Below are 121,629 nucleotides of genomic sequence, written 5' to 3' on the forward strand. Positions count from 1 at the left end.
AGTGTAGGTGGCTGCACAGTTGATGGAAGTAACTTGTTAGTCAAAACCGAATCTAAAAGTGAGATTGGAGACTTACCAGAGTGGAAGGGCAATGACTCGAGGGCAGCGACCATTTCAAGTACTTCATCACAAGGGGGCACGGCAATATGGTCAGATTGCATACCGTGGGTTGCCAAGACTCCCTCACACTTATTTCTTGTTCCTATGCCGTGGACTAAGGCTACCTCAAGTGCATCTTCGTTCATTTGATCCAAATGCACCTGTGCCAAAGAATCAACAATATCAATAGCAAAACAAGAATGATCCTCAATTGGATGTTTAATGGTTTCAGAAAGATTAAAATGAATAATGTCCCCATCAAACTCCATGGTCAATGTTCCCGTATACACATCAATCTTTGTTCTTGCTGTTTTCATGAAAGGACGGCCTAGCAAGATTGGCAATGATGGAGCATGGTTTGAATCCTCCATGTCTAAAACATAGAAATCTGCGGGGAAAATAAGGTGATTGACCTGCACTAAAACATCCTCAAGGACTCCCTTGGGATAAGCGTTAGAACGATCGGCCAATTGAATTATAACGCCATCTTGTTTTAACTCACCAAGGTTCATTGATGCATAAATGGAATAAGGCATGACATTTATGGATGCACCTAAATCAAGCATGGCATGTTCAAAACGATTATGTCCAATCAAACAAGGAATCGTGAAACTACCGGGGTCTTTGCACTTGGTAGGTAGTTTACGTTGCAAAACAGCGGACACATTCTCGCTTACCTTCACTACCTCTTTGTTTGCCCTTCTTCTCTTTGTATTGCATAGGTCCTTGAGGAATTTAGCATACTTTAGAACCTGTTTGATTGCATCGAGAAGCGGTATGTTCACTTGCACCTTCCGGAACGTTTCAAGAATGTCCTTCTCGCTTTCTTCCTTTTTTTTCTTGCATGAACCTGCGAGGAAAAGGTACATTGGGCAGATTAGGACGTGAAGTACATGAATTTGAACTTAAATTACCTGATTTGGCCGAGTTAGGGTGATTGGGGGCCTGCGGCATTGGGTTTTTCACTCTTTCCGTGGGTGAGCTAGACACTTCCTTAGGTTGTGTCGTCTCTTCATCTACTTCCTGGGCAGATTTGGGATTGTTTGGCTCGGTCCCAACTTCTTTTCCACCCCTTAGGGTGATGGCCTTGGCGGATTCGAATCCTCCCTTTGGATTGACTGTGGTTGAGCTAGGAAGCTTTCCTTTATCTCTAATCTGTCCAAGGAACTCAGAAATCTGCCCTATTTGTTTCTTCATATCCATCATCTCCTTCTCGTTATTTTCTATCCGGTTGTTTTGATTTTGCAACCCCTGCGAAATAGAGGTTAGTAATTGCATCGCTTGATTACTTTCCAAGGACGTACCTGAATGAGATGATGTCGAAGGTTGTTGGGATTGTTGGGGTGCATACGGCTTGGAATAAAAACCAGGGGGGTTTGGCCTAAATCCGCTTTGTTGTTGACCTTGTTGGGGATCTCGCCATTTGAAATTCGGATGATCACGCCAACCGGGATTGTAAGTATTAGAAAACGGATCACCACGTGATTGGTATTGGTTGCCATATCCCACGGCATTGAGTGTCTCCCACCCTCCATTCTCGATCAATTGTGGGCACGTGTCCGTAGGGTGTCCTTGCATGGAGCATACTCCACAAGAAGCTACGGTTTTGACTTTTGGACCTTCCACCACCTGAGAAAGCAACGTAGTAAGGTTAGCCATTTGATTTTGAAGTTCGGTTATGGCACTTACCTCATTGACTTCGTGTTGCCGTGGGGGGTCTCTTTGTCCAAGTCCTTCATATTGTTGTGCATTTAGAGCACGGTTTGCAATTAGGGTCTTGGCTGCCATAGGAGTTTTATCCACCAATGCACCTCCCGTCGAAGCATCGAGCATTTGCCTTTCAATGGGAAGAAGGCCCTCATAGAAGTATTGAAGAAGAAGCTCCTCCTTCATTTGATGTTGAGGACATGATGCAACAAGGGCTTTAAAATGCTCATAGTATGCCGGAAAAGATTCTCCTTGACTTTGTTGGATTCCGCTAATTTTCTTCCTCAAGAGAATGACTCTTGAAGTAGGGAAAAACTTCTCCAAGAACGCTCTCTTCATGCTTTCCCAAGAAGTCACTGTCCCGGGTGCCAATTCATAAAGCCAATCCTTAGCCTTTTCCACAAGAGAGAATGGAAAAGCTTTCATCTTCAAAATATTCCCATCAACATTAATGGGTGTCATGCTTGAGCATACAACTTCAAACTCCTTCAAATGCTTGTTTGGATCTTCCATGGACAGCCCATGGTACTTAGGAATATGATGCAGCAAGCTTGACTTCAATTCAAACTCATCGGTCTTGCCTAGAGCCGCCCTAGGATATTGAATACATAGGGGTGCGGCATTGTCCAATCCCGAAGCGGAAAGTTCTTTGATTGTTCGGTTGTCTGCTGCCATGTCTACTTCACCCTCTGTTCTCCTGGGTTTCTCTTCTTCAGATTCAGCAACGGACTCGGAGCTTTCACTTGATTCGCTAGGTTCTGGGTTCTTTCTCTTTCGTCTCAATTCTCGCTCGAAATCGGCGTCAAAGACCGAGATAGGTTCACGAATTGGATGAGAACTCCGAGTCATAAACTAGTACCTAAAACAAGAAACAAAACAAGATTAAGAATCTAGAATAAAATAAAAACAAAAGAAAATACAACAATCCAAGAGATTAGCAAAGTTGCTAATCCCCGGCAACGGCGCCAAAATTTGATGCGAGATTTATACGCACACAAATTAAACCCTCTTTTTGTCAATTGTAGTATAAGTATAAGTAGGGATCGTTCTAAACCGGGGATTAGGAGGGATTACTAAATCACTTGGAAACTGACTCAAAAATGTAAAACAAACATTAAAACACTAAAACAAATCAAAAGACTCAAAGAATACAAAACACTTATAAACACAAACTAAGACACTTTCTAACTAAATTGGACACTAAAGTAAAGGGGGATTGAGATTTTGACGAAAATAAATTAAATGCACAAATTGTAATTTAAAGGTAGAATTTAAATATGAATGTGATGAAATATGGAATGAATGCTAGCTAAGGGGTTCTTCTCCACACATGTTATACTTGCATACAAGATTGATTCTCAGTTGGTCTTTCGATAAATTATGAAACTCAACACTCCGGATTAATTAGGTCCGCTTAAATTAACCGTCAAGTTTTCCTTAAGTTAATGAATTGGATGGGTTTGCGCAACGCAATTCACAACATTCTCCAAAAGTCCTTTACGTGAACAGCACAATAAAGATACAATCAAAGATCATTAAGTATTATGAAAACTATAAGTGTTGACGAGGCATTCGTTACTATGATGAGCATGAAACTCGTGCCAAGAATTCATTTAACGCGATTGTTTATAAGCAACCTCCACTACTTGTGAATATAAGTTCATAACGATTAGGTGAAAATCACTTATATTCTAGCGTCATATTTATGCATGAAAATTAAGCGCGCATTCTTAATAAACATTCATAAATAAGTTATCAATCAAACGGTTAAACAAATTGAATCCACAACTTATGAAATTCCAACGAAAGTTAATCAATTCATATTGCAAATATAAACATAGTTTCGAATCACCCCCTAGCTAAAGGGGGATTAGTTCCTCATACCTTTGAAATCAAAGAAACACCTAAACATTCCAACAACTCAAAACTTGAATTGTATGAACGTTTAAGCACTCTTCTCTTCCATAAAACAAAGAGAATTAAAATGAAACTTTGAAATCAAAGAAACACCTAAACATTCCAACAACTCAAACTTGAATTATATGAACGTTTAGGCACTCTTCTCTTCCTCGTTGTTGTAGCACAAGGTTTAAGGATAGGTTGGTTGGGGGGATGGAAGTGTGGAATGGAGTGGAAATGGAGAAGATGGAGAAGATGGAGAAGGGGAAGTGTTTGTGTATTACAATGGAAAATGAGATGATTTGGTGAATGGAATGAATGGGTATTTATAGGAAGAGAATGGGTGTTAATGGATGTTTGTTTAAGGTATTTGGTGGATGGGAAAAGGTGTGGATGGTGGGAATTATGGTGGATGGATGGTTTAGTGGATGTAATTTAGGGTTTATTTAGGTGAATGTGGATGCATGGTTTAGTGGATGTAAAGGATAATGGGATGGTGTGGAATTAAAAGCTAAAAAAAATGGGATAATGGGCATTTAAGTGTGAATGGAATGGTGGGATGCACTAATGGAAATTATGGAATGGAATGGTGGGATGCACTAATGGAAATTATGGAATGGAATGGTGGGATGCACTAATTAGGAGGAAGAATTAGGGTGAAGGGCTTAATGCATGGATTTGGGCCAATTAGGGTGAAGGGTTTAATGCATGGATTTGGGCCTAAAATGCTTCCCCTTGCATGGCAAGGGAAAGGACTTGGGCTAAAGCCCATGGCAATGGCTCTAAAATGGGCTAAGGTTAGGGTTTAGGTCATCTAAAAGCCCAAAGCCAAGAATAGAAACTCACGACAATGGAAACCTCCAAGAATAGAAACTTCCAACTTTAGAAACTTTGGTTACCAATTCCGACTTCCTTGCTCTTCACTTTCATTTCTTCATTTCTTAAGCTCCTTTGACCTTCAACCTCGTTCATTCCTCGTGCTCCATTTGCATACACCACATTCCAGCTCAGTTTTGCTCCAAAAGCTCCCAATTGCATCATTTCATGTAATATGTCCTTTAAACCTGAAAACACATGAAAGTAGCTTAAAAGACTACTTTAACGAATAAAACATAACAAAAATGCATAAGAACTAGCTAACTAAGGCGCATAAATATGCTCCTATCAATAAGGCATAGAGGATCCTGTCCCCTGGGCAATGTGGGACACTATAATAAAGTAGCATAATGTAATTTGTACGACAGGAATGGGTGTAATTGCCTAATTCAATCTAGACGATAGGATTGGCACCTAACTTGGATCTAAGGCGAGGAATGGTGCGGATGTGAACATACACGTGAAGGACTGGCCCTGGCCTTAGCCGGAGTACTAACACCAAGGTGCAGTAGATGAGCATGTACAAATATGTATGAATGTCATGACTGTAATATCTAAACCATATAGCAGCATTTATGACAATTCATATCAAAATAATGATAATAGGCAATATAAGTGAAAAATGAAGTAAATACGCATTTATGGAAACTATAACTATGTATAGGTATAAAAACAAACTGCCCACTCACAAGTACGTAATCAGATCGTAACCCCCCGAGCTTTCCCTAACTCCTCAAGTCCTCGGGATATGTTTCCCCTATATATGAAATAACTATATATAAATTAATTAAACACATATATGGAAACCTAAATAAAACCCCCATAGTTTGATGAGCCATTGATTATACTTCTTTATCAATGATTATATTATTGTGGCATTTGATATATCATGACTTGGCATATTTCTGGTTATAATGTTGTTGTATTATTGTTTACATACTTATCTAATATGTTTTAAGGAAACTATACTTCTTTTACGGCAGGGGTTAGTATATTCGAAAATAAAGGTTTTCTTACAAGCATTGTTTTGCTGACCCACTTAACTTTGTTTTTCGCCCCTCCAGGATTAGATAGTTACACTTTTTGTGGCGCTTGAGGAACTTTTGGTAGTTTTGACATTATCCTCTTTTTAGACGTATGAACTTATCCACTATTGTGTAATAAGTGTACTTTAGTTACTTTGACTACTCTACTGTAGTCTTACTGTCTATTATGCTCTAAATAGTTGTAGTGGGTTCTTCCCACGACTGCGCACTCTTTCACTGTTGAATTTTAATTAGTTCTAATTTAGTTTTAATTTATTCACTTCTCATCACTTACCCTTATGGTTACATCACCTCACGGTGATGACCAGTATGCTTTAACCTTCCTAGGTCGGGGTGTGCCAGCTTGGTATCAGAGTCACTCTGCCGTTCGGTACGGATGTGCCAGCGAGGATGCCGTGTTCCCCTTAAGTGGGGTGGATTGTAAGATCCCACATTAACCAACAAAGAGGGAGTGATGTGCCTTATATGTACATGTTCCCCTCCCTATAGAACAAGGCCTTTGGGGAACTCATGAGCTTCGGATCCCATAAGAACTCTGAAGTTAAGTGAGTTTGGGTGAGAGCAATCCTCGAATGGGTGGCCCTTCTGGGAAGTTCTCATGCCGAAACCCAAAAACAAAACCGTGAGGGAATGGTAAGCCCAGAGCGGACAATATCGTGCTACGGCAGAGTCGAGCTGGGATGTTACAATTAACACATTAAATAGCAAGCTAGGTGGTGCAAATTAACTAGGTACAATAGTTAAAAAAAAAGGGTAAATTACCTTTTAACACCTCAACTTTGGATCGCATAACAATCTCATATCTCATGTTTTAAGGATTTCAATGTCATACATCAACTTACGAATTCCTTGCAATGTTAGACCTCCATCAAATTTTTCTATTACATTTGATGTTAAATGTTGACATGGAACATGTGGGGTCCATGCCTCGCCTAACTGAACTCCACGCTAGCTTAATTCCTTCACGTGGAATAAAAAGAAATTTTAAACAAAATCAAAAAAATTTAAAAAATTAAAATTTAAAAAAAAAAAATTAAAATTTAAAAAAAAAAATAAAATGTAGCAATGGTCTCTCAACTTTAACTCAATTGAAGCAATGATCCCTCAACTAAAAATCCATTAGCATTGGTCCCTCAACTCATCAAAATGTTCGACTATAGTCCCTCAACTAAAAATCCATTACCAATGGTCCTTCAACTTTAATCCAACTGGAGAAATTGTCCCTCAATTTTAACCTAATTAGAGAAATGGTCTCTCAACTTTAACCCAATTGTAGTAATGACCCTCCAACATAACTCATTTTGACAAAATTTTGACAAGTTGACGAAGTGACCTTAGCTACACATTTTGATGAGTTGAGGGACCAATGGTAATGGATTTTCAGTTGAGGGACCATTGTTCCAATTTGATTAAAGTTTAGGATCATTGCTACGATTTACTCAAAAATAAAATCGTGAACTATGTGCATCCCCAGCAAAAAATCCACCACCCTCTCGAGAGCTAATCCCTAATTTCCAGCAAAAAGTTTCCCCTGCCGCTCCAAATCTCGATCCTCACTTCCCATAAACACCATCTCGAGCTCCACCTCCTGCCTCCCCCGAATCTCACTGATCTCGGTCCATCTCTCTGGATCTCTTTGCTTCCTCCTCTCCATCTCAGACCTCTCGCTCATTCATTTATCTCTATTTGATGTTGGTTCCCTCATTTCTCTTTATTTGACAACGGCGACCATACCATCCCCTTCAAACACATCACGCCCACCACCCTCTTCTCCTAGAAACTCAACCCTCAAGTCCTAGCCCAACCCATTACTCTGCAACCATATGAACTGCGCTGATTGGCCTGGGAATTGAAACCTTTTTGCCACAACTCTGAGCACAGAATCATGCAACACTGGAAAAAATCCAGAACGCCCAGAGACTGCTCTAAGCCTCAAATGGCTTCAAACGTTTGAACTTCTTGAAAGCTTTGAAGAATGGCATGGTTTTCGGGTTGGTCTAGGATGGATCCTTAGACATTGGAGCTCGAAATCAGATTTTGTGATGTGGGTTTTGCTCTGATCAAGTTTTTTAGAGAGAGAAAGCAAAGAAAGAGAGAGCAGATAGGTGTTCATTCTAAGAAATTTTGGGAGATTAACGAAAATAAATTCCCCTTTTTTTCCTGTTTGTGCTGATCAAGATGAAGAACAAAGATGGGAGGAGAGAGACGAATGAGGTGCAGATTGTGCACAGTAGGAAGGTGGGGAGGAGAGAGAGAGTGTGACCCTTTTAATAGTTTTTTATTTGTTTTTGGTCTACGTGGCTTAAACTTGACATATATATCAGCAAAAATGTGGGCCCGCATTTGCCATGTCAGTATTTAACAAAAATTAACAGAAAAGTTAATAGGTATTTAACATTGTAACAAATTCGTAAGATAAGGTATGACATTATAATTTTTTAAACATGAGGTATGAGATTATGGTTCAACCCATAATTGTGGTAGTTTTGTGTAATATACCCTAAAAAAAAACTAAACAAACTGGGTGGTTTTGAAGTGGCACGTGGGGTGGGATGGGTGAGAGAGAAAGTCTCTATTCTTCCTCTCTCTTCTTTGTTAGAAACTTAGAACCTGAACATAACTTCATTTGCAGACGTTGCAAAATGCAAATCTTCATTCCTCATTTCTTTGGCTTGGGTATTTTGAAGAAAAAAAAAAAAAAGAGCATGCGCTCAGGGAACCCAGAAAACTAGATAGAACTTCATCACTCCTGATGGGACAAGAGGGGCGAAGCCACCGGTCCTGGGCTTGATTTTCGGCAAAGGGAGGGCGACCGCCACTCCTTACTCCTATGTAGCTTTGCCCATGTATGTGTGTGTGTGTGTATATATATATGTATGTATAATAACTTGTTAGAGTAGTATGTTTCCTTGTGTCACTCAAGTTTAATTCTCTACAGATACTATCAAGGGTAATTTTATTTAGACCCAACAATACTCTTTCTACACCCAGCTTGTGATAACCCATCCCTAATTTTACGTTTTTATTAATTTTAAAAGCGTGAATTTACGAAAATGCCCTAGAGGTAAGGACTTTGACTTCGGTTGACAATCATCTAGAGGAACGTAGGACTTATTCTTTTAGCATATTCTCGTAGTACTCATCACTACGAACGCATAGGTGAAAGCTATTTGCGAGTCCGGATTATAACGGTATAGTTACGGACGTTTGAATTTGGTTATTCAAAGCTTAGTTTTAATTAAATTAAATTCTCACCTTGTGGGATGAGGCCCAATCAGCCTTCAGATAAAGGATGATGGAGCAATTAAATTAAAGGGACAAGGAACCAATTAGAAGAGAGGGAGAGGGCAGCAGCAAATTCGGAAAAAGAGGGATTTCTCCCCTCTATTCCACACAACCTTTCTACCCGTGCAACCCAATTCTACCTCCCATTTTCCAAGGCCGATTCTGGCCAACTCTAGTGGAGTTTTTCGACGCCACGACCACCATCTTGAAGCTCTCATTCCCCTCTACAAAACCCACCCAAGAACCACCTTGATTAACCACTGTATGTGGTGGTTTGAGGCCACTAAAGTTGACAAAAATCAACAGTGCTCTGGCCACTCTTTTCAATTTTCTGGCAAATCAGCAAAGTGATGGCTGATGGCACTACCTGGGCTTTGTAGCCCATCATCCCAGGAGAAAATCCCAACCAACCTTGACCCTGTTGGACCACCGTAGGCGACGAATCGACGTCGGGAAGCTTTAGGAACCAGCCAGCTTTGTGGGCAAAAGTGATCATCTTCCGTCCACTTTTGAACTTTGTGGCAGGTATGAAAGTTGTTCCTCTCTTTGAGATATTCATTTTTGTGAAATTTGAGAATTTTTAGAAATAGTGAAATTTTCCGGCGAACCGTGGCAGCCAGCCACCGTGTGCGGCTGCGCGTGGCCTGGGACCCCACCTGACCATCTTGGGCTAATTTGGAAGCCCCAATTCCATATTTGACATCTGTTTAGTGAAATAATGATGTTTTAATGTGGCCGTCACGGGGTCCTTGCATGAATTGATGTTTCGACCGTTGGATTGTTCTAAAACTTTAGGATGTTGTTCTAGAAGAATAATGTGGATCTTTGGAAGTTATGGATCAGAAATCCGAGGTACGGATCTTCCGGATCGAGTTATGTAGGGGTTGTGGACCCTACTATCAATCTTTGACTGACAGTTAACTTTTAGTCAATTGGTTTCAAATCATTCTAAAACGTCCTTAGGGATGTGTTTTCCATGAGTTGCATGTTCTATCGATAAGAATTCTGAGACATGATTTGATAATTGTTCTAGGTGATGATCGTTCATGACGCCTTAATATTCGTTCTAGGGAGTTGTAGCGTGGACTCCAGGTCAGTGGGCAGTTTGTTTTTATGTTATAGTTTCCATAAATGCATATTTACTTCATTTTTACGCTTATATTGGTCAACTATTCGTTATTGTGATATTAAATGTGGTAAATGCTACTATATGGTTAGGATATAATTGTCATGACATTCATACATATTTGTACATGCTCATTTGCCGGTGTTAGTACTCCGCCCAGGGCCAAAGGCAGTCCTTCATTTGTATGTTCACATCCACACCACTTGCTCGCCTTGGATCCATGGTAGGTGCTAGTCATGATGTACATATTGCATTAGGCAATTCCAACTCGTCTGTGACCGCGCCTTGGCACCAGTCTTCACGTGATCATTGTATTAAAGTGTATTGATTACACCCAATCTTGTTGTATAAATTGTATTATGCAACTCCGACTCCTGTGCTAGCATAGATTGATGAGCAATTGATTATACTTGATTATCACATGATTATATTGTTATGGCATTTGATATATCATGACTTGGCATATTTTTGGTTATAATGCTATTGTATTGTTGTTTACATACTTATGTAGTATGTTTTAAGGAAACTATACTTGTTTTACAGCGAGGGGTTAGTATATTCGAAAATAAAGGTCTTTACAAAACGTTGTTTTGCTGACCCACTCAACTTTGTTTTTTGCCCCTCCAGGTTTAGTAGTTATGCTTACTTGTAAACGAGGATTATGGCAATTCTCAGTAGATGGTTATCTTTAGTGGTATAACTTTCACCCTAATTACTATACTGTTCTTATGCTTTATCATCATGTGTGAAATGGGTGCAATTCTGCTCACCTGCGCACTCTTTTGTTGCTTATCGGCAGAAAAGAATCAATTTAGAGACCTAATACATTTGTATTTCTCCGAGAATTAAAACTTTCATCAATTGCATGTAAAATAAAAACCCAGAAAGGCAAATGTTTAAATCCTAACAAATTGCACACAAAAATTTATTCTTTTACCTCTTTGATGGAAACATAACCCTCTGATTCTTTCATAAAAACGTCATATTTTAAGTCCATTATTTTTGCTTTCTCTGAATGAAAAGAGATGCGAAGGATGAGTTAGGGTTTAAGGAGGACAAATAGTCTAAAGAGTTATCAAACTCAAACTTTTCTTTTTTATTTTTTATAAAAAAAATAATAAGGCAAAAGAGGGTAACTAAGGTCCTTATTAGTCATTTTACAAATGGACAAATTTGTAATTAAAAAAGTCATTAAAAGGTGGATGTGAAGAGAAGACATTGGTGTGGGAATAACAACTCTCTTTATTATTTTAATATTTTCTTGTGAGATTTTTTCTATGTTCTGTGGGACCAACCCACATGGATCTCCTCTCCTTTTTGTCCCCGTGCCCTCTTCTTTCCCACTTTCTCGATTTCCCTCATCTCTCTCTTTCCTTCTCATATCTCTTTAAACTCTCTTTGTCACTCTCCTTCTTTGCAAGTGTGGAGATCCGAACCACCACCTTACCACTCGCCGGAGTACCACGACACCCATCAGCATCACAACGGACCACTACCCATCTGTAAAGCCAGAATCAAGGGGCAGGGGCTCAAGCTCGCTCATCTTTTTCTCTCGTCTTTCTACTCTAAAATATGTCAAAACCAGTCACCACCTTACCTACTCTAGCGAGCCTCACAACTAAACCACCTACACATCACTGCCATCACTACCTATTTGTACGGCCAAAAGTAAAGGGCAAAGCTTTGAGCTCGTTGTTTCTCCTTTGTTGCTCTACTTTGCAAGTTTAACCGAACCCTCGTCGGTGCCATGTTCCCGGCGAGTTTCTTAACTTTCCAACCAAGGTAGCCTCGGGACTTCCTCGATCATACCTTTCTCATTGCCTTAAGTCTATTTCTGATGCTAAGTGCATGTTTTGATGGTGTTTAAGTGCAGAAAACCTCGGGGAAGATTTCCCAGTTTTCTGGAAAAGTAGAATCCGTGACCATTTGACAACTCCGACCTTGACTCGGCCTAAATTTTGTATAGATCAATTCTCTATATTCCTAACTTTATATTGATTCTTGAATAATTGAATTTGGTTGAGAAGTGAGCTCGAAATGAGCTCTGGAAATTGCGAAGAAGGCACGTAATACCCGGCGCGTGGCAGGGTGTGGAGAAACCCGAGATCCCTCTTTGGGTTTCTCGATGTGCTGAATCCGAATCAACCCTCTGTTTTCTGAAATTTGTTCATTTTAAAATAATTCCTTTATTAGCCGTATTTTGTATGAATACGTGAATTTATATTAGTTCGTTATATATTTACGTAAATGGTTTCTAGGTGAAACTCATCGTAAGGATCTTTAATGCCTACGAGCGGGTTTGACCCGACGACATGAATTGTGAGCGGGTCTTTGCTTTGAAATATTTTATATTTATTTAGTTTCCATTTATATATTTAATAAAGAATTATCTACGTTATGCCTAGATTAGACTAATGTTTTTAAGAATTAGTGTATTGACGGAATTTATGAAATTTTCATAAATTCTACGGGATGCATGTTTATGCATATTTTGACGTGATGCCATGAATATATTTACGGTCACAAATATTATTATTTTATTGTTGTGAATTACGAAATTTCTGTAGCATGATTATATATATATTACTGCTCATCGTGCATGCTACACTAGTGTTAGTGAGTCGGGCCAAGGCCAGTCTTTCACGTGTATATTCATATCGCACCGTACGCTCACTTTGGATCCATTGTAGGTGCCAGTCCTATCCTAGATTGCTATAGGCAATTAGAACTCGCATGTGACGCGCATAGTGCCAGTCTTCACATGATTATAATAGTAGAGCATAAATCATTATTACATCCAGTCCTGTTCATGTCAGAATACATATGCATGAACTTGTGTGTCAGCATATGTCGATGAGCACCCGATATTATATGTTCATTTATGCGAGATATTGTGATTTCCGGTTGTTATATGTTTTATAGGTGAAATATTGTGATTTATTGTAGTTTTGAAATATTGCTGTCTACAGTAAGTGTTTTCATACTATATGTAGTATATTTATATATTTGGAAACTATACTTGTTTCATGGCGAGGGGTTATACGTTTTTGGAAAGGTTTTATAAAACTTTATTTTCAGGTCTACTCACCCTTGTTTTTTGCCTTTTCAGGTTTAGTGACAGTGCTCGTGTTGACAAGGATTTCTAGCAAACGCTATTGTAGGAGATTACTTCTGATGATATAATTCTTATTCTAATTTTACTGTACTTTACTTATGCTCAAACATCACGTGTGAAATGAGTTCAATCATGCTCACATGCGCACTCTTGCATTTAGTCACTTTTAAGTTAAATTTATTCACATTTTCTACATCACTACACTTTATGGCTTCGTCACCTTTGGTGTCGGCCAGCATAGCTCGATCGGAGTCCAAGTGGATCTTTCGGATTGGGGTGTGTCAAGTATTGTCCCTTGAGAAATGCTAAGGATTCTCTCAAAATTGACTCTTTGCCACCTCATATTTTGACACAATATTTTATAAGGGTCATTTTGGTTTTCATCCCTAATCAACCTAATTGTTAGATTGAAACATTGTTTGTTTAAATATTTTAATCGACGTCCTTATGATCATTTAAGAGATTTAACTCATGCATTTACGCATTTAATGTCCCACAAATTATGAAATTTAAAAAAATTCAAATAATATTTTTAAAATATAATAAAGAGTTAAAAATCAAATTTAGAGTAATATTGTTCTTCACAAAAAGTATTGCAAAAAAATAATGTACCCACATAATTATTAACATATTTTTAAAAATAACTATTGATATATTCTAAAACATAAAATAAATACATATAATTAGCATGGGTACATTTAGCAAAATTAAAAATGGGTACAAATAAATTAAAAAATATGAGTACAAATACAAATAAAAGTTTAAAAGATATGGGCACAAAAAGGAATTAACATATGGGTACAAATTAAAAAAGAAAATGGGTACAAATTAAAAAAATGGGTTGCAAAAATAAAAATGGGTACAAATTAAAAATAAAAATATATGATAAAAAATTTAGCCATAAATATAAATATACTAAATGTAACGTTTCTAATACTAAATGAATATATTTACTTATTTAGAAATAAAAATATTTTATTGTTGAAATGATTAATGACGTTTATTACAATCTAAAGACCTTGATCAAAAATTGAAAAGGAATAAGGTTTTAATCAATGGAGTAGGAATAATAGAGATGAGAATGTAATTTTTCCATTTTATAATGTTGACAAGAGAATTAACATCAAACTATCACAACCCGTCCCGAAGGTGTATATTATTTAATCCTCGAGAGTAAGGAAATAACTTAATTGCCCTTAGACGTTGAGGTTGTGTGTGATATGTTTTTGGTTGTGGTCCAATTCCTAACTTTCTTATACTTTTGGAACTACTTAGGATTTAGGTTTTATTTTCTTTTGTTTTTGGTTGGTGACCCATTAGGACCACACCCCCCCCCCCCAACAAAAAAAAAATCTCTCCGTTGACCCTCTCTCTCTCCTTCTCTCAGATTTCATCCGTTGTCCATACAAGTTGTATGATCACTCTTCAAACTAGCTTCATTTTACATGGATCGACGTCGAGGAGGTTGCTTTTGTGTTCTTTGTGAGCTCAAGAGCTCATCCATACCCTTAGTTCGACGTGAGAGCTCGTAAAACCCGAAAATCAGAAATCCCAATTTGGGTTACTATTCATGCATCGTGGACTTTTCTTCCATTTATAATGTTCTAAGGAGTTTTATGACGTCTACAAAGCTTAGGGAAGAAAGTTGGAGTGTTTTGGACGTCGGGAAGCTTAGTTTTGGAGAGTTGCAGTGGTGGCAGGATTTTTGTGGGTTTTTCTGGTCAGATCCCATTGGATTTAAGTCCTAAAAGTGGTAAGATTTTGTTCTACTCGTTGTAAGCTTCATTTTGGTACAAATTTCATGGATTTTGGTTAAGAAATGAGAAAGCTATGAAATTTTAAAGTTTTTCTAGAAACCGGCGAAAATTCTAGTTTTAGACGGCAGCGGACGGCAGCGACCGGCGAGGCTCGTCGGAGAAGGAGATGAATATTCCATCAGAGTTGACGGAATATTCTAACGACATTAGGTAACGTCGTTAACTTCTATTAAGGTTTTAACAGAATATTCCTAATTGCTGTTAACTGTTCCGTTAGGGTTGGCCACACGTGGGGGCGTGTCTGGCTGTGCCTTGGCCGGCACGTGGGTGGTCAGAAAATTTTTCTAAAAATATGGGGATGTTCATGGTGTTGAGTAGATCACGTTGGTATATTCAAACACCCCATTTAAGCAATGTATGAGAAGTTATTAGCTAGTTTCGTTTATGTGCTTTAAATTAATGTTTATATAGTTGTTTCGTGTATAGGTGAGACCTATCCTTAGGACGAGCGTAGTCAATCGAGGCTTGGGGGCTAGACCCTTCCATATGCTAGTGAGTGGGCTTTTTCTTTTCCATATATACCTATATACTTGAGATTTTTCCCAGAAAATCAATTTAAATGAAATTGTGTTTAGAAATGCCATGCATATTGATTTATACGTAGATCATTGAATTAATATAGTATGCATAAATGTGATTTGACACTATAGATGCTCAGGTAAGTACCAGGTGAGTTGTAGATTGTTTATGTATTGATGATTATGTGAGGTGTATTGAGAGCTTATAAACCTACACCCTGGTGTTAGTGTTCCCGCTCGAGGTTAAGGCATAGTCCTTCACGTGATGTTCACTTCCCGCACCATACGCTCACCTTGTATCCAAGTTAGGTGCACAATCCTATCGTACATACCATTTTAGGTGGTTCCGACTCGTAGGTGACCCGCGATTATTCACACAGTCTTCACGTGATCGTAGTACTTGAGCGTATTTATTTACACCTAGTCCTGTCGTACATACCACTTTAGGTGGTTCCGACTCATGTGTAGGTATATTTGTTGAGATGTGGATTTGAGCAGTACAGGTCACGTTAGGTGACTCCGGCTAAATGAATGAGCTCTAGATTCAGCTGTACAGGTCAGATTAGGTGACTCTGGCTGACATATCATTTTGCATTGATTTATATCACCTGGCTTACATATTTTTATGCTGAGATATTCGACATGGCATATATATATATGAGGGTTTTGCTATTATGAGCATGGTTGTGGTATAGTTATGTATTCTATTTTCTGGGACTACACTTAGGCTACTTATGCTCTGGTTGTGAATTCACACTTAGTTTTGTTTTGCACTTATTCTTATCTAGTGCTCTAGTTAGTTTGGTTTTTTATTTATTCGCATTTCTTATACTAATATTGCTTCCGCACTGTGCATATGGCTACGTCACCCTTCCGTGACGGCCAACACGTCTTGATTTCGGTCGGGGTGTGTCAAAACTGTGAGGTAACAGGTAAAGAGGATAATGATCAGCCATTAAAAACAATCTATAGTTAACATTTTGTTTGTTAAAGTTTGTTAGTCTTGAATTGTAATTAGTTAGAATGGCTAGGGGGATCAACTGTCTTTTTCTTGTAACAACTCATAAGCTCTATATACTGAAATACTCTTGTAATTATCCTGTCAAGAAAGTTAATGAAGAAAGCCTTACTATATATACTAAAATACTCTTGTAATTATCTTATCAAGATTAATGAAGAAAGCCTTTATAAACAAGTATGCTCTGGGTTTCTATATGGTTTCATTGACATTTGCCTAACAACATGTTCAGCGATCATTCTTGTTTTCGCTCTCATATCTGATACTGTGTTCTTCAATCTTGTTTTCTGATCGACTTCTTCCTCTCATCAATCTAGTTGTTCTGAATCTTGAATTCACTCGGTGCGATGGCTTCTCCCTCTGATTCCTCTTCTTCGATCGAGTCGGTACAATGTCCAAACCCTAATTCCTCTTCCTCAAACCCTAATTCATACACCTCTTTGACAATACAGAACATTAGAAGTATGGTATTGATCAAATTGAAGTGCTCGAACTACCTTTCATAGTGTGCTCTCTTTACTCCGATCTTTTGTCGCTACAAGCTTCTTGAAATCAACGATGACATTGAAGCTTGTCTTTCGCCAATTCTTCTAGATTGCACTATCAATCTAGCTTTTGAGATTTGGTATGAAAAGGATCAAAACCTTTTAATTTGGTTAAATTTACTCTCTTGGAGAGGTAAGTCCCTTTATTGTTGGTGTTTCATCTTCTCGTGATCTGGGGATCAAACTTCAACAAAGATTTTGGGGAATTTCTGATGCACATGTTCATTAATTGAGATTTTGGCTTCAGTCAATTCAAAAAGGAAATTAGTCAATGTCTGACTATCTTCAACAAATCAAGGAAATTTCTAATTCTTTGATCGCAGTTGGAGCCATTGTGTTTGATTGTGATTTAATGGTTGCTACTTTTGTGGACTCCATCATGCTTCTTTTTTTGTCCACCACTCTTGATGAATTGCATGGTCTATTGCTTACTAAGGAATTGTCCATGTCTCGTCCTAAGAAGACCAATTCTTTAAGTAATGAGTTATTTCATGCTTTCTTAGCACAAACTCCACCACTTTTGCCAGCACCACCACAACACCAGTCTATGCAGCTCAGAATTAACGTCTACATAACTCTTATTGGCACAACTCTAATTGAGGGGGGAATTGTGGTCACTATCGTGGGTCCAATAATCTTGGTCATCATAATAATTACCGTGGCAACAATTCTCATTCTCGTGGAAATTATCAAGGTTCTTGAGGTTCTAATTCCTCTGGTCTTTGAATTCAATGTCAAATTTGTGGATCTACAAGTCATGAAGTAATTGATTGCTTTGATAGAATGAACCTTGATGTTTTTGGTAAGGTTCCTCTTGCCAAATTAGTTGTTATGTGTGCTCACTACAAATCTAAGCTTACTTCTTCCTGGCTCATTGACTCAAGTATAACATCACACATTACAATGATATCTCAAACATCACATCACTAGTTCCTTATCATGGCGAAGACAAGGTCTATGTTGGTGATGGTAAAGGTTTGTCCATTAATCATGTTGGATCTTCGATTTTGAATACTCCTTCAGTCTCTTTTAAATTGCATAATTTTCTTCATGTACCTAAAATGCAACACAATTTACTCTCTGCATATCAATTCTTCAAGGATAATCATTGTTCTTTAACACTTAATTCTGGTGGATCCTCTGTAAAGGATCATTCTACAGGGATGACACTTTTACGGGGACTAGTTACAAGAGGTTCCTATCCCTTGCAAAGTTCTCATTCTTCTCAAATATGCAAGTCTTCTGCAATTTCTCATTCTGCATTAATAAGTGTCAAAACTCTAGTTCAAGTATGGCATAGTAGGCTTGGTCATCATTCATCTTCAATATTTCAGAGAGTTATGTTTGGGAACAAACTTCTGCATCAAGGTAAATCTTCAATGGACCTTTTCTATTCTGATTGTCTTATGGCAAAGAATCACAAGCAGCCATTCAGTCCAACAATCTCAAAGTCATCAACTAGTCTCTAACTTATACACTATGATCTACGGAGACCATTTCTTGTTTTATCAATGAGTGGCTATAGATATAATCTTCTTCTTGTTAATGATTACAATAAATATAGTTTGTTTTTCCCCTTAAAGTCCATGTCTGAAGTGTACTCTACCTTTGTTGCATTCAAGCGTTATGTAGAAAACAGTATTGGAAATAAAATAAAATCCCTTCATTCTGATTCAGGGGTGAGTTTACTAGCAATTTATTTCAATCATTTCTTAAAACTCATGGTATTCTCCATCAGTTTAGTTGTCCACACACCCTTAAACAACAAGTATGTGTGGAAAGAAAGCATAGCCACTTAGTTGAGATAGCAAGGACTTTATTAGTTGCATCCAAAGTTCCACATGATTACTGGGTTGAGGCATTTTCTACTGCAATATATTTGTTTAATAGATTGCCTATTTTTGGATTGTTAAAGTCTCCTTAGGAACTACTTTTTCCCCAGATTATACTAGACTAAAAGTTTTTGGGTGTAGCTGTTTTCCTTGGTTGAAACCTTATGTAACCTCTAAGTTGGATATCAAAAGTCTTCATTTTGTTTTCTTGGGGTACAGTTTGCAGCATAAAGGGTATCGATATTTAGATTCTGCTACTCAGAGAGTCTATATATCCAGACATGTAGTATTTGATGAAGCTCAGTTTCCCTTTCACTCTTCCCAGTGTTCACTGTCTAAAATAGTCTTACCATTAACTAATTCATTCCCTTCTACTCCCTCAATTGATCTTTAGTTCACCATACCACATTACTGATAGGAGCATATTTATGCGCCTTAGTTAGCTAGTTCTTATGCATTTTTGTTATGTTTTATTCGTTAAAGTAGTCTTTTAAGCTACTTTCATGTGTTTTCAGGTTTAAAGGACATATTACATGAAATGATGCAATTGGAAGCTTTTGGAGCAAAACTGAGCTGGAATGTGGTGTATGCAAATGGAGCACGAGGAATGAACGAGGTTGAAGGTCAAAGGAGCTTAAGAAATGAAGAAATGAAAGTGAAGAGCAAGGAAGTCGGAATTGGTAACCAAAGTTTCTAAAGTTGGAAATTTCTATTCTTGGAGGTTTCCATTGTCGTGAGTTTCTATTCTTGGCTTTGGGCTTTTAGATGACCTAAACCCTAACCTTAGCCCATTTTAGAGCCATTGCCATGGGCTTTAGCCCAAGTCCTTTCCCTTGCCATGCAAGGGGAAGCATTTTAGGCCCAAATCCATGCATTAAGCCCTTCACCCTAATTCTTCCTCCTAATTAGTGCATCCCACCATTCCATTCCATAATTTCCATTAGTGCATCCCACCATTCCATTCCATAATTTCCATTAGTGCATCCCACCATTCCATTCACACTTAAATGCCCATTATCCCATTTTTTTTAGCTTTTAATTCCACACCATCCCATTATCCTTTACATCCACTAAACCATGCATCCACATTCACCTAAATAAACCCTAAATTACATCCACTAAACCATCCATCCACCATAATTCCCACCATCCACACCTTTTCCCATCCACCAAATACCTTAAACAAACATCCATTAACACCCATTCTCTTCCTATAAATACCCATTCATTCCATTCACCAAATCATCTCATTTTTCCATTGTAATACACAAACACTTCCCCTTCTCCATTTTCTCCATTTCCACTCCATTCCACACTTCCATCCCATCAACCAACCTATCCTTAAACCTTGTGCTACAACAACGAGGAAGAGAAGAGTGCCTAAACGTTCATACAATTCAAGTTTGAGTTGTTGGAATGTTTAGGTGTTTCTTTGATTTCAAAGTTTCATTTTAATTCTCTTTGTTTTATGGAAGAGAAGAGTGCTTAAACGTTCATACAATTCAAGTTTTGAGTTGTTGGAATGTTTAGGTGTTTCTTTGATTTCAAAGGTATGAGGAACTAATCCCCCTTTAGCTAGGGGGTGATTCGAAACTATGTTTATATTTGCAATATGAATTGATTAACTTTCGTTGGAATTTCATAAGTTGTGGATTCAATTTGTTTAACCGTTTGATTGATAACTTATTTATGAATGTTTATTAAGAATGCGCGCTTAATTTTCATGCATAAATATGACGCTAGAATATAAGTGATTTTCACCTAATCGTTATGAACTTATATTCACAAGTAGTGGAGGTTGCTTATAAACAATCGCGTTAAATGAATTCTTGGCACGAGTTTCATGCTCATCATAGTAACGAATGCCTCGTCAACACTTATAGTTTTCATAATACTTAATGATCTTTGATTGTATTTTTATTGTGCTGTTCACGTAAAGGACTTTTGGAGAATGTTGTGAATTGCGTTGCGCAAACCCATCCAATTCATTAACTTAAGGAAAACTTGACGGTTAATTTAAGCGGACCTAATTAATCCGGAGTGTTGAGTTTCATAATTTATCGAAAGACCAACTGAGAATCAATCTTGTATGCAAGTATAACATGTGTGGAGAAGAACCCCTTAGCTAGCATTCATTCCATATTTCATCACATTCATATTTAAATTCTACCTTTAAATTACAATTTGTGCATTTAATTTATTTTCGTCAAAATCTCAATCCCCCTTTACTTTAGTGTCCAATTTAGTTAGAAAGTGTCTTAGTTTGTGTTTATAAGTGTTTTGTATTCTTTGAGTCTTTTGATTTGTTTTAGTGTTTTAATGTTTGTTTTACATTTTTGAGTCAGTTTCCAAGTGATTTAGTAATCCCTCCTAATCCCCGGTTTAGAACGATCCCTACTTATACTTATACTACAATTGACAAAAAGAGGGTTTAATTTGTGTGCTTACTTAGTTCGCATCAAATTTTGGCGCCGTTGCCGGGGATTAGCAACTTTGCTAATCTCTTGGATTGTTGTATTTTCTTTTGTTTTTATTTTATTCTAGATTCTTAATCTTGTTTTGTTTCTTGTTTTAGGTACTAGTTTATGACTCGGAGTTCTCATCCGATTCGTGAACCTATCTCGGTCTTTGATGCCGATTTCGAGCGAGAATTGAGACGAAAGAGAAAGAACCCAGAACCTAGCGAATCAAGTGAAAGCTCCGAGTCCGTTGCTGAATCTGAAGAAGAGAAACCCAGGAGAACAGAGGGTGAAGTAGACATGGCAGCAGACAACCGAACAATCAAAGAACTTTCCGCTTCGGGATTGGACAATGCCGCACCCCTATGTATTCAATATCCTAGGGCGGCTCTAGGCAAGACCGATGAGTTCGAATTGAAGTCAAGCTTGCTGCATCATATTCCTAAGTACCATGGGCTGTCCATGGAAGATCCAAACAAGCATTTGAAGGAGTTTGAAGTTGTATGCTCAAGCATGACACCCATTAATGTTGATGGGAATATTTTGAAGATGAAAGCTTTTCCATTCTCTCTTGTGGAAAAGGCTAAGGATTGGCTTTATGAATTGGCACCCGGGACAGTGACTTCTTGGGAAAGCATGAAGAGAGCGTTCTTGGAGAAGTTTTTCCCTACTTCAAGAGTCATTCTCTTGAGGAAGAAAATTAGCGGAATCCAACAAAGTCAAGGAGAATCTTTTCCGGCATACTATGAGCGTTTTAAAGCCCTTGTTGCATCATGTCCTCAACATCAAATGAAGGAGGAGCTTCTTCTTCAATACTTCTATGAGGGCCTTCTTCCCATTGAAAGGCAAATGCTCGATGCTTCGGCGGGAGGTGCATTGGTGGATAAAACTCCTATGGCAGCCAAGACCCTAATTGCAAACCGTGCTCTAAATGCACAACAATATGAAGGACTTGGACAAAGAGACCCCCCACGGCAACACCAAGTCAATGAGGTAAGTGCCATAACCGAACTTCAAAATCAAATGGCTAACCTTACTACGTTGCTTTCTCAGGTGGTGGAAGGTCCAAAAGTCAAAACCGTAGCTTCTTGTGGAGTATGCTCCATGCAAGGACACCCTACGGACACGTGCCCACAATTGATCGAGAATGGAGGGTGGGAGACACTCAATGCCGTGGGATATGGCAACCAATACCAATCACGTGGTGATCCGTTTTCTAATACTTACAATCCCGGTTGGCGTGATCATCCGAATTTCAAATGGCGAGATCCCCAACAAGGTCAACAACAAAGCGGATTTAGGCCAAACCCCCTTGGTTTTTATTCCAAGCCGTATGCACCCCAACAATCCCAACAACCTTTGACATCATCTCATTCAGGTACGTCCTTGGAAAGTAATCAAGCGATGCAATTACTAACCTCTATTTCGCAGGGGTTGCAAAATCAAAACAACCGGATAGAAAATAACGAGAAGGAGATGATGGATATGAAGAAACAAATAGGGCAGATTTCTGAGTTCCTTGGACAGATTAGAGATAAAGGAAAGCTTCCTAGCTCAACCACAGTCAATCCAAAGGGAGGATTCGAATCCGCCAAGGCCATCACCCTAAGGGGTGGAAAAGAAGTTGGGACCGAGCCAAACAATCCCAAATCTGCCCAGGAAGTAGATGAAGAGACGACACAACCTAAGGAAGTGTCTAGCTCACCCACGGAAAGAGTGAAAAACCCAATGCCGCAGGCCCCCAATCACCCTAACTCGGCCAAATCAGGTAATTTAAGTTCAAATTCATGTACTTCACGTCCTAATCTGCCCAATGTACCTTTTCCTCGCAGGTTCATGCAAGAAAAAAAGGAAGAAAGCGAGAAGGACATTCTTGAAACGTTCCGGAAGGTGCAAGTGAACATACCACTTCTCGATGCAATCAAACAGGTTCCAAAGTATGCTAAATTCCTCAAGGACCTATGCAATACAAAGAGAAGAAGGGCAAACAAAGAGGTAGTGAAGGTAAGCGAGAATGTGTCCGCTGTTTTGCAACGTAAACTACCTACCAAGTGCAAAGACCCCGGTAGTTTCACGATTCCTTGTTTGATTGGACATAATCGTTTTGAACATGCCATGCTTGATTTAGGTGCATCCATAAATGTCATGCCTTATTCCATTTATGCATCAATGAACCTTGGTGAGTTAAAACAAGATGGCGTTATAATTCAATTGGCCGATCGTTCTAACGCTTATCCCAAGGGAGTCCTTGAGGATGTTTTAGTGCAGGTCAATCACCTTATTATCCCCGCAGATTTCTATGTTTTAGACATGGAGGATTCAAGCCATGCTCCATCATTGCCAATCTTGCTAGGCCGTCCCTTCATGAAAACAGCAAGAACAAAGATTGATGTGTATACGGGAACATTGACCATGGAGTTTGATGGGGACATTATTCATTTTAATCTTTCTGAAACCATTAAACATCCAATTGAGGACCATTCTTGTTTTGCTATTGATATTGTTGATTCTTTGGCACAGGTGCATTTGGATCAAATGAACGAAGATGCACTTGAGGTAGCCTTAGTCCACGGCATAGGAACAAGAAATAAGTGTGAGGGAGTCTTGGCAACCCACGGCATGCAATCTGACCATATTGCCGTGCCCCCTTGTGATGAAGTACTTGAAATGGTCGCTGCCCTCGAGTCATTGCCCTTCCACTCTGGTAAGTCTCCAATCTCACTTTTAGATTCGGTTTTGACTAACAAGTTACTTCCATCAACTGAGCAGCCACCTACACTTGAGTTAAAGCCATTACCTAGTCACTTGAAGTATGTGTTCTTGGGCCAAGATCAAACGCTACCCGTCATCATTTCAAACTTACTCACGGCTCAAGAAGAAGACAAGTTGATAAGGGTGTTAAAAGAGCACAAATCTGCCATTGGATGGACTTTGGAGGATATCAAAGGCATTAGTCCCACCACGTGCATGCATCGCATCCTTTTGGAGGAGGAAGCCAAGCCATCTCGTGAAGCTCAACGTCGCCTTAATCCACCTATGATGGAAGTAGTGAAAAAGGAGGTTATAAAATTACTTGATTGTGGTGTTATATATCCTATTTCTGATAGTCGTTGGGTGTCACCTGTGCAGGTTGTTCCAAAGAAGTCTGGCATCACAGTGGTGAAGAATGAAGAACAAGAGCTTGTCCCCACTCGTGTTGTGACTGGTTGGCGTGTTTGCATTGATTACAGGAAGTTAAATGCCATGACAAGGAAGGATCACTTTCCATTACCATTCCTCGACCAAATGTTGAAAAGGTTAGCCGGTTATGAATTTTATTGCTTTCTTGATGGATATTCCGGATATAACCAGATTGTGATCGCTCCGGAGGACCAAGAGAAGACAACATTTACGTGCCCCTTTGGCACTTTTGCATATAGACGCATGCCATTTGGTTTGTGCAATGCTCCGGCGACGTTTCAACGATGCATGGTGAGTATATTCTCTGATTATGTGGAGAAGATTATTGAGATATTCATGGATGATTTTAGCGTGTTTGGCAATTCATTTGATCATTGCTTGAATAATCTGACTTTAATCTTGAAACGTTGTGTTGAAACGAATCTTGTACTTAATTGGGAAAAATGCCACTTCATGGTTAAGCAAGGTATTGTTCTAGGCCATATCATTTCTGAAAAAGGCATTGAAGTAGATAAATCTAAGGTAGACCTTGTTCGCCACTTACCCTCTCCAACTTCGGTTAGAGAGGTTCGTTCGTTTCTTGGCCACGCAGGTTTTTATAGGCGTTTCATTAAGGATTTCTCCAAGATTGCACAGCCACTATGCCGGTTGCTTCAAAAAGAGGTGGTTTTCAAGTTTGATGAAGCATGCTCCACGGCATTCAAGCACTTGAAGGAAGCTCTCACTTCGGCTCCTATTATCACACCTCCAGATTGGAGCCTTCCATTCGAGTTAATGTGTGATGCGTCGGACTATGCCATTGGTGCTGTTTTGGGACAGCGAAAGAACAAGCAACCCCACGTTATCTATTATGCTTCTAGGACACTAAATGATGCTCAATTAAATTATTCAACCACTGAGAAAGAATTACTTGCTGTGGTTTTTGCATTAGATAAGTTCCGATCTTACTTACTTGGTACTAAAGTTGTTATTTTTACTGATCATACAGCTCTCAAATATTTGCTCACGAAAAAGGAGGCCAAGCCTAGATTGATTCGATGGATGTTGCTTCTACAAGAGTTTGACATTGAGATTCGGGATAAGAAGGGCGTGGAGAATGTGGTGGCTGACCACCTAAGCTGAATGGTGCATGAGGAAGCAATGCCAATTTCTGAAACCTTTCCCGATGAACAATTAATGTCTATCCAGGTAAGTGAGCCTTGGTACGCAGATTTGGTGAACTTTTTGGTGTCTAAACATACCCCTAGCACACTTAATAGGAATCAATGTGATAAGCTTAGAAAGGATGCTAGGTTTTATGTTTGGGATGACCCATACCTTTGGAAATTTTGTCCCGATCAGATTGTCCGACGTTGTGTGAATGAATCTGAGTTTCAATCTATTTTAACATTTTGTCATTCATATGCATGTGGGGGACATTTTGGCACCCAACGCACTGCCCTTAAAGTCTTAGAATGTGGGTTTTATTGGCCAACCATCTTTAGGGATGCTAGGACGTTTTGCCTTACATGTGATCGGTGTCAAAGAATGGGTAATATAAATGCTAAGGATCAAATGCCACAAACCCCTATACTTTCTGTTGAAATATTTGATGTGTGGGGCATTGATTTTATGGGTCCTTTTCCTTCATCACATGGTTTTCTCTATATCTTGTTGGCGGTGGATTATGTTTCCAAATGGGTGGAAGCAAAAGCCACCCGTACTAACGATTCCAAGGTAGTTGCAGATTTTGTGAAGTCTAACATTTTTGCTAGGTTCGGAATGCCTCGAGCTCTTATAAGTGATGGAGGCTCACATTTCTGTAATCGTACAATTGAGGCCTTGCTCAAGAAGTACAACGTTACACATAGGGTGTCCACACCCTATCATCCTCAAACAAGCGGGCAAGCCGAGGTGTCGAATCAGGAGATAAAACAGATTCTTGAGAAGACAGTGGGTCCAACAAGAAAAGATTGGAGCTTAAGGCTAGAAGATGCATTGTGGGCTTATAGGACCGCCTACAAAACACCCATAGGAATGTCCCCCTTTCGGCTTGTTTATGGCAAGCCATGTCACTTACCTGTGGAGTTGGAGCACAAGGCTCATTGGGCCGTGAGGAAGTTCAACATGGATGTGGATGCAGCGGGAATTCATCGTAAGCTTCAATTGAATGAACTTGAGGAGATACGGAATGAAGCTTATGAGAATGCTCGCCTTTACAAGGAAAAGACGAAGGCCTTTCATGATAAGATGATTCGCACCAAGTCCTTCTCTGTTGGACAGAAAGTGTTGTTGTTTAATTCTCGTCTTCGTCTATTTCCGGGTAAGTTACGTTCACGTTGGATTGGACCCTTTGTTATTACTAACGTTTTTCCTCATGGTGCAGTCCAAGTTCGTAGCTTCAAAACAGGTCAAGAGTTTAAGGTGAACGGGCATCGTTTGAAGGCCTATTATGAGAACTTTGTGGAGCACACCGTGGATGACACCCCCTTGGGTACCGTAGGCTCCAATTTGGAGTAAATGGATTCTTCGTCCGGCTGCAAGACGTAAAAGAAAGCGCTACTTGGGAGGCAACCCAATACAGTGAATAAAGCTTGTTTATTAATTTCCGAGTGTTTAAAAAAAAAAAAAAAAAAAAAATGGCAGAAAGATGAAGCCTCACTGCAATCACCAAGGAGAAGATGGAATTTACACTCCATAACCAGATTTGCATCTCTAAAACTCTTCTCTTTGATAGATACATTCTGCCATGTTTAGTATGTTTAGTTGCTGTTTTATATGTTTTCTTTTGTTTGGTGTGTTTTAAGCTTAAAACATTGAGGACAATGTTTGATTTAAGTGTGGGGGGGTAACTAAGTATGTTGATGCAAAATTTGTTGGATTTTATCACCCATAATTTCAAGTGTTGTTCCTTGCTGTTTTAAAATGTTTTTAAACTGTTTTAGTGTGTTTTGACTTAAAAATTCGAAAATCCCATAAAAATTTGAAAAATTGTTTTGAAAAACCCAAAAAGAGTTGTTTTAAAGTTGTTTTTGTGTGTTTGTGTCGTAGGTCACCTTCCAACGCAATGATGAGGATTTGGTTTTTAATTGCATGATGGTTAAAGAAAGTTACAAACATGGATGGACGTTTGATATACTCTTTGGTTTATGCTTGGTTGTAGTTATAGTTCACGAATTCACATGCAATCACAAAGAAAAAAATTAGTTTTTATAACATGCTTGAAGGAATGAGCTCAAACTAACACTACATCCCTGTGAGACTTGAGCTTAAACGTTTATTTGGAGAGTTAAAATCTGTGCATTCTTTGTTTTCTAAAGTCGTTGCATGATCTCATTATTCTTTGATTGGTTGCTACTTAGAAGGCGTTTCATCACTTAGTTCCAAATGCTAGAACTCATGCCCATTTCATTCAAAGCATGTCATTGATTTGCATAACACGTATTCAAGATGAAGTTGTGTAGTGAACACCATAGCCAAATTGCCATATTTCCCTTTTCATTTGTTTTATAGGATTTAACCCCGTTGAGCCTTGTGTAGCCTACTTTCTTTGTTAACCCACATTATCTTCACCTAACCTAGATTAGGACCATCCGTACCCTTGTTCTTGAAGCATAGTAAGCATGAATGAATTCCCTTTGATTAATGTGTGCAGAAAATAAGTGTGGGGGAAAGTGTATTCATGTGAGTTTTTGTGCCATAGGCACGGTAAAAAAAAAAAAAAAAAAAAAAAAAGAAAAGAAAAAAATGGAAAAAGAGTTGAAAATAGTTGAAAAGTATTGGTTGTTGAAGTAAGGGCCCAAAACAATGAATTAGGCCCTAAGAGTTGTTTGAATCTCCCCTATTTGTTTAAAAGTTGATTTCTGCATTCTAAGGGAATTCTAGGTCTTAATTTCATTACTTTACTTATTATTGCTTAAAGAACGTTTGTTATTCCTTACCTTCCCTTGTTAGCCAAAACCCCAAGCCCCGTTACAACCCTTGACTTCTATCTTGAGTATTGTGCATTTCAAATGTGGAGTTTGAATTTGGTATGAGCATATGGTGTCACTGGTTCTCGCATCTAAGTAGTAGCATCCCATTCATGAGATCATATCCATACACGTCTAATTACTCCCGAAATTGCTTTCCTTGTATAACGTATGTGAGTACTAGTCTTTCATGTTTACATCAATCTTCTCACATATAACTAGTGTAGAGTGTGTAGTCAGAAAATTTGAGTGAAAATTGAGTGCATAACGAGTGAGGAATTGAGGGAATTCTCTAAGGCATGTTACTACATTCAAAATATGTTTTAATTGATTAAATGCGAACTAGTGAATGGTGACTATGATTAAGTATGTGCTTGAGGGAAAGGAAGACTAAAAGTCATGTGAGTAATGAATTTTGACATGTCATGTTTCATTGGAAATCCCTGAGGCGAACGTTGGAAGGTTTAGTTTTTGGTTTTGGTTAGTTTGTTTCGTTTTGTTTTCTTTCTTTTGTTTGTTTTGCTCGAGGACTAGCAAAAGCTAAGTGTGGGGGAATTTGATAGGAGCATATTTATGCGCCTTAGTTAGCTAGTTCTTATGCATTTTTGTTATGTTTTATTCGTTAAAGTAGTCTTTTAAGCTACTTTCATGTGTTTTCAGGTTTAAAGGACATATTACATGAAATTGGGAGCTTTTGGAGCAAAACTGAGCTGGAATGTGGTGTATGCAAATGGAGCACGAGGAATGAACGAGGTTGAAGGTCAAAGGAGCTTAAGAAATGAAGAAATGAAAGTGAAGAGCAAGGAAGTCGGAATTGGTAACCAAAGTTTCTAAAGTTGGAAGTTTCTATTCTTGGAGGTTTCCATTGTCGTGAGTTTCTATTCTTGGCTTTGGGCTTTTAGATGACCTAAACCCTAACCTTAGCCCATTTTAGAGCCATTGCCATGGGCTTTAGCCCAAGTCCTTTCCCTTGCCATGCAAGGGGAGGCATTTTAGGCCCAAATCCATGCATTAAACCCTTCACCCTAATTGGCCCAAATCCATGCATTAAACCCTTCACCCTAATTCTTCCTCCTAATTAGTGCATCCCACCATTCCATTCCATAATTTCCATTAGTGCATCCCACCATTCCATTCCATAATTTCCATTAGTGCATCCCACCATTCCATTCACACTTAAATGCCCATTATCCCATTTTTTTTAGCTTTTAATTCCACACCATCCCATTATCCTTTACATCCACTAAACCATGCATCCACATTCACCTAAATAAACCCTAAATTACATCCACTAAACCATCCATCCACCATAATTCCCACCATCCACACCTTTTTCCATCCACCAAATACCTTAAACAAACATCCATTAACACCCATTCTCTTCCTATAAATACCCATTCATTCCATTCACCAAATCATCTCATTTTTCCATTGTAATACACAAACACTTCCCCTTCTCCATTTTCTCCATTTCCACTCCATTCCACACTTCCATCCCATCAACCAACCTATCCTTAAACCTTGTGCTACAACAACGAGGAAGAGAAGAGTGCCTAAACGTTCATACAATTCAAGTTTGAGTTGTTGGAATGTTTAGGTGTTTCTTTGATTTCAAAGTTTCATTTTAATTCTCTTTGTTTTATGGAAGAGAAGAGTGCTTAAACGTTCATACAATTCAAGTTTTGAGTTGTTGGAATGTTTAGGTGTTTCTTTGATTTCAAAGGTATGAGGAACTAATCCCCCTTTAGCTAGGGGGTGATTCGAAACTATGTTTATATTTGCAATATGAATTGATTAACTTTCGTTGGAATTTCATAAGTTGTGGATTCAATTTGTTTAACCGTTTGATTGATAACTTATTTATGAATGTTTATTAAGAATGCGCGCTTAATTTTCATGCATAAATATGACGCTAGAATATAAGTGATTTTCACCTAATCGTTATGAACTTATATTCACAAGTAGTGGAGGTTGCTTATAAACAATCGCGTTAAATGAATTCTTGGCACGAGTTTCATGCTCATCATAGTAACGAATGCCTCGTCAACACTTATAGTTTTCATAATACTTAATGATCTTTGATTGTATCTTTATTGTGCTGTTCACGTAAAGGACTTTTGGAGAATGTTGTGAATTGCGTTGCGCAAACCCATCCAATTCATTAACTTAAGGAAAACTTGACGGTTAATTTAAGCGGACCTAATTAATCCGGAGTGTTGAGTTTCATAATTTATCGAAAGACCAATTGAGAATCAATCTTGTATGCAAGTATAACATGTGTGGAGAAGAACCCCTTAGCTAGCATTCATTCCATATTTCATCACATTCATATTTAAATTCTACCTTTAAATTACAATTTGTGCATTTAATTTATTTTCGTCAAAATCTCAATCCCCCTTTACTTTAGTGTCCAATTTAGTTAGAAAGTGTCTTAGTTTGTGTTTATAAGTGTTTTGTATTCTTTGAGTCTTTTGATTTGTTTTAGTGTTTTAATGTTTGTTTTACATTTTTGAGTCAGTTTCCAAGTGATTTAGTAATCCCTCCTAATCCCCGGTTTAGAACGATCCCTACTTATACTTATACTACAATTGACAAAAAGAGGGTTTAATTTGTGTGCTTACTTAGTTCGCATCACTTATATGTACATGCTCACCTCCCATTGCAGGACGCGTTTTGGGAACTCACTGGCTCCGGATCCCATAAGAACTTCGAAGTTAAGCGAGTTTGGGCAAGAGCAGTCCTAGGATGGGTGACCCCCTAGGAAGTTATCATGCCGAAACCCAAGAACAAATCCGCAAGGGCAGGGCCCAAAGAGGACAATATCTTGCTACTCGAACTGGGATGTGACAATTTGGTATCAAAGCCACTCCTTGGTCGGAAGTGTGCCGATGATGATGTCGGGCCCCTAAAGTGGGTGGGCTATAGTGTCCCACATCACCCAGGGGAAAGGATCATCTATGCCTTATATGTACATGCTCACCTCTGATTGCAAGACTCGTTTTCGAAACTCACTGGCTTCAGATCCCATAAGAACTCCTAAGTGAAGCAAGTTTGGCCAAGAATAGTCCTAGGATGGGTGACCCCCTGCGAAGTTTTTGTGCCGAAACCCAAGAACAAATCTGTGAGGGCATGGCCTAAAACGGACAATATCTTGCTACGTAGATTGAGATGTGAATAAATTTAAACCTAAAAGTGCCTAAACAAAAGAGTGTGCGGGATTGCACCTTTTTCCTACGTGATGTCAGAGCATAAGACAATATAGTAAATAGGATGAGGGTTATACCACTAGTGATAACCATCTCCTGAGATTTTCCAGAATCCTTTTTTACACATAAGCATAGCTACTAAACCTGAAGGGGCGAAAAACAAAGTTGAGTGGGTCAGCAAAACAACATTTGTAAGAAAACCTTTATTTTCGAACATACTAACCCCTCATCGTAAAACAAGTATAAATCCTTAAAACATACAATGTAAGTGTGTAACAATAGTACAACAGCAATATAACCAGAAATATGCCAAGTCATGATATATCAAATGCCACAGTAATATAATCATGTGATAATCAAATATAATCATTTGCTCATTAATCTATGCTACCACACGAGTCGGAGTTGCATAATGCAACCTGTACAATAGGATTGGGTGTAATCAATATGCTCTAGTACTACGATCACGTGAAGACTGGCGCTGATGCGCGGTCACAGACGAGTTAGAATTGCCTAATGCAATCTGTACGACAGGACTTACACCTAACTTGGATCTAAGGCAAACGAATGGTACGGATGTGAAGATACACGTGAAGGACTGGCCTTGGCCCTGGGCAAAGTATTAACACCGAGGTGCAGCAGATGAACATGTAAAAATATGTATGAATGTCATGACAGTAATATCCCAACCATAAAACAGCATTTATCACAATTAACAACAACGATACTTGGCAATATAAGAGTAATAATGGAATAAATACGCATTTATGGAAACTATAACTATGTATAAATATAAAAACAAACTTGGGATATGTTTCCTCTATATGTGAAATTACTAATTAACTTAGTTTAATAACACATAAATGAAAACTTAAATAAAACCTCCATAGATTGCCCAAACATAAGGTTTGAATGTACTAAATCAATCTACTCGACGTCACGAATCTCCACAAATCGACAGAAGATCAATCGAATGTCAAATGTACTGCCAATAGTGGCTGCATTTTTAGCCACACTCTGCACACACTGAGGACCCATGTGAGACCTCACACCTGCGAGTACACTTATACTCGCTTTCTTCACGAGTTCCTGCATTTTGCAGGTTGAAGTTCTAAATTTCAAAGCTTCTAACAAGCTTGATTCTCAACCAAAAACAATTCTACAAAGACCAAATTAAAGCTAGGAATGTAATGAATCGATTCATATTCATAGAAAGTTCAAATGTGGTATGTGTTGTCCAGGAATTTGGTTTGAAAGTGGCCAATGGCCACGATCAACTTTTCCCAGAAATCTAGGAATTTCTTCCCAACTTTCATAGTAAAAAACTTAGTGATTCAAAAACCATTTTGAAGTTAGGAATATAGAGAATAAGTCTATACCTAATAAGAGTCCAGTCGTGGTCGAGGTTGGTCGGAAAAATGATATGTGACCAAATGGTTCCATCGCAACTCAGAAGTTAAGTGAGTTTGGGCAAGACCAATCCTAGGATGGGTGACCCACTGGGAAGTTTTCGTGTGAGTTCCCAGAAACAAAACAGTGAGCGAATAGTAAGCCCAGAGCCCAGAGCGGACAATATTGTCATATCCCAGTCTCAACTCTGCCGTAGCACGATATTGTCTATTTTAGGCTTACTATTTCCTCACGGTTTTGTTTTTGGGAACTCACACAAGAACTTCCCAGTGGGTTACCTATCCTAGGATTGCTCTCGCCAGTAAGTTCACATAAGGCCTCATGCTATATGGAGGTGGGCATGTACATATAAGGCACATCACCCTCTCTCTGTTGGTCGATGTGGAATGTTACAATCTACCCCCCTTAGGAACCCGATGTCCTCGCCGGCATACTCGCACCACACGACAGAGTGGCTCTGATACCAAACTGACACACCCCGACCTAGGACGGTCAACACATGCTGGTCGTCACCGTGAAGTGACGTAACCATAAGGGTAAGTGATGAGAAAAAATGAATAAATTAAAGCTAAACTAGAACTAATTAAAATTCAATAGTGAAAGAGTGCGCAATCATGGGAAGAACCCACTACAATTATTTAGAGTATAATAGACAGTAAAACTACAGTAGAGTAGTCAAAGTAACTAAAGTACACTTATTACACAATAGTGGATAAGTTCATTTGTCTAAAAGAGGACAAGATCTGAACTGCCGAAAGTTCCTCGAACGCCACAAAGAGTGCAGCTATCTAGGTCTTGGAAGGGCGAAAAAACAAATTTGAGTGGGTCAGAAAAACAATGCTTGTAAGAAAACCTTTATTTTCGAATATACTGTAAAACAAGTATAGTTTCCTTAAAACATACTACGTAAGTATGTAAACAATAATACAATAGCATTATAACCAGAAATATGCCAAGTCATGATATATCAAATGCCACAGTAATATAATCATGTGATAAACAAGTATAATAAATGGCTCATCAATTTATGCTAGCACACGAGTCGGAGTTGCATAATGTAACCTATACACCAGGACTGGGTGTAATCAATATGCTCTAGTACTATGATCACGTGAAAACTGGCGCCGACGCGCGTCACATACGAGTGGGAATTACCTAATGCAATTTGTATGACAAGACTGGCACCTAACTTGGATCTAAGGCAAGTGAATGCTGCGGATCTGAACATACATGTGACGGACTTGTCTTGGCCCTGGGTGGAGTACTAACACCGAGGTGCAGCAGATGAGCATGTACATATATATATGATTGTCATGATAGTAATATCCTAACCATATAGCAGCATTTACCACAATTCATATCACAATAATGATACTAGGCAATATAAGCGAAAAATGAAGTAAATACGCATTTATGGAAACTATAACTATGTATAGGTATAAAAACAAACTGCCCAGTCACAAGTACATCGTCGGATCACATCCTAGACCGACTCCGCCAAGCACGATATTGTTCACTTTGGGACCCGACCATGCCCTCACGATTTTGTTTCTGGGAACTCACGCAAGAACTTCCCATTGGGTTACCCATCCTGGGATTGCTCTCGCCTAAATCCGAAGCCAGTGTGTTCCCAAAAGGCCTCGTGCTATATGAAGGTGGGCATGTACAAATAAGACATCACCCCCTCTCTGTTGATTGATGTGGGATCTTACAATTCACCCTATTTAAGGGGAACCCGACATCCTCGCCAGCACATTTGCATCGAACAACAGAGTGGCTCTATTACCATTTTCTCACATCCCAGATCAGCTCCGCTGTAGCACGATATTGTCCGCTTTAGGCTTACCATTCCCTCATGGATTTGTTTATGGGAACTCAGACGAGAACTTCCTGGTGGGTCACCCATCTTAGGATTGCTCTTGCCAGAACTTGCTTAACTTTGGAGTTCCAATGGAATCTGAAGCCAATGAGTTCCAGAAAGGCTTCATGCTATATGGAGGTGGGCATGTGATGCGAGAATTATACGCACACAAATTAAACCCTCTTTTTGACAATTGTAGTATAGATATAAGTAGGGATCGTTCTGGACCGGGGATTAGGAGGGCTTGTTAACCACTTGGATTTGACTTCAAAAACGTAAAAACAAGTTTAAAACACTATACGAAACTCGAAGAATGCAAAATTCAAAATAAGATGGATTAAGACTAAAACTTTAACGAAATAGGGGGGAATTGGATTTGGACGAATCTAAAATAAATACTTGGAAACAAAACAAATTGTGAATATGGATTTGACGGAAATGAATGGATGGGAAGCTAGCTAAGGGGTTCATCGCCACACATGTTATACTTGCATACAAAACGATTTCTAATTACTTTTCAATAAACCATGAATTCTCAACGCCCCGGGTTAATTAGGTCCGCTTAAATTAACCGTCAAGTTTTCCTTAAGTTAATGAATTGGATGATTGCATACGACAATCCAAAGCATTCCTCACAAGTTCCCTACATGAATTGCATAATAGAGATACAAGCAAGAATCATTAAGCATCATGAAAACTATAAGTGTTGACGAGGCATTCGTTACTATGATTGCATGAAACTTATGCCAAGAATATGTTTAACGCGATTGTTTATAAGCAACCTCCACTACTTGTGAATATAAGTTCATAACTATTACGTGAAACTCACTTATATTCTAGCGTCAAATTCATGCATGAAAATTAAGCGTTCATTCTTAATAAACATACATAAATAGGTTATCAATCAAACAGTTAAACAAATTGAATTCATAACTTATGAAACGTAATTAAAAGTAATCAAATCATATTACAAACATAAACATAGTTTCGAATCACCCCCTAGCTAATGGGGGTTTAGTTCCTCATAACTTTGAAATCAAAGAAACGCCTAAACATTCCAACAACTCAAAACTTGAATTGTATGAACGTTTAAGCACTCTTTTCTTCCATTTCTCATACGTACAAAACAAAGAGAATTAAAATGAAACTTTGAAATCAAAGAAACACCTAAACATTCCAACAACTCAAAACTTGAATTGTATGAACGTTTAGGCACTCTTCTCTTCCTCGTTGTTGTAGCACAAGGTTTAAGGATAGGTTGGTTGGGGGGATGGAAGTGTTGGGGAATTATGGAAATGGATGAGGATTGGTGGAAATGGAAGATGGTTTTTGGATTCTAAGGGAGAGAAACTCAAGGCTAGGGAAGTGTTTGTGGTGTGTTGTGTTGTGAATGAGATGATATGATTCTTGAATGAATGAATGCAAGGGTATTTATAGGAGGAGTGGAGATGTATATGGCTATTTGTTTAAGGTGTTTGTGGTTGCAATGATGAAGAATTGCATGTGGAAATAAAAGGGAAAATGTGGTGAAATGATGAAGTAGGAAGGTGGAAATGCATGTGAGATGTTGGAAAGGAAATGGGAATATGAGTAGGCCATGGCATGGGAGTTGTTTTGTTGGTGTAAATGTGCCATGGTTGCAATGATGAAGAATAAAGGGTGCATGTGGGGTGGAAGTGATGAATGCAAAGTGAATGAATAATGAAATGAGTTAAAGAGGGAGAATGTGGTGAAATGATGAAGTAGGAAGGTGGAAATGCATGTGACTTGTTTGTGGAATAAAGAATGAATGGTGGAATGATGAAGTGAATGCATGTGGAATTAAAGAGGGAGAATGTGGTGAAATGATGAAGTAGGAAGGTGGAAATGCATGTGAGATGTTGGAAATGATGAAGAAAATGCATGTGAAGGGTTTGAAAGAGGTGGGTGTGCATGTGAGTTGAAATGCATATGTTTAAATGGTTGAAATGTGTAGATAATTATGAGTATGATAAGTGATAAATGTATGGTTATGATAAGTGAATGGTGAATGATATGTTAAGTGATAAATGAATGATATGTGGTGAGTGATAAGTGAATGGAAGTGATAAGTGATAAGTGTATGTTATGATAAGTGAATGGTTTGATAAGTGATAAATGAATGATATGTGGTGAGTGATAAGTGAATGGAAGTGATAAGTGATAAGTGTATAATATGATAATTGAATGATATGTTAAGTGAATGATATGATAAGTGAATGCTATGATAAGTGAATGCTTTAAGTGTTTAAAAATAGGGAACTAAACCCTTCCTTGCATGGCAAGGAACGGAGACACAAGGAAACACACGACAATGTCCTAAGGTTGCAAGGAATGTTGTTTTTGTGTTCTAAAATGCGTAGGAGTCTTCAATGATGCTTAAACATGAGGTCTTTTAGGATTTAACTTTCCTACTTCCAGTCTTTAATTTCGTCCATCCTCTTGGCTCCAAGCATATGATATCCATTCCAATCTCTAATTTGCTCCAAAAGGCTCCAAAAGGCATCCTTTTGCATACCTTGCCCTTAGAACCTGAAAACACACAAAAGAAGCATAAAGGACTAAAATAACTAGAGAAACATAACGTAAATGCACGAGAACAAGCCATTTAAGTCGCATGAATATGCTCCTATCAAATACCCCCACACTTATCTTTTGCTAGTCCTCGAGCAAAACAGAAAGAAAAACAAAACAAAACGAAACGAAGTAAAACACAACCTAAACCTTCCAACAACCGTCTTAGGGATTTCCAATGCACATGACATGTTAAAAATCATCATTCCCACAGATTTTAGTCATCTTCACACTTAAGTACATTCTTAATCATAGTCACCATATACTAGTTCACAATTAAGCATTTAAAACCATGTTTTGAATGTAGTAACATGCCTTAGAGAATTTGCTCAATTCCTTACAAGATATGCACTCGATTTTCACTCAGAATTTCTAACTACACACCCTAATCTAGTCATATGTGAGAAGATTGATGTAAACATGAAAACGACACTCACATATATGTATCACAAAGAACGCAATTTCTGGAGTTAATAATCAAGTTTAGATATGATCTCATGAATGGAATGCTACTACTTAGACGCGAGAACCAGTGACACCATATGCTCATACCAAGTTCAAACTCCACAAATTGAAACACATAACACTCAAGATTGAAGTCAAGGGTTGTAATGGGGCTTGGGGCGTGTGGATAACAAAGAAGGGATATGGAAAACAAAGGTTCTTAAAGAAATAGTGAGCAAGGCAATTGAATCAACTTAGAATTCAATTTTGAATGCAGAAGTCAACTTTGAACACCCAAGGGAAAGTCACACAAAACTTAGGGCCATATTCACTTCTTTTTTTTTTTTTTTTTTTTTTTTTTTTCATTTCTTCTTCTTTTTCTTTTGAATCTCAAAACATACATATAAACGTAAGAACACACTTTTACTCCCCCACACTCATTTTCTTGCATAATGTACTCAAAAGGAATTCACTTAAGTCATGCTCACTCTACTTTAAGAACAAGGGTATAGAAAAGTCCTACTCTAGGCTAGGTAAGGGAAATGTGGGTAAACAAAGAATAAAGGCTAAACAAGGCTCAACGAGGTTAAAACTTACAACATATACGAAATATGGGAAGTAAGGCTATTTGGCTATGGTGGTGGTCACTACACAACTTCTTCTTGAATATGTGTTATGCAAGTCAATAACATGCTTTGAATGAAATGGGCATGAGTTCTAGCATTTGGAACTATATGATGAAACGCCTTCTAAGTAGTAACCAAGCAAAGAATAATGAGATCATGCAACGACTTAAGAAAACAAGAAATCACAGATTATACTCTCCAAAGAACGTTATAGGCTCAAGTCTTTCAGGGTTGTAGCGTTTGTTTGAGTTCCTTCCTTCAAGCATGTTACAAAAACGAATTTTTCTTTTATGATTGCATGTGAAGTCATACATTATAACCATAACCAAGCATATACCAAGAGTAAATCAAACTTTTCTCCATGTTTATAACTCTTTTTAACAGTCATGCAATTAGAAACCAAATCCTTATCATTGTGTTGGAAGGTGACCTACGACACAAAAACGACTCAAAACACTCTTTTTAGGCTTTTCAAAACATGTTTTTCAAATTTTTATGCGCTTTTCGAATTTTTAAGTCAAAACACACTAAACACACTTTAAAAAAAACAGCAAGAAACAACATTTGAAGTTATGGTGGATAAAACCCTCCGAATTTGCATTAAAACACTTTAGTAACTCCCCCACACTTAAATCAAACATTGTCCTCAATGTTAAAAACCACACTAAACACAAACAAACATATAAACAGCAATTAAACATACTAAACATGGCAGAATGTATCTAACAAAGAGAAGAGTTTAGAGATGCAAATCTGGTTATGGAGTTTTCGTTCCATCTTCTCCTTGGTGATTGCAGTGAGGCTTGGATCTTTGTGATTCCACAGGCTTACTCTTGAACTGCGCTGCTCCCATCGTTGATTTTCCTTTGTGCTACTCTTGAACTGGGCAGCAGGCTTCCTTTGGTCTCCCCCGAAGGTCTGAGCTTCCTCCTCTTATCTGTTTCTTTGTTCAATCTCTCCAATTCGTATTGAAGAGGGTTAGAGGATAGCTCAGCAAAGCTAGGTAAGCAACCAGGGAATAGAGTCCAGATAGACTCCAAGTGCCGGCTGATTGCTTCTTTCACTTTGCCATGCAAGTAATATCAAGGACAAAGGAAAAGACAGGGAAAGAGCATGATATGAGATACCTTTGCTTTTGCCCTTTATGATATGAGATACCTTTGCTTTTGAAGAAGCGGTGAATGAATCAGCACATGTATTTGTGGTGCTGTTTCCTCCTGGGTCATCTGTACTCCAGGCATCTGGTATCATCTTTGGGGAAGAAGAAAGAATGGAGTATTTCGAAAGGCTTTGCTGGGAGTGCGCCCTCAGAGGTAAGGAAGAGTTGGGCATTTTCTTCAGGTTTGCCTTGCCATAAAAGATGAAAGTCGACAAATATAGGGATAGCAAGTTGTGGTACTGTTCTCTTACCCTTGTCGACAAACGTTTTGATCCCGCAAATCCAGCTTTTTGAAATAGTGACGACTCTTCAATCTTTGAAGACGCCTCTTCGATTTCTGAGCAGGCGCTTTCTGAAAAGCAGAGAAAGCGTCGCCGAACTTTGCGCTTGTCGGCTAAAGACGTGTAGCTGCGATGATGGCCTCCACGTGTTGAACGCGTTTTCTGAAAAGCTGAGGGAGCGTCGCCGAACTTTACGCCTCAAATTCCGGCTTTTTGAATCGGTGGACGCGTTGCCTTGGCTTTTTATAGAGCTATCGATCACCGCCAACTTACACACTCTGAAGATTTCCCATTCTTGAAACTCGTTTCCGGCCCTTTGAAAATTTACTCCGTCCACCCCTTCTCTTTGAACATTTTTTAAAAAAAATGGCAAACCCATCGAACCTTAGCTTAGAATTGAGTCTCCGCAGTGATACGGGCGTGCCGCTTCAAGGTAACGTATGGCGCCCTTCTTTCTTATCTTCTAACGGTCCTCTTACAGGTGAAGATTCCGTGATGCAGGACGCCACAACAGCTACGATAGTAGCTCGGAACCTCCTCACTCCCAGAGATAGTCAGCTGCTTTCAGGACGGTCCGATGAGTTGGCCGTTCAAGAGTCCCTGGCTCTCAGCGTTCAGTGCGCTGGTTCTGTGTCAAACATGGGCCAACGCCTCCTTGCTCGCTCCCGTCAGGTTGAATCATTGATGGCGGAGGTGGAGAACCTGAAGCAAGAGATAAAACAACTTAAGCACGAGAATAGAACTTTGCACGTGCTTGCAAATAATTATTCATCAGGCATGAAGAGGAAGCTTGATGAGATGCTAGAATCTCAAGGTCGGTTGCAAAGTGACCGTCAACGGCTTGCGTCTTTCTTCCAGGGGCACCTTTTTCCTGGGTCATCCAGCGTTCCGCCAAGTATTGGGGCCTGGAATGCTCTATATCCGATGCCTCTTGCTCCGATGCCTCTTGCTCCGATGCCTCTTGCTCCGATGCCTCCTACTTCGATGCCTTCCGCTTCTAGAGTTTTGCCTCGTGGTGGGTCTTCACGCAAACAAAAACAAAAACAACCTTTGTGAAGCTCCATTTGTTAGATACATTTGTAATTTCTCGAAAATTAATGAAAAAGCTTTGTTTTATTCACTGTATTGGGTTGCCTCCCAAGTAGCGCTTTCTTTTACGTCTTGTAGCCGGACGAAGAACACAATCATGCCTTAATGGAACCCACGGCATGGAGTTGATCATTGAATGGATGATGATACTTGAAATGTTCCGGCAATGGTTGAATTTCAAGAGTGGGTGCCCTAATCATTGACATCAACAACATATTAGTCAAAAACGACTTTGGATTTTGAGTTGGTGGCTTACCTATGGGCTGTAATATTGGCTCTAAAGTTGCAGCACATTCAACAAATGCACAAGGGATGTTTTCATTCAGATTGGACATTTTGAAGGTTGTGGCTGTGTGATCCACTCCAATTTCCTCCTTGATGAATTCAAGATGCTCCTCAACCACTTTTTCCTCGTGAATTGTTGGAAAGGTGTCCAAGATGTCTTTCTTCCCCTCATCTTTCATGGATTGCATGAACCTGCCAGGGAAGGGTGCATTTGGGGGAACAAAGTTAGAAATAATTAAATTTGGAACAACCTTACTTGAATGGGGTGGTGTAGGAATATTGGGAGGTTGCGGCAAGGGTTGTTCTTCCCTTGCCGTGCCTTGTGCATCCTCCTCCTCTTCGAGCAGTAACAATTCATCCATGGGCTCATCTTCAACCATTTGTTCTTGAATTTGTTCCATGCATTCTGCATTCTGCCTAAATTGACTGTTCCACTCAGCCAACTTTTTTGCTTGATAGAAATCCTCAATTGGTCGCCAAAATGCGTCTTGTTGAAATGGTTGAGCTTCCCTGCCCTGCTCCACAGAATTCAGTTGTTGAATAACTTCATTATAATAATTTGATATACCTGAATTTGGATGTGAAGATTGAGGGGAAGGCTGTGGTGGTGCATATGAATCCTCATATGGTTGCCAATATGTTTCTTGGTGAGTCTCCTTAGCTTGATTTTGTGAACCCTGCACCAAAGAGTTTAATTCATTAAGAATTTGATTATAATCTATTGACGAATTTGAGTTTGGTTGGGCATATTGAATATGAGGTGGCTCCCAATATCTTTCTTGTTGAACATTTTGAGGTTCCCACCACATAGAAGTTGAATGATCACTCCAATCCGAATTGTAAGTATTGGAAAACACGTTATTCCTTGATTGAAGATCAACTATATCAACGTTTTGCATTTGGGACCTTTCCATGAGCTGTGACAAAAAATAAGCATTATCAAATGCCATGTTGTGCTTCTAAAATCAACAAAATAAAACTAAAAATATATACACACAAACGAAAATAAAACAATCCAAGGGATTAGCAAAGTTGCTAATCCCCGGCAACGGCGCCAAAATTTGATGCGAGAATTATACGCACACAAATTAAACCCTCTTTTTGACAATTGTAGTATAGATATAAGTAGGGACCGTTCTGGACCGGGGATTAGGAGGGCTTGTTAACCACTTGGATTTGACTTCAAAAACGTAAAAACAAGTTTAAAACACTATACGAAACTCGAAGAATGCAAAATTCAAAATAAGATGGATTAAGACTAAAACTTTAACGAAATAGGGGGGAATTGGATTTGGACGAATCTAAAATAAATACTTGGAAACAAAACAAATTGTGAATATGGATTTGACGGAAATGAATGGATGGGAAGCTAGCTAAGGGGTTCATCGCCACACATGTTATACTTGCATACAAAACGATTTCTAATTACTTTTCAATAAACCATGAATTCTCAACGCCCCGGGTTAATTAGGTCCGCTTAAATTAACCGTCAAGTTTTCCTTAAGTTAATGAATTGGATGATTGCATACGACAATCCAAAGCATTCCTCACAAGTTCCCTACATGAATTGCATAATAGAGATACAAGCAAGAATCATTAAGCATCATGAAAACTATAAGTGTTGACGAGGCATTCGTTACTATGATTGCATGAAACTTATGCCAAGAATATGTTTAACGCGATTGTTTATAAGCAACCTCCACTACTTGTGAATATAAGTTCATAACTATTACGTGAAACTCACTTATATTCTAGCGTCAAATTCATGCATGAAAATTAAGCGTTCATTCTTAATAAACATACATAAATAGGTTATCAATCAAACAGTTAAACAAATTGAATTCATAACTTATGAAACGTAATTAAAAGTAATCAAATCATATTACAAACATAAACATAGTTTCGAATCACCCCCTAGCTAATGGGGGTTTAGTTCCTCATAACTTTGAAATCAAAGAAACGCCTAAACATTCCAACAACTCAAAACTTGAATTGTATGAACGTTTAAGCACTCTTTTCTTCCATTTCTCATACGTACAAAACAAAGAGAATTAAAATGAAACTTTGAAATCAAAGAAACACCTAAACATTCCAACAACTCAAAACTTGAATTGTATGAACGTTTAGGCACTCTTCTCTTCCTCGTTGTTGTAGCACAAGGTTTAAGGATAGGTTGGTTGGGGGGATGGAAGTGTTGGGGAATTATGGAAATGGATGAGGATTGGTGGAAATGGAAGATGGTTTTTGGATTCTAAGGGAGAGAAACTCAAGGCTAGGGAAGTGTTTGTGGTGTGTTGTGTTGTGAATGAGATGATATGATTCTTGAATGAATGAATGCAAGGGTATTTATAGGAGGAGTGGAGATGTATATGGCTATTTGTTTAAGGTGTTTGTGGTTGCAATGATGAAGAATTGCATGTGGAAATAAAAGGGAAAATGTGGTGAAATGATGAAGTAGGAAGGTGGAAATGCATGTGAGATGTTGGAAAGGAAATGGGAATATGAGTAGGCCATGGCATGGGAGTTGTTTTGTTGGTGTAAATGTGCCATGGTTGCAATGATGAAGAATAAAGGGTGCATGTGGGGTGGAAGTGATGAATGCAAAGTGAATGAATAATGAAATGAGTTAAAGAGGGAGAATGTGGTGAAATGATGAAGTAGGAAGGTGGAAATGCATGTGACTTGTTTGTGGAATAAAGAATGAATGGTGGAATGATGAAGTGAATGCATGTGGAATTAAAGAGGGAGAATGTGGTGAAATGATGAAGTAGGAAGGTGGAAATGCATGTGAGATGTTGGAAATGATGAAGAAAATGCATGTGAAGGGTTTGAAAGAGGTGGGTGTGCATGTGAGTTGAAATGCATATGTTTAAATGGTTGAAATGTGTAGATAATTATGAGTATGATAAGTGATAAATGTATGGTTATGATAAGTGAATGGTGAATGATATGTTAAGTGATAAATGAATGATATGTGGTGAGTGATAAGTGAATGGAAGTGATAAGTGATAAGTGTATGTTATGATAAGTGAATGGTTTGATAAGTGATAAATGAATGATATGTGGTGAGTGATAAGTGAATGGAAGTGATAAGTGATAAGTGTATAATATGATAATTGAATGATATGTTAAGTGAATGATATGATAAGTGAATGCTATGATAAGTGAATGCTTTAAGTGTTTAAAAATAGGGAACTAAACCCTTCCTTGCATGGCAAGGAACGGAGACACAAGGAAACACACGACAATGTCCTAAGGTTGCAAGGAATGTTGTTTTTGTGTTCTAAAATGCGTAGGAGTCTTCAATGATGCTTAAACATGAGGTCTTTTAGGATTTAACTTTCCTACTTCCAGTCTTTAATTTCGTCCATCCTCTTGGCTCCAAGCATATGATATCCATTCCAATCTCTAATTTGCTCCAAAAGGCATCCTTTTGCATACCTTGCCCTTAGAACCTGAAAACACACAAAAGAAGCATAAAGGACTAAAATAACTAGAGAAACATAACGTAAATGCACGAGAACAAGCCATTTAAGTCGCATGAATATGCTCCTATCAGCATGTACATATAAGGCACATCAGCCCCTCTTTGTTGGTCAATGTGGGATGTTACAATTTACCCCCTTAGGGGCCCGACGTCCTCGTCAGCATACTCGCACCACACAACAGAATGACTCTGATACCGTTTTGTCACATCCCAGACCGGCTCCGCCGTAGCACGATATTGTCCGCTTTGGGCTTACCATTCCCTTACGGTTTTGTTTCTGGGAACTCACATGAGAACTTCTCAGTGGGTCACCCATCCTAGGATTGTTCTCGCCTGAACTCGCTTAACTTCGGACTTCCGATGGAATCCGAAGCTAGTGAGTTCTCAAAAGGCCTCGTGCTATATGGAGGTGGACGTGTAATGTGGGATGTTAATATATATTTAGATTTGTTTTATTTTTCAATTATTGTCCGATTAATTTGCTCACTTTTTCAATATTTTTTAAGTCAGTTGTTTGACAATGTTATTTCTCTTAAAACTCACTATAAATTTATATGAGCTTCAAAAAAAAAAAAAAATTTGTAAAGTATTACAAACTTGTAATCATTTTATTTTTATCTCGTACCATCATATTCAACAAAGTAATTAAGAAAATTTGTCAATATTTTTATATATTATATGTTTTATAGTCAATGTTATACTTAATGTTTTTAGATATTATATGTTATATAATAAATTAGTCAAATCCACCTAGGTGATCGCCTAAGCGTTAGGCCATGCGTGTCATTGGACTAACGCTTAGCATTTTTAAAACTTTGCTCATTATACAATTATGCAATAGCACGATACAACAAGAAACGGTGCTTGGATCCTCGTTCAAATAATACTGTTGTTCAAATCCTCCTTTGAATATTTTGGGTAGTCCAAATCCTCCTGCGAATATTTTGGTTAGTTCAAATTCTCCTACGAATATTCTGGGTAGTTCACATAATCTTCTTGCAAACCCTGGACTTAGACCTTGAATAAATGTCCACAATTTTTCACGATAATTCCTAGCTTTGCCACTATATATATTCTAAATTAATACTCATGTTGGGCTTTTATTTGATACATGTAGTTCACAGATGATTGTATGTAAACATGCATGTATGTATTATGTAAGTCATTACATAAATGAATATAAGTAAATTAGATTGAGGTATATTTCTCTAACTACATGGTCTAGTATGATGTCATGCATGTCAAATTGTCTAACTTGGATTACACATTTGAAAGAAATCTCCGTAATATGTACAACGTGTGGTTTAGAATCATTCGATTGACAATCTTGTAACAAAACACGCTAAATCATCATAAACAAAATTAATGCATAAATAAAATTGTCGCAATGAAATGTAAAGGGTCGCAACCCTAGGGACCAACATGCATGCACCACTAAATCAAAACAATTCAATGAAATAATCATATGCATTGCTATAAGGCTTATTAGTTGAAATGCCCCCCGGGCCCCGGAGAAACTACAATTGAGTTTCAGTTTACCTTCTAAAATTGGTTTTGTCTCACTTTGTCCTTTGAAAATTGAAATTTTCAACTCTTTTGTCTCACTTTACCCACTTTTGTTATTTAGACTGTTAAATTTAAGGGTATTTTAGATATTTCAATTTTTACACATTTATTTATCTCTAGCCTACACACTAAACAAGTCTTAATTTTATTTTTGGCAACTCTAATTCAAGCGCATAAATTTTGGGCATTTTTAACTAAAATAATTGTATCAACTAAAATAAGGGTTACATTTGTTCGTAGAGTTACCATTAAGCTATCATATCCAAAATACTTCCCAAACCAAAAAAATCATTTAAACCAAGACAAATTTTATTTTTAAAAATGGTCAAAATTTAGGCGTTTGAATTAGAGTTGTTAACAATAAAATGGAGACTTGTTTAGTGTGAGGGCTGGAGGTAAATAAATGTATACAAACTGAAATGTCTAAAATATGTTTAAATTTAACAGTCCATTAACGAAATTGGGTAAAGTGAGACAAAAGAATTGAAAATGTATCTCTTTCCCACATCTTTTCTCTTTTTAAAAAAGATGACAACTGGTGACAAACTACAGTTATCCATTCATTCCAAACCCGGAGAGGCTATAGGAAATTCACCTACCCGTGGCCTATCTGTCCCACATCTTCATTCACCAAGGTTGAACATTTTTTTCTCTCTTTATTTTCAATGAGAAACATTCCAAGCTATTCTAATTTATGCAGAAGATCGAACTTAGATGCAAGGAATGGGCACACTACCTTGACCAACTGACCTAAATTACATTAGGCTGATCAATTTAACAGCTTATAATTTAGGGCATGTGATCATGAACATGTGATTAAGAGTAAATGCACGTAGTAATTAGATTATACCTCTTGGAGAGTTGAGCTGCTCACCCAGAAATTCACATGAATTGTTGGCATGACGTCAATGTTGCTTTCAATAGACTCTAACAATTAAGTCAACCACTCAATCACAGATCTGACTTCAGGATGAGTGGCAAACAATTCATGTGACCTAGTTATATGTATAATATTCAACATTTCCAATACGGAAGTTTTTTCAATACTATGTTGCATTAAATCATATAAGAATGAATGACTGAGATTAGAAATCAAATCTAATAGCTAAAATGCTCACAACATGAAAGCTATGATCTCATAGCAAAATTAATACTCTTAACCACTTGAACTAAGCGGAGCAGTGCAAAGCTAGAGATAATTGGAGAGGTCACCTTTACAGACATGTACCGCAAAGAGGAAGAACAGACACAGTAATGCTGTGGGATTTTAGGCCACAAATTTAAAGCAATTTGGAGACATTCCAACATAACATAAAAAGGACATTTAACTTTCCAAAGGACTGGAAAATTAATGGGTTTTACTATGCCTGCCACGATTTGAAAGCAATTTGAAAGTTGTACTAAACCATAAAAGTGACTTCTAGCTTTCATTTGAAAATGATGGCAAATTAATCACGAATCTAAGCCATCTTACCAATAGTGGAATCAAGAAAAGTATACCGTTTCTGATGCAAGAACGAGCATATAAGCTGCACAACGATAAATTTTTTGCACAGGTTCGGACTAAGTATGTCTTAACTTGCGTTGCCTCTGGAGCGAATTAAACTGAGATTAACAAGACGTTCAACTAGTGATGAGAATACAGAAATTGTCTTCAACGTGCTAGCTACATCAAGATTAACGAAGCGGCTCAACTAGTGTATATAACATTAAAAAGCTTCAAAAAGTTCGGCTCTATCAGTTTTAGATCATATCAGTTAAAGCAATCCCAGGTAGTTGAGCATACCATAAGGGAGCAGAATAACAAATAAAATTATATGCATAAAATACGCAAAGATTGTAATTTCTATCACTAATTCAATTGCAAGAAACCCTATGTCTATTGTACAACAGAGGTTCCAGAAAATTTACTTGGTAGACAAACTCCTACCGTTCGAAACATGGTGGCACCTGACCGTCAGGCTCCTTTCAACACTTTGAATGGAATATTCCAAATGACAGTGACATCAAATCGATGCTTGAGTTTCTACCATCATTTCAGTGAACCTTACGTAATTCTGCACCCAGATTCCTGCACACACAGAAAAATCACTACCTCTTTCTTAACGTGTCACCTTCACTGGTCTAACAAGGAGATATATTACCTTGTAGGAATTAGATTTGTGTTTCCATGTATACAAATTTCAAAGATTCTTGGAGCGTTCTTCGGATGATCTGTAAATACGATATGCAGCAAAACACATTGTGGCATTGCCTATTACTGTCAGGGCTGCTTGAAGAGCCACCAGTACCTGCAACTCATTGAGGAGGGCCAAAGTCAATGTAGAAATTTTTTCTCAAAGTCAGTTGCTGTTGTAATTGAAGGGACAATATCATAAGAATCTAGCTATTGATTGTTAACAAGTTATGATCATGATCAAAACTCTGTTTTTGGTTTGAGTTATTTCATTTCCCCGCCTCTTAAACATATCAAGTTTTGTAAAAACATGGAAGAGACATTGCCGTACTTACTTCAAGAGACTCAGAGTTATAAAAGAAATGCCAAGTGCATGCACATAATGCTCCACCAAGCAAGGGAACCTACACCAATCAATTAAAAGTTAAACTGAAATAGTAGACATTTGAATATTTATACAAACTGCAAAGCAAGCTCTATGTAAATCTCCTCAACCAGCCGGCCCCCAACCCCATTTTCTTCCCCAAGGGATAAATAGTAACTTGGAGACCTAAACTTTTGACTTAAGACTACATAAGACAAAAGCCGAGTTCTAAAATATGAGACCCTAATCCGTTTGAATTATAAAGTCAGTTAAGTAGAAATGAGGCTGCCAACTTAAGTTGTAACTTCTCTCGAAAAAAAAATAAATAAAACTTAAAGTTGTAACTTGTGAGCTTGTTTGTTGGTGCCCTTATATTCTAACTTCCAAGCAACTTAGCAAAAATAAGAAATTCAAAGATGATATCTATTCAAGTAAACAATGGTTGGCACTGAAGTACCAGGTAAAGGAAATCTACCATTCTGTGATACAGTTTTTGACATTATAGTCAACTCATGGATATGCCATCACTAAGATATACTCGAGACTTTTACCCACTAATGGTAACGATAAAAATCAAGCACGAAGGACAAATCGATAAAATTATCTGGAAGAATAGTGACCCACTAAAGTTCAAATATTGCTTGGTTGGTGGCTCATGATATTTGCTATCTCCTCACTAGTGTGTGTTGTGTAAAGACGAGGATGAGTCAGCTGAGCATACGTGTTTACGTGTCTTCTTTACTTGGAAAATTTTTAGTAGATTGTTCCTAACATTTGGTATAAATTGTTACTTCTTGCTGAGTTTATGGGGATTTGGGCAAACAAGATAGTTTTTCCTCCTTGGAATTCTGCAGTTCCGACCTCTACTTGGGTTGTGAGGTTGGAGAGGAAAAGTAGGATCTTTGACAATAGGCAGAGATTTTTTAATTTTATTTCAATCATCCCTTTGGGAATCATTGCCTAAACACTTTAGAAGCATTCCCTTTAGTATCGTCCTTCCTGATTCAGAGGGAGATTTAGGTTGACGGTTGGTGTGCTAGGCTTGTGCTCATAGTTAGTTTTCCCTAGGCGCTATGTTTGTAGTATTGAGTCTCCTTCTTGTTTTTCACTTCATTCTATAAAGTTCATGTTACCTATCTCACAAATAAACACAAAACAGGAAGAACAGAAAACAATAGTCAAATTTCTGCTCCTACGCAGGCGTGCTGCTTCAGACATTCACTCAAAAGGGAATATGAAAATCCTATGTAACGTAATTCCACTGTGGTTTTCATTTCAATTGCAAATCTCCCCACTTATACTAGCAATAGGAAAAATATTTAGTTATTTGATATGAATAGTACGGTTTCAGCCGAAAAACTAGTGGAAACAAAGGGAACAATCGCTTCAAAGTACTTAAATGGAGTAACAAGTTCTACATTATTCATGATAACAATTTCTGCTATTTGGTTTTATCATTCAACCATTGATCACTCCAAACAACCATATAAAATCAAAAATTCATCGCAGTAATTTGTAGGACTGGAATATAAACTCACCATCCCCCAAGACAGCCCTTTCCAAGATTCGAACCCGGACTTCTCCCCGTACTGCCACACCAATGCCATTGCTGTAACCCTTACAACCAAACAAACCAAATTCAAATTAACAAATATTCAATCCAATTAACAAGAAAATGCAAATTTAAAACAAATTCACGAAACCCCATTTGCAAAAATCACAAGAAGATGAGAGAGAAATGCGCTCTCTCTCTCTCTCTCTCTCTCTCTCTCTCTCTCTCTCACCATTCAACGACGCTGGAAACGTGAATGGCCCAGGTGGGCAAGGAGAGGGCATTGGAGGGTTCATTCAAGGGCAGCAGCTCAGAAGCTGAGGCGGGTCCGACGAAGGCCAGTGTCAGACCCGCCCCGAGTAGACCCACCAAGTTTTTGGGGGAATTTGGCGGTTGGGTTTGAGGTTTTGGGCGCGGAGGGAAAAGGGATTTGCGCGGGAAAGTGGGTTTTGGAAGGTGAAGTAAGGAGTGCATTGCCATGGCCGTTGGGCTTTTCTGTCTCAAGAATTGCCCACTGACGTTTTGAAGCAGCAGCAGGGTTGGAGACGGAGGGTATAATGGGAACTTAATTGAGGTCCTTCTGGTAGTCACTTACTTTGGATAAGGTGGTCATACGGGTGGGTGCAAGTTGGTTTAAGTCGGATTTGGGTCAAAATTACAAACCGAAATTGATCAAGTTGGGTCTAAAATCGATTAGGTTGGTAAACCAAATGTGGCGAGCTGATTTGGATTGGTTCTCGGTTTGTGTAAAGATGAAAATACATAATAAATTTCTTTTCCAAAAACTACAGAACATAACACTAATACGAGTGATTGTTCAAAAGAAACCACAAATAAAGCAATGCAAGGAGAGCACCAAGACAGCAGCTGCTGCATTCTCCAAATGGTGCCCCTATTCTTCTTCAAAGCGACTCTTAAACTAATCAGGTTTTGTTTTCATGTGGTTAAAACACGTTAACTCATAAATAACTAACCATTCATTTTACTACACATATTAATTATGATTAAAAAATAAAATTAAATATATGCGAGTTGATTCGGTTAATCGCTCCCTAAGAATTTTGGGAACCGATTGCCAAACCGATTAAGGTCTGTGCAGTTCTGTTTAACCACCAAAAATTGAAAAAAAAAAAAATTGATTCCCAACCACCTGTACTACATGACGGTTTTATAAACCAAACTAAACCGTTGTGTAGTACAGGCGGTTGGGAATCAAATTTTTTTTAATACCTAATCCTAGGTAGTCATGACTCGTGAAGTATAAGGGTGCATTTGTTGCACCGGACTTCTCGGACTGGACTAGCTTCAGAAATTAAGCTAGATTGGATTAGACTACACTAAGGTGGGATTAACTCAGTGATGCGTTTAGTGCTGTGTCGGACTAAAACGCGGGACAATTAACAAATTTTAATATTATATTATTTATGTCACATCCTGACTCGGACCCTCACCACATCCTGGGCTCGACTCCACCGTAACACGATATTATCCGTTTTGGGCCTTGACCATGCCTTCACTGTTTTGTTTTTTAGGAACTCACACGAGAACTTCTCAGTGGGTCCTGGGATTGCTCTCGCGCGAACTCACTTAACTTTGGAGTTCCTACGGAACCTGAAGCCAGTGAGTTCGCGAGAAAGCAATCCCAAGATGGATGACCCATTAGGAAGTTATCGTGTGAGTTCCCAGAAAAAACCGTGAAGGTGTGGTCGGGGCCCAAAACGAACAATATCGTGCTACGATGGAGTTGAGCCCGGGATATGGTGAGGGCCCGGGTCGGGATATGACAATTTGGTATCAGAGTCAATCTCTGGCGGGAAGTGTGCTGACGAAGATGTCGGGCCCCTAAGAGGGGTGGATTGTAAGATCCCACATCACCCTGGGGTGAGGATCCTGTAAGCCTTATATGTATATTCCTATCTCTACCCAGTACGGGGCTTTTTGGGAGCTCACTGGCTTCCGGTTCCGTAGGAACTTCGAAGTTAAGCGAGTTCGGGCGAAAGCATTCCCAGGATGGGTGACCCACTAGGAAGTTCTCATGTGAGTTCCCAGAAACAAAACCGTGAAGTCGTGGTCGGGGCCCAAAGCGGACAATATCGTGCTACGATGGAGTTGAGCCCGGGATTTGGTGGGGGCCCGAGTCGGGATTGACAATTTAAAGTTCTCGTGTGAGTTCCCAGAAACAAAACCATGAGGGTTGGGGTACAAAGCGAACAATATTGTGCTACGGTGGAGTCAAGCCCGGGATGTGGTGGGGGCCCGAGGGATTTGGTGGGGGCCCGGGTCGGGATGTGACAATTTAAAGTTCTCGTGTGAATTCCCAAAAACAAAACCGTGAGAGTGTGGGGTACAAAGCAAACAATATCGTGCTACGGTGGAGTCAAGCCCGGGATGTGGTGGGGGCCCAAATTATCACATCCTAGCCCGGGCCCCCACCACATCTCGGGCTTGACTCCACTGTAGCACGATATTGAAATTGTCACATCCTAGCCCGGGCCCCTACCACATCTCGTGCTCGACTCCACCATAGCACGATATTGTCCGTTTTGGACCCCTACCACACCTTAACGGTTTTGTTTTTTGGAACTCACACGAGAACTTTCCAGTGGGTCACCCATCCTAGGATTGATCTCGTGTGAACTCGCTTAACTTCGAAGCTCTGATGAACTCTGAAGCTAGTGAGCTCCTAAAAGGCCTCGTGCTAGGTAGAGATGAGAATATACATATAAGGCTTATATGATCCACTTCCCTGGGCGATGTGGGATGTTACAATCACTCAACAAATACTCTGCTAAATGAATCTTAACCGTTGGTGATTGAATGTTTCAGAAGCTACCGTTGTAGCGAGATGTCATACATTAATTTCAATTTCCTTGTATTCTAGATTTGATGGACTTGTTTGATTTTCAAATTCTTGATTGTTTTTATTGGTGTAGTTTTGCTAAACTCAAGGGAAAATTCAATATGAACCTACTCACTACGGTGTTATGAACTGCATTGTTGGGTTATGTGGTATGTATGTCGCTACTATATCTCATCGTGACACATATTTCATTTCCAAGTCTTGGAAAGCCTTCTTGAAAGCCGTATGCATTAAGCTTTGCCACGTATCACATTTCATCCTCAGACTAATGGTTAGTCTGAATGAACTATCCGGATATTGAAGGACATATTGCTTTTGAATATTTTATAGTTTAGCCAGTCATGGTAGGCACTTACCTTGGTTAAAGTTATGTGTAACTGCGGTTACATTTCTAGTTTGGCTATGGTATTGTTTGAGCCTTGGTATAGAGATTTTACGCATGGAACATGTTTGACAAATGAGTATTGGGAACATGTATTTGAATGATCGAGGTTACGATATAGAAATTATGATTATTGTTGATGTTACCTGTGAGGGTAGTGCGTGAGTAAAATATTGCACCCTCAAAAATTTGTTACTTGCTTATTGAGACAACAGTGAGTTGTCGGTATTGTGAGTTGCATACCGTAATATCAATAACTTATTCGTTGGGTTCGTTAAGCAAGTAGACAAGTAAGTCATTTTATGTTAGCATTTGTATTTGCTTATTCAATTAATTATTCATTTTTTGGGCTCAACCCAAAGATGTTACATGATTATCTTTGGAATATGTAACGCAACGAGTGCGTAGGTGAATTTTTTTATGTGTAGTTTGGATTTTAGTGCAATTATTTTAAATCTTACACTAATATACACGTAGTTTGGCATATGTTATTATATATCTATTTTGACTTTCTACTTTATAAAAGTATCTTATTATAGTATTATACTGAAGGAGAAGGAAAGTTTGAGTTTGGAGGCATGAAAGAGGAATCACTACACTCCGATCGTGACACAATGACATTCTCTTTTATGCAGGCACTCTAACTTGATGTCTTCTTTATACATCTTCTTTCTATCTTAAGTATTTTAATGCATAGCAAGTGATTTTAAATTTCGGGGATGAAATTTTTTTAAGGTGGGTAGATTGTAACAACATGTCCCTAATTTTATGTTTTATAAATTTTAAAAGCGTGAATTAACAAAAATGCCCTAGAGGCAAGGATTTTGACTTCCATTGAGCATTGTTTACAGAAATGTATTAGTCATTCTTTTGGAGTATTTGTGTAGTAATCATTGCCACAAACGCATAGGCAAAAGCCGTTTGCAAGTCCGGATTATAATGGTATAGTTACAGGCATTTGAAATTGGTTATTTAAAGTTTAGTTATAAATTATTTGAACTCCCACCTTGTGGGAAAGAAAGCCCAATCAATTTTAAACAAAGAATAAAGGACCAATCAAATTAAGGGAGGACCAATCTAAAATTAGGAAAAAAAAAAGAAGAAAGAAGGGAAGCTCCAACCATCCCGCCGGTCCATACACCCGCGCACCACCCGACCAAAATCTGGCGAATTTCCGCCATTTTTCTCGTTGAAATCACTCATGTGGCCTCCCATCCACCATCTCAGCCCAAAAACAGAGAGTTTTGGTTCCAATTTCGTGAAGGCTAACGCACGGCTTCTTAGGTACTAGGTGGCAATCCACCCATTTCTGAAACACTTACCTTCAATCACCACCACCAAAACACTTCTCTGGAGGTCAGGTACAAAGCCCAAACAATTTTAGGGCCGGTGGTGTTGCGGATTGATCGATTGAAGAACACCTAAATTCTAGGGTTGGGTGGGTTCTTGGCATTTGAAGCTTTTCCCGGCCCAATTGGACTTGGACACAGGTATGAAACTTGCTCTACTCACTGAGATCTTCATTCTTGTAAAATTTGAAAATTTTTAGAAATAGTGGAATTTTCTAACGAGTCGGGGCGACCAACCACCACGTGCGGTGGCGCGTGGGCCGAGACACCCCTAACCTTCCTTGGCTAAACTTGATACCCCAATTCAATATGTGATGTCCGATTAACGAAATTCCATTGTTTGGGTACAATTTCGCTAAGGTCCGCTACTTGGTTATTATAAGAATCAACGATCCGACTGTTGGGTCATCACCAAATTTTAATAGGTTATTATTCGTAATATTTGAGGTCCTTAGGAACTTACAGATCGGGAATCTGAAGTATGGATCTTCCCTAATTAGATTTGTAAGTTTGTAAAATAAAATATTGACCGCCACATGAATTTGCAATTGGTGGAGATCTGACCGTTGGATCCTTCCGAAACTTTAGGATGTTGTTCTAGAAGCATAATGTGAATCTTTGGAAGTTACGGATCAAAAATCTGAGAACGGATCTTCCGGATCGAGTTACGTAGGGTTGTAGACCTTACAGTCGACCATTGATCGACGATTGACTTTTGGTCAATGGGTTACAAATCATTCTAGAACGTCCTTGGGGGATCTGTTTTATGTAAGTTATGTGTCCTATCGATAAGAATTCTGAGACCTGATTGAATATTTGTTCTAGGTGGTGATCATTTGTGATGTCTCGATATTCGTGCTAGAGAGTCGTGGCGCGTACCTCAAGTGAGTGGGTCTTTTCCTTTTTATAGTATATATATATGATTGATAGTTCCACAAATGCTTTTAAATTGATTTATGCATTTTATACCATGTTAATATATATTTTAAAATACTATTGCATCATGGCTTATCCATATGCATATTACCTGCATATAATTGTTGTAAATGCTTGGAAGTGCTAAGGTGAACGCAGGACGCGTAGGTAAGTTCAGGTGAGTTTATGGTGTTATTTGAAATGATTGAGTTATGGCTTGACTATATTTATGTTTTATGCAACTCGGACACTATCGTACAGGTTGCAATAATAGACAACTTCGACATTGTTATATAGGTTGCAATAATAGACAACTCTGACATTATTGTACAGGTTGCAATAATAGGCAACTTCGACACTGTCGTACAGGTTGTAATAATGGGCAACTCCAACACTATTGTACAGGTTGTAATAATAGACAACTCCGACACTGTTATATTGCAATAATAGGCAACTCCGACATTATCGTATAGGTTGCAATACTAGGCAACTCCAACATTGTCATACAGGTTGCAATATTAGGTAACTCTGACACTGTTGTATAGGTTGCAATACTAGGCAACTCCGACACTGTCATACAGGTTGCCTATGAGTCGTACAGGTTGCATTAGACAACTCCAACTCATGTGTTATTATAGATTGATTTATGAGTTGTACAAGTTGCATTAGGCAACTCCGACTCATGTGTTATCATAGATTGATGAGCACTTGATTTTTTTTATATACTGTTGCCGATATGTAGTGATTTGGAATATTCATGGATTTACTGTTGATTTACATTTGATTTCGTACTTATACGTATTATGATTTCTTGGAAACTATACAGGTATTATAGCAAGAGATTATAACGTTTAGAAGGTCTTTATTAAAGCGTTATTTTCAGGCCCACTCACTCTTTTTTTTTTATCCCTCCAGGTTCTTGTAGCAGAGTTTTCGTATCGACGAGGACTCGTGGCAAATCTTGGTATTGAAGATTACCTTTGATGGTATGATTTTCAATCCACTCTACTGTACTTTACTTATGCTCTGATGTCACGTGTGAAATGCGTTCATTTCCACTCATAGCGCCCTCTCATATTTAGGCACTTTTAGGTTTAAATTTATTCACATATTCCACATCACTATACTTTATGGCTTCGTCACCTTTCACGTGTCAGCCATCACAACTCGATTCGAAGTCCTAATGGACAATCCGGGTCGGGATGTGTCAATTTAATCAATATCTAGTAATATTATAATATTAGTATATTTATTTATTTTCTTAACTCCTCTTCCATTTTTTTTTTGAACAAACGATATTATCTACACTAAGAGGAAAGGGGTAGGTTTAGCCTCACAACGAGCTAGAAATAACATGGTTCAAATTCGCCTTTGGCAAGAATCGAACCTAAGACCTCTCACTTACAAGTGAAGAGGAATACCACTCGACCATAGTACTTGATGATGAATACTACTAGACTATAGTGCTAAGTGACTCTTCTTCCATTCCCTTAACCTCTCTTTTTCTCCGTCATCGTCTTCCTCCCCTCTCCATCTTTTACTCCCTATTTTGTTCGTCCCACTGTCTCGCTCCCCACTCCCTCTTTTTCTCCCTTTTCACTCAAATTACTTTGCTTTCTTCTTCACTTTTTTAAAGTATGAAACTTTGAATTTGTTTTGATATTTTTCTTTGGAATTACAATTCCAGTTCTTGGCTTTATATCAAATTCAGAGCAGATCTAGCCAGGTGTTCCTCTATGAAGCAAAGAGGGGAAATATGGGCTATGGGTTCGTCAGTTTTCTTAAGAGGGAGAGAAATCAATTTGAAGCAAATAAGGGGTTGGGTTCACGGGATGAGGGAGATAGGCGAGACAACATGATTTGATGACAGGGTTCGTGGGATGATGGAAATTAGCGAGACGGCAGGATTTGGCGACTGAATTTGCCAGCGCATGCTTGCATATCGCAAACGACGCAGGTATTAGAGAGACAGGATTAACAATCCCATCCTTTTCGAGGGTCCTCGCTAAGACAAGGTAGCAAAGCTTTAGTCGGAACGAGTCCAACTTAATCCCATTAAAAACAGTCCCGACTCAAATCAAATACGGACTAGTAAGCCAGTCTAGTCTAGTGAAACCTAAAGAGCCCAAACAAGGATACCCTAAACCCTTTAGATGGACGATTGAACCAAGAAGAATACCACTATTCTAGTATTAAGTTACAAAAGAAAAAGAAACCTGCAAATGGCTAGGATTTAGAGCGTGTTTTAGCCATTACATTTGATTGTTTCAACTATTTAAATTATTTTTTTAGTGATGCTAGAGAAATCATTTTTTTCAACCATGTTTTGTAAACCACATGATGTGGCGGTAGATGGTTGGATTCTTTCTTTAAATCATTAAAATAAAAAATTCAACGACCAATATGGTTTACAATATATAATGGTCTTTATAGCATTTTTTTCATTTTTTTTTTTATAATCTCAGTCATTCATTTCATGTATCACTCCCTGAAATTGACACACACCATCAAGATGGTCCTGAAATTGAAAATCGCTCAATGTAGTCCCTGAAAACAAGTGTTGCAAATCAATGTAGTCATTTCATCACAATTATGCCAAATTTATGTTCTTTGCTGATGTGGCACATAGATGAGCCCACTAATTCAATTTTTTTGTTCTTTTTTTTTTATCATAAATAATAATCCTTGAAATTGACCCACATCATCAGGATGATCCCTCAATTGAAAATCAATTAATGTAATCCTAGAAATAGGTAGCTTAAATCAATGTGGTCATTCCGTCACAATTATGTAAAAATTATGTTCTATGCTGATGTGGCATATAAATGGATCCCCTAAGTCGTTTTTATCACATATATTCATTCCAATTGACTAACATCAACAACATGGTCCCTGAAATTGAATACCGATCAATGTAGCCCTAGAAATAGGTGTTTCAAATCAATGTGGTCCTTCCGTCATCATTCTATAAAAAAATTTGTTTTGTGCCGATATGACATTTAAATGGGTCCCACAAGTCTAAATAATTAAAAATAAATTAGAAACAGGTTTAATAATTTAATAATTAATTGAAAAAGTTGTCAACCCAAAAACTCAATCCCACAATTAGCTCTGATCGCAAACCACACTCATCTACCTCTATCTATGGTAAACTTCGCCGTATCTTCCCTAAAATAAAAATTTCTCAAGACACCCATCCTTGCACCCTTTGACACCCTTAACTGAAATAGACCAAGATTGAGACCATTTTTGGTGACGACTTGAATTGGCGACGACTTTTGTGACATCACCGTTAACATTTGGGAGATCGACATCCTCACAACCTTAATCTTGGAGAGCTTGTTGGGCACCCCCTAGTGATCCCGGTGATGCAGAGTGATGTGAAATATAATAGCACACAAATTAAACCCTCTTTTTGACAATTGTAGTATAGATATAAGTAGGGTTCGTTCTAGGCCGGGGATTAGGAGGGATTGCTAATCTAATGAAAATCGACTCAAAGATGTAAAAATATGCTTTAAAACACTTAAACAAATTCATAAGACTCTTAACTAAACTTGTATGACTCAAAACAAACGTCAAAGACTCAAAACAACTCAAAACAATCAAAAAGACTCAATTTAGACTCTAGGACTCAATTTGGACGAAAATACAATTAGTTTTGACTCAAAAGACTCAAAAACACACTTTTGGACAGATTTGGAACATGTAAAAAGAGGGGATTTGATTTTGGACGAATTTAAAAGAAAAACAAGTGAATTAAAAACTTAAAACGGATTTTGACGAAATTAAGAAAAACCAATGGATGATGGAATAGCCAAGGGATACTTCTCCACACATGATACATTCAAACATAAATTGATTTCCAGTTGCTTTTCCAATAAACCATGAACCTCAACACCCCAGATTAACCGTGACATCGCTAATTAACCCTCAGATTTCCCTTAAGTTAGTGGATTGGATGACATCATACGACAACCCAAAGCATTCTTCAAAAGTCCCCTACATGACATCATAATAGAGATACCATCAAAAATCATTACGTTCAATGGAAATCATAAGTATTGACAAAGCACTTGTAACTATGACATCATGATACTCATGCTAGGAATTTGCTTAACATGATTGTGAAAACAGCCTTAACTACTTGTGAATATAAGTTTGTGACGATTATGTGAAACTTCCTTATATTCTAGCACCAAATTCAAGCATGCAAATTAAGTAGGCCTCCCTAATCGACATACAAGAATAAGTTATCCATCAAACGGTTAAGTAAATTGCATTCACAATTTATGAAATCACAACTGAAATTTATCAACTCATATTATAAACGTAATCATGGTTTCAAAGCATCCCTAGGCTAAAACGAGTTTAGCTTTTCATGTTCATAACAAAGCAAAGGAAAATAGAATTAAACATTGAAAACAAAAGATAGATTACACCTAAAAACGTTCCAACACTCCAACTTGAATGCACAACCGTCCAAGGCTTCGTCTTCCTTCTCTTCTTCCTTGCTAAGTCACGGCACAAAAGTCTAAGGTGGTTTTGTGGATGATTTTCTGGGTTTTGAATGGATTTAGGAGAGTAGGGTGGTGCGGCAAAGGTTATGGAGGGTGTATGGAGGCTTGGATGAAGGTATGGAAGTGGGAGAATGGTGGAAACCTTGATAGAAGGCTGCGGCAAAGGACTTTGGTTATGTGAATGATGACAGGTTGTATGGAAGGGTGATTAGGGTTCAATAAGGGTGCGGCATAGGGGTTTTATAAGGAAGAAAGAATCCTAAGACTTTATTACTTAGTTTAGGAAAGGAATTAACTCCAAATTCTTAAAGAATAGGAAACACAAAGTCAAAAATTAAAGGGAAAAGGAAGTAACTTGCGGCAAAGGAGTGCAAGAAAGGGAATGCTCTTTATTTCTGAAATTAGGCAAGAATTTTGGAATAGAAAAGGGTATGTGAGTTATGGCTGAGTTTGATATGAAAAAGGAATGTGTTTTAATGCTTTAGAATAGGAAAGAAGGCCCTCCCTTGCACGGCAAGGAAGGGAAACACTAAGGGGGATACACGACAAGGAATTTATGTTGCAAGGAAACTTTGTTTTCTGTCCTAGAATGGATAGAAGTCCTTAATGTTGCTGAAACATGGAGTCTTTAAGGTTAAACCAAAATAGGAAATCTTGGCTTAACTTTCCTACTTCAAGTAGGAAACCTTCTTTGACTAGGATTCCTCATGTGATTAGGAATCCTCTTGTGATTAGGAATTCTAACTCTTTTTGGTCTTCAATTTCGTCCATTCCTTTTGCTCCAAGCATAAACTATCCATTCCAAGTCCAATTTTGCTCCAAAATGCTCCAAAATGCACCTTTTTGCTTCCTTAGCCATGGCAACCTAAAAACACACGAAAATGGCCTTAAACTACTAAAACAACTATGACTTAACAACATAAATGCACGAAAACAAGCTAAGTAAGTGATGCGAGAATTACTTGACACTCAAATTAAACCCTCGTTTGACAATTGTAGTAGAATGGATAAGTGAGGGATCGTTCTAGACCGGGGATTAGGAGGGCTTGCTAAAACCTTCTAAATTGACTTAAGAACGTAAAAACAATATAAAACACTAAACTAGACTCAAAGAATGCAAAACTAAAATTTAAAACATTAAGACAAACCAAAAGACTCAAAACTAATTTTGGACGAATTTAAGATTATGGCTTGATTCAAAATACTTTAAAACATAAACTAAACAGATTCTAAGCACTAAAGAACAAGAAAGTAAAAGGGGGGGGGGGGAAGTTTTGATTTGACGAAAATTGAAATAACAAAACAAGTTAATAAACTCAGCGGAATGTAAATATGAATTTGTGATGGAATGAATGGAATGAAGGCTAGCTAAGGGGTTCTTCTCCACACAAGTTATACTTGCATACAAGATTGATTCTCAGTTGGTCTTTCGATAAATTATGAAACTCAACACTCCGGATTAATTAGGTCCGCTTAAATTAACCGTCAAGTTTTCCTTAAGTTAATGAATTGGATGGGTTTGCGCAACGCAATTCACAACATTCTCCAAAAGTCCTTTACGTGAACAGCACAATAAAGATACAATCAAAGATCATTAAGTATTATGAAAACTATAAGTGTTGACGAGGCATTCGTTACTATGATGAGCATGAAACTCGTGCCAAGAATTCATTTAACGCGATTGTTTATAAGCAACCTCCACTACTTGTGAATATAAGTTCATAACGATTAGGTGAAAATCACTTATATTCTAGCGTCATATTTATGCATGAAAATTAAGCGCGCATTCTTAATAAACATTCATAAATAAGTTATCAATCAAACGGTTAAACAAATTGAATCCACAACTTATGAAATTCCAACGAAAGTTAATCAATTCATATTGCAAATATAAACATAGTTTCGAATCACCCCCTAGCTAAAGGGGGTTTAGTTCCTCATAACTTTGAAATCAAAGAAACACCTAAACATTCCAACAACTCAAAACTTGAATTGTATGAACGTTTAAGCACTCTTCTCTTCCATTCCTTATACGTACAAAACAAAGAGAATTAAAATGAAACTTTGAAATCAAAGAAACACCTAAACATTCCAACAACTCAAACTTGAATTGTATGAACGTTTAGGCACTCTTCTCTTCCTCGTTGTTGTAGCACAAGGTTTAAGGATAGGTTGTGTGATGGTATGAAGTGTTTTTGAGGGATGGGAAGTGGTTGGATAGTGGCTGCAATGGAGGAAAAAAACTGAACAGAAATGGAAGGGGAAGTGTTTGTGTATTGCAATGGAAAATGAGATCCTTGGTGAATGGAATGAATGGGTATTTATAGGAGGATTAGAGAAGTGAATGGATGTTTGTTTAAGGTATTTGTGGGAAGGAATAATGGGATGAAAGGTAATGGAATGAATGGCTTAGAATATTTTATTTTGGGTGCACGGTTTAGGATTAGAATATGGGAAAGAATGGAGTGAATGTTAGGTCTTTAGGTTATGGAATGAATATGGTGCAGCGGCTTTTGGAATGGTGGAGGTAATGCACGGGTTTTTGTATTGATTTTCTGGTTTATGGCTGAATAGAAAATATATTAGGGTGTTGAATGCACGAAAGGGATGAATAATGGGATGGTGGCTAATTAGGGTGATAATTCAATGGAAGGCCACGGATGGAATGAATATGGGATATATGGTGGCTGAAAAAAAAATGAATTAAAGTGCATCAATTTGAATTAGGGTGCGGCTTCAACTTATTGTAGAACTAGGGTTAATAGGGTTAGGGTTTAAATGCATAAAAGGGCCTAAAATGCCCCCCCTTGCATGGCAAGGGAAGGAACTTGGGCTAAAGCCCACGGCATTGGTTGGAATTTGGGCTAGGGCATTCGTTTTGTGTCCTAAAGCGCCTACAAGGACTTCAAAGTGGCTAGAAAATACGGACGTTTAAGATTAGGAAAGGTTACCAAAACGGAAAACTTAGGGTTAACTTTCCTAAAATAGGAAACCTTGTTTGAGTAGGATTCCTCGTTTTGGTAAGAATTCATCGTTGGAGTAAGAATTCGTCGTTTCTTCAAGTCTTCAACTCATTCATTCCTCTTTCGCTCCAAAAAGCTCCACTTTGCATCTTCTTGCACACTTTGGCCTTATAATCTGAAAATACACAAAAGTGGCCTTAAACACTGAAATAGATAAGTAAACACAACATAAATGCATGAGAACAAGCTAATTAAGTCGCATGAATATGCTCCTATCAAATTTCCCCACACTTAACTTTTGCTAGTCCTCGAGCAAAACAAAACAACTACAGTAAACAAAACGCAACAAAACAAACAAAACATAACCTAAACCTTCCAACGTTTGCCTCAGGGATTTCCAATGAAACATGACATGTCTAAGATCATTACACACATAGCTTTTAGTCTTCTTTCCCCTCAAGCACATACTTACTCATAGTCACCATTCACTAGTTCGCATTTAATCAATTAAAACACATTTTGAATGTAGTAACATGCCTTAGAGAATTCCCTCAATTCCTCACTAGTTATGCTCTCTATTTTCACTCAGATTTTCGGACTACACACCCTACACTAGTTATATGTGAGAAGATTGATGTAAACATGAAAGACTAGTACTCACATATGTTATAACAAAGAACGCAATTTCTGTAGTAATTAAACGTGTTTAGATATGATCTCATGAATGGAATGCTACTACTTAGATGCGAGAACCAGTGACACCATATGCTCATACCAAATTCAACCTCCACAATTGAAATGCACAACACTCAAGATAGAAGTCAAGGGTTGTAACGGGGCTTGGGGTATTGGCTAACAAGGAAAGGTAAGGATAAACAAAAGTTCTTTAAGCAATAGTAAGTAAAGTAATGAAATTAAGACCTAGAATTCCCTTAGAATGCAGAAATCAACTTTTTAAACAAATAGGGGAGATTCTAACAACTCTTAGGGCCTAATTCATTGTTTTGGGCCCTTACTTCAACAACCAATACTTTTCAATTTTTTTCTTTCATTTTTTTTCTTTTCTTTTATTTCTTTCTTCTTTTCTCTTTTTTTTTTTTTTTTTTTTAACTGTGCCTATGGCACATAAACTCACATCAATAATCTTTCCCCCACACTTATTTCCTGCAACACATTAATCAAAAGGAATTCCTTGCTTACTATGCTTCAAGAACAAGGGTAAGGATGGTCCTAATCTAGGCTAGGTGAGGATAATGCGGGTTAACAAAGAATATGGGCTAACACGGCTCAATGGGGTTAAACTTAAACACAAAATGAGTGAAGGGCACATGGCTGTTTGGCTTTGATGGTAGTCACTACACAACTTCATCTTGAATATGTGGTATGCAAATCAATGACATGCTTTGAATGAAATGGGCATGAGTTCTAGCATTTGGAACTAAGTGATGAAACGCCTTCTAAGTAGTAACCAAGCAAAGAATAATGAGATCATGCAACGACTTTAGAAAACAATGACGCACAGATTATTACTCTCCAATTAACGTTTAGGCTCAAGTCTCACAGGGATGTATTGTTTGTTTAAGTTCCTTCCTTCAAGCATGTTACAAAAACTAATTTTTATCATTTGTGATTACATGTGAATTCGTAAACTATAACGACAACCAAGCATAAACCAAAGAGTATATCAAACGTCCATCCATGTTTGTAACTTTCTTTAACCATCATGCAATTAAAAACCAAATCCTCATCATTGTGTTGGAAGGTGACCTACGACACAAACACACAAAAACAACTCTTTTTGGGTTTTTCAAAACAATTTTTCAAATTTTTATGGGATTTTCGAATTTTTAAGTCAAAACACACTAAAACAGTTTAAAAACATTTTAAAAGAGCAAGGAACAACACTTGAAGTTATGGGTGATAAAATCCAACAAATTTGCATCAACATACTTAGTTACCCCCCCCACACTTAAATCAAACATTGTCCTCAATGTTTTAAGCTTAAAACACACCAAACAAAAGAAAACATATAAAACAGCAACTAAACATACTAAACATGGCAGAATGTATCTAACAAAGAGAAGAGTTTTAGAGATGCAAATCTGGTTATGGAGTGTAAATTCCATCTTCTCCTTGGTGATTGCAGTGAGGCTTCATCTTGAGTGATTCCACAGGCTTACTCTTGAAATGCGCTGCTCCCATCGTTGATTTTCCTTTGTGCTACTCTTGAACTGGGTAGCAGGCTTCCTTTGGTCTCCCCCGAAGGTCTGAGCTTCCTTCTTTTATCTGTTTCTTTGTTCAATCTCTGCAATTCGTATTGAAGAGGGTTAGAGGATAGCTCAGCAAAGCTAGGTAAGCAACCAGGGAATAGAGTCCAGATAGACTCCAAGTGCCGGCTGATTGCTTCTTTCACTTTGCCATGCAAGTAATATCAAGGACAAAGGAAAAGACAGGGAAAGAGCATGATATGAGATACCTTTGCTTTTGCCCTTGATGATATGAGATACCTTTGCTTTTGAAGAAGCGGTGAATGAATCAGCACATGTATTTGTGGTGCTGTTTCCTCCTGGGTCATCTGTACTCCAGGCATCTGGTATCATCTTTGGGGAAGAAGAAAGAATGGAGTATTTCGAAAGGCTTTGCTGGGAGTGCGCCTTCAGAGGTGAGAAAGAGTTGGGCATTTTCTTCAGTTCTGTCTTGCCAAAAAAAAATGAAGGTCGACATATATAGGGAATTCAATAGCAAGTGGTGATACTGTTCTTTTACCGTTGTCGACAAACATTTTGATCCCGCAAATCCGGCTTTTTGGAATAGTGACGACTCTTCGATCTTTGAAGACGCCTCTTCGATAAAGCTGCACGCGTTTTCTGAAAAGCAGATAAAGCGTCGCCGAACTTTGCGCTTGTCGGCTAAAGACGTGTAGTTGCGATGATGGCCTCCACGTGTTGAACGCGATTTCTGAAAAACTGAGGCTTTTTGAATTGGTGGACGCGTTGCCTTGGCTTTTTATAGAGCTATCGATCACCGCCAACTTACACACTCTGAAGATTTTCCATTCTTGAAACTCGTCTCCGGCCCTTTTGAAAATCTACTCCGTCCACCCCTTCTCTTTTAACTTCGTGAACAATGGCTAACTCATCCAACCCATCGAACCTTTGCTTAGATTTGAGTCTAAGCAGTGATCCGGTCGCGTCTCGTCAGGGTAAGGTATGGTGCCCGTCTTTCTTATCTTCCCATGGCCCTCTTACAGATGAAGACTCTGTGATGACGGATCCCACAACGGCTACGATAGTGGCTCGGAACCTCCTCACTCCCAAAGACAGTCAGCTGCTTTTAGGACGGTCCAATGAGTTGGCCGTTCAAGAATCCCTGGCTCTGAGTGTTCAGTGCACTGGCTCTGTGTCCAACATGGGCCAACGCCTTCTTGCTCGCTCCTGACAGGTTGAATCCTTGATGGCGGAGGTGGAGAGTCTTAAGCAGGAGATCAAACAGCTTAAGTACGAGAACCGAAGTTTGCACGTACTTGCCAACAATTATTCAACAGGCATGAAGAGGAAGCTTGATGAGCTTGATGACCGTCAACGGTTTGCAGCTTTCTTCCAGAGGCACCTCTTTCCTGGGTCATCCAGCGTTCCACCAAGGTTTGGGGCCTTGAATGATCTATCTTCGGTGCCTCCCGCTCCGATGCCTTCCGCTCCGATGCCTCTTGCTCCGATGCCTCCTGTTCCGAGAGTGTTGCCACGTAGTGGGGCCTCAAGTACACAACCTTTGTGAAGACTTCATCTTTCTGCCATGTTTTTTTTTTTTTTTTTTTTTTTTTGTAATCACCCGGAAATCAATAAACAAGCTTTATTCACTGTATTGGGTTGCCTCCCAAGTAGTGCTTTCTTTTACGTCTTGCAGCCGGACGAAGAATCCATTTACTCCAAATTGGAGCCCACGGTACCCAAGGGGGTGTCATCCACGGTGTGCTCCACAAAGTTCTCATAATAGGCCTTCAAACGATGCCCGTTCACCTTAAATTCATGTCCCGTTTTCAAGCTCTGGATTTGGACTGCACCATGAACAAAAACATTAGTAATAACAAACGGTCCAATCCACTTAGAACGTAACTTACCGGGAAACAAACGTAAACGGGAATTGAACAATAGCACTTTCTGCCCAATGGAGAAGGATTTCCCACGGATCATGTTATCATGGAAAGCTTTGGTCTTTTGCTTGTAAATGCTTACATTCTAGTACGCATCGTGCCGTATTTCATCAAGCTCATTCAATTGGAATTTCCTATGGCTTCCTGCTTCATCTAAGTGCATGTTGAACTTCTTGACGGCCCAAAGAGCTTTATGCTCCAACTCCACGGGAAGATGGCACGCCTTGCCATAGACAAGTCGAAAAGGGGACATCCCAATGGGGGTTTTGTATGCCGTACGATACGCCCAAAGTGCATCATCTAACCGTAAACTCCAATCCTTTCTTGTTGGCCCAACGGTCTTTTCTAGGATTTGCTTGATCTCTCGGTTGGAAACCTCGGCTTGGCCATTTGTTTGAGGATGGTAAGGTGTAGAAACCTTATGGTTGACACTGTATTTCCTCAATAATGCTTCAATGGTCCGGTTGGAAAAATGAGACCCTCCATCACTTATGATTACTCTCGGCATTCCAAACCTAGCAAAAATGTTAGTTTTCACGAAATCTGCAACCACCTTAGAATCGTTAGTACGGGTGGCTTTTGCTTCCACCCATTTAGAAACATAATCAACGGCTAGCAAGATATAAGTGAAACCATAAGATGATGGAAAGGGACCCATAAAGTCAATACCCCAAACATAAAAAATTTCAACATTTAGGATAGAAACCTGCGGCATTTGGTCTCTTGCAGTAATACCACCCATTCTTTGGCATTTATCACATGTTAGGCAAAACGTTTTAGCATCCTTAAAAATACTAGGCCAATAAAATCCACATTGTAACACTTTGAGGGCCGTGCGTTGTGTGCCAAAGTGCCCTCCACATGCATATGTATGACAAAAACTCAAAATTGAATGACATTCAGAATCATGCACACAACGACGTATAATCTGATCGAGACAAAATTTCCATAAGTACGGATCATCCCATACATAAAACCGTGCATCATGCCTAAGTTTGTCACGTTGGTGCCTATTGAGCTCATTTGGAAATTGTTTAGCCACCAAGTAATTCACTAAATCTGCATACCATGGTTCACTTACCTCAATGGATAGCAGCTGCTCATCGGGAAAAGTTTCAGGGATAGGTACGGCATGTTCATGCTCCTCGTGGATCATTCGGCTTAAATGATCAGCCACTACATTCTCGCTTCCTTTCTTATCCCTGATTTCAATATCAAATTCTTGAAGAAGAAGAATCCAACGGATAAGCCTCGGTTTTGCTTCCTTTTTCGTGAGCAAGTACCTCAAAGCTGCATGATCAGAATAAACGATTACTTTAGTACCAATTAAATATGAACGGAATTTATCTAAAGCAAAAACCACAGCTAGAAGTTCTTTTTCAGTCGTGGAGTAGATCAATTGGGCATCATTGAGAGTCCGAGAGGCATAGTATATGACATGCGGTCGCTTGTCTCTTCTTTGTCCTAGAATAGCTCCTAATGCATAGTCGGATGCATCGCACATGAGCTCGAACGGAAGGCTCCAATCTGGAGGTACAATAATGGGGGCCGAGACTAGCTTCTCCTTGAGTTGGTTAAATGCCAAATTACACTCTTCATCAAACTTGAATGGCACATCTTTTTGAAGCAATCGGCAAAGAGGGTTGGACATCTTGGAGAAGTCCTTGATAAAACGCCTATAGAACCCTGCATGGCCAAGAAACGAACGTACCTCTCTAACCGAAGTTGGAGAGGGTAAGTGGCGAACAAGGTCTACCTTAGATTTATCTACTTCAATGCCTTTTTCGGAAATGATATGGCCTAGAACAATACCTTGCTTAACCATGAAGTGGCATTTTTCCCAATTAAGTACAAGATTCGTTTCAACACAACGTTTCAAGATTAAAGTCAGATTATTCAAGCAATGATCAAATGAATTTCCAAACACGCTAAAATCATCCATGAATATCTCAATAATCTTCTCCACATAATCAGAGAATATACTCACCATGCATCGTTGAAACATCGCCGGAGCATTGCACAAGCCAAATGGCATGCGTCTATATGCAAAAGTGCCAAAGGGGCACGTAAATGTTGTCTTCTCTTGGTCCTCCGGAGCGATCACAATCTGGTTATATCCGGAATATCCATCAAGAAAGCAATAAAATTCATAACCAGCTAACCTTTCCAACATTTGGTCGAGGAATGGTAATGGAAAGTGATCCTTCCTTGTCATGGCATTTAACTTCCTGTAATCAATGCAAACACGCCAACCAGTCACAACACGAGTGGGGACAAGCTCTTGTTCTTCATTCTTCACCACTGTGACGCCAGACTTCTTTGGAACAACCTGCACAGGTGACACCCAACGACTATCAGAAATAGGATATATAACACCACAATCAAGTAATTTTATAACCTCATTTTTCACTACTTCCAACATAGGTGGATTAAGGCGACGTTGAGCTTCACGAGATAGCTTGGCTTCCTCCTCCAAAAGGATGCGATGCATGCACGTGGTGGGACTAATGCCTTTGATATCCGCCAAAGTCCATCCAATGGCAGATTTGTGCTCTTTTAACACCCTTATCAACTTGTCTTCTTCTTGAGCCGTGAGTAAGTTTGAAATGATGACGGGTAGCGTTTGATCTTGGCCCAAGAACACATACTTCAAGTGACTAGGTAATGGCTTTAACTCAAGTGTAGGTGGCTGCTCAGTTGATGGAAGTAACTTGTTAGTCAAAACCGAATCTAAAAGTGAGATTGGAGACTTACCAGAGTGGAAGGGCAATGACTCGAGGGCAGCGACCATTTCAAGTACTTCATCACAAGGGGGTACGGCAATATGGTCAGATTGCATGCCGTGGGTTGCCAAGACTCCCTCACACTTATTTCTTGTTCCTATGCCGTGGACTAAGGCTACCTCAAGTGCATCTTCGTTCATTTGATCCAAATGCACCTGTGCCAAATAATCAACAATATCAATAGCAAAACAAGAATGGTCCTCAATTGGATGTTTAATGGTTTCAGAAAGATTAAAATGAATAATGTCCCCATCAAACTCCATGGTCAATGTTCCCGTATACACATCAATCTTTGTTCTTGCTGTTTTCATGAAGGGACGGCCTAGCAAGATTGGCAATGATGGAGCATGGCTTGAATCCTCCATGTCTAAAACATAGAAATCTGCGGGGAAAATAAGGTGATTGACCTGCACTAAAACATCCTCAAGGACTCCCTTGGGATAAGCGTTAGAACGATCGGCCAATTGAATTATAACGCCATCTTGTTTTAACTCACCAAGGTTCATTGATGCATAAATGGAATAAGGCATGACATTTATGGATGCACCTAAATCAAGCATGGCATGTTCAAAACGATTATGTCCAATCACACAAGGAATCGTGAAACTACCGGGGTCTTTGCACTTGGTAGGTAGTTTATGTTGCAAAACAGCGGACACATTCTCGCTTACCTTTACTACCTCTTTGTTTGCCCTTCTTCTCTTTGTATTGCATAGGTCCTTGAGGAATTTAGCATATTTTGGAACTTGTTTGATTGCATCGAGAAGCGGTATGTTCACTTGCACCTTCCGGAACGTTTCAAAAATGTCCTTCTCGCTTTCTTCCTTTTTTTCTTGCATGAACCTGCGAGGAAAAGGTACATTGGGCATATTAGGACGTGAAGTACATGAATTTGAACTTAAATTACCTGATTTGGCCGAGTTAGGGTGATTGGGGGCCTGCGGCATTGGGTTTTTCACTCTTTCCGTGGGTGAGCTAGACACTTCCTCAGGTTGTGTCGTCTCTTCATCTACTTCCTGGGCAGATTTGGGATTGTTTGGCTCGGTCCCAACTTCTTTTCCACCCCTTAGGGTGATGGCCTTGGCGGATTCGAATCCTCCCTTTGGATTGACTGTGGTTGAGCTAGGAAGCTTTCCTTGCTCTCTAATCTGTCCAAGGAACTCAGAAATCTGCCCTATTTGTTTCTTCATATCCATCATCTCCTTCTCGTTATTTTCTATCCGGTTGTTTTGATTTTGCAACCCCTGCGAAATAGAGGTTAGTAATTGCATAGCTTGATTACTTTCCAAGGACGTACCTGAATGAGATGATGCCGAAGGTTGTTGGGATTGTTGGGGTGCATACGGCTTGGAATAAAAACCAGGGGGGTTTGGCCTAAATCCTCCTTGTTGGGCAGCTTGTTGTGGCTCCCTCCATTTGAAGTTTGGATGGTCCCTCCATCCGGCATTGTAAGTGTTCGAGTATGAGTTGTTTTGATTTTGTCCTTGGAAACCAATTGCATTGGCAGATTCCCACCCACCATTCTCGATTAGTTGAGGGCACTTGTCGGATGGATGCCCTTGAATTGAGCACACGCCACAAACTTGGTGTTCTTGTGCTTTTAGACCAATCACAACCTGAGAAACAAGAGAAGTAAGATTAGCAAGTTGTGATTGAATTTCAGAAATAGCACTCACCTCATTTACACTTTGTTGCCGTGGGGCTTCCCTTTGGCCCACTCCTTCATATTGTTGAGCGTTGAGCGCTCGGTTGGCTATGAGAATCTTGGCATCCCTTGGTGTTTTGTCCACCAATGCTCCTCCCGCTGAGGCATCAAGCATTTGACGTTCGATAGGAAGGAGGCCCTCATAGAAATATTGAAGGAGAAGTTCCTCCTTCATTTGATGTTGAGGACATGAAGCTACAAGGCCCTTGAAGCGCTCATGATAAGCCGGGAATGTCTCACCATGATTCTGTTGAATACCACTAATTTTCTTCCGTAGGAGAATCACTCTCGAAGTAGGGAAGAATTTCTCCAAGAAAGCACGCTTCATACTCTCCCACGAAGTCACAGTTTCCGGGGCTAGTTCATAGAGCCAATCTTTGGCCTTGTCCATAAGTGAAAAGGGAAAGGCCTTCATCTTCAATATACTCCCATCCACAGTGACGGGGGTCATGCTCGAACAAACCACCTCGAACTCCTTCAAGTGTTTGTTGGGGTCTTCCATAGACAAGCCATGGAATTTTGGAATATGGTGTAACAAACTGGATTTGAGTTCAAACACCTCAGTCGTCCCCTCTGCAGCCGTGGGGTATTGGATACAAAGAGGCAATGCATTATCCAAACCCGAGGCCGAAAGCTCCTTGATGGTTCTATTATCTGCTGCCATGGCTTGTTCTTCTTCAAAAATCTGATCAGTGGGCTTTTCTTCTATACCTTCTTCGTCCTCTTTAAGCCCAGGTTGTGGTGGAGGTTGTGGTGGCTCTTGTTGACTCCTCGTTCTCCTCAAAGTGCGTTCAAAATCACCGTCAAAGTCGGAGATGTTCTCTATAATAGGCCGAGAGCTACGAGTCATACACAGTACCTGAAAAACAAGAAAACAAACAAACTAAGAATCTGAAATAAGAATGCACGAAAAACAAAAAAATAAATAAAATAAAAATAAAGACAAAGGATTAGCAAAGTTGCTAATCCCCGGCAACGGCGCCAAAATTTGATGCGAGAATTACTTGACACTCAAATTAAACCCTCGTTTGACAATTGTAGTAGAATGGATAAGTGAGGGATCGTTCTAGACCGGGGATTAGGAGGGCTTGCTAAAACCTTCTAAATTGACTTAAGAACGTAAAAACAATATAAAACACTAAACTAGACTCAAAGAATGCAAAACTAAAATTTAAAACATTAAGACAAACCAAAAGACTCAAAACTAATTTTGGACGAATTTAAGATTATGGCTTGATTCAAAATACTTTAAAACATAAACTAAACAGATTCTAAGCACTAAAGAACAAGAAAGTAAAAGGGGGGGGGGGGAAGTTTTGATTTGACGAAAATTGAAATAACAAAACAAGTTAATAAACTCAGCGGAATGTAAATATGAATTTGTGATGGAATGAATGGAATGAAGGCTAGCTAAGGGGTTCTTCTCCACACAAGTTATACTTGCATACAAGATTGATTCTCAGTTGGTCTTTCGATAAATTATGAAACTCAACACTCCGGATTAATTAGGTCCGCTTAAATTAACCGTCAAGTTTTCCTTAAGTTAATGAATTGGATGGGTTTGCGCAACGCAATTCACAACATTCTCCAAAAGTCCTTTACGTGAACAGCACAATAAAGATACAATCAAAGATCATTAAGTATTATGAAAACTATAAGTGTTGACGAGGCATTCGTTACTATGATGAGCATGAAACTCGTGCCAAGAATTCATTTAACGCGATTGTTTATAAGCAACCTCCACTACTTGTGAATATAAGTTCATAACGATTAGGTGAAAATCACTTATATTCTAGCGTCATATTTATGCATGAAAATTAAGCGCGCATTCTTAATAAACATTCATAAATAAGTTATCAATCAAACGGTTAAACAAATTGAATCCACAACTTATGAAATTCCAACGAAAGTTAATCAATTCATATTGCAAATATAAACATAGTTTCGAATCACCCCCTAGCTAAAGGGGGTTTAGTTCCTCATAACTTTGAAATCAAAGAAACACCTAAACATTCCAACAACTCAAAACTTGAATTGTATGAACGTTTAAGCACTCTTCTCTTCCATTCCTTATACGTACAAAACAAAGAGAATTAAAATGAAACTTTGAAATCAAAGAAACACCTAAACATTCCAACAACTCAAACTTGAATTGTATGAACGTTTAGGCACTCTTCTCTTCCTCGTTGTTGTAGCACAAGGTTTAAGGATAGGTTGTGTGATGGTATGAAGTGTTTTTGAGGGATGGGAAGTGGTTGGATAGTGGCTGCAATGGAGGAGAAAAACTGAACAGAAATGGAAGGGGAAGTGTTTGTGTATTGCAATGGAAAATGAGATCCTTGGTGAATGGAATGAATGGGTATTTATAGGAGGATTAGAGAAGTGAATGGATGTTTGTTTAAGGTATTTGTGGGAAGGAATAATGGGATGAAAGGTAATGGAATGAATGGCTTAGAATATTTTATTTTGGGTGCACGGTTTAGGATTAGAATATGGGAAAGAATGGAGTGAATGTTAGGTCTTTAGGTTATGGAATGAATATGGTGCAGCGGCTTTTGGAATGGTGGAGGTAATGCACGGGTTTTTGTATTGATTTTCTGGTTTATGGCTGAATAGAAAATATATTAGGGTGTTGAATGCACGAAAGGGATGAATAATGGGATGGTGGCTAATTAGGGTGATAATTCAATGGAAGGCCACGGATGGAATGAATATGGGATATATGGTGGCTGAAAAAAAAATGAATTAAAGTGCATCAATTTGAATTAGGGTGCGGCTTCAACTTATTGTAGAACTAGGGTTAATAGGGTTAGGGTTTAAATGCATAAAAGGGCCTAAAATGCCCCCCCTTGCATGGCAAGGGAAGGAACTTGGGCTAAAGCCCACGGCATTGGTTGGAATTTGGGCTAGGGCATTCGTTTTGTGTCCTAAAGCGCCTACAAGGACTTCAAAGTGGCTAGAAAATACGGACGTTTAAGATTAGGAAAGGTTACCAAAACGGGAAACTTAGGGTTAACTTTCCTAAAATAGGAAACCTTGTTTGAGTAGGATTCCTCGTTTTGGTAAGAATTCATCGTTGGAGTAGGAATTCGTTGTTTCTTCAAGTCTTCAACTCATTCATTCCTCTTTCGCTCCAAAAAGCTCCACTTTGCATCTTCTTGCACACTTTGGCCTTATAATCTGAAAATACACAAAAGTGGCCTTAAACACTGAAATAGATAAGTAAACACAACATAAATGCACGAGAACAAGCTAATTAAGTCGCATGAATATGCTCCTATCAGTAAGTCGCCTAAATATGCTCCTATCAAATTCCCCCACACTTAGCTTTTGCTAGTCCTCGAGCAAAACAAAACAAACGAAACCACAAACAACACAAAACACATTCCAAAACCTTCCAACATGTACCTCAGGGATTTCCATCGAACATGACACATTAAAGAACATCATTCCCACGGTTTTTTTAAGTTTTCTTTACACTTCAACAAACACTTAATCATAGTTACCACTTATTAGTTCACATATAATCAATTAAAACAATGTTTTGAATGTAGTAACATGCCTTAGAGAATTCCCTCAATTCCTCACTAGAATGCACTCTATTTTCACACAGATTTTCTAACTTCACACCCTACACTAGGTATATGTGAGAAGATTGATGTAAATACGAAGACTAAAACTCACATATGTTATATCAAAGAAAGCATTTTCTGGATTTGCGACAATGACATGAATATGATCTCAAGAATAGAATGCTACTACTTAGAATGAGAACCAGTAATTCCATATGCTCATACCAAATTAAAACTCCACATATTGAACACATAACATCAAGATAGAAGTTGAGGGTTGTAACGGGGCTAAGGGTAATGGTTAACAAAGAAAGGTAAAGGATAAACAAAGGTTCTTAAAGCAATAGGAAGCAAAGTAATGAAATTGACAATTAAACTCACTTTTAATGGCAGAAATCAACTTTTAAACACAAGGGAAGATTCATGCAACATTTTAGGGTCAAATTCACTCTTTTGGACCCTTCATTCAATAACCAACACTTGTGAGTTCTTTCTCACTTATTTTTCAACTCTTTTTCTTTCTTTTCACCACTTTTTTATTTTCTTTTTATTTTTTCACGAATTTTTTTTCTTTATTTCCTTCTTTTGCCGTGCCCTCTCATCTTCCCCCACACTCATTTTCTGCAATATATTGATCAAAGGAGTTCATTCTAAGTCGTGCTTCACTATCCTTTAAGAACAAAGGTATGGAAAGTCCTTATCTAGGCTAGGTAAGGATGGTGTGGCTAACAAAGAAAATAGGCTTGAAAGGCTCAAAAGGGGTAATCCTACAATACATATGAAAAGGGTTAGGCTTTTTGGCTTTGGCTTGACTAACAACTTCATCTTAATGTATGTTATGCAATCAATATCATGCTTTGAATGAAATGGGCATGAGTTCTAGTATTTGGAACTATAATGACATACATTCCAAGTAGCAACCAAGCAAAGAATGATGAGATCATGCAACGACTTTAGAAAACAAGAAATCACAGATTATACTCTCCAAAGAACGTTATAGGCTCAAGTCTCTCAAGGATGTAGCTTTAGTTTGAGTTCCTTCCTTCAAGCATGTTACAAAAACTGATTTTTTTTTTTTTGTAATTACATGTGAATTCATAAGCTATAACCATAACCAAGCATAAACCAAAGCATAAATCAACTTCCAGCCATGTTTACAACATTCTTTAATAGTCATGCAATTAAAAACCAAATCCTCATCATTGTGTTGGAAGGTAACCTAAGACACAAACACACAAAAACAACTCTTTTTGGGCTTTTCAAAACTGTTTTGTAATTGTTTTTTTTTTTGTAAATTTTCGGATTTTCTGAACAAAAGACACGAAAACACTTCAAAACACTCTAAAAACACTTAAAAACAGTGAGAAACAACATTATAAGTGATAGGTGATAAAATCCCACAAAAATCATGTAAAATCATGCAAAAACAACTTGTTTACCCCCCCCCCCCCCCAACACTTAAATCAAGCATTGTCCTCAATGTTTCAAACAAAGACTCACATTCAAACAAACAATATAAACTAACTAACATGATGAAATAAAAACAGTAAAGTGATAGGGATTTAGGAACGCAAATCTGATTTTGTGGCATGAATTGTTGAATTGCCCAAATCCTCTCTAGTTGAATGCATGGGTGGCCTCCCAAGAAGCGCTTGCTTTAACGTCGTGCAGCTGGACGAACATTCTTCTTATCCTCAATTAGAGCCCACGGCATGGAGGGTGATGTCCTCCACAACTTGCCCTTCAACATTTGCATAATAGGGCTTCAAACGATGCCCATTCACCTTGAATTCTTGGCCATTCCTCAAGCTTTGGATTTGAACTGCGCCATATGGAAAAACATTAGTAACAACAAAAGGTCCAATCCACTTAGAACGTAACTTTCCAGGAAATAAACGAAGGCGAGAATTAAAAAGTAAAACTTTTTGCCCTATGGAGAATGTTTTGCTTCGGATCATCTTGTCATGGAAAGCCTTGGTCTTTTCCTTGTAAATGCAAGCATTCTCATATGCTTCACGCCTAAGCTCCTCAAGTTCATTCAATTGCAACTTTCTATGCATTCCAGCCGCATCGATGTCCATGTTGAATGTCTTGATCGCCCAATGAGCCTTGTGTTCTAACTCCACGGGGAGATGACATGGCTTGCCATAGACTAGCCGAAAATGGGACATCCCTATGGGTGTTTTGTAAGCCGTTCTATAAGCCCATAATGCATCCTCCAAACGCACGCTCCAATCTTTTCTTGTTGGCCCAACAGTCTTCTCCAAGATTTGTTTGATTTCTCTATTGGACACCTCGGCTTGGCCATTGGTTTGAGGATGGTAAGGTGTTGAAACCTTATGTGTGACTTGATACTTCTTGAGCAAGGCCTCTATGGTACGATTACAAAAGTGAGATCCTCCATCACTAATAAGCACTTTAGGCATCCCAAATCTAGCAAAGATGTGAGTTTTTATAAAATCTGCAACAACTCGAGAATCATTAGTACGGGTGGCCTTGGCTTCCACCCATTTTGAGACATAATCCACCGCAAGCAAAATATAAGTAAAACCAAACGAAGATGGGAAAGGGCCCATGAAATCAATGCCCCAAACATAAAAAATTTCAACATTAAAGATGGGTGTTTGCGGCATTTGGTCCCTTGCACCTATATTTCCCATTCGTTGACAACGATCACAAGTTAAACAAAAAGTTCTAGCATCTTTAAAGATTGTAGGCCAATAAAAACCACATTGTAACACCTTAAGGGCAGTGCGTTGTGTGCCAAAATGTCCACCACATGCATAAGTGTGACAAAAGGTTAGAATCGAATTAAACTCACAATCATGCACACAACGACGAACAATCTGATCTGCACAAAACTTCCACAAATATGGGTCATCCCATACATAAAACCGTGCCTCTTTCTTAAGCTTATCACGTTGGTGCCTAGCTATGGTACTTGGAACATGTTTTGACACCAAAAAGTTCACCAAATCGGCATACCAAGGTTCACATACCTTAATGGACAACAATTGCTCATCAGGGAATGTCTCTTGGATGGGTAAAAAGCCCTCATTGCACACCAAACGACTTAGATGGTCAGCCACCACGTTCTCACTCCCCTTCTTGTCTCGAATTTCAATGTCAAACTCTTGGAGAAGAAGCATCCATCGAATTAGCCTTGGTTTGGCCTCGTTTTTGGTGAATAAGTACCTTAGAGTTGCATGGTCAGAATATACAATCACTTTAGTGCCAAGTAAATATGAACAAAACTTATCTAAAGCAAACACAACGGCAAGAAGTTCTTTTTCAGTGGTAGAGTAGTTTAATTGAGCATCATTTAAGGTCCGGGAAGCATAATATATGACGTGTGGTTGCTTATTCTTCCTTTGGCCCAAAACAGCCCCTATTGGATAATTAGATGCATCACACATTAGCTCAAAAGGCAACGTCCAACCTGGTGGAATGATAATGGGTGCCGTGGTAAGCATGTCTTTGAGATGCTTGAATGCCTTCTCACACTCCTCGTTGAACTCGAAGGCCATTTCTTTTTGTAGGAGGCGGCATAGGGGTTGTGCTATCTTGGAGAAATCCTTGATAAATCGCCTATAGAATCCTGCATGGCCAAGAAAAGAACGAACCTTTCTAACCGAAGTAGGAGAGGGTAAGTAACGTACAAGATCTATTTTAGACTTATCAACTTCAATTCCTTTTTCAGAGATGATATGACCCAAAACTATGCCTTGTTTGACCATAAAATGACATTTTTCCCAATTCAAAACAAGGTTAGTTTCCATGCATTTTTCAAGATTAAAGTAAGATTATGCAAACAATCATCAAATGAGTCTCCAAACACACTAAAATCGTCCATAAACACTTCAATTATTTTCTCAACGTAATCCGAGAATATACTTACCATGCATCGTTGGAAAGTAGCCGGTGCATTGCACAAACCAAATGGCATACGACGATATGCAAAAGTACCAAATGGACAAGTAAGGTGGTCGTTTCTTGATCATCCGGCGCTATGACAATTTTATTATGACCCGAATAACCATCAAGAAAGCAATAAAAGGAATGACTGGCTAACCTTTCAAGCATTTGATCGATGAATGGCAAAGGGAAGTGATATTTCCTTGTTGTGGCATTTAGCTTCCTATAGTCAATGCACACTCTCCAACCGGTTTGAATGCGTGTAGGCACAAGTTCATTCTCTTCATTCTTCACCACCGTGACTCCGGACTTCTTGGGAATTACTTGGATCGGTGAAACCCAACAACTATCCGAGATAGGATAGATGACGCCACAATCAAGTAATTTGATGATCTCCTTCTTCACGACTTCCATCATTGGTGGGTTGAGTCGACGTTGGGCTTCCCTTGATGGTTTGGCGCCTTCTTCCATGAGAATTCGATGCATGCATGTGGTAGGGCTTATGCCCTTGATATCAGCCAAAGTCCACCCAATGGTCGTCTTGTGCTCTTTGAGAACCCTCACCAATTTCTCCTCCTCTTGTGCAGTGAGTGATGATGCTACAATGACGGGCAATGTGTCTTGCTTGCCCAAGAACACATACTTCAAGTGATTTGGCGATGGTTTGAGCTCAAGGGTAGGTGGTTGTTCTATAGAAGGAAGCAACTTGTTAGTTGAAATTGGGATTGAAATTGGACTAGGGGACTTACCTTGGAGCCGTGGCAACGACTCTAGGGTTGCCACAGTCTCAATTACTTCCTCATCAAAGGCCACGGCATGGTAGTGCAATTGTGTGACGTGGGTTGCTATGGTAGCAGCCATGTGATCCTTCACTTCTATGCCATTTGTAATGACCGTTTAAAGTGCATCTCCATGTAATTGTCCAAGGATGCAAGTAGGGATCGTTCTAGACCGGGGATTAGGAGGGCTTGCTAAAACCTCTAAATTGACTCAAAAACATAAAAACAAAGTTAAAAACGTTCACAAAGACTCAAAGGACTCAAAACAGGTTCAAAAGACTCAAAACTGCCTAAAAACACTAACTAGGCAGTTTCTGACCTTAAACACAAATTTGGACGAATTTAAGATCAAAGGTTGATTCAAAACACTTTAAAACACAAATTAAGACACTTTAACACTAAACTAGACTCAAAGAATGCAAAACTAAAAGTTAAAACACTTAAACAAACCTAAAACCCAAAACAGCAACTAGAAGACTCAAAACTGCCTAAAAACCACTTTCTGGGCAGTTTTGAGCACCTACACTAATTTGGACGAAATTGGATGAAAACTTGAATCAAAATACTTAGAAACACAAATCAAAACACTTTCTAACTAATCTAAGACTTCAAATTAAAGGGGGATTTGTTTTGGAGGAAAATTGAAATAACGAAACAAGTTAATAAACTAGACAGAATGTAAATATGAAATTGATGAAATGGAATGAATGGATGCTAGCCAAGGGGTTCATCTCCACACATGTTACACTTGCATAATAAAAAGATTTCCAATTGCATTTCAATAAATTATGAAACTCATCACCCCGGGTTAATTAGGTCCGCTTAAATTAACCTTCAAATCTTCCTAACGTTATTGAATTGGATGATTGCATACGACAACCCAAAACATTTCCCACAAGTCCCCTACATGATTGCATAATAGAGATACAAGCAAGAATCATTACGCTCTATGAAAATTATAAGTGTTGACGAGGCATTCGTTACTATGATTGCATGAAACTTATGCCAAGAATTCGTTTAACGCGATTGTTTATAAGCAACCTCCACTACTTGTGAATATAAGTTCGTAACTATTAGGTGAAACTCACTTATATTCTAGCGTCATATTCATGCATGAAAATTAAGCGTGCACTCTCAATAAACATACATAAATAAGTTATCAATCAAACAGTTAAACAAATTGAATCCACGATTTATGAAATGCAATTAGAAGTAATCAAATCAAAACGCAAGCATAAACATATATTTCGAATCCCCCCCTAGCCAAAGGGGGGTTTAGTTCCTCATGATACAAAACAAAGAGAATCAAAGAAACACCTAAACATTCCAACAACTCAAACTTGAATTGTATGAACGTTTAGGCCCTCTTCTCTTCCATTCCTCATTCGTACAAAACAAAGAGTATTGAAATTAAACATTGAAATCAAAGAAACACCTAAACATTCCAACAACTCACTTGAATTGTATGAACGTTTAGGTCCTCTTATCTTCCTCTTCGTTGTAGCACAAGGTCTAATGGATAGTTTGATGGTGTGAATGGTTTGGGGAGTGGTGAAAATGGAAGGAGGAGGCCACGGCAATGGGATGATTTCTGGTGTGGTGTTTAGATTATTAGGGAGAGAGCATGGCACAAGGGAATGGTTGGTGTTTATGACTGAAATGTGTATGGAAGAATGAGATGAATTGAATGAATGCAATGCATGGTTTTATAGGGAGAGAAGGGATGGGAGAACATGTGAATGGCAGCTAGGAATGATTAAAGAAGGGAATGCATGTGTAATGACTGATGCGAGAATTATACGCACACAAATTAAACACTCTTTTTGTCAATTGTAGTATAAGTATAAGTAGGGATCGTTCTGGACCGGGGATTAGGAGGGATTGTTAATCTCTTGGAAACTGACTCAAAAACGTAAAAACAAGATAAAACACTAAACTAGACTCAAAGAATGTGAAACTAAACGTTAAAACACTAAGACAAACCAAAAGACTCAAAATGCTTTAAAAACACAAACTAAATTGATTTCTAACTAAATTGAACAATAAAGTAAAGGGGGATTGGATTTGGACGACTTTAAACTAAAAATGGAAACTTGGAAACAAAACAAATTGTAAATATGGATTTGACGGAAATGAATGGATGGGAAGCTAGCTAAGGGGTTCATCTCCACAAATGTTATACTTGCATACAAAACGATGTCTAATTGCTTTTCAATAAACCATGAATTCTCAACGCCCCGGGTTAATTAGGTCCGCTTAAATTAACCGTCAAGTTTTCCTTAAGTTAATGAATTGGATGATTGCATACGACAATCCAAAGCATTCCTCACAAGTTCCCTACATGAATTGCATAATAGAGATACAAGCAAGAATCATTAAGCATCATGAAAACTATAAGTGTTGACGAGGCATTCGTTACTATGATTGCATGAAACTTATGCCAAGAATATGTTTAACACGATTGTTTATAAGCAACCTCCACTACTTGTGAATATAAGTTCATAACTATTACGTGAAACTCACTTATATTCTAGCGTCAAATTCATGCATGAAAATTAAGCGTTCATTCTTAATAAACATACATAAATAGGTTATCAATCAAACAGTTAAACAAATTGAATTCACAACTTATGAAACGTAATTAAAAGTAATCAAATCATGTTACAAACATAAACATAGTTTCGAATCACCCCCTAGCTAAAGGGGGTTTATTTCCTCATACGTACAAAACAAAGAGAATTGAAATTAAACATTGAAATCAAAGAAACGCCTAAACATTCCAACAACTCAATCTTGAATTGTATGAACGTTTAGGCCCTCTTATCTTCCTCTTTATTGTAGCATAAGGTCTAGGGATAGTTGGTTGGGGGGATGGAAGTGTTGGGGAATTATGGAAATGGATGAGGATTGGTGGAAATGGAAGATGGTTTTTGGATTCTAAGGGAGAGAAACTCACGGCTAGGGAAGTGTTTGTGGTGTGTTGTCGTGTTGTGAATAAGATGATTTTTGAATGAATGAATGCAAGGGTATTTATAGGAGGAGTGGAGATGTATATGGCTATTTGTTTAAGGTGTTTGTGGTTGCAATGATGAAGAATTGCATGTGGAAATAAAAGGGAAAATGTGGTGAAATGATGAAGTAGGAAGGTGGAAATGCATGTGAGATGTTGGAAAGGAAATGGGAATATGAGTAGGCCATGGCATGGGAGTTGTTTTGTTGGTGTAAATGTGCCATGGTTGCAATGATGAAGAATAAAGGGTGCATGTGGGGTGGAATTGAATGAATGCAAAGTGAATGAATAATGAAATGAGTTAAAGAGGGAGAATGTGGTGAAATGATGAAGTGGGAAGGTGGAAATGCATGTGACTTGTTTGTGGAATAAAGAATGAATGGTGGAATGATGAAGAGTTGCATAAAGAATGCATGTAGGGTTAGCTAGGTTGGCTTTGTTTGGGTGCATGTGTGTTAATGGTGGTTTTGCATGTGAATTGATGGATTGTTTTTGATGGAATGGATGGTTCTTTGCATGGCTTTTGAAGTGATTGTGGGCTTTGGAATTGGAAGGAAATGCATGGCCTTGGGGTTGGTTTAAGAGAGAATGGGCTAGGCCCTTTGTTTTATGTCCAAAATGAATACAAGGCCTTCAAATTCGTCCAACACTTTGGCTCCAATCATATGCTATCCATTCCAAGCCCAATTTTGCTCCAAAATGCTCCAAAATGCATCTTTTTGCTTCCTTAGCCATATGAACCTAAAAACACACGAAAATGGCTTAAACTACTAAAACAACTATGAATTAACAACATAGATGCACGAAAACAAGCTAAGTAAGTCGCCTAAATATGCTCCTATGAAACTCCCCCACACTTATCTTTTGCTAGTCCTCGAGCAAAACAGAATAAAAACAAATAAACAAAACGACACTAAACACGTAAAACACAACCTACACCTTCCAACAATCGTTTCAGGGATTTCCAATGCACATGACAAGTTAAAAATTATTATTCCCACAGAATTTAGCCATCTTTACCCTTAAGTACATTCTTAATCATAGTCACCACATACTAGTTCACAATTAAGCATTTAAAACCATGTTTTGAATGTAGTAACATGCCTTAGAGAATTTGCTCAATTCCTTACAAGATATGCACTCAATTTTCACTCAGATTTTCTAACTACACACCCTAATCTAGTCATATGTGAGAAGATTGATGTAAACATGAAAACAAACACTCACATATATGTATCACAAAGAACGCAATTTTTGGAGTTAATAAGCATGTTTAGATTATGATCTCATGAATGGAATGCTACTACTTAGACGCGAGAACCAGTGACACCATATGCTCATACCAAGTTCAAACTCCACAAATTGAAACACATAACACTCAAGATTGAAGTCACGGGTTGTAATGGGGCTTGGGGTGTGTGGATAACAAAGAAGGGATATGGAAAACAAAGGTTCTTAAAGAAATAGTGAGCAAGGCAATTGAATCAACTTAGAATTCACTTTTGAATGAAAACTCAACTTTGGAACAAAAAGGGAGACAATTTAGGGCCAGAATTGGTGTTTTGAGCCCTTACTTCAATCACTCATTCTTTCATTTTTTTTTCAAGCTCTTTTTTCTTTCTTTCTTTTCTTTTCTGTTTTTCTTTTCTTTTGAAACTCAAAACATACTTAAGAACAAGCATTCCTTCTCCCACACTCATTTTCTTGCATAATGTAACTCAAAAGGAATTCATTTAAGTCATGCTCACTATCTTCTAAGAACAAAGGTGTGGATTGTCCTAAACTAGGCTAGGTGAGGATAATGTGGGTTGACAAAGAATAAAGGCTAAGCAAAGCTCAACGGGGGTAAAACTTACAACATATACGAAATATGGGAAGTGAGGCTATTTGGCTATGGTGGCAACTACACAACTTCATCTTGGTATATGTTATGCAAATCAATAACATGCTTTGAATGAAATGGGCATGAGTTCTAGCATTTGGAACTATATGATGAAACGCCTTCTAAGTAGTAACCAAGCAAAGAATAATGAGATCATGCAACGACTTTAGAAAACAAGAAATCACAGATTATACTCTCCAAAGAACGTTATAGGCTCAAGTCTCTCAGGGTTGTAGCGTTTGTTTGAGTTCCTTCCTTCAAGCATGTTACATAACTAATTTTTTTCTTTTATAATTGCATGTGAAGTCATACATTATAACCATAACCAAGCATATACCAAGAGTAAATCAAACTTTTCTCCATATTTATAACTCTTTTCAACAGTCATGCAATTAGAAACCAAATCCTTATCATTGTGTTGGAAGGTGACCTACGACACAAAAACGACTCAAAACACTCTTTTTAGGCTTTTCAAAACATGTTTTTCAAATTTTTATGTGATTTTCGAATTTTTAAGTCAAAACACACTAAACACACTTAAAAACAGCAAGAAACAACATTTGAAGTTATGGTGGATAAAACCCTACGAATTTTTATCAAAACACTTTAGTAACTCCCCCACACTTAAATCAAACATTGTCCTCAATGTTAAAAACCACACTACACACAAGCAAACATATAAACAGCAATTAAACAAACTAAACATGGCAGAATGTATCTAACAAAGAGAAGAGTTTAGAGATGCAAATCTGATTATGGAGTGTTCGTTCCATCTTCTCCTTGGTGATTGCAGTGAGGCTTGGATCTTTGTGATTCCACAGGCTTACTCTTGAACTGCGCTGCTCCCATCGTTGATTTTCCTTTGTGCTACTCTTGAACTGGGCAGCAGGCTTCCTTTGGTCTCCCCCGAAGGTCTGAGCTTCCTCCTCTTATCTGTTTCTTTGTTCAATCTCTCCAATTCGTATTGAAGAGCGTTAGAGGATAGCTCAGCAAAGCTAGGTAAGCAACCAGGGAATAGAGTCCAGATAGACTCCAAGTGCCGGCTGATTGCTTCTTTCACTTTGCCATGCAAGTAATATCAAGGACAAAGGAAAAGACAGGGAAAGAGCATAATATGAGATACCTTTGCTTTTGCCCTTGATGATATGAGATACCTTTGCTTTTGAAGAAGCGATGAATGAATTAGCACATGTATTTGTGGTGCTGTTTCCTCCTGGGTCATCTGTACTCCAGGCATCTGGTATCATCTTTGGGGAAGAAGAAAGAATGAAGTATTTCGAAAGGCTTTGCTGGGAGTGCGCCCTCAGAGGTGAGGAAGAGTTGGGCATTTTCTTCAGTTCTGTCTTGCCATAAAAGATGAAGGTCGACATATATAGGGAATTCAATAGCAAGTGGTGATACTGTTCTTTTACCTTTGTCGACAAACATTTCGATCCCGCAAATCCAGCTTTTTGGAATAGTGACGACTCTTCGATCTTTGAAGATGCCTCTTCGATAAAGCTGCACACGTTTTCTGAAAAGCAGATAAAGCGTCGCCGAACTTTGCGCTTGTCGGCTAAAGACATGTAGTTGCGATGATGGCCTCCACGTGTTGAACGCGTTTTCTGAAAAGCAGATAAAGCGTCGCCGAACTTTGCGCTTGTCGGCTTTTTGAATCGGTGGACGCGTTGCCTTGGCTTTTTATAGAGCTATCGATCACCGCCAACTTACACACTCTGAAGATTTTCCATTCTTGAAACTCGTCTCTGGCCCTTTGAAAATCTACTCCGTCCACCCCTTCTCTTTTAACTTCGTGAACAATGGCTAGCTCATCCAACCCATCGAACCTTTGCTTAGATTTGAGTCTAAGCAGTGATCCGGTCGCGTCTCGTCAGGGTAAGGTATGGTGCCCGTCTTTCTTATCTTCCCATGGCCCTCTTACAGATGAGGACTCTGTGATGACGGATCCCACAACGGCTACGATAGTGGCTCGGAACCTCCTCACTCCCAAAGACAGTCAGCTACTTTCAGGACGGTCCGATGAGTTGGCCGTTCAAGAATCCCTGGCTCTGAGTGTTCAGTGCGCTGGCTCTGTGTCCAACATGGGCCAACGCCTTCTTGCTCGCTCCCGTCAGGTTGAATCCTTGATGGCGGAGGTGGAGAGTCTTAAGCAGGAGATTAAACAGCTTAAGTACGAGAACCGAAGTTTGCACGTGCTTGCCAACAATTATTCGTCAGGCATGAAGAGGAAACTTGATGAGCTTGATGACCGTCAAAGGCTTGCAGCTTTCTTCCAGAGGCACCTCTTTCCTGGGTCATCCAGCGTTCCACCAAGGTTTGGGGCCTTGAATGATCTATCTTCGGTGCCTCCCGCTCATATGCCTTCCGCTCCGATGCCTCTTGCTCCAATGCCTTCTGCTCCGAGACCTCCTGTTCCGATGCCTCCTGCTCCGATGCCTCTTGCTCCGAGAGTGTTGCCACGTAGTGGGGCCTCACGTACACAACCTTTGTAAAGGCTCCATCTTTCTGCCATGTTTAGATACAATTGTAATTTATCGAAAAAATCAATGAACAAGCAAAAGTTTTATTTACTGTATTGGGTTGCCTCCCAAGTAGCGCTTTCTTTTACGTCTTGCAGCCGGACGAAGAACCCAATCACTCCAGGATATGTTCACGAATCGGATGAGAACTCCGAGTCATGAACTAGTACCTAAAACAAGAAACAAAACAAATTTAAGAATCTGGAAAAATAAAAACAAACGAAAATAAAACAATCCAAGGGATTAGCAAAGTTGCTAATCCCCGGCAACGGCGCCAAAATTTGATGCGAGAATTATACGCACACAAATTAAACCCTCTTTTTGTCAATTGTAGTATAAGTATAAGTAGGGATCGTTCTGGACCGGGGATTAGGAAGGATTGTTAATCTCTTGGAAACTGACTCAAAAACGTAAAAACAAGATAAAACACTAAACTAGACTCAAAGAATGTGAAACTAAACGTTAAAACACTAAGACAAACCAAAAGACTCAAAATGCTTTAAAAACACAAACTAAATTGATTTCTAACTAAATTGAACAATAAAGTAAAGGGGGATTGGATTTGGACGACTTTAAACTAAAAATGGAAACTTGGAAACAAAACAAATTGTAAATATGGATTTGACGGAAATGAATGGATGGGAAGCTAGCTAAGGGGTTCATCTCCACAAATGTTATACTTGCATACAAAACGATGTCTAATTGCTTTTCAATAAACCATGAATTCTCAACGCCCCGGGTTAATTAGGTCCGCTTAAATTAACCGTCAAGTTTTCCTTAAGTTAATGAATTGGATGATTGCATACGACAATCCAAAGCATTCCTCACAAGTTCCCTACATGAATTGCATAATAGAGATACAAGCAAGAATCATTAAGCATCATGAAAACTATAAGTGTTGACGAGGCATTCGTTACTATGATTGCATGAAACTTATGCCAAGAATATGTTTAACACGATTGTTTAAAAGCAACCTCCACTACTTGTGAATATAAGTTCATAACTATTACGTGAAACTCACTTATATTCTAGCGTCAAATTCATGCATGAAAATTAAGCGTTCATTCTTAATAAACATACATAAATAGGTTATCAATCAAACAGTTAAACAAATTGAATTCACAACTTATGAAACGTAATTAAAAGTAATCAAATCATGTTACAAACATAAACATAGTTTCGAATCACCCCCTAGCTAAAGGGGGTTTATTTCCTCATACGTACAAAACAAAGAGAATTGAAATTAAACATTGAAATCAAAGAAACGCCTAAACATTCCAACAACTCAATCTTGAATTGTATGAACGTTTAGGCCCTCTTATCTTCCTCTTTATTGTAGCATAAGGTCTAGGGATAGTTGGTTGGGGGGATGGAAGTGTTGGGGAATTATGGAAATGGATGGGGAATTATGGAAATGGATGAGGATTGGTGGAAATGGAAGATGGTTTTTGGATTCTAAGGGAGAGAAACTCACGGCTAGGGAAGTGTTTGTGGTGTGTTGTTGTGTTGTGAATGAGATGATTTTTGAATGAATGAATGCAAGGGTATTTATAGGAGGAGTGGAGATGTATATGGCTATTTGTTTAAGGTGTTTGTGGTTGCAATGATGAAGAATTGCATGTGGAAATAAAAGGGAAAATGTGGTGAAATGATGAAGTAGGAAGGTGGAAATGCTTGTGAGATGTTGGAAAGGAAATGGGAATATGAGTAGGCCATGGCATGGGAGTTGTTTTGTTGGTGTAAATGTGCCATGGTTGCAATGATGAAAAATAAAGGGTGCATGTGGGGTGGAATTGAATGAATGCAAAGTGAATGAATAATGAAATGAGTTAAAGAGGGAGAATGTGGTGAAATGATGAAGTAGGAAGGTGGAAATGCGTGTGACTTGTTTGTGGAATAAAGAATGAATGGTGGAATGATGAAGAGTTGCATAAAGAATGCATGTAGGGTTAGCTAGGTTGGCTTTGTTTGGGTGCATGTGTGTTAATGGTGGTTTTGCATGTGAATTGATGGATTGTTTTGATGGAATGGATGGTTCTTTGCATGGCTTTTGAAGTGATTGTGGGCTTTGGAATTGGAAGGAAATGCATGGCCTTGGGGTTGGTTTAAGAGAGAATGGGCTAGGCCCTTTGTTTTATGTCCAAAATGAATACAAGGCCTTCAAATTCGTCCAACACTTTGGCTCCAATCATATGCTATCCATTCCAAGCCCAATTTTGCTCCAAAATGCTCCAAAATGCATCTTTTTGCTTCCTTAGCCATATGAACCTAAAAACACACGAAAATGGCTTAAACTACTAAAACAACTATGAATTAACAACATAGATGCACGAAAACAAGCTAAGTAAGTCGCCTAAATATGCTCCTATCAATGACAACTAGATTGGTTGGTGGAAATCTGAAAATGGATGGGAGAGGGAACATGACAGCTAGGTAAAGTGAATGTGGCTGCATGTTTGAATGATTAAATGATGCATGTGGGTTGGAAATGCATGTGCAATGATTCTTTGGTGCTGAAAATGCATGTGTAAGCATGTGTTGGCTGAATTAAAGAATGTGAGGGAATGATGAAAGGGGAAACATGACAGCTAGGTTGAATTATGAAGAGTGAATGCATGTGGCTGATTTATGTGAATGATTATGGGTGATTATGATAAGTGATAAGTGGTGATGATAAGTGTATGATATGTGATAAGTGATAAGTGGTGATGATAAGTAATGATTTATGATAAGTGATAAGTGGTGATGATAAGTAATGATATGTGATTATGATAAGTGATAAGTGGTGATGATAAGTAATGATATGTGGGAGTGTGGCTGAAATGAAGGAGTGGAATGTTGGAATGTTATGCACGGCTAAGGATATAGGAAAGGTTTAAATGTCCTAAAACTAAAGGGAACAAGGTTCCAACACTTTGGTCTTCAATTAGGTCTTCAATTTCATCCAACACTTTGGCTCCAAGCATAGGCTATCCATCCTTAGCCCAAAAGTGCTCCAAAAGTCTCCAAAATGCATCTTTTTGCTCCTTTAGCCCTTTGGACCTACAAACACACGAAAATAGCTTAAAGTACTAAAATAACTAAAGAAACATAACGTAAATGCACGAGAACAAGCCATTTAAGTCGCATGAATATGCTCCTATCAAATACCCCCACACTTAGCTTTTGCTAGTCCTCGAGCAAAACAAAACAAAAGAAACCAAAAACAAAACGACACTGAACAAGAAAAACACAACCTGAACCTTCCAACAATCGTCTCAGGGATTTCCAATGTACATGACAAGTTAAAAATCATTATTCCCACAGATTTTAGCCATCTTTACACTTAAGTACATTTTTAATCATAGTCACCACATACTAGTTCACAATTAAGCATTTAAAACCATGATTTGAATGTAGTAACATGCCTTAGAGAATTTCCTCAATTCCTTACTAGAATGCACTCTATTTTCACACAAATTTTCTGACTACACACCCTACACTAGTTATATGTGAGAGATTGATGTAAACATGAAAGACTAGTACCTCCCATATGTTATAACAAAGAAAGCATTTTCTGGATTTACGATAATGACATGAATATGATCTCATGAATGGAATGCTACTACTTAGAATGAGAACCAGTGATTCCATAAGCTCATATCAGTTCCAAACTCCACATTTTGAAACACATAACACTCAAGATAGAAGTCAAAGGGTTGTAACGGGGCTAGGGTATTGGCTAACAATGAAAGGTGAAGGATAAACAAACATTCTTAAAGCAATAGTGAGCAAAGTATTGAATTAGGCGCTTAGAATTCCCTTAAGAACGCAGAAGTCAACTTTGAACACCCAAGGGAAAGTCACACAAAACTTAGGGCCATATTCAACTTTTTGGACCCTTTCTTCAACCATCAACGCTCGTGAGTTCATTCTTACTTATTTTCACTCTTTTTTTTTTTTTTTTTTCTTTTCTTCTTCTTTTCTTTTTTGAATCTCAAAACATATATATAAACGTAAGAATAAACTTTTACTCCCCCACACTCTTTCTTGCATAATGTAACTCAAAAGGAATTCATTTAAGTCATGCTCACTATACTTTAAGAACAAGGGTATAGGAAAGTCCTACTCTAGGCTAGGTGAGGAAAATGTGGGTAAACAAAGAATAAAGGCTAAACAAGGCTCAACGGGGTTAAAACTTACAACATATACGAAATATGGGAAGTAAGGCTATTTGGCTATGGTGGTGGTTACACAACTTCATCTTGATATATGTTATGCAATTCAATGTCATGCTTTGAATGAAACGGATATAAGTTCTAGCATTTAGTTCTATCATGATATAATTGCATTCTAAGTAGCAACCAAGCAAGGAATAATGAGATCATGCAACAACTTTAGAAAACAAAGAATCACAGATTATAACTCTCCAAAGAAGGTAATGGCTCGAGTCTCACAGGGTTGTAACGTTTGTTTGAGTTCCTTCCTTCAAGCATGTTACAAAAACGAATTTTTCTTTTATGATTGCATGTGAAGTCATACATTATAACCATAACCAAGCATATACCAAGAGTAAATCAAACTTTTCTCTATGTTTATAACTCTTTTTAACAGTCATGCAATTACAAACCAAATCCTTATCATTGTGTTGGAAGGTATCCTAAGACACAAACACACAAAAACGACTCAAAACACTCTTTTTAGGCTTTTCAAAACATGTTTTTCAAATTTTTATGTGATTTTCGGAGTTATAAAACAAAAGATACTAAAACACTCTAAAACATCTTAAAAACACCTTAAAACAGCAAGGAACAACATTTGAAATTATGGGTGATAAAATCCCACGAATTTGCATCAAATATACTTAGTTACCCCCCCCCCCCACACTTAAATCACACATTGTCCTCAATGTTTTAAGCATAGATTTACATAAAACATAAGTAAACACACAAACAGCATTTATACATACTAAACATGGCAGAATGTAACTAACAAAGAGAAGAGTTTAGGGACGCAAATCTGGAATTGGAGTGCTTTCTCGGTCTTCCTTTGTTGAATGGATGGGTTGATCTTTGGTGTTTCCACAGGCTTACTCTTGAACTGGCCTGGAGGATTCTTTTTGGTCTCCTCCACTCGTTGATTTTCCTTTGTGCTACTCTTGAACTGAGCAGCAGGATTCTTTTGGTCTCCCCCGAAGGTCTGAGCTTCCTCCTTTTTTTCTGTTTCTTTGTTCAATCTCTCCAATTCGTATTGAAGAGGGTTAGAGGATAGCTCAACATACGCAGTTGTAGCTTGTCTCCACATGCTTCAATGTATCATTTTCACTTGCCTTACTTGCTCCCCTTTGCAGAAGTGGTCCCTTCTCTGGAAGTGTATCAACCGTTGAAGATGACTACTCGAGAGCAACGCTAGGTAAGCAATCAGGGAAGGGATTCCAGGCAGTTGGTTCCAGATCGGAAGACTGACTCCAAGTGCCGGCTGATTGCTTCTTTCACTTTGCCATGCGAGTAAGAACAAGGACAAAGAAAAGGACAGGGAAAGAGCATGATATGAGATACTTTTGCTTTTGACCTTGATGATATGAGATACCTTTGCTTTTGAAGAAGCGGTGAATGAATCAGCACATGCTTCCATCTACCGTTTCCTCCTGGGTCATCTGTACTCCAGGCATCTGGTATCATCTTTGGGGAAGAAGAAAAAATTGAGTATTTCGAAAGGCTTTGCTGGGAGTGCGCCCTCAAAAGTGAGGAAGAGTTGGGCATTTTCTTCAGGTTTGCCTTGCCATAAAAGATGAAGGTCGACATATATAGGGATTTCCCAATAGCAAGTGGTGGTATTGTTTTTTTACCCTTGTCGACAAACGTTTTGATCCCGCAAATCCGGCTTTTTGAAATAGTGACGTCTCTTCGATTTCTGAACGACGCCTATTCGATTTCTGAGCAGGCGCCCCTTCGATTTCTGAGCGACGCCCCTTCGCTTTCTGAACGACACGTAGTAGTGCGGATGCGACTCTTTTGACAAAGCTGCATGCGTTTTCTGAAAAGTAGAGAAAGCGTCGTCGAACTTTGCGTTTGTCGGCTAAAGATATGTAGTTGCGATGATGGCCTCCACGTGTTTTCACTTTGTCAGAGATCTTTTGACAAAGTGAATGCATTTTCTGAAAAGTAGAGAAAGCGTCGCCAAACTTTGCGCAGGAAATTCCGGCTTTTTGAATTGGTGGATGCGTCGCCTTGGCTTTTTATAGAGTTACCGATCACCTCAAACATACACACTCTGAAGACTGCCCATTTTTGAAAATTGTCTCCGGCCCTTTGAAATTTAACTCCATCCACCCCTTCTCTTGAACACCTTTGAAAAATGGCAAACCCATCGAACCTTAGCTTAGAATTGAGTCTCAGCTGTGATACGGGCGCGCCGCGTCAAGGTAACGTATGGCACCCTTCTTTCTTATCTTCTAACGGTCCTCTTACAGGTGAAGACTCCGTGATGCAGGATGCCACAACAGCTACAATAGTAGCTAGGAACCTCCTCACTCCCAAAGATAGTCAGCTGCTTTCAGGACGGTCCGATGAGTTGGCCGTTCAAGAATCCCTCGCACTTAGTGTTCAGTGTGCGAGCTCTGTGTCCAACATGGGCCAACGCCTGCTTGCTCGGTCCCGTCAAGTGGAATCATTGATGGCAGAGATGGAAAATCTTAAGCAGGAGATCAAACAGCTTAAGTACGAGAATAGAAGTTTGCATGTGCTTGCAAATAACTATTCGTCGGGCATGAAGAGGAAGCTTGATGAGCTGCAAGAATCTCAAGGTCGCGTTCAAAGTGACCGTCAAAGGCTTGCGTCTTTCTTCCAGAGGCACCTTTTTCCTGGGTCATCTAGCGTTCCACCCAATATTGAGGCCTGGAATGCTCTAGCTCCGATGCCTTCCGCTCCGATGCCTTCTGCTCCGACGCCTCGTAGTGGGGCTTCACGTAAACATCCTTTGTGAAGGCTCCATCTTTCTCCATGTTTAGTATCTTTTCTTTTTTTTTTTTTTTTATATTTTTTTTTTTTATGAACATGCTTTGTTTTATTCAGTGCATTGGGTTGCCTCCCAAGTAGCGCTTTATTTTACGTCTTGCAGCCGGACGAAGAACCCAATCACTCCAGGATATGTTCACGAATCGGATGAGAACTCCGAGTCATGAACTAGTACCTAAAACAAGAAACAAAACAAAATTAAGAATCTGGAAAAATAAAAACAAACGAAAATAAAACAATCCAAGGGATTAGCAAAGTTGCTAATCCCCGGCAACGGCGCCAAAATTTGATGCGAGAAATATACGCACACAAATTAACCCTCTTGTTGTCAAATTGTAGTAAGGATGCAAGTAGGGATCGTTCTAGACCGGGGATTAGGAGGGCTTGCTAAAACCTCTAAATTGACTCAAAAACATAAAAACAAAGTTAAAAACGTTCACAAAGACTCAAAGGACTCAAAACAGGTTCAAAAGACTCAAAACTGCCTAAAAACACTAACTAGGCAGTTTCTGACCTTAAACACAAATTTGGACGAATTTAAGATCAAAGGTTGATTCAAAACACTTTAAAACACAAATTAAGACACTTTAACACTAAACTAGACTCAAAGAATGAAAAACTAAAAGTTAAAACACTTAAACAAACCTAAAACCCAAAACAGCAACTAGAAGACTCAAAACTGCCTAAAAACCACTTTCTGGGCAGTTTTGAGCACCTACACTAATTTGGACGAAATTGGATGAAAACTTGAATCAAAATACTTAGAAACACAAATCAAAACACTTTCTAACTAATCTAAGACTTCAAATTAAAGGGGGATTTGTTTTGGAGGAAAATTGAAATAACGAAACAAGTTAATAAACTAGACAGAATGTAAATATGAAATTGATGAAATGGAATGAATGGATGCTAGCCAAGGGGTTCATCTCCACACATGTTACACTTGCATAATAAAAAGATTTCCAATTGCATTTCAATAAATTATGAAACTCATCACCGCGGGTTAATTAGGTCCGCTTAAATTAACCTTCAAATCTTCCTAACGTTATTGAATTGGATGATTGCATACGACAACCCAAAACATTTCCCACAAGTCCCCTACATGATTGCATAATAGAGATACAAGCAAGAATCATTACGCTCTATGAAAATTATAAGTGTTGACGAGGCATTCGTTACTATGATTGCATGAAACTTATGCCAAGAATTCGTTTAACGCGATTGTTTATAAGCAACCTCCACTACTTGTGAATATAAGTTCGTAACTATTAGGTGAAACTCACTTATATTCTAGCGTCATATTCATGCATGAAAATTAAGCGTGCACTCTCAATAAACATACATAAATAAGTTATCAATCAAACAGTTAAACAAATTGAATCCACGATTTATGAAATGCAATTAGAAGTAATCAAATCAAAACGCAAGCATAAACATATATTTCGAATCCCCCCCTAGCCAAAGGGGGGTTTAGTTCCTCATGATACAAAACAAAGAGAATCAAAGAAACACCTAAACATTTCAACAACTCAAACTTGAATTGTATGAACGTTTAGGCCCTCTTCTCTTCCATTCCTCATTCGTACAAAACAAAGACTATTGAAATTAAACATTGAAATCAAAGAAACACCTAAACATTCCAACAACTCACTTGAATTGTATGAACGTTTAGGCCCTCTTATCTTCCTCTTCGTTGTAGCACAAGGTCTAATGGATAGTTTGATGGTGTGAATGGTTTGGGGAGTGGTGAAAATGGAAGGAGGAGGCCACGGCAATGGGATGATTTCTGGTGTGGTGTTTGGATTATTAGGGAGAGAGCATGGCACAAGGGAATGGTTGGTGTTTGTGACTGAAATGTGTATGGAAGAATGAGATGAATTGAATGAATGCAATGCATGGTTTTATAGGGAGAGAAGGGATGGGAGAACATGTGAATGGCAACTAGGAATGATTAAAGAAGGGAATGCATGTGTAATGACAACTAGATTGGTTGGTGGAAATCTGAAAATGGATGGGAGAGGGAACATGACAGCTAGGTAAAGTGAATGTGGCTGCATGTGCAATGATTCTTTGGTGCTGAAAATGCATGTGTAAGCATGTGTTGGCTGAATTAAAGAATGTGAGGGAATGATGAAAGGGGAAACATGACAGCTAGGTTGAATTATGAAGAGTGAATGCATGTGGCTGATTTATGTGAATGATTATGGGTGATTATGATAAGTGATAAGTGGTGATGATAAGTGTATGATATGTGATTATGATAAGTGATAAGTGGTGATGATAAGTAATGATTTATGATAAGTGATAAGTGGTGATGATAAGTAATGATATGTGATTATGATAAGTGATAAGTGGTGATGATAAGTAATGATATGTGGGAGTGTGGCTGAAATGAAGGAGTGGAATGTTGGAATGTTATGCACGGCTAAGGATATAGGAAAGGTTTAAATGTCCTAAAACTAAAGGGAACAAGGTTCCAACACTTTGGTCTTCAATTAGGTCTTCAATTTCGTCCAACACTTTGGCTCCAAGCATAGGCTATCCATCCTTAGCCCAAAAGTGCTCCAAAAGTCTCCAAAATGCATCTTTTTGCTCCTTTAGCCCTTTGGACCTACAAACACACGAAAATAGCTTAAAGTACTAAAATAACTAAATAAGCATAACGTAAATGCACGAGAACAAGCCATTTAAGTCGCATGAATATTCTCCTATCATAGGCACAAGTTCATTCTCTTCATTCGTCACTACCGTGACTCCGGACTTCTTGGGAATTACTTGGATCGGTGAAACCCAACAACTATCCGAGATAGGATAGATGACGCCACAATCAAGTAATTTGATGATCTCCTTCTTCACGACTTCCATCATTGGTGGGTTGAGTCGACGTTGGGCTTCCCTTGATAGTTTGGCGCCTTCTTCCATGAGAATTCGATACATGCATGTGGTAGGGCTTATGCCCTTGATATCAGCCAAAGTCCACCCAATGGTCGTCTTGTGCTCTTTGAAAACCCTCACCAATTTCTCCTCCTCTTGTGCAGTGAGTGATGATGCTACAATGACGGGCAATGTGTCTTGCTTGCCCAAGAACACATACTTCAAGTGATTTGGCGATGGTTTGAGCTCAAGGGTAGGTGGTTGTTCTATAGAAGGAAGCAACTTGTTAGTTGAAATTGGGATTGAAATTGGACTAGGGGACTTACCTTGGAGCCGTGGCAATGACTCTAGGGTTGCCACAGTCTCAATTACTTCCTCATCAAAGGCCACGGCATGGTAGTGCAATTGTGTGACGTGGGTTGCTATGGTAGCAGCCATGTGATCCTTCACTTCTATGCCATTTGTAATGACCGTTTCAAGTGCATCTCCATGTAATTGTTCAAGGTGTGCCTGCGCCAAAGAATCAAGAATATCAATAGAGAAACATGAGTGATCATTATTAGGAAATCTCATAGTTTCAAAAATATTGAAATCAATCACTTCCCCATCGAATTCCATTGTTAAAGTGCCTTTAAACACGTCAATCTTAGTTCGGGCCGTCTTCATGAATGGCCTCCTAAGAAGAAGCGGCAAGGATGGAGCATGGGTGGTTTCTTCCATTTCAAGAACGTAGAAATCCGCCGGAAAGATCAAATTATTCACCTGCACTAAGACATCTTCCAATACGCCCTTTGGATAGGCATTAGATCTATCGGCCAACTGAATAATCACACCATCATTTTTCAATTCACCAAGGTTCATTGAAGCATAAATAGAGTATGGCATGATGTTAATTGAAGCTCCTAAGTCTAACATAGCATGTTCGAACTTAGTTTGGCCAATAATACAAGGAATTGTAAAGCTACCTGGATCTTTGCACTTTGGTGGTAACTTTCTTTGTAAAATAGCGGAAACGTTTTCACTTACCCTCACTACCTCATTATTTAAAGCCCTCTTCCTTGTAGTGCATAATTCTTTCAAGAACTTGGCGTATTTGGGCATTTGCTTTATGGCATCTAGGAGCGGGATATTAACCTGAACCTTCCTAAACATCTCAAGAATGTCTTTTTCATGCTCCTCATTCTTTGTTTGCAAAAATCAGTGAAGGAAAGGAACATTGGGTGGAACGGGGTTAGAATTAATCGAATTTGAACCCAACTTACCCTTGGTGGCCGAATGGGATGGAATGGATGAATTTTGGTCCTTAAGTGCTTGCGGCAAAGGTGTTTGTACCCTTGCTGTGGGCATGGCTGCCTCCTCCTCTTCATGTTGCAGCTTCTCCTCTTCATTCAGACTTGATTTGGGTGGTGTGGATGTAGTGCCAACTTCTTTTCCACTCCTCAAAGTGATTGCTTTGGCAGATTCGAACCCTCCCTTTGGATTGACAATGGTTGAGCTTGGGAGCTTGCCTTGGTCTCGGAATTGCCCTACAAACTCCGCAATCTGCCCAATTTGCTTCTCTAAGTGGTCCACCCTTTTGTCTTGGTTTTGCATCGCCTTTTCTTGGTTTTGCAATGCTTTGTTTTGATTTTCTTGCCCCTGAGACAAATTGGTAAGTAACTTAAGAAGTGTAGCATTATCTAAAGACGTACCTTGATGGTTTTGGGTAGATTGGGGTTGGGTTGAATCATTGTCGTAGGTTTTGGTGTAAAAGCCTGGGGGTTGCTGCCTAAAGCCTCCTTGTTAGTGAGGTTGTTGAGGCTCTCTCCACTTGAAGTTTGGATGGTCTCTCCAACCCGAATTGTATGTATTGGAATATGGATCATTCCTTGGCTGATTTTGGCTTGGAAATCCAATAGCGTTTGCACTCTCCCATCCCCCGTTCTCAATCAATTGAGGGCACTTTTCCGAAGGGTGTCCTTGGATAGAACATACGCCACATACAATTGGTCCTTGGATCTTCATTCCTTCGGCCATCTGAGACACAATAGAAGTAAGATTAGCTAATTGAGTTTGAATGTCGGATTAAGAACTTACCTCATGCACTTGTTGCCGTGGGGGGTCTCTTTGCCCAATTCCTTCATATTGTTGTGCATTGAGAGCCCGATTCGCAATTAGGTTCTTGGCTGCCATGGGAGTTTTGTCCACCAACGCACCTCCTGCCGAGGCATCGAGCATTTGCCTTTCAATGGGAAGAAGACCTTCATAGAAGTATTGAAGTAAAAGCTCCTCTTTCATTTGATGTTGAGGACATGATGCAACAAGGGCTTTAAAACGCTCATAGTACGTTGGAAAAGACTCCCTTTGACTTTGTTGGATTCCGCTAATCTTCTTTCTCAAGAAAATGACTCTTAAAGTAGGAAAGAACTTCTCAAGAAACGCCCTCTTCATGCTGTCCCACGAAGTGATCGTTCCGGGTGCTAGCTCGTATAACCAATCCTTGGCCTTCTCCAAGAGTGAGAACGAAAAGGCCTTTATCTTCAAAATACTACTATCAACATTAATTGGAGTCATGCTAGAACACACCACCTCGAACTCCTTCAAATGCTTGTTGGGATCCTCCATGGACAATCCATGGAACTTCGGAATGTGGTGCAACAAACTTGACTTCAATTCAAATTCGTCGGTTTTGTCTTGAGCCGCCCTTGGGTATTGGATGCATAAAGGTGCGGCATTGTCCATTCCCGAAGCGGAAAGCTCATTGATTGTACGGTTGTCCGCTGCCATGGTGTGGACCTCTTCTTCCTCCCTTGTCGTGGGTTCCTCTTCCTCATCAAGATTAGAAGTCGAACTAGAACTTGATGGGTGAAGTTCTGGGTCCTTCTTCTTCCTTCTCAAAGTGCACTCAAATCGTCGTCAAAATCCAAGATGTTTGCACTAATAGGTTGAGAACTATGAGTCATACACTAGTACCTACAAACAAGAAAAGAAATAAGGTCAGTAGCTAAAACAAAAATATATGAAAAAGAAACAAAAAGAAACAACGGGGGATTAGCAAAGTTGCTAATCCCCGGCAACGGCGCCAAAAATTTGATGTGATATATAATAGCACACAAATTAAACCCTCTTTTTGACAATTGTAGTATAGATATAAGTAGGGATCGTTCTAGGCCGGGGATTAGGAGGGATTGCTAATCTAATGAAAATCGACTCAAAGATGTAAAAATATGCTTTAAAACACTTAAACAAATTCAAAAGACTCTTAACTAAATTTGTATGACTCAAAACAAACTTCAAAGACTCAAAACAACTCAAAACAATAAAAAAGACTCAATTTAGACTCTAGGACTCAATTTGGACGAAAATACAATTAGTTTTGACTCAAAAGACTCCAAAACACACTTTTGGACAGATTTGGAGCAAGTAAGAAGAGGGGATTTGATTTTGGACGAATTTAAAAGAAAAACAAGTGAATTAAAAACTTAAAACAGATTTTGATGAAATTAAGAAAAACCAATGGATGATGGAATAGCCAAGGGATACTTCTCCACACATGATACATTCAAACATAAATTGATTTCCAATTGCTTTTCCGATAAACCATGAACCTCAACACCCCAGATTAACCGTGACATCACTAATTAACCCTCAGATTTCCCTTAAGTTAGTGGATTGGATGACATCATACGACAACCCAAAGCATTCTTCAAAAGGTCCCCTACATGACATCATAATAGAGATACCATCAAAGATCATTACGTTCAATGGAAATCATAAGTATTGACAAAGCACTTGTAACTATGACATCATGATACTCATGCTAGGAATTTACTTAACATGATTGTGAAAACAACATTAACTACTTGTGAATATAAGTTTGTGACGATTATATGAAACTCCCTTATATTCTAGCACAAATTCAAGCATGCAAATTAAGTAGGCCTCCCTAATCGACATACAAGAATAAGTTATCCATCAAACGGTTAAGTAAATTGCATTCACAATTTATGAAATCACAACTGGAATTTATCAACTCATATTATAAACGTAATCATGGTTTCAAAGCATCCCTAGGCTAAAACGAGTTTAGCTTCTCATGTTCATAACAAAACAAAGGAAAATAGAATTAAACATTGAAAACAAAAGATAGATTACACCTAAAAACGTTCCAACACTCCAACTTGAATGCACAAACGTCCAAGGCTTCGTCTTCCTTCTCTTCTTCCTTGCTAAGTCACGGCACAAAAGTCTAAGGTGGTTTTGTGGATGATTTTCTGGGTTTTGAATGGATTTAGGAGAGTAGGGTGGTGCGGCAAAGGTTATGGAGGGTGTATGGAGGCTTGGAAGAAGGTATAGAAGTGGGAGAATGGTGGAAAGCTTGATGGAAGGCTGCGGCAAAGGACTTTGGTTATGTGAATGATGACAGGTTGTATGGAAGGGTGATTAGGGTTCAATAAGGGTGCGGCATAGGGGTTTTATAAGGAAGAAAGAATCCTAAGACTTTATTACTTAGTTTAGGAAAGGAATTAACTCCAAATCCTTAAAGAATAGGAAACACAAAGTCAAAAATTAAAGGGAAAAGGAAGTAACTTGCGGCAAAGGAGTGCAAGAAAGGGAATGCTCTTTATTTCTGAAATTAGGCAAGGATTTTGGAATAGAAAAGGGTATGTGAGTTATGGCTGAATTTGATATGAAAAAGGAATGTGTTTTAATGCTTTAGAATAGGAAAGATGGCCCTCCCTTGCACGGCAAGGAAGGGAAACTCTAAGGGGGATACACGGCAAGGAATTTATGTTGCAAGGAAACTTTGTTTTGTGTCCTAGAATGGATAGAAGTCCTTAATGTTGCTGAAACATTGAGTCTTTAAGGATTAGGAAAGGTTAAACCAAAATAGGAAATCTTGGCTTAACTTTCCTACTTCAAGTAGGAAACCTTCTTTGACTAGGATTCCTCATGTGATTAGGAATCCTCTTGTGATTAGGAATCCTCTTGTGATTAGGAATCCTTTTATGATTAGGAATCCTAACTCTTTTAGGTCTTCAATTTCGTCCATTCCTTTTGCTCCAAGCATAAGCTATCCATTCCAAGTCCAATTTTGCTCCAAAATGCTCCAAAATGCACCTTTTTGCTTCTTTAGCCATGGGAACCTAAAAACACACGAAAATGGCTTAAACTACTAAAACAACTATAACTTAACAACATAAATGCACGAAAACAAGCTAAGTAAGTCGCCTAAATATGCTCCTATTACGGAGAATGGTGAGCTCTGCTTGAGATAATCTCATTTGTGCTCCAAAAATACAAGTTTTGTCAGAAAGTGCAAGACTGGACCTACGCCTGGCCCAAGAAGATCGAACACAAGCATAATGAAGAGGGTCAAACCTTGCATTCTTTAAGTCAACAGTCCCCAACTAACTAGGTTAGTCGCCTCAATGGAGAGAGTTGTATGTGTCAAGGCCTTGACTACACCATAAGTACTAAGTCGAATCCTAGAACTAACAAAAAGGGTATCCAATCGGTAGGTTCGTGAAACCCATACAGACGGAGAGTAAGGGCAAAAGCTTTGAAATTGGGAGTTGTGAGGCTTGCCCTAACAGTCTTTTTAAAAGATGAATCATGAAGATATGCTTCCATCACGGGTTTGGGATGGCTTTTAAGGCATAAAATAAGTTAGAAGTAATCCATTTGCAATGGTTAAAGAAGTTGTTTTCTCATAATATTAAGGTGGAGAGCTTTTTGAGCAAAGACAGAATATGAAGAAAGCCTTAGGGTTTTATAGATGAGTAAGGAGTAACTTTGGGGTATGCTTTGTAGCCATTATGATTATAAAAATCAAATAGCTTGGGCCAATCTTCACATTGCCCAACATTTGTTTTAATGGCGGTTTGATTTCTCTACATCATGAAGAGCCTTGAGACTGAAGGAAGCTGAGAAGTCCCTCTTCACCCACTCTTGAAAAATCCAGCGCTAATCTTGAAAGCCTTGAAGCTCGAAGGGATGCCTTGAAGAATTCAGCCTCGTCTTAAGTTTCCTGAACTCTTTGAAGAGCTTAGGCAAAGATCCGGTTGCAGGAGTAGGTGCAGAGGGTAAAGGCATTTCTCCAGCTTTGTCAGAAGATGCAACAATTGAAGCGATCTCGGCAAGAGGAGGCAGCCCAGAAGTTGGAGCAGAGGTAGCAGTGATGGTAGTAGCCTTAACTTTCTTCTTTGGCCGAGGGGATCAGATTTATGTACCAAGGGTGGAGGAGACTGGCCCGAGCCTTCTCCAAGACCCTGTTCAACCAAGAGGAATAGGTTAAGTGAAGAGTCTACAATTCAGAATGGAGGAAGGCAAGATAAGAGAAGTTAATATACCTGAGTTGAACTTAGATCCTTGGAATGAGGAGGAGTTGGTTCCCTTGGTTGATAAAGGGAATCATCATTGCTTGCTGGAGAGGGAGAAATATTGCCCGAGCCTTCACCAAAGGCCTACAAATGTCAAAAGAAAAACAAATGTTAACAATTTGGTTTGCAGAAGGTGAAAAAGTCTAAATAATAGTATACCCGAGGTTGGGAGATAGACATTTCTGATGCCACGGCTGCATCAGTAGAAGCAGGCCAAGAAGCCCTCGGGCTAGGTACCTTCGAGACCACGGGGATCACAAGAACTATAGGTTCCCAAAAGGCTGTTGCTGCTGGTTGATGAAGCTTCTGCCCTGGGGATGGCTAAGAAAAACAAGATAGAAAATAAGTATAAATAAAAAGGATGTTTAAAACAGGAAGATTCAAGTTAAAAGTACTCACCGGATTACTGTCGTCTTCCACAAAGTGCAGCATCTCCCCATTTGATAGGTCAAACTGGGAAGTCGGAGCCACCACCAAAGGAGAAGAAGTTGAAGGAATAGAAGTAGAGCTTTGCCCGACTAAGGATGCAGCTGTTCCAACCTTGGCCTACAAAAATAAAAGTCAGGTATTAAAATTCTAAAAGTGATAAAAATACAAGTTCAAGAGAGGGAATAAGATATTTACCTTTGAGGATCTAGTCCGAGAAGAAGAAACGTGCGTCATTCAGGCTGGGAAAGCCTCGGGCTGTGAGATCCTTTCTTCCCTTATGGCCTGTTTCAGGCAGTCGGGCAGAAAATTAATAAAAGAAGAAGGGGAGAAAGAGAATGAAAGACTTCAAATGAACAATTTGAAATGTAGGCCATACCTCCAATTCTTCCAGGGTGGTATCATGAAGATCCTTAGCCTTTTGGTGCATCTTCATGCTCAATGGCTCCTCCCTTGAGGCAATTGCAGGCTTCTTGGTCGCTTACGGTCTTGATTTCAAAGAAGAAAGAATTGTTAACCCGTAAAGAGAGATTGCAATTAAACAGAAATGGACGGATAACTTACTAGAAGCTTTCTACTTTTTTCTGCTCGTCTAAGATGCAAAGGCAATAGAAAACTTAGAGGATTTAGCCCTGGTTCTCTTCTTCGTAGGGGTTGTATGCGGACCAGGTATGGAGATTTGAGCTCGAGGTAGCTCTTCGGGCTCGAACTCTGAAGTTTCCATTATTGTTGCATGTGTTCGACGTGTTGCCCAAGGCTCCACTACAAGCTCGGCCTCATCCTTTGAATCTCCAAATAATTCGTAGACATCGCTGCCTGCCTAGCACCTTGTCCCTCTGCCTTAGCCGCAGCTTCTTGGAGGACAAAGGCGTCTGCAGCATCTTCATCTTGCCCGATGTCTATCTCTGCAGAGTTGCCTTAGGCTGTAAGTGTAAAGAGACCAATAAGAAGATTAGAAGAAAGCAGATTCATGAAATATCATAGAATACAAGTCGAGAAAATTAAATGATACCTATTAGAATAAGTTGATTCTTTTGATGGATCATCTTCTCCCAACCTTCAAGCTCACTCGGCTTGGGATAGGACTTGATGGTAATGTGCTTGAAGATGAGGTCATGAGACTCTTTGAGTTCCCTTTCATACTTCTTGGTCTATTTAGCTTCCCACCAAGAAGAGAATAAGTGAGTACACTCAAAGTATAAAGCAATGGGCTTGCGGGCAACCTTGTTCAATACTTCAAGACTGCGTTAAGCAGCTCGACAAGTGATTTCTTGAGGAGAGCGAAGGCGATAAGAGGTGCCGCAATAAACTGAGTCAAAATAAGGGATGGGATGGCTTGCCTAAAGCCTAACTGTCTAGCGCAAAAGTTGGGGTGATAAACCTTCAGCCCGCGCTCGTAACGATTGCTGCGTACTCCCCATGCCAGATCCTTTGACTGGATACAGCTGATAAATCTTTCTTTACAGAAGAGGTTGGCATCTTCTCCAAATGCGTCTTGAAAGGCTTGGTCAGAAAACCAAAGATGCCTCTTAAGGAATGAAGCTCCCCACTCCAAGTCTACCCGAGTTATGCAGACTCTTGAAGAAGTATAGGCAAGAAAAGATAGAGTGGTTGGTGAGTGAGGCCTCGACTAGAATTCGGGCAGAGGCCACTACTTCTAGAAATTCAAGATTGGGTGTCCGAAGCTTGGGGAAGTACCATTGCAACTATAATTAGACCATCCAGGTTGGCCTATTGAGGTTAGTTTCAATGGTTTTCCCCGAGTCATCTCGAAGAGAAGATGGTAGAGATGAAAGAGAATGAAGGGGCCCGTTGCCATGTCATCAAAGTTGTGAAGAGCTTCCACTAGAGGGATCCATTCGACCTTCATTTCCTTAGATTTATTGGGAAAAACATGTTTGTTGAGCCAGTACAATAAAAAGTACATGTGCTCTTGATCTCTGTTGGCAGTGAAGGAGGTTGGGCCAAAACTCTTATTCGCAAACGGGCTGAAGCCTGTAAATGAGGTCCCATAACTCTTGAAGGTTGAGGAGTTAGACTCTATTTGAAGAAATGGGGCAGAGCTACTCGAGCTTTCTACGATCGAATAGGAAAAATGAGACCAATCGTGGGTAACATCCACAACTCTGCCCAATGGCCTCAGCTTGAAGACTTGGGCCATATTTAGGATCGTCAAGGACATAAGACCCATCCTGAGATCAAAAGTATTTGTCTCCAAGTTCCAAAAGAGGAGAGATGTGGTCAGCAGCTTGGGCTTGGCAATAACGGTAGTCTTCAAGAGCATTATCAGCTCGTATACACCGTTGTTCATCCATTTTTTCTCGAAGATAGGCTCGAGCTCATTTATCCACTATGCCCAGCCTTTATCCTTTATTAGAGGAAAACCACGATGGTGGTTCGACCACTTGGAAGCCAAAATGCCTGACTTAGCCAAGTAAGGGTTGAGAGTGAACCACTTTGCCTTGGGCATATTGTTCTCCAAGGCAATTGGGACTTGAGAAATCCATGCAAGTCCCAAAGAGTGTACATCTTCCTCCTCGAACAAACGCGAGGTTTGCAGGCCAGCCTAAGGGTGATGAAGTTCGTTAAGCAAACGACGCATAGTGGCAATGCCCTAGCTAGTTTCATAAGAAGATTGGGTAGTTTTGGGTTTCATTGGAAGGTTTTGGAAGGCAATTAAGATTATGAGGCAAAATTTGAGAAAGCAAGAGGAATTCTGGAAACTCTGAAGGTTCTGAGTATTGGCCATGTCAGCAGTGCCATGTCAGCAGTGCTACCTAGGCAAACGTTAAGTTGGTGTAATTGAGATGTAGTATAAAAGTAGCTTTCCCTCTCATTGTATTTTTTAGAATAAGTCGGTTGTATTGTAAGAAAAATAGTTATCAAATTCTTCTTCCTCAAGCTTCTGCTTTTAGGTTTTCTGATTTTTCATAGATTTGTAAATCTTAATTCACAGTGTTAATATGGTATCAAGAGCTAGTCTTGACACACTCCGACCCTAATCGAGGCATGCTGGCCGTTAAGTGAGGGTAACGTAGACATGTGCGCTGTGCGGAAATGAACGTGATATGAAAATATAGATAAATAAAAACTTGCTAACTAATTACACTAGACTAACATATCGGTGCGAGTGAAAATGTTTAGAGTAAAGGACACACATCACCACAGCGTAGGTATCAGAATGCAATCTAGAAGTTTAATTACAAATTATACAGATCATAAAAGAAACCCTACACTAGTAAATGTCTATCAAAACCACTATGAAGTCCTTGTGAGCAACTGACACGAACTTCTATCTAGAACCTGGAGAGGTGTAAAACAGAAAGTGTGAGTGGGCAAAAACAAAACTTTCAAGACCATTTATCTTTTCAAATGTAATAACCCTTCACTATAAAACCCATATAAGTTTCCCAGAAAATAATAATATAAACATATATGAAAACTATACTCGAGAATAAGCAAACTATGTGTGTGCCATGACAATCATCTAAACCACGAATAAGTAAGCTAAGTGAATTACACTAATATAAAGTGACATATCAACCAAAGCCACCTAACGTGACATGTATGGCTGAATCTATAACTCAACAATCAAATCAAATCCTGCACACATGTCGAAACCACCTATGTGGTCTATACGACAGGCTAGGTGTAAATAAGTACGCTCAAGTGCTACAATCACGTGAAGGCTATGCGAAGTATCACAAGTCACCTACGAGTAGGAACCACCTAATGTGGTCTGTACGACAGGCTGGCAGTTGCCTTGGATCCAAGGTGAGCGTATGGTGCGAGAGGCGAACGATCACGTGAAGGCTAGGCCCTACCCTCGGGCGGAGCACTAACACTGGGGTGCAGGATATAAATCACTAAAAGCACCTCAAAATAATCATACACACTACCATCACAACCATCGCTACATACTCATCTGAAGCTTACCTGAGCATCCACAGCGTCGAGCAGTATTATGCCCAGCTATATTAAAGCATATTCTAATATGTAATGCATACGACATGGCATTTAAAACGTAAAAACCATTTAAATAGTTTCTGGGAAACATAAGGCATATGTATGTGTGTGTGTGTGTGTGTGTGTATATCTATAACCCAAAAGCCCACTCACTGGTATATAGTCGGGTCGTAACCCCCAAGTCTCGCCTGGCTACGCTCGTCCTTTGGAAAAGTCTCACCTATATGTGAAACAACTATTTTAACGTTACTTTTAAGCACATAACCAAAACCATGTAATAAGTTATCATATGTTGCTCAATTACGGTGATTGAGTATACCATTGTGGCCTACTCAACACCACGAGCATCCCCATATTTTTAGAAAAATTTTCTAACATCCCACGTGCCCTCACGCTCCAGCCATACGTGCCGGCCACGCGCGGTCACATGCCTGGCACGCTGACGGTAACCCTAAAACCATTAGGGAATATTCCATTAAATACTAGGATATTCTGTTAAATATACCTGACATTGTTAAGAATATTCCGACAAGGTTAACGGAATATACTATGTCTTTTCCCGTGGTTCGCCGAATTCCGTCGTCGGCCGCCGCTGCACTTACCGGTTTCTAGAAAAACTTTGAACCTCAATATCTCCGTCGTTTCAACACCAAATTTCATGAATTTTATATCAAATTGAAGCCCTAAACTAGAAGAACATGAGCTTACCTCTTAGAGGTCCTACAATCGACGAAAAGTGGTCAGAAAATCTCTGGAAAATTCTGACTAAACTAGAACTCGTGGAACTGACCTATCTCGACATCCAAATCCTCCAAAAATTGTCCCCCGGACCCTATGGAGTAGTTTTAAAACTCCCTTAAGCTTTACAACTCCATGAACTAACCACAATCATGACGGAGTAACAGAGCACCATGCCTGAGCTCTTAGGTTCTCAGGTTCCTGTGATCCGTTCTTTGATCCAATGGTACAGATAAATTCGTGAAGTCACCAAAAACACATTGATGCAAAGCTCAAGCTTAATCGATGAAGTTTGGATGGTGTTTAAGAGTTGAGGGCTCGGATTGTACGGACAAGGAAGAAGAGTCGAGAAGAGAGAAGAAGGAAACAAAGTTTGTGCGTGTGGGTGTATGTGTGACTAAGCTACGAGATTGGGTAAAAATAGAAGAGCATGGCCCTGATTGGGCCATATGATTTAGGGCTAACAATTTAAATCAAAACAAACCCACAATTCTAATTGGACCCAAGAAAGTAGGAGGTACAGTAATTGGTCCATTTCCTTAGCCCGCTTATACCTCCACCACACATCGTTTCAAGGGAAAAATCGTCATTCCCACGGTTTAGAAGATAAAATATATTTTATTTTGAGATGGGTTGTCACAAGTCTCGCTCGCGTGATAGTCCTGGTTTTAGGGTTTTTGCTCACATATTGGTGCTCTATGTACTAATTGAGGTGATTGTGTTCTTGAATTTTTCTTTTGTTGAAAGTTGATTGGAAGACTTTTCTCTAGAAATTGATATTACATTAAAGGCCAATGCCATATTAGAATGTTATATGAAGAATTGATAACGATTTGTTTGAAGGCCGATGCCAGAATTCTTGATTTTGTGAAGATTGTGTTGATTCTTGAAGGCCGATGACAAAGTTGAGATTTTTCTTTAATTCTTGCATAGTTTCTCAGTGTTGTGCTAGTCGTTGATCTATTTGCTTGATTGTCGTGTTCAATTTGTGCAATTTCTCATCTGGTTTTTTCTTGCCGCCTCATTTGATAACTGGGTTTTTCGTGCTATCTTCTATCTTTTTCTGGGTTGCAAATTGTTTGAGTATTTTTTTTCGAGTTAAATGCGGCTATTAAGATGACTTCAATGAAAATTGAAAGTCTACTGGGAATGATTACCATAAAATTGAATGATGATAATTTCATCAAATGGAGTTAGCAATTCTGTTCTGTTCTTCGTGGATATGATTTTCTTGATCATTTCACTAGGGAATCTGTTTGTCCTCCAAAATTTGTTCTTACTTCTAAGTTGGGTGTTACCAAGGAGATTAATGATTCATACAAAGAGTGGGTCAAGACTGATATGGCTTTGTTGAGTCTTTTAATTGCCACATTAAGTGATGATGCAATTAAACATGTTGTTGGTTGCAAAACTGCTATGGAAGCTTGGAATGCATTACAATAGATATATGTTAGTTTCTAAAGTTAGTATCAATCATTTGAAGGATGAATTACATACTATTCAAAAAAAGGGAGATACAATTGATAAGTATCTTTTAAGGTTGAAAGCTATTAAGGATCAGTTACAAGCTGCTGGAGAAAAAATGACTGATAATGATCTCATTTTTGCTGCTCTTACTAGATTACCATCTGATTATGATATGATTAGAACTGACATTTTATCTAGAGACTCACCAATCACTCTTAAGGAGTTTCGGGCACAGTTAACAGGGGCAAAGAAGACTATTGAAACTAGAGTGCAAATTTAGTTCAGAATATGGCAGCAATGTATGTTAATGCTCATTCTCCACATGGTAATGCTGTGAATGCTTTTGGTTTGTCTAATTCTTCTAGTAGTAGTTCTCCATCTCCGTTTTCACAGCCCTATGATACCACTCTTCTGAGTTCTGGTACTTCTCTCCTACCTTTGCCACAACAACCTTCTGGTGGTGCTCAGATTTATAATGGTGGATATTCATCTAATGGTAATCATTTTTAGTCTAATGGCCATTTTGGTGGCAGTTCTAATGGTGGTAGGCCTTTCCATGTTAACAATTACAGACCTAGAGGCAATGAAGGTTATAAACCACGATTTAATGGTTCTAGAAATGGTAATACTTGCAACCTTGGTCTGGTAATTCTTCCAACATATTTGAACAAATTGCTAAATGTCAAATCTGTTCAAGGAAGGGTCATGTTGCTGTCACTTGTTTGTATCACAATGATAGTACTACCAATCAATATCTTCAAGAGTGTTAAATCTGTGGAAAGCGTGGACATATTGCTCATAATTGTAGACATTGGGGCAATTATGCTTATCAGCACACTCAACCTTGTTTGCAAATTATGCATACCAAGGGTTTAATATGTCTCCACAACAATTTTCTTCACCACAATTTCCTCCTTCACCTGATGTGGCCATGTATCCTTCACAACAGTTTCATGTGTCTATTCCTTCTCATCCATATGGTCCATCCCAACAGTTTTCTTCCCCTGTTGGCTTTCAAGCTATGAGTACACTGAGTTACAGTGCAGGTGCTTCTGGAGAGTCTTGGATTGTTGACACTGGTGTTTCGCATCACATGACTCCAGATATCCATGTTCTCGATAAGGCTACACCTTATGAGGGTATTGAGAAGATTATTATTGGAAATGGTGAAGGTTTGAAAGTTCAGAATATTGGCAATGGGGTTTTACAAACCCGATCACATGATTTACATCTTAAACAGATGTTACATGTTTATATGTTAACTGTTAATCTTCTATCTGTCAAAAAGTTGTGTAAAGAAAATTACAGCTGGTTTATTTGTGATGATATTCAATTCTTTGTGCAGGACAAGGCAACAGGGGCAATCCTCCACCACGAAAAGAGTAGCAAGAATGAGTTGTTCAAGATTCCTGTGCATATATTTCCTACACCACTAGATCAAGATGTGCATCTTTCTGCATTTTTGGGACATGCTATCAAAACTTCTTTCTGGCATCAAAGACTTGGTCACCCGTCTAATGACATATTAACTACAATGCTTAGAGACTTAGATATATCTTGTGTTCCGGATGAACTTGTAAAAATATATTCTCATTGTCTTAGTGGCAAAATAAGTAGGTTACCATTTTCTGATAGGATAGATTAGAGTTGATATTCCATTTTGTAAGATACATAATGATGTTTGGGGGCCCTCTCCAGTTGTTTCTCTTAAAGGTTACAAATATTATGTTTCCTTTATAGATGAAGCTACTAGGTTTGTATGGATCTATCCTTTAATCAATAAATCTGAGGTTTTTGATGCATTTGTAAAGTTTTGTGCTTATGTTGAGAATCAATTCCATACCAAGGTCAAAGTTTTACAATCTAATGGAGGTGGAAAGTTTCTTAGTAATAATTTTAAGAAGTTTCTGGATACCAATGGCATTATACATTTTATCTCATGTCCATACACCTCATAACATAATGGATTGGCTAAAACGAAGCATCGACATCTTATTGAAACAGCTATTACATTGTTGTCAGTTGCTAAGCTTCCTCATAAATTCTAGTTTTATGCAGTGTCTCATGCAGTGTACTTGATTAATCGGATGCCTTGTAAAGTGTTACAGATGTCGTCTCTATTCAAGAAGTTGTTTAACAAGAAACTAGAGTTGTCCAACATGAAAGTCTTTGGTTCAGCCATATATCCATATCTCAGACCTTTTAATATGCATAAATTGCAATCTAGATCTGTTCAATGTGTCTTTTTGGGATATTCACCAGGATATAAGGGTGCCATTTGTTATAATATTGAGACTGAGAAGATCATTATTTCTAAGCATGTTATTTATGATGAAACCATATTTCCATACAATGAATTACCTAGAAATTCTGGTACTACTTCCTGTTAGCACTATTCTTCAGGCATTAATAGACCTATAATTGTTCAGTTACCTTATATTCAGTCTTCTGTAGAGGTAGTTGAGACTATGAATTCTGGAGTGCATTCTAGTTAATCTCTTAGCCCCTTGGTACAATTTGATAACCATGATGTTGACAATTCAACTAGTAATGCACAAAAATCCAATTCAAATGCTACTCTTTCCAATGCTAATGCCATATTGCCTGTCCTCCAACATACTCAACTTCAGGTTGTTTTGCCAAGTCTCAGTTCCTCATCTTCTTCAAGTTCAGAAAGAGTTATTCTACCTTCAGGCATTCAGACAAGATTATGCACATGAACAATCACTAGACAAGATTATTCTGCTCTAAGTGCAATGTTTCATGAAGTTCAGTCATTAACTCTTGATGATGATGATCATTTCTCAGGAGACTTCACTTTTCTTGCAGATATTGTTGATGCTTCAGAACCATCAACTTTTAGACAAGCATCTCAAACACCTCAATGGCAGATGGCAATGCAGGAAGAATTTGATGCACTTTAAACCCAAGGGACTAAATAGGTGTATAAAATAAAAAGAAACAGTAATAGTTCAGTTTCAAGATATAAAGCTCGGTTAGTAGCACAAGGTTTTAGTCAGGAACAAGGGCTTGATTATACCGAAACATTTAGTCTCGTTGTTCGACATATGACAGTAAGACTAATCTTGTCCTTAGCTATAACAGATAAGTGCGATCTTCGACAATTGGATGTTAAGAATGCTTTCTTGCGTGGTGAGTTGCAATAAGAGGTTTATATGAAGCAACCTCAAGGGTTTATCAATCCTCAGTTTCCCACTCATGTATGTAAACTAGTGAAGTCCTTGTATGGTTTGAAGCAAGCTTCTCGGGCTTAGAATGCTAAATTCACTAGTTATTTACAAGCCATTGGTTTCAAAGTCTCTGTTTCTGATTCAAGTCTCTTTGTCAAGGTTGTTGACACTCAGGTTGTTATTCTTCTTCTGTATGTGGATGATATTATCATCAAAGGGTCCAATTCTCAATTAATACAATCTGTGATTAATACTCTTAGTGAAGTATTTGATCTTAAACGCATGGGGAAATTGGCCTATTTTCTTGGTCTTCAAGTTACATATAAGTCTAATGGTGATTTGTTTATCAATCAGGCTAAATATGTGAAGGATTTTCTTCACAAGGTAGGCATGGATGATTGTAAGTCCTGTTCTACACCATGTAAGCCTTGTAACCAGATTTTGACATTAGAAAGAACGTTGCTACCTGATCCTACTTTATACAAGAATCTTGTCGAGGCTCTTCAATATCTAACTTTCACACGGCCTAACATAGCATTTGCTTTGAATACCGCGTTAGTACATGCATGCTCCTGCAGATCTTCATTTAGGAATGGTTAAGAGGATTCTGCGTTTTCTCAAAAGGACTATAAAATGTGGTTTAACCTACATTTCAGAAGGTTCCTTGTGGCTAAATGCTTATAATGATTCTGATTGGGCTGCTAATTTGCACATTAGGCGGTTTATTACTGGTTATGTAGTGTTTTTGGGAGAAAATCCAATTTCCTGGCAATCGAAGAAACAATCATCAGTTTCACGTAGTTCTACAGAAGCTGAATATCATGCATTAGCTCATACCACTACAGATATTGCTTGGATCAGACTTCTTCTCAAGGATTTACATGAATGTTTTCCTTTTCCACTTGTTATATTCTGTTATAATCAGTCTGCTATTACTCTTAGTTTGAATCATGTTCAGCATTCTTACATCAAACACTTAGAGACTGATTTCCATTTTGTCCGTGAACGAGTGCAAAGTGGTGATTTGTCAGTTCAATACATCTGCACTACGGATCAAGTTGCTGATGCCTTAACCAAAGGACTTCATGGACCCGATTTTCTACGACATTGCTTCAATCTTAAGCTCGGTTACCCAAGCTAAGATTGAGGGGGTATTGACCATGTCAGCCGTGCCATGTCAGCAATGCTACCTAGGCAATAGTTAAGTTGGTGTAATTGAGATGTAGTACAAAAGTAGTTTTCCCTCTCGTTGTATTTTTTAGAAAAAAGTCGATTATATTATAAGAAAAACAATTATCAAATACACAAATCTTTTCTCTTCCTTCTTCTTCCTCAAGCTTCTACTTTTAGTTTTTCTGATTTTTCATAGATTTGTAAAGCTTAATTCATAGTGTTAATACTGAGAACTTTAGGAAGTTTGGAAATTCAAAGGTTTGGAAGTGTTAAGGTATTTGGCCAAGGAGTTTAAGTGAGGATTATATAGTAAGTAGTTACTTAACGTTGGAATTCGTGGGTTAGTGCAAAAGTTTTGTTAAATAACGGTGTCTTAAATGGCACAAGTCCCACGTGAAGGTATGCAGCGATTGTTTAATCATTATTAACGCCTCGATTTGCAAACCCAACAATGATTAAAGGGGGCATTATTTGGGTTAATATTTGAACCTTGGGCTTAAATGAAGGATAGCCTAAGGATGCCAATTAAAAGGGGACTTGCCCAAAGCCCACCATCGCGCCATAAGGCAAATTAAAGCCTTCTCAGCCAAGATACAAGCCACGTGCTTACCATTGAGATGACAAGTGATGGAAACTAACCTACTACCAGTCAAAGAACACTTACCAGTGGCATTACAAGTAAAAAGATGATGACTCACTACCCTCCAAGTGCTTTCGGGCAAAAGCAAAATTTACTGTAGTTGGGCTAATTTGTCTAAAAAAAGAAGAAGATGCCCCAGGGACAAGGACACTCAACCAATCAAACAAACAAACATACAAACTCTGCTCTCAAGCCAGATTTGCATCTAAAAGCTGAAATCAACCCACATTCAGTCCTTTTTAGCGATAGTTCTCTGAAAAATAGTTCTCTGAAAAAGTCAACTCTTGTCTAGTATAAAAGCTCTGCTATCTCCCTCAGTGGTGTAGTATCGATTCCCTTGTGTAAACTTGTTTACAATACATCCCCTTTAGCATACAAACCTTGTAAATACAAAGAGAACTGACTGCAAGAAGTTCAATCTTGCCAGACAAGGTGAAATCTTACCTGAAACTCTTTGTGTATTTTCTAAATTAGTAGATCTATAATTTAATGCATTCTCCAACATGTATTCAAGTTATTTCCACATGTTTCTTTATTTTAAGAGTTCCATTTGCATCTGGATCTGGTTAGTTTGATGGATATGTTTTCATTAAAATAACTTGAAACCAGATAAATGACTTAAGAGGCTCTGGACTCCCTTCTTTCGAACATACAAGACCATGAACAAAAAGTCCTTGTTTACAAGGCAAGAAAAAGAACTTAATGTGGACTTAACCCATCCACGACAATCCTTTGATAACAAGAAGTTTGAGTAATTTGAGGCACAAGTAATCGACTTAAAACACACTTGTTAGTACAGTGATGGCAGTGGCACGCCTAGCACTTAGTTAGCTTTGATTGCGAGCCTCAAAGCCTACACCTAAGGCCCCACAAATGTATTTTTCAGAATTAACTTCATTCTCTTCTTGTAGCACATCAACAAGCAAGAGCCCGACCACACATCCAAAGTGTCAATCCCGTGGGGAGCTATGTTGAGGTCCGAGGAACCTTCTCCAAAGAAATCTTTGCCCAAACACTAATTATAGAGGAAATTATGGAGTAGTAAATGTTAATGCATTACTGCTAGAGATAAGTACAGTGATGGAGGCTGTATCGGGTGATTATCGATCGTCACAGTCTAGGCGAAAGCCGGCAAGCAAAGCAATCGTTGAGGCCTTGGACGCGTTTATAAAAACTGACGGAGTAAATTATGGTACTGATATTGAATTCTGTGTGGTTTGCTTGGAGAAGGTGTTGAGTGGGGAACAAGTTACGCCCTTGCCATGCTCTCATATGTTTCATGCACAATGTGTTGTTGAATGGTTCAAGTCGGGTCATCCGTGCCTTGTGTGTAGGTTCGAATGTCCGACTGATTGATGTGGGTTCTAAGTGTACATTGTTGTAAGACAAGATTTCTGTATATTTTAGTCTTTTGAAATATATTAACATCATTCAATTTCTGGTTTTATTTTGTATATAAATTTGGATTACTGTTTGAAACTATATATCATTATATCATTGAATCTTTCGAAAACTTGCATAAATGCTTGATGCATGTAATTTCTTTGATCCATGTGCTCTTTGTTCGATTACAAATTAGAATGTGTGTTGTGAGAAGACCCTCTGCAAACATGTTAGTTAAGAGTAATTTTAATTGAACACAACCTTTATATCCTTACACCCAATTAGTAAATTGTCGAACAGACTCCCAAAATTTACCCTTAAAAAGATAAGAATAAGAAAATAAACACTATTAAGTGGTTTTTTTTTTTTTCTTTACACCCAATAACCTAAAACCAACAACACCATGTGAACCAATGGTGGAGTGAGCATAGGGTCCAAAAACTCCATGTATATTTGTTTGTGTATTGAATTTGACCACAATTAACAGTTAAGACAAGCTAAAATTATAACATCCTTCTCCTACTTCTTCTGACTAAAATATAATCTCCTTCTACTTGTTCTATTTTCTTCTATCATGTTTCTCGTCCTTTTCTCTCTTCTTGTGTACGACTCTATTGTGTGCACCATGTGATCGATGAAATACTTTAGTTGACTAGCCTTGACAATGTTCAACATTACTCTACAATATTCTGCATCTACCTTCAACAAACCTTTATAAATAATAGTAGTTGTCGACATATGTTGGTATAAGCTTTCGACATATATTTGCAAGAATTGGCAAATGTTTACTAGGTGCTCGACGAAATAGCCAAATGAAACTTTTTAGTTGATGTTATGACTCTATTATTTAAAAATCCTGACACAACCAATGACATCAACCCTCCATTTTTCTGGTGAACACAACTAAGCGCTGAGGACTATTTATGTTGTTCTGTTCTCTCTCAGTTGGATCTATCTAATCGGGGGAGAGGATCTGGTAATCTCTTTCATTGACATTAATTTCCCCATTTTTTATGAAAATAATAGCATCGTTTTACTTTCCTCATATGAACTTATAAAGAGCAGAGGTATGTTCTTTAGCCCAAATTCTGATATTTAGAGGCTGGAGAGTAAATGCTTTAGTCCAGTGAAAGAAAAGAAAGGGCTAAAAAGAGCCTTTGCAAACTGCAGCTTAATTTGTTGATTCAAGTGTTGCCGGATTGTGACTGGGTTCGCCGGAAATAATAGAGGGTTGCTATGGTGTGGTGAGTTTTGAGTTTTATTGGGTGTAGAGATAAAATAAACTCCAATTTTATTTTCTTAGAACACATTTCAAAGTGGTTTTAAAATGGCTGCAAGTATTTCTAGTAAAAAGACTTTTGAAACCAATTTTTAGTAAAAATGCAAGTGAATTCTGAAAAAAAAAAAAAAAAAAAAAAAAAACACTTAAAGTGCTTCCTGGAAGAAGCATCAATTATGAGTTTCTTGCAGGAAGCACTTTAAGTGTTTTTAGAACCCAAAAATACTTTTGTTAAGCTTTCAGTCATTTTAAAAAGGAAAATTTTATTTGAACACATCTAACCTCTTTTTACACTCAACTTACTTTTTTTACCTATATTATTTTTTATTAAAGAATTAATCTCTCTTTAAACCCAAATTTATTACTTAAACTACCCTTTCAAATCCAATTCAAAATGCTAAGTTATTTTTACACTCATTTCCTTTATAAAATAACATCTATAATTGAATTGTTTACATAACTATGTGGATAGTACATCCCTAAAACTAAGGGTATGTGAAAAGTAAAATTGAGTATGTAGATAGCACATCCCTAAAACTATCATATTCGGAACAAATTTTACTGAAAAAACACATTTTTTTGTAGTTCGGCTAGCCTAATTCTTTACCGCTTTTCACTCCTATTCATTCACTTCAAACAAGTTTCCGTACTAGTTGCTTTTCCTTTGTTGGCGCTGTTCCCTTCTCATTTTTGCCCTCTCAAAACCCAATTTTTCTCTTTGGCCTTCGGCTGTCAACACCCTAGCTATTCATATTTTATTCCCTAATCATTTGGTCAATCATGGAAGAAAATTAATTTTTGTTACAATCGCATAATTCTGTTTTATCATTGTTTTATGAATGAGGATTCTCTTCGAATCCTCTTTGCGAGGATTCTGATCCTCCAATCGTATTCGCTTATTGTACATTGTAGGCCAATTTTCGTTAGATACTATCTATATTCAATTTTAAATAAAAAATTTAAAATAATTTTTTATTGCACGATATATGATAAACGAACACGATTGGATGATTTCCCGGATCCTTATAAAAAGAATCCGAAGAAGATCCTCATTCTTGTTTTTTATCAATTAGATCATAACATTAAATAAAATTATCTAATATTTTGATAATAGTTATCTAACACGTCGTTCCTTTTTTTTTTTAAATTTATTTTGGAACAGAGTATTAAATTTAATAAAGTAAGGTATATAAGGGCATACTATTCTTACAGATGGAAGGGTTAAGCTAAGCTACCGAATAGAAAGAAACACCTTTGAATATATTAGTTTAGTTGCACTGTCGATGTTATAGATAATTGTTTTTATTGAAATAGTATATTATTCACTAGTTGTAAGAGATAATCTCTTCATCAAATAGGTCAATTATAATGTCGAACACGTTATCTAGGTACGTGAAACCTGAAACCTCCAGCATACCAAAAAACAAAAAAAAAAAATAGAAGTAGCATTTTTTTAATAGAATAGTAGGATTAACTGTAGTGCTATCGAAAGAAAAACCAAAAAAAAAAATAAATAAATAAAGTGGTAAAATCAAAATAACTATTAATGGCACCTCAAAGTCATCATGCACTTCCCATGTAAACTTTCTTCCTTATATTTTTGCAAATGAAAAGTGCATAACAATTTCTTTCGGAATGTCAATAACACCTAGAATAAAAAAAAAACAAAAATTCCCAATGGACCAACACTGATTAATGAGAAGGGGCAAATGACGTTTTATCGTAGTAATAAAAAGCAATTATGCATATATATTATAGTACGGGTTGAATCTTCACTAATCATTTTTTTTCTAACAATAATAATTTAAGGGGCGTTTTGATACAGATGCCTAGCTTTTGAAATTTTGAGATTAAACATCCATGCCTTTTAGAATTTTGATTAACATCTTCCTACAATTTAGACGCCACATAATACAAAATTATATGATTTGTCATTATATGTAGTGTATCAAATTGACTATAAAATCTCTAGTGGTTATGATTCAGTATTCAATTTCAACATAAATTCTTTTACAATTTTAAAAAACAATTTGATATTTGCTTGTATTTCTTACGTACCTTTTTCTTCCAACTCCACACCGTATTGGAGCACAAACCAACTCTTCCAATCGATGTGTATATTGTACCACCGTTTAAGTTAAGTTAATGATTGTTCTCCACCAACTTCGATGGTGGTATGATATATCACACCTTCAAATTTGAATATTGAAACCATAGGGTAAGCCTTTTGTTTTAGCGCACTTTGTATCCATGTTTTCATAATTTTTCACGTACCATGGTACATTTGGAAAGTTAATTTCGTTTGGCGCATTGCCTTCTAGATATTATAGTGGGTACATTTCACTTTAACATGAGGTATGTTTCAAGTTGCATGGTACGTTTGGAAAGTTAACTTCGATTGGCGCATTGCCTTCTAGATATTATAGTAGATACGTTTCACTTTGACATGAGATACGTTTCAAATTGCATGGTACGTTTTAATTCGACATTAGTACATTTTAATTTGACTTTGGTACGTTTCAATTTGACATTACGTTTCTATTTGAAAAATAAATTGTAATGATCCATGTCAAGAGATGATCACGGAACATTCATAAGCCAATAAAATAGATCATTGTTTATGAACACCTAATTTCTCTATCTCCCCTAACAAATTTCAACTTGTTTTCAGTAGCTATTCTATCTCTCCCTCTTTCCCTTTCTCTCTACCCTGCAATATTTCTCACGATTGTATCTCTCTTTTGATGAACTGGGTGAGAAAAATGAAAAAGCAGAAAACTGTTCTCTAATTTTTAGGGAGATAGTTAAAAATTAATAATAGATATTAAGGGATAAACTGGAAATGAGTATATATCCTTTTACATCAATAAAAGATAATGAATTAAATAAGAAAATGCTGATGTGGACATAATTAAAGCACCCTAATTAAAATTTTAAAAGTTCAATCAAAACTTAAAATACTACAAATGTTTAGTTTAAAAAATGTGAAAAAGAAGTGGTAGAATCTAATTTTCCCCTTAACCCTACCACTTGTCAAAAAAATAAATAAAATACTAGAATTGGATCCTCTCCTAAGCACAAGCTCAGGAGCCTGCTAACCAGCGCATGTGGGTCATTGGATTTTGATCCAAAGGCTACAATTATTATAACTTTTAGAGGGACCCCCTGTTTGTAGCTGTTGGATCAAAATCCAACGGCCCATGTGCTCTGGTCAGGAGGCTCCTGAGCTTGTGCTCAGGAGGATAGGATCCAATTCCTAAA

General features: G+C 38.5%; 4 protein-coding genes across 5 annotated transcripts in view; 1 reads left to right on the plus strand and 3 right to left on the minus strand.

Moving 5' to 3' along the window:
- LOC125479607 overlaps positions 1-2,364 on the minus strand; it is a gene marked incomplete at both ends in the record, with an annotated part of 5,122 nt that extends 2,758 nt beyond the window's left edge. The window contains 4 exon segments of the mRNA XM_048589136.1: positions 1-182; positions 261-939; positions 941-978; positions 1,873-2,364. The exon segment at positions 1-182 is cut by the window's left edge and continues 425 nt beyond it. Coding sequence (XP_048445093.1) covers positions 1-182; positions 261-939; positions 941-978; positions 1,873-2,364 — 1,391 coding nt within the window.
- A 19,395-nt stretch (positions 2,365-21,759) lies between these two features.
- Positions 21,760-23,853, plus strand: LOC125479609 (the record flags this gene model as incomplete). Its single annotated transcript, XM_048589137.1, has 2 exons — positions 21,760-22,251; positions 23,146-23,853. Coding segments are annotated over 2 exons (1,200 nt in total), but the record flags the coding sequence as incomplete, so codon positions are not given.
- Positions 23,854-48,155: 24,302 nt separating this feature from the next.
- LOC103939218 (ycf49-like protein) lies at positions 48,156-51,101 on the minus strand. Of its 2 annotated transcripts, none has more exons than XM_009349280.3 (5): positions 50,803-51,101; positions 50,557-50,635; positions 48,990-49,058; positions 48,623-48,769; positions 48,156-48,549 (listed from the first exon to the last, which is right to left on the minus strand). In XM_009349280.3, exons 1-4 carry the CDS (start codon positions 51,048-51,050, stop codon positions 48,662-48,664), a joined length of 504 nt encoding a protein of 167 aa, XP_009347555.2. In that variant the 5' UTR covers positions 51,051-51,101; the 3' UTR covers positions 48,156-48,549; positions 48,623-48,661. The 2 variants fall into 2 exon arrangements, with proteins under 2 accessions (XP_009347555.2, XP_048445942.1); XM_048589985.1 differs by having other exon boundaries at positions 50,557-50,627; positions 50,803-50,944.
- Positions 51,102-70,656: 19,555 nt separating this feature from the next.
- On the minus strand, positions 70,657-106,842 carry LOC125479610 (the record flags this gene model as incomplete). The annotated part of the gene is made up of 8 exons (XM_048589142.1): positions 106,230-106,842; positions 105,348-105,436; positions 104,505-104,651; positions 104,265-104,426; positions 104,076-104,189; positions 103,956-103,994; positions 72,253-72,744; positions 70,657-71,364 (listed from the first exon to the last, which is right to left on the minus strand). Coding segments are annotated over exons 1-8 (2,364 nt in total), but the record flags the coding sequence as incomplete, so codon positions are not given.
- Between the last annotated feature and the right edge of the window lie 14,787 nt (positions 106,843-121,629).

The sequence above is a fragment of a genome, unplaced genomic scaffold, assembly GCF_019419815.1.
Source record: "Pyrus x bretschneideri cultivar Hongxiangsu unplaced genomic scaffold, Pyrus_bretschneideri_v1 Contig3, whole genome shotgun sequence".
NCBI classification, from domain to species: Eukaryota; Viridiplantae; Streptophyta; class Magnoliopsida; order Rosales; family Rosaceae; genus Pyrus; species Pyrus x bretschneideri.

Excerpts from the sequence above, each read along its gene's own strand:
- LOC103939218 (XM_009349280.3), bottom strand. The coding sequence starts at position 51,050 with ATGGCAATGCACTCCTTACTTCACCTTCCAAAACCCACTTTCCCGCGC. Across the intron at positions 49,059-50,556 it reads AAGGGCTGTCTTGGGGGATG|GTTCCCTTGCTTGGTGGAGC; the intron begins GTGAGTTTATAT and ends TGATTGGTGTAG. Across the intron at positions 48,770-48,989 it reads ATAACTCTGAGTCTCTTGAA|GTACTGGTGGCTCTTCAAGC; the intron begins GTAAGTACGGCA and ends AATGAGTTGCAG.